The sequence below is a fragment of the Thamnophis elegans genome, chromosome Z, assembly GCF_009769535.1.
Source record: "Thamnophis elegans isolate rThaEle1 chromosome Z, rThaEle1.pri, whole genome shotgun sequence".
Classification (NCBI taxonomy): Eukaryota; Metazoa; Chordata; class Lepidosauria; order Squamata; family Colubridae; genus Thamnophis; species Thamnophis elegans.
The window spans coordinates 121,990,428-122,132,830 of NC_045558.1; the positions used below are offsets into that span (position 1 = coordinate 121,990,428).

The following is a 142,403-nucleotide window of genomic DNA, read 5'->3' on the forward strand; positions in this document are numbered from 1 at the left end:
AATGAAGCGGCAGACGTGATGAACCGAGGCCTTGAAGCCGTTATGGACTGGATGAGGGTTAACAAGCTTGTGCTCAACCCAGAAAAGACCGAGTGGCTGTTGTGTTTCCCTCCCAAAGATTCCACCAATATTCCATCTCTCAGGCTGGGGGGTCAAATTCTATACCCCTCAGAGAGGGTTCGCAACTTGGGAGTCCTCCTGGACCCACAGCTATCGTTTGACCACCACTTGACGGCTGTGACCAGGGGGGCATTCGCCCAGGTTCGCCTGGTGCGCCAGTTGCGGCCCTACCTGAATCGGGAGGCTCTCACAACAGTCACCCGGGCCCTTGTGACCTCTAGGCTGGAATACTGCAATGTGCTCTACATGGGGCTGCCCTTGAAGAGCATCCGGCGACTTCAGCTAGTACAGAACGCGGCCGCGCGAGTGATTGTGGGTGCACCTCGGTTCACCCACATAACACCTATCCTCCGCGAGCTGCGCTGGCTGCCTGTCGGTCTCCGGATGCGCTTCAAGGTGTTATTAGTCACCCATAAAGCCCTACATGGTAGTGGATCCGGATACTTGAGAGACCGCCTCCTGCCAATTACCTCCCTGCGACCAATAAGATCACATAGATTAGGCCTCCTCCGTATTCCATCGGCCAGCCAGTGCCGGCTGGCAACTACAAGGAGGAGGGCCTTCTCAGTAGTAGCCCCGACCCTTTGGAACGAGCTCCCCGTGGAGATTCGTACCCTCTCCACCGTCCAGGCCTTCCGCACAGCCCTTAAGAACTGGCTAGCCCGTCAGGCCTAGGGATAAGGATAGCCGCCCCTCCCGAATGATGAGTGTATGTTGCTTACTATTTTATTATATGTCACTATGTCAATGTCTGTATTCCCCCTCCCTGATTTTATGTGAGCCGCCCTGAGTCCCCTCAGGGAAAAGGGCGGCCTACAAATATTAATAAAATCAAAATCAAATCAAATCAATCAGGAGACGCCTAGAGCACTCGTGGAGGTCCGATAGGTCCGAGTCGAAACGGGCACTTTTGACAGCATGCACCAAGGAGTATATTCGGACCTTAAGAACAACAAAAAGAACATACATTGCCTCCTTGGTAGCGTCCGCCGAGTCCCGCCCAGCCGCCCTGTTTAGGATAACCCGCTCCCTCCTAAATAGGAGGGAGACGGGGGACTCCTTACAGGGTAAGGCTGAGGAGTATGTCCAGTTCTTGGCGGACAAAGTTGCCCGGTTTCGAGCGGACCTGGACTCCACCCCAGTAGATCCAGCCGAGACACAAGGAGAAAACTTGGCAAACCATCTCTGGGTTGAGTTTCAGGAAGTTGCCTCTGGGGATGTGGACAAGGCTATGCGAGCTGTGAGTGCCTCCACCTGCATACTGGACCCGTGTCCCTCCTGGCTGGTTGCCAACAGCAGTGAGGTGACACGAGGCTGGATCCAGGCGGTTGTTACCGCTTCTCTTCGGGAGGGGTACTTTCCCACCGCGCTTAAGACAGCGGTGGTGAGACCCCTCCTGAAGAAGCCGTCTCTGGATCCAGCTGTCCTTAATAACTATCGTCCAGTCTCCAACCTCCCCTTTGTAGGGAAGGTTGTTGAGAAGGTGGTGGCTCTCCAGCTTCAGCGTACCTTGGAGGAAGCTAACTATCTTGACCCCTTCCAGTCTGGCTTCAGACCCGGTTACAGCACAAAAACCGCTTTGGTCGCATTGACTGATGATCTCTGGAGAGCTAGGGATGGAGGCCATGCTTCCATCCTAGTTCTCCTGGACCTCTCAGCGGCTTTGGATACCATCGATCATGGTATCCTTCTGCGACGACTGCGGGAGATAGGGGTGGGCGGCACTGTCTTGCAGTGGTTCTCCTCCTATCTCTCGGACAGGTCACAGTCGGTGTTAGTGGGGGGGCAGAGATCGTCCCTGAGGCCCCTAACATATGGGGTGCCGCAGGGGTCGGTCCTATCCCCCCTACTATTTAACATTTACATGAAACCGCTGGGCGAGATCATCCGAAGGCACGGGATAAAATATCACCAATATGCGGACGATACACAGTTGTATCTGTCCGCCCTGTGCCAACTCAATGAAGCGGTGGACGTGATGAACCGGGGACTGGAAGCCGTTAAAGACTGGATGAGGGCAAACAAGCTGATACTCAACCCAGACAAGACCGAGTGGCTGTTGTGTTTCCCTCCCAAAAATTTGACCACCATACCATCACTCAGGCTGGGGGGACAAAATTTAAACCCCTCAGAAAGGGCCCGCAACTTGGGAGTCCTCCTGGATTCACAGCTAACTTTTGACCACCATCTCTCAGCTGTGACCAGGGGGGCATTTGCCCAGGTTCGCCTGGTGCGCCAGTTGCGGCCCTACCTGAATCGGGAGGCCCTCACAACAGTCACTCGAGCCCTTGTGATCTCTAGGCTGGAATACTGTAATGTGCTCTACATGGGGCTGCCCTTGAAGAGCATCCGAAGACTTCAGCTAGTCCAGAATGCGGCCGCGCGAGTGATCGTGGGCGCACCACGGTTCGCCCACATAACACCGATCCTCCGTGAGCTGCACTGGCTACCTGTTGGTCTCCGGGTGCACTTCAAGGTCCTACTCACCACCTATAAAGCGCTCCATGGTAGTGGATCTGGCTATTTGAGAGACCGCCTTCTGCCAATTACCTCCCTGCGTCCCATCAGATCGCATAGAGCTGGCCTCCTCCGTATTCCATCCGCCAGTCAGTGCCGACTGGCGACTACTCGGAGGAGAGCCTTCTCTGTTGCGGCTCCGACACTATGGAACAATCTCCCCGTGGAGATTCGTACCCTCACCACCGTCCAGGCCTTCCGCACAGCCCTCAAGAACTGGCTAACCCGTCAGGCCTGGGGATAATCTTATTTCGCCCCTCCCGAATGCTGAGTGAATGTTGAGTTTTATTGTCTAATTTACTTTGTGCACATTTCTTTTTTCGTATTGTCCTACACTCCCCTTCCTTTTTGATTGTAAGCCGCCCTGAGTCCCCTCAGGGAAAAGGGCGGCCTATAAATAAATAAAACAAATAAAACAAATAAAACAAAACAACAACATAATATAACTTGGTGCTTCGCAGGTTACGAAAATCTCGTTTGATTTGCACACTGTTTTTAAAAAGTTAGATAAAGAAATTATGCTGTGAAAGCGACTAGAAAGCCCCTCGTCCCCTTCCTGTGTGCGAGAAAGGGAAGGAGAGGAAGGAAGGAGGGAGGGGGGGAGGAAAAGAAGAAGGGAGGGGGGGAGAAGATGGAAGGAGAAAAGATGGATGGAAGGAGAAAGAATGGAAGGAGAAGGAGGAAGATGGAAGAAGAAAGGAAGAAAAAGAAGAAGGGAGGGAGAAAAGAGGGAAGGAGGTAGGAAGAAAAGGGGAAGAGAGGGAAAGAGCAGAAAGACAAAGAGGATGAAGTTGATAGGCAAGAGGAAGGGGGAAGGAAGGGAAAAAGAAAAAGAGGGAGAGAGGAAAGAAGAAAAGATGGAACTAGAAAGGAAAGAAGGGAGGGAGGGAGGAAAGGGGAAGACAGGGAAAGAGCAGAAAGACAGAGAAGGTGAAGGTAGATAGGCAGAAGGAAGGAAGAAGGAAGAAATAGGAAAGGAGGGAAGGAGGAAGGAACAGAAGCGAAGAGGAAGAGAGAAATGGAAAGAGCAGAAAGACAGAGAAGGTAGATAGGCAAAAGAAATGAAGCTGAAAGAATGGAAGGAGGGAGGAAGAGAAAAAAGGAGGAAGGGAGTGAGTGAGGAAAGAAGAGATGATGGAAGGAGAAAGGAAGGAAGAGAGGGAAAGAGCAGAAAACGGATAAGGTGAAGATAGATAAGCAAGAGGAATGAAGGAAGAAGTGAGGAGTCTCGAGGAGGGAGAAAACATTTAGTGACCAAAGTTACAATGGCATTGAAAAAGTGACTGATGACCATTTTTCACACTTAGCGACCGTTGCGACCATTTTTCACACTTAGCGACCGTTGCAGCATCCTCATAGTCATGTGATAAAAATTTTGCTTGGCAACAGATTCATATTTATGCTGGTTTCAGTGTCCTGGGGTGACCTTTTGACAAAAAATAAAATTTTTAATCAAGCCCCCCCCCCCCCCCCCCCCCCCCGGTCAATGGTGTCCCTCTTTACCAATCTGAAAATCTGGTCACCTTAATCTAAACCATTAATTTTATCCCCTTTATACAGTTCTGTAAAAAATTCCCAAAATGCCTTTTGAATTTCTTCCTGTTGAAACACCTCCTTCCCCCTGTAAATCAGTTTAGATATATTTCGAGTTTTCCTTTTTTTCCTAATCTGATAAGCTAACCATCTGCCAGGTTTGTTTGCATTACAAAAAGTATTGTGTTTTGCATATAATAAATTAGTGGCTACCTGGTCAGAGATCAACATGTCAAATTGAGATTTTAATATGTTAATAGCTTCCTTAACCTTTGTATCGTCTGGGTTCATTGTTAACTCCAACTCTTTTCTCTTAATTTCCTCTTCCAGTTCTGTTCATTTTAACCCTTGTTTATTTCTATGTGTTTTATTTATATTCATCAGCACTCCTCTCATATACGCTTTGCTTGCATCCCATACGAATTCCATAGATGTACCCTTATTCATATTCAAAACAAAATATTCAGATAGTAATTTTTTACAATCATTAATATACTTTTCATATCTAAATAAGTTTTCATTCAATCTCCAAGACCTTCTTGCCTGCACTACCCTTCCCAACTCCATCCAAACTGGGTTATGGTCCGAAAGGACCCTAGCCGCAATCTTTGTCTTCTTGACCCTAGAAAGCAAATCATTAGTGGTTAGTACAAAATCAATCCTTGAAAAGGATTGTCAGAGAAGAAAGTGAAGTCATATTCCTCTGCATTTCTTTCTCGCCAAATATCTCTCAATTCAAAGTCATCCATGATGTCAAAGAAAGGTTTGGGTAACTTTGCTCGCATCTTAGTATTTAGGCGGGAAGTCTTCTTATCTCTCTTAGTGTCTATCACTCCATTCCAATCACCCAATAGTATACAGGAACTATAGTCCCACTGTACTAATTTAGCATGAAGATTTCTATAGAATCTATCTTGCTGTTGATTGGGGGCATAAATTCCCAAAAGTAATGTCTTTTTCCCTTCTAGGATTAGGTCTAAAGCAATATATCTTCCGAAGGGATCTGCTTCTATTAATTCAGCTTTCATATCTTTTCTTAAGTATACAACTATACCATTCTTCTTTTCCATAGCGGAAGCTACAAAATGTTGACCAAGTTTTGAGTTAATCAAATATTTTTGATCAGTTGACTTGATATGAGTTTCTTGCAAACAAATTACATCATTTTTAAACTGTTTGAGATAGTGAAATATTTTCTTTCTCTTCTGTGGAGAATTCAGTCCATTGACATTCCATGTTAAAATCTTAGTTGTCATCTTTGGTTGGCTGAAGCGTTTTTAGAGCTTCCTGCATGGCCTGTTTAACCTTAGGTCTAGCTCCTCCCACTGCTTCCAGACTTGTTATTGTAATTCCTTGATCGATGGCCGGTGATTGTTGATATTGTTGCTTTTTAGCTTGTTTCTCCATTCGTCTAGTAATCATGCGGCTAGGTCTTTGTTCCATAACACCTTGCGCTTCTAGAAGAGAGAGATGCTCCATCTTATCTGGTGGTTGTGTAGTTTGCTGTCTATCCTGTCCTTCTTGTGGTCTTTCTCCAGGTCCAGATGGTGCAGGGAATCCAGCCTTCAATATATTATAATAAAAATCTTGGGCTTTCCATACAGAGTTGAGGCGATATCTTTGCCTATCAAATGTAAATATAATGCCAAATGGTGCATCCCATCTATACTGTATCTGACGATTTCTGAGTTCTTCGACCAAAAAAGCGTAGTCTCTCCTGGCTCTTAACATTTGAGGTGGTATCTCTTTCAAAACAATCAGGTCTTGACCGCCAATTTGAAGCTTAGTGTTATAAGACGCTTGTAGTACCATATTTCTAAGCTCTCTTGTAGTGAAGTATATAACGATATCTCGAGGAAGCTGCTTCTGCTTTGCCAGCCAAGAGTTAACGCGATAAGCTTTGTCGATTTGCCAGTCAAGGTTGATTCCCTGGTCTTCCCATCAGGCAGTCAAAAGCTTCTGATAGGATCTGTTTCAGGTTCTCCTGTTTCTCCTCACGCAGCCCCCTTACTCTTAATGTGAACTCCATTTGTCGATACTGTATCATAATAATTTCTTTTTCAGCATTTTCCACTTTTTGTTCCACCACCTCTGTTTTCAATGTCAAGTTGGTATTGGCGTCATTAAGATCCTCTAGACTATCTTCAATTCCAGAAACATGTTCTGTCAATACAGTTACAAGTCTCAGCATTTCATCTTTAATTTTAACAACCCTGGCATCGATTTTCTCATACAACTCCTGTTTAAGTCCTTTTATTTCACTTTTGATTTCTTCTTTCATTTCTTTTATTTCCTCTTTTCTCTCCTGCTTTATCACCTCTCTATGATCTCTAAGCTTATCTTCCATTTTAATTGTCTGTGCATTAAGAGCCACGCTTAGTTCGCTCAGGAAAAATTCTTTCGTTAACACATCCCCAGCAGGGGGTGTAGGAAGCGGAGGCTGCGGCCTTGTGCCAGGCACTGGGGATGTGCCCCTGGGAATAGAGGGTGACGACTTCAAATTAATATTTAGTTTTGAAGCTATTTCGAAATTTATCTTCCTGCAATTAATAAAACTCTGCTGCCTGACTATGCAGCTTTAAGCAGCTTTAAAGAAGCTGAATTTCTCCCTTTACTTTGAAATTTGAGGCTTGACAAAACTTTCAGTGAGTAAACATTGTAACAAGACAGTTCAGCAGATTCATCACCATTTAACTTCCAGATAAGCAAGATTAATGAGGGAGTGAAAGTCTTGTAAAAATGAAACTAATTAAAAAGCTTCTGCTGGCCGATTGTAAAACAAGTGATAAGCATGCTCCTTTGAAATTTTGAGTTCTTGTAACAATTAAAAAAAAGGATTCATTATTACCGGAGAAACCAGTTCGGTGCCATTTTAAAAGCCTCTAAGTAAATAGATTTTCAGAGGAGAAAAAGAAAAGAAGCTAAAATCTTGATAAACAATTATTGTCCACGCAAACGGATCCAGCTCGTGATAAGATTAAATCAATCAAAACTTTGAACTGAGTGGGGGAGACCTACTTTGTTCCGCACAAGGCAGTTTGAAGTTCCCAGCACGGACGCCGTTCTGCTTTGGGCTAGCCCCCCTCTCTCTGCAAGCACAAAAGCTGCATAAATCAAAGAGCATTTGCCAGCAAAACTATTTCTTCTTTCCTTCTTGCCTGAAGGGTAAGAAACCTGTTAAGACATCAGATGGAAGATCCTCTAAACAGGTATGTAGCCAGGAATTCGGAGGCAGCTGGTTTTTTGCTGCCACCAACAGCAGGCTCCACCCAGGAACTAGAGCAAATTGCTTTGAAAGGAGTGTGACTATTGGAATAATTGCCAGGCCCCATACCAAAGAAAAGGTCCAAGAAATCCCAGAGTGAAGAGAGGGTTTTTGCCGGATTCCTGATACGAGGGAGAGATTCTGATAACACCCTGTACCAAAGAAAAGGTCCGAGAAAACCCTTGGCTAGGGTGGGTCTGCTCAGGCACCTTACTGAAGAAGCCCAGTCCGAGAAATCCCTTAGGAATCATCGGCAACAAAGCTAGTAGTCTGTCTAGAACCAATGATCTAGCAAAAAGAATACGACCTTGTTCTTCACTGGGCTGCGTGCTAACCCACAAGAATACGTTAAAAGGTTGTTGCAGCAGTAGTAGTTGTCTTTACAAAGAGAAGTAGAGCTCAAGAGCCCTGCCCAGATGCAAACAATGTGTTAATAAAAGTCTCCATACATCTTGATCTTTAAAAAATATGCCAGCAATTGCTGAAAGATCTAAGATAAGAGTTTGGATCGTTAACAAATCAGCCAGCGCCTGCTGGTAGGTCCAAACTAGGAAGAAAAGATACCCCAGGGCAGAGACAAGTATTAACAATCTAGCTCTTAAGAATATAGGAAAATGGGTGCAACATTGAGCAAAAGGAAGAAAATTTAGCAGGTTTGAATGGGAAGACCTAGATAATTGGGCTTGATTAATTTGATGTGAAGAATCAGATAATTTGACCTGATTTATTTGATGTGACTTTTGTTAAAATTCTTAGGTGTGCATCTATACTAATAGCAGGTTGAATTGTGTACATCTATACTAATAGTATGTAGAATTGAATGGGATTGAATTGATTGTGATATGTTTGACCAGATGGCAAAATAAGTAAGCTTCTCAGCTTGGGCTTGAAGCTGTGGGGAACGGGAGAGTAGGGTCCACAACAGGGGTGGGTTTCAACCGGTTCGCAACGGTCCCCGCGAACCGGTTGGTCGGTGAACCCGGAAGTAAGTAACTTCCGGGAACGGCGAAGGGCCCACCCGCCCGCCCACGCTCCTTACCGGTCTTTGAAGTCTTCTGCGCTTCCACGCAGGCGCATGGCACATACAGCGCCTGTGCAATTCTCCGCAAGCAGCTGGATGGCACATACAGCGCCTGCGTGATTCTCTGCGAGCAGCTGGAGCATTGCGCAGGCGCTAAGACGCATGCATGAACTGCGCGCATGCACGTGGACGCCGCCGGCCCCATTCCAACTGAATCGGTTGGAACAGGATTAGCAACCCACCACTGGCCCACAATCACATTTATGATTTGAACTGCTCTCTGGGTTTCCCCACTGCTTCGAGAATGAGCCACAGGTTCCCCAAGGAAATAAAAAAATTGAAGATTTGAAGGGACAGAACCTCCCCCAAGTCTGAAAGTGTTGTTCTGTGGTATGTGTGCATGTGTGTGATCATTTCCAGACCTGGAGGGAGGTTGAGGTTCTTTAATAATAGAAAATGGAGCTCATTGGCTTATGAACAGCACCCTGAAATAATTGTAATGATTGCTTTGCATGCAGAAAGAATGAAATGGGATTTTTGTATGTGAAATTGGTTAACACAAGCAGTCTGATTGCAGTGCAAATGTGAGTATGTTGTGGTGAAAGTTGGTGTGAATGTACTTTGATTCCCTTTTGAATAAAGAAACAGCACGTTGCAAGGTTGTTTACTGGTATGTGTGCATGTGCATTATCATTTCCAAACCTCAAGGGTGGGTGAGATTCTCTAATACAAAATTGGCTTGTAAAAAAGCTCCCGGGAATACTTCTAATGATTGGTTGGCACAAACAAGCATGAAAGTCCGCTTGCAGTACGAATGTGAGTATATGTGTCTGATGCCTCAGGGAGTGATAAGTGGAAGGGATCTGGAGATCTGTGATTGCTTGTGTGTATTCCCCCCTTCCCCCTATCAATACAATACAATAACAGAGTTGGAAGGGACCTTGGAGGTCTTCCAGACCAACCCCCTGCCTAGGCAGAAAACCCTATACCGTTCCAGACAAATGGCTATCCAACATCTTCTTAAAGACTTCCAGTGTTGGGGCATTCACAACTTCTGGAGGCAAGTTGTTCCATGTCAGGAAATTTCTTCTTAGTGCTAAGTTGCTTTTCTCCTTGATTAGTTTCCACCCATTGCTTCTTGTTCTACCCTCAGGTGCCTTGGAGAATAGTTTGACTCCCTCTTCTTTGTGGCAACCCCTGAGATATTGGAACGCTGCTATCATGTCACCTCTAGTCCTTCTTTTAATTAAACTAGACATATACAGTTCCTGCAACCGTTCTTTATAAGTTTTAGCCTCCAGTCCCCTAATCATCTTTGTTGCTCTTCTCTGCACTCTTTCTAGTTTCCACATCTTTTTTACATCATGGCGACCAAAACTGAATGCAGTATTCCAAGTGTGGCTTTGGCAAGGCATTATAAAGTGGTGTTAACACTTCATGTGATCTTGATTCTATCCCTCTGTTTATGCAGCCTAGAACTGTGTTGGCTTTTTTGGCTCTCTTCCTTCTGGGTCATTCTTTGAAGGGAAGCAGGCAAAGGGGAGTGTGTGGGTGTCTGCTCATTTTAACCAAGTCTGTGTGCGAGATGCCCCCAGTGAGACCCGTGAATGCCTTTGTGTATTCCCCCCTTCCCCCCTCCTTCTGTGTCATTAAGGGAGCTGTGGTTTTTCTGCTCATTTTCACCATTTTCCCCCCCCTCTTCTGAAAAATTTGGGGAAAATGGGTAACATACTCATGAACCTTCACCTTTCACTGTTTTGATCTTTTTGATCTGCATATAAAAGCATGCAGTTGTATTTCCTTTTCTGCTCTGAATACAATTTTGATTTTTCTCTTGGAATTTTTTAAAGGTTTAAAATGCTTAATTGAACCTATGAAAAGAAATGATTTTGAGGTATTTTGCTTACATTTGTATATGTTTTAACATACCTCATTAAGTGTATTTTTGAAGCTGTTCTTCCTACCTCTTTGATGTTGGAGTCAAAGTGCTCCATCCTATGTCACTGTTTGTTTGTTAGTTTGTTTCTGATATCTGCCTTTGCTTCCATCGGAATAAAATCTGATATTTTGGAGTGTTGACTCAAAAGTGCCTTTTTAAAAATTGTGTTTTATTTTTTGAAGCTGTTCCTCCTTCCCTCTTTTACGCCTGAGTGCATTTTTAAAAACTTATCAGTCAAGGTGCCCCACCCTATAATTTATCTGTCTGTTTGTCTGCAACACAAGTTATTGTCCTTTTTAGAATTATCAGAAATGAGTTAGAAATTACAATATGTTCTGGGATGGCAGTCACTGCATCCTCCGTGCCTGCCACCCCTCATCATAAGCCTACAAATATCATGGTCCATCACACTATCCCTGCTAAATATGCACTCCTCATTCGTCATGATAGAAAGAATTCTATTGTTTGGAAAAAGAAAATTATGTGTTGTGCTGCTGTAAAGGTGTTTTCCTTTTCAGCATTTGGTTGTTGGGCTTTTGTGGCACATGTTCCTCTGTGAAAGCATGTGCCTGCAATCCGTTGTATCCTTCCTGCATTGGGATCTGCATGGGTCCTTTTCCTTCTTCTATAAATGCTATCCCCATTCCCTCCTGGAATTGGCATGTAACACAAACTACCAGAGCAATCTTCACACCTTTTGTGCTGTTAATAGGCCAATCAGGAATAACAAAAGATAACCACTGGCAGAAAGGAATGTCTGATGTAAATCTAAATTAGGGTATATGACTGTGTTTTACAACGTAGTTAGATTAAGGTATGATGCGATTTCTTTTTGGAAATTTCTGGATGCTGTGAATTGTAACAAATATGTGAAATTTACTCATTTTACTGCAAAAGTGCTTCAATCGATCATAGAGGCAGTGGGAAAGTTCCGTGGAATGCAACATCGTCTGCATTCTGAAATAATGTTTAAATTTCTACACTTGGACAGAATGGGGGAATTTCCGCAATATGAGACTAAAAATATTGTCTGTAAAGAACTGTATACTTGGCCTCTCCTGTTCTTTATCTTCCCTCAGAATAAGCATTTCCAAAAACTGATGTAGTCATGGTGGTATGCAGAGATTTTGTTTGTGATTTTTTTTTCTCGTTGCAGGAGTAGCAACTTTTGGTCTTTCCGGCCTGAGTGGTGGCCTCTACTGTTCCACCTGAAGATCCTAAAAGACGCTGTGCAACTTTGCATTCTACGGATTGTGTTGATTTTGTGATTTCAACTGTCTCACTGAATGTTATTATTGTTGTAAACTGATACACACCTTTGGGAAATAGTGAGAGACTGTAATGGTGATGGCTCCCATATAAACTTCATATATATTGGGACATTGAATCAGATCAACCTAGTAATAAAGAAATCAAACTAGTAGAATTGTTACACAGGAATATCAAACTGTATAGATAAAGAAACCAAACTAGGGAGTTTTCCTAGATCATAAACCCTTAAAGCATTCTGCCGGAAAAACAACTTGGCGAAGGGGGCCAGGTACCCCCTATACAAGGCTATAGGAATACTCCACAGATAAGATAGAGACAGGAGCTTGAACCAAAGAATGCTTTAAAGACCACGTTGGTAACAAATCTTTGTCTCTGATTGGATAAACTTTGTTTCTATCTGCCTAAAATGTATATAATACTCTGAGCCACTCTTCCAGGGTGTGGCTAATCCTTACAGGCTTTTGTTTGTATGTTTTGGGTATAGTTTTGTCACCCAGCTTTTGCTATGGCCATAAATAAAAGCTGATATTTTTTGCAAGCCTCGTCTCGAGTCTCACTCTCTTTGGCATCTCAGTGGCTCAGGGTAACTGCTGTAACCTTATAATGCCTTGATAGTTGTGAAGGCTGGATGGTTTAGCGAAAGGCCAAGGATGAGCAATGTAATCATTAAAAATATTGTTCTGAGATTTAAGCACCCAATATAGCTAAATACCTTTATTAGTTAAATTAAAAACAAACACATGAGTAATATTAATAATAATAAAAAGCAAGGACGGGAATACTGTTTCACAGTGCCATTCCAATTACAGGGGCTTCTGAAATTTGCAGACATTGGCCTGGAAAATTAGAAAAGAGCAATGTTAAGCCTTTATTGATCACAAAAAAGAATATACTGTATTTTTCAAAATATAAGATGCACCCTTTTCCCTCAAAAACAGGCTGAAAATCAGGGCGTGTCCTATACACAGAATACAGCATTTTTTGCCTCTTCACCAAAATGGCCGTTCATAGCCTTATGGAGGCTTCCAGTGAGCTCCTGGGGGGTGGGGAGGGCAGAAATGAGCAAAAAACGGGTAGTTTTTTGCCCCCCGAACTCCCAGAAGCACTCTATAAGCCTCCATAAGGCTATGCATGTAATTTTTTGACAAAAAAACGGGCCCGTTTTCATGAAAAATGGGCCGTTTTTTGCTCATTTTTGCCCCCCCCGGAGCACTCTGCAAGCCCCCCCCCCCGGCTATTTATGCTTTTTTAAGGAAAAAAAACAGGACCCTTTTCATGAAAACAGGCTGTTTTGGGGAGGTTTGCAGAGGGCAAAACCTTTTTTTTTCCCTTTTGGAAAGCTCTTTAACCGATTGATGAGAATTACATTGATCAAGTGCTGTGCCAGCAGAAACACTTACCTATCTACTGTATTTCTCTCTCTCTCTCTATCCTTCTACCTACCTACCTACACTCTCTCTCCCCCCCCACCTACCTACTGTATTTCTCTCTATCCTTCTACCTACCTACCCCCTCTCTCTATCCCTTTATCTACCTACCTAACTACTCTCTCTCTCCCTACCTACCTACTATATTTCTCTCTCTTTCTCTCCCTCTATCTCCCTACCTACTTTTTAAAAATTTTTGCCTCTTCAAAACCTTGGTGCGTCTTATACTCCAGTGTGTCTTATACTTTGAAAGATACAGTAACTGCTTCTGAACTTTTCCATCAGCAGGCATTGATTATCTCTATGTGAAACTTTTTTAGCAATCCAAAAGGATTTGTGCTTGAAATAAAATAAAATAAATAAATAAAACTTCGCTTTGGGTTTTGCTGATATAGAAATGGCTATTAATTATGCAAAAGTAAAAGTTGAGACTGTCATGTTATTATTCTATTGCACTAAAAAGAGTCAGAAGCTAATGCTTTTTTCTCCTTTATCCTACATCTCTCTCTCCCCCACTTCTCCATTGTTTTCATTTTCATTTGCATATTATATTTTGATGTAAGTGTGTAAAGTAAGGACAGATTTTTTAAAAACCCCATTCTCCTTTAACCTATGAGAAACAAGCTAGTTTTGTTTCCGATGGAAGCTTTCCAACTGTAATTTGGATCCAGATGCTTCCAATTTGAGAATAAATCCACCAATTATAGTGGATCAAATTAGTGACGACTAACAGATTTAATTATTTCTGTTCTAAGCATGACCAATTCTAGGTACACAACTGTCTCTCTTTTTGTGCCCTGTTCTTTTTATTTTATTTTTATACTTCATTCCATTTTTCATGCAAGTTAAATAAAGCGGCTACATGAATACAGGAAAATTCTAAATTTACAGATTTCTGGTTTGCTAATGTGAGCAACCATGGGGAATGAAATGTCTTCTGTAACTCAGCACATAATGGTTTTATAATCCATCAAATGCTAAACTGGGAATTGTGCTTTATTAGAACTTGCAAATCCAGGCATTGTATTGTCAAGCTATTAATACAGCACTCAGAAACTATGTCTTGATTAAGAATATGTTTAACTATTAAGCTAGTCAGTATATGTGGCAAATAATCTAGGAAGGTAGTATAAGAATAAATCACTTAGTCTCTTCTCTGCTGCTGGTAAGCAAGGTAAACTCTACTTTATAGTAGAAAGGAAACACAGGGCAGTCTTTTCCAGAACAATTAGCCCTCAAAGTGCTAGATCACTTCTCATTAAAAAGTAAAAATATTATATTCGTTAGCAAATTATGAAGTTAGCAATTTTTCTGGCTTTGAGTAAGAAACTATATACTTCTCTGTAGTTATTTGTTACCATTCATAACCCTTATTTGTCTTTCTGCTAAGACTTTAATGCTTAACTCATAAATGTAGACACTGGATTGGGATTCTATAATTGAACAGAATATTCATGTTATATCCTATTTTTATGGGGAGGGGCTTACACAAAGGTGAATTTCCAGATGTTGAATAACAATTTGCATCACTCCCTGCCAGTTGGAATTCTGATCCAATTACATTTCATAATTTAGATAAACTTTCTCTGTACCGAGTAGAAACTTGACTAAATACTTACCATAATAAAAGCATCTACTTGCTTAGCAGAAATACCATATATTTTTCCAAGGTCCTGGACCTATAAAAAGAAAAAAAAATGATACTGAGTGCCAAAACAGGAGCACTGGAAACTGGAAGAGGAGCTCCCAAGCGTGCATGGGTGGGAGTGCCGGAAACCGGAAGAGTAGCTCCCCAGCGTACATATGCATGCCGGAAAACTGAGCTTCTGGTTTCCTGCATGCGCCAGCCACCTGGTCTTTGTTTCTGGCGTCCATGTGCACAAGGATACCAGCTCTCTAGCGCACATGCACGCACCGGAATCCGGGAGATCAACAGGCGATGGCTGGTGTGCCCAGAGATGGCTCTGCATGCCACTTCCAGCACATGTGCCATATTTCATTTTTTTCATTTCATTTTATTGAGATTTATAGGCCGCCCTTCTCCCTGAGGGGACTCAGGGCGGCTTACAATCACAAGGGGAGGGGGTGCAGTACCATGAGACAAACAATAGTGAACAAAATAAAATGGTAAACCACAACATGCATTCAACAGTCAACACTCGGGCGGGTAAATTGGAAACCTATCCCCAGGCCTGCTGGGAGAGCCAGGTCTTGAGGGCTGTGCGGAAGGTCTGGATGGTGGTGAGGGTACGAATCTCAACGGGGAGCTCGTTCCACAGGGTCGGAGCTGCAACAGAAAAGGCTCTCCTATGTTTGCCATCACGGCAATAAGGATTAGCCCATCATTTAGAGTAGGCAAAAATATTAACTATGATCCACAGAACACTCCCTAATACAGATAGTCCGCAACTGAGCCCAAAATTTCCATCGCCAAGGCTATTGGTTAAATGAGTTTTGCCTCATTTACAACTCTTTTTGCCAGAGTGGTTAAGCAAATCACTGCAGTTGTTAAGTGAATCCAGCTTCCACCATTGACTTGGCTTGTTGGAAGCCAGCTACAAAGTTTACAAATGGTGATAACATGACCCTGCTACTATCAATATACGTCAGTTGCCAAGCACATGAATTTTGGTCACATGATCATAAGGATGCTGCAACCGCTGCAAGTGTGAAAACCTGTGATAAGTCTTTTTTTTAAAAATGCCATTACAACTTCAAGCAGTCACTAAATGAATGGTTGTAAGTTGAGGATAACCTGTATAGTGCCACCAAAATAATCAAGTTGTAGTAGAATATTGTCTTTGCTTGTTGCAGTGAAAGTTCAATAAAAGGATATAAATTACCGTATTTTTCACTCCATAAGATGCACTTTTTTTTTGTCTCCCAAAAGTGGGTGGAAATGTCTGTGTCTTATGGAGTGAATATTGCTGAAGTCCCGCCCACCTTCACCCTTCGGCTGTTTTTGGCCTCCGCACCCCCAGTTTTTGGCCTCAGAAAACGGGATGCGCAGAGGCCAAAAATGAGGCACATGGAGGCCGAAAACGGGAATGTGTCTCGTGGCCAGGTGCATCTTATAGTGCGAAAAATATGGTATACTAGAGGTTAACATATCTATCACCTATCTTCAGTGCAACACTTCCATGCCCTTCGTGGAGGGAGGAGGAATTGGGAAGGATTACAAAACACCCAGATTTGCAAAGAAAGATTGCAAGCATTTAAAATAAACCAATAGCAGTACTGTTATTATTGGAGCATAAAGTACAATACCATGAGGATTTTGAATCTGGATTATCTAAATTTTGAAGAATTTCCAGCAGCCTAACTACAAATAATAGCCCTGTTGGGCATCCCATGCTTAAGCAGATGTCACCTTTATGAGTTCTATGCCCCAAACAAAGCTGGCACACAATGGCTGCAACACACGATTAATGGAATTGGATTGTTATTATTTACAAAAAGCGTGGAGCTCAGGTGATAAAAAGTTGCTTATCTCGGGTGAGAAATTAGGGGGTCAGGAATATGTCCGAAATAAACTCTACCCTCTGAGACCACCAACCTTCTGAAAAGATCCATAATTTTCTCTCCAGTTCACAATGAGCTCTGCTTTCTTCTTGCCAATGTAGTGTAGACCCATAAGATCCTTCATGGAACCCGAGTTCAAGAGGGACAGGAGTTTAGTCTTGGCAAGATCTTGATTGATCTCCTCTTCACATTCGGAGGGAGCCTTGTTTTCAGAGTCGAGGTCTAGAATCTGAAGAACAAACACAAAAAGAAAGTGACCAACATGACTACCTTTTAAAATCAACCCCCACCTCCTATTAATATTGACAAGAATCATGGCAAAGAAATGATTGTCTAAGCTATGAGATCTGCTCAGAGCTTTCTCCCAAAGGACCGATTATCTGCTGATCCTATTCTGACCTAGGCTTCCCCAAAAAGCACGAGGCAGAGTCCTGGTCCCAACAAAACCCCTTTTATTAAACGAATGTGAATCCCTCTCATTCACATTGAGCAAGGTCTGAGAAACAGTCTTTCAAATGAATATTTATGATTACAGACCTTATCTATCTTGCTGCCATATAAATATTTTCCCAATGAGGTGCTGGGCAAGGAAAGACTGGCCACAGAGTCTCTTGAGATTTACGGACAGACCTTCACACTCCGGAAACGAATCTAACAACTGACCGAACTAATTGTTTCCTGCAAAAGCCCTCTCCCCTTTCACTCTTCTTTTATGTCCTATGGGAGGGGCCGATTACCTTCCACCTGTGATTTTACTCCCAAGTCTACCCTGATTTCTGAGTTGTTCTTTTCTTCTGGCAGCTCTGCCCATGCGCACACTGGGAACAGGCTCTAGCTGTTCCTCTGCCTCACTGCTGTCTAGCTCCGAAGGCATCTGATCACTGTCAGACGGCCCTGGCCCCATCTCTGCCTCCGACACAGAGCCCTCATCTGAGCCTTCCCAGCCTCCAGGACTGGCCCATGTTCCTCCCCAACTCCTCACTGTCCGACTCTGCCGCCAGCTCTGCTAGTCGTTGGCAGGCCACAACAGATACCATCAATTTGATTGCATCAGAGTACACTGTGAAATCAAACGCAGGATCTCAAAACCGAGAATCAAGGCTCACAAAGTAATTGTTGATTCAGTCTGCGCTGGAGTAATTCCCTCCAGAAAACAATGGGAGGGTTTGGGAAACACCTGGCAAAGGGACTCACAGACAAAAGGATGCACATTTATACATTTCAGGAAAGGAGAAAGATAGTCAAGATGCATACTGTAGGTAAATTATGTATACCTATTACCTATCAGGGGTTATATATGATCTATGCCTAAATATTCATAATTAGCAAGTCTCAATTTACCTCCCTACCCACCCACTGTTAATTATCCTCAAGAATTATTGTCTTAATAAAAAGAAACATATCAGCTACATTCATGTAGCAATTGTAATAAAGCATACCTCAAAAAAAATTTCAAGTTTGCCCCAGCTAGGACACATTCAAGTTTTTATCTTGCTAACATGCTCCCACTCCTCCCAAATTGTCCTTTCCTCATTAACTGTTAGGTATCTTCAATGGTTGCAGAATTAGTGACCAACCTCTACTTCTTCTGCCTGGTGGCTCCCTGTACATTGAAGCTATGACAAGACGCAGAAGCACTACCAGGTTTGAGAAGTCTCTGGACAAAGCTATTTCTCAGGGCTGCTTGCCCATTGACATAATCTTTGTTGCTCTTCTCTGCACTCTTTTTGAGTCTAAACCTTTTTCTTACATTGTGGCATCAAAAACTGGGTGCAGTATTCCAAGTGTGGGCTTACCAAGGCATTAAAAAGTGATATTCATGTTATCTTGATTCAATCCCTCTGTTAATGCAGTCAAGAAGTGTTTTGGGTTTTTTTGGCAGCTGCAGCACTGCCGGCTCATATTTAAGTGATTGTCCACTAGGATTCCAAGATCCCTCTCACAGTTACTACTATTGAGCCAGGTGCCAGCTATACTGTACCTGTGCATTTGGTTTTTCTTGCCTAAATGCAGAACCTTATTTTTTTCACCATTGAATTTCATTTTGTTAGATGAGGCCCATTACTGAAGTCTCTCAAGATCCTTCTGTATCTTAAGACTATCTTCTGGAGTGTTGGCTATTCCTGGCAGCTTGGTGTCATCTGCAAATTCGATGAGTTCCTCATCTATGGAGAACTTAAGTTTCTAATTGACAGGTTGAAATGGCTCCTTCCCAGGAGATACCTCTGTTCTGGTATATTTGTATGTTATCTTAAAAACTGTGATACATACAGTAAATTGGCTGGATAAAAATTCTCTACTCTTCCTGTTCTTCACCAAAATGAAGCCAAAACCAATTTACCCACCTTTTTCTTTCTGCCTTTGTTCTTCTGTTTCTTAATGACACTCTCCTCTTCTTGCTGATTATTGACAGGTATATGCACTGGAGAGGAAAATAAAGCAAATAAAGCAAACACAGGAGAAACAGGAAGGCCTGACTTCATAAACCTTCCCAACCTTCTCACCTTGTTGGAGAGGCAGTACTGTGGCCTGTTTTCGAGGTTTTGAAGCTTGGGGGAAAGGCGTACCCTTGTTCTCCAGAGTTTGGGCTTCTATTTTTAACTGTTTTTCTTGAACGCTCTGGAAGAAGCAGGGGCAAAATAAGTGCTAATTTAAGGTATAGGTGGGGAAAAGGGAAAAAATCATGATGTCTCTTTGGAAAAGAAAAGACTATTACTGGACTAATAGTTCAAACATAATCTTATGGCAGTCAATCATCACCTCTATTGTTATGCCTCAGAAGTGGCATAGAATTTATTTAACAGCGGATACCGTATCTCCTTGGGGTTACCTGCTCCATCTAAATACCTCCCTTTTTAATTTCTCTCTTTACCATTCCATTAAAATAGAACTGGGCCCATGCATCTCTGGTTCATTGGCCTCCATTTTATTTTCCTCCAAGTCTCCACTCTATTAACCTTTTGCTTCTAAGTGCTTCCCTCCTTTATTGCTTATTGTGAACATGAATAGTACTATATGGTTACTTTTTCTGAATGTGTGAACTGGACAGGATCAACACAGCAGAAATCAGATTATTCAGTGTTAATTTTTTTACCACATTGAAGTATAACATCTGCCATTCCCACAACACTGAATCATTCTGGAAGGAATTCTGGGTCTCATTAAAACAATCAGTGGAATAATTTGCTCCAGAAGTTGTGAATGCTCCAACACTGGAAGTTTTTAAGAAGAGATTGGCTAAGCAGGGGGTTGGGACTAGAAGACCTCCAAGGTCCCTTCCAACTCTCTTATTCTATTCTATTCTATTCTATTCTATTCATAAGCTTCCAAGAAAGAAGAACTTCCATCATAACGGGATAGACAGACACTGCAATAACTTGCTCAGGATCAAAGCAGAGCAAATATTTAATCTTTTAAAAAATACCGTATTTTTCGGAGTATGAGACACACTGTAGTTTTTTGGGAGGAAAATAGGAAAAAAAATATTTTGCCTACCAGGTATTCATCTGGCTAGCGTCCTTAGTTTGGTCAGCTTCAGCACATAAGTTTGCTGGTTTTGAGCGTGCACACACGTGCTTTTTATCCCCTAGTTGGGGATAAAAAGCAGCTTCTAAAGCATAGCTAATCGTAGGAGAGAAGCAATGAGAAAAGTAAGCAAAGCACAGAAGATCGCTTCACTCATTAGGGCTGAATAAAAGCTTCGAAAAAGCTACATTTGGAGTATAAAATGCACCCAAATTTTCAGCCTCTTTTTGGGAGGAAAAGACCGTTGGCTTACCTGAATGGTCGTTCTCTGGGTCCAAGCATGGGTTAACACAGTCTATCTGCCCTTGGACTGAGTAAGTTTTTTCTTTGACCATGCCTCCCTTTGCCTCCTTAATTTCAGTTTAAAAACGAAGAAGCAACCATACAGGAGTCCCACTCACAGTCAACAGCAGTCAAAGTCCTGTACCCTTGAGAAGAGCCTGGGCGGGTTTGGACTCTCCTCGCAGCGCCCAGAGCATGACCGTTCAGGTAAGCCAACAGTCTTTCTCCAGTGTGCTGCTTGGAGAGTCCAAGCATGGGACATACCCAAGCTATTGTGTCCCAGGGTGGGTAGTGACCGAAGTCTCCTGAGCCTCTGCAACCTTCTGCAGAATTCCTCTTCTGAAGGAGGCTTCGGCTGAGGCAAAGGTGTCGATTTTGTAGTTCTTGATAAATGCAGTGGGAGAGGCCCACGTGGCCGCTCTGCAAATGTCGATAATGGATGCCAGGGTCGCCCATGCTGCTGAAGTAGCTGCGCTCCTGGTTGAATGAGCGGTCACACGGCTTGGAGCGGTCTTGCCCTGATGCTTGTAAGCCAGTTTGATGCAGGCACATAACCAACGGCTGATGGTATGAGAAGATGCCCTGCGGCCCAGTGACCCAGGGTGGAATGACACAAAGAAGGATTCGGAGCGTTGGAACTCCCTAGTCCTCTTTATATAAATGCTTACAGCACGTCTCACATCCAGCTTATGCCAACTGCATTCCCTAGGGTGAGAAGGCTTAAAGTTAGGAAGAATCACTTCCTGAGCTCTATGAAATTGAGTGTTGACCTTAGGGATAAATGTGTGGTCAAGTCTCAATACGACTCTGTCAGTATGTACAAGGCACAAGTCTTCCCTGACGGAGAGAGCCGCCAGTTCAGACACCCGTCGAGCTGATGTAACGGCCACCAGGAAGGCCGTCTTAATAGTCAAATGATGGAGACTCGTTGTTCAAATGGGCTCGAATGGGGCTCCCGTTAAGGCTCGCAGAGCAAATGGTAAGTTCCAGGACGGGTAACAGTGAATCGCCAGGGGGCTGATATTCACCACGCCCTTCAGGAAGCTTTTGACCTGCAGATGCTGACTCAGCGGGCAAGAAGAGCCTCTAGTAAGAATGGTGGACAAGACCGCAACTTGAGGGAGCATGTGAGGTGCTAATCCCTTGTCCAGACCCTCCTGCAGAAAGTCCAGAAGTTGAGGGACTGTAGCAGAAATGTCTTTGATACCTTTAGTCTCACACCAGGTGGAAAATGCGACCCAGTTCGTATCGTATATCCTAGTGGTGGAAGGTCTCCTGGATGCTAGGATGGTTTGCCACGGTGGCGCAGTGGTTAAATGCAGCACTGCAGGCTACTGCTAGATCAGCAGTTCAGCGGTTCAAATCTCACCGGCTCAGGGTTGACTCAGCCTTCCATCCTTCCGAGGTGGGTAAAATGAGGACCCAGATTGTTGGGGGCAATATGCTGACTCTCTGTAAACCGCTTAGAGAGGCCTGAAAGGCCTATGAAGCGGTATATAAGTCCACTGCTATTGCTATTGCTATTGCATAACCTTGTCAGAAATGTTCTGCTTCCTCAGGAGTTCCCCCTCAAGTGCCAGACGGCTAACTGCAGCCACTGGGGGTCCGGGTGACTGACGGCCTCTTGGCTGAGGATTTGATCCTGAGGAATCCTCCATGGTTTCCTGATGGAGAGACTGACAAGGTCTGCATACCAGGACCTCCTGGGCCAGAATGGTGCCACCAGGAGGATCTCTGCTCTCTCCGCCAGTAATTTGGACATCACTTGCGGAATGAGAGGCAGAGGGGGAAATGCGTATAACAGTTCTGGGGGCCACCTGCACCTCGGTGCATTTGTCCCCTCCATCCACGGAGAATGATAACGGGAAAAGAATCGTAGCAGTTGTGTGTTGGTGTGTGTGGCAAATAGGTCTACTTGCGGTTTGCTGAATCTCCGCACGATCTGTTTGAACAGATCTGGATGTAGACGCCACTCCAAGTGGTTGATCTGCTGCCGACTCAGCCAGTCTGCTTCCTGATTGCTGGTTCCGGAAATGTGGCCCGCTCTGATAGAGGCTAGATGATGTTCTGCCCACCTGCCCAGGGACTCTGCCTCTGTCATGAGGCTCCTGGAATGGGTGCTGCCTTGCCTGTTTATGTGAGCTTTTGTTGCTACATTTTCCATCAGTAATAAAACATGTCGGCCCACAATCAGTGTCGCAAATCATCGTAGAGCGAGGCGTGCTGCCCTCAGTTCTAACCAGTTTATGCTGTGGGCGGCTTCCTTCAGAGACCATTGGCCTTGGGCGAGCTGGCCCTGACAGTATGCTCCCCATCCCTGAAGGCTGCCGTCTATAGTCACCACGACCCTTTCGGGTTCCTTGAACAGGCACCCCTTTTCGTCTGCCATCGTCCTCATCCAGACTAGAGATCAAATTACCTTCTGTGGAGGTCGCACTCGCCTGGAGGAATTGCTGGTCTTCGCTCATTACATCGGGAGGAACCACTGTAGTTCCCTGGTATGAAGACGTGCCCAGGGAACCACCTTCAGACAAGAAATCATGATGCCCAGGAATTGAGATAGTCTGATGATCAGCACCAACCTGGACTGACGGCATTGACGCACTGTTCTCCTGAGATTTGCAGTCAATCCGGAGACAGGAACACCTGGCAGGAGACCCAGTTGATGATGGTGCCCAGGTGCTGGATGCCGTGTGGTTGGCTTGAGATGGCTCTTCTCCAGGTTCACCGAGAAGCCGTGTCCTTGCAGCGTCCGAATAGTCACCTGAACGTCTTGTCGTGCCTGGCCTGGATTTGCGGAGTGGATAATGATGTCGTCTAGATAGCATTCTGGACGGATCGGATGGTTCCGGAGGTGGGCCGCCACCACTGCCAGGATCTTCGTGAAGGTACTGGGTGCAGATGAGAGGCTGAAGGGAAGAGCCCTGTATTGGTAGTGACTCCCGTCATAATAGAATCTCAGGAACCTCCTGTGGGCAGCATGGATGGGGACATGCAGGTAGGCCTCCTTTAGATCTATAGATGTCAGTAGATCTCCCTGTCTTATGCAATCCAGGATAGAGTGGAGGGATTGCATCTTGAACCTTTTGTAAGCCAGATGCTGATTCAGGCTTTTCAGGTCCAAGATGGCCCTTCACCCCCCCAAATTCTTCGGTACCAGGAACAATATGGAATAGAATCCCTACCTCTCCTGCTCTGTTGGCACGGGTTTTATGGCCTCTATCTGGAGGATCTCCTCCTGCATGAGCCCCCTCTTTACCAGATTCTTCGGGGTCGGGCAATGAATGAACTTCCTTTGGGGAAAAGACAGGAACTCTAGGACCAGGCCCTTCCTGATTGTCTTGAGGAACTCCAAGTCTGAGGTAATCACCCACTTGTCGGTGTATAATTGAAGCCGACCTCCTATGGGAGGGACCCTGTGATGGTCACTTGCCCCTATGGAATTGGTGGGAGTTGTTGTTGCCCCTGGGAAATGGCTTCCAAAAGGAATGCTGTTGCTGCCTGCTACGTGGCCCGAAGGAGTTCCTATCTTGATTCCTATCGCCCCCTTGGTTGTAGTATCTTTGGTATGAAGAGGAGGTGGATGCCTGGGCAGCATCCTGGCCTCGAAAGGACTGCTTCCGAAAAGAACCTGAGCTCTTACGCTCGTTCTTCTTCAGGGTGACCGGAAGAATCTTACATTTCTCCTTTGTTTCAATGACAAATTTGTCCAGAGCCTCCCCAAACAACTGTCCCCTTTGAAGGGAGTGGAAGCCAACTTCCACTTTGCCTTCATGTCTGCCTGCCAGTGGCGAAGCCACAGGAGGCAGCGATAAGTTATGTTGGACGCCAATGCCCTGGAGGCAAATTTTGCTGCATTCAGCGAGGCATCCACTGAGTACTCTACAGCCCTAATGATTTTGCTGAGGTCGTGTCGCCACCGGGATCCCCGGAGGGAGGCTTGGACCTAAGTTGTCTCAGCCAGAGCAGAGATGCTCTGGTGAAAAAGGACGCAGAGGTGGATGCCCGGATGGCCCAGGCGGCCGCCTGAGGTGTCTTATGACATGTCTTCTCTGACCTTTTGTCTTCGGCTTTGAGGCCTTCCAGAAGGTTAGCTGGCAGGTTTGAATTAGAGGTCAAAGAGACCACCGGGGCATCCACCTCGGGCAACTTCAATACATCTTCCATCCTGCACTTCACAGAGTAAAGGGATTTATCCCCTCTGCTAGGATTGGTTAAAGTACCGGGCTGAACCCACTGTCTTTGGACTACGTCCATAAATAGATCTGGAACAGGAATTAATTCTTGAGTGGGGGACGTCTCCTTGAATAGACCTTTTTTGGGGTCTTTGGAGGAAGAAGCCGGTACGTTAGTGTTCTTAGGAGTAGAACCTAGCTCAGTGGCCGCCTTGGCCTTGTGGAGTATGGATTTAAATAAGGAGCGCTTGAATAGACTGGTGAAAGCCGGCTTATCTGGAGGAAGATCTTCATCCTCCAATAGTTCGAATTCCTCAGGCTCCTCATCCTCCCAGGCCGAATCCACCGTGGCCACCGAGGTGCCTGGAGAGGCCGGGGCCTGGGTAGCGGTGGCTGCAGAGGATGCTTAGCCTTAGAGGACCCGGGCTTATGGGCCTTTTTCTGCCTAATGCCCTCCGCTATGCCTTGGGAGATGGCTATGGAGATCACCTCCCTCATTTCTACAGATAAGGCGGGGCCCTTATCTTCCTTTGGGCGATGCCTGCTTGAAGCCAGCCAACTCCTATGCCCGCCTGAACCGGTCCCCACTTCCACAGGAAGAATGCCTTGTAAGGATTCCAGTTCCTCCCTGAGGGTTCCCTCGAATCCTCCTCCCCTATGGATGGGAACCTACTGTCCCGAATGGAGGGGGAGCTTCTTCCCCCACCATGATCAGAGTGGGGCCCAGGTGGAAGGTCCCCTTGCTGGGGGGGGGGATCGCGGCCTATGGGCGTGCAGGGCCTTTGCCTCTGTGGGCTTGAGATGGCGGGAACTCACTCTGGCCTTGTCAATGGTCCCTGAGGGCTCCGGGGAGGACATCCTGGTGGTGCCCTTTCCCTCCTTGGGCGGTGGGTCCAGCCTACTGCGTTTGTTGGAGGGCCCTGCCTGCACCTCCTGCGTCTCCAAACTGTCACCAGCCATGCTGCCCATAGGCCCCGAATGGGTGAGAGGACTCTCGGAACTTGCAGTAAACAGGCACCAGGCGCTAGCCGGCCGGCTCAAGTGTGCCCGCAGATCTTCTGTGAAGGAGAGGGCCCCCCGAAGGACAGATCCCTTCCTCCGACCGCTCTCGGGTCCCCAAGTGTTGGAAAACGGGAAGGCAGGACTAGCCGGTGCCCCGGACTAGGCCCTGCACCTCCCGGCGGTAATCTGCGGCTGAGAGGTAAGTTTGAAATCGACTTTCTCCTTTTCTGGCCCCAGACGTGCTCCACACGGCTCCCTTGCAAGTTGGAGCGAAGAAAATGGCAGCCGCTGCGTGCGCAGCCTCTGCCCGCTAAAATGCCAGTCAAGGAAGAGAAAGCATGCGAACAACCTAAAATGGCCACCGCTGTTGCCGGGCAGGAAAGGGAGCACCGCCGATGTCGCCCTAAGCGGCAAATGCCCACGCGACCACCAAAACTCAGCGGCTGGGTGATTTTAGTGTTGGAAAGGCTCCCCCTCCCCCTGCTCGCCGGCAGCTGCCGGACAAGCAACTCACACGTTCCGACCCAGCTTATGACCAGAGGGGAAGAAAATGGCCCAGCAAACCTCTCAGCGAACAATAATATCAACTTTGTAGGTTTCTGTCCTGTTAAAATTCTATACGATGGTAAGGTAATTAATTCTTGGTGAGACCAGTCTATCTGCACTTGGACTGAAGAGCTCCCCTAATTAGTCCTAACAGGTGGACTGAGTTTTTAAACTGAAATTAAGGAGGCAAAGGGAAGCCTGGTCAAAGAAAAAACTCACTCAGTCCAGGGGCAGATAAACTGTGTTAACCCATGCTTGGACTCTCCAAGCAGCGCACTGGAGAAAAGTGTCTTATACTCTGAAAAATACGGTAGCTTATTGGTCAAGGCTAATGGGAGATTCAATCCTATCTTCAATCACTGGTTTACAGCTAACAAGATATAGATGAGAGGATGGATGAGGAAGATATCATAATATATTCCACTAGGCTGTTGGGACCAACATATTTACATTCTATCTTTCTCAGAGGAAAGTCTTTGTAGCTGGCAAAGAGGTGAAGATGACAAAAGAAAGAAAAGAGCAATTATCAGACGAAATGCTTAGGGTTTCATATATTTCCATCAAATGAATCCATTTGTGATTCGCATACAGGCTTTGAAGACAATATATATTTCTTTTAAAAAGCTTCAACTCAGCAGAAATATTCCTATGTGTATAAAACAGGAAATAAGTGCCTTAGTTATTTTGCTCAATTTTCAGCATGGGTGAATTTTATTTTTAAAAATAGATAAAAGCCTGGCGTTCTTCTAAAAATCTGAGTGGTTAATGAGGGCTAATTTTTTAATCAATTAAGCACTTTTTAACCAATTAATCCAATCATCCAACTATACATTGCATTCCTATTACAATGATGCCTTGGTACTCATCACTAATTGGTTCCAGGAAACACAATGAGTACCAAAAACGATGAGTACCAGATTTTTCCCATAAGGAATAATGTAGAGAGTCACAAGGCAACCAACACCGACAAGTTCTAGCTTGTGCATTGAATACCAAATTCAATGAGTTTCAAAGCAGTTGAGTACCAAGGTATTATTTTGCTTATTCTCACCAAATCACCAAAACAGAGCAATGGAAACACAAAAGACAGACCTTCAGTTCACAGCGTGTCTCATACAAGAGTTTGAGAATATTCAGGCGTTCCTTGCGTGGTGTGTCAAGGAGAGGTATCGTACAGCTCAAAGCCTTTTCTTTCTCTAGGGCCTCTAATCGTAGCATTCGTTCAGCCAAAATGGGATTAAGATTCTCAAGAGGCAGCAAACAACTGGTACAAAAAAAAAGATCAATTCCGTGTCAGATTCTTTCTCTCTCTTCCAACACCCCAGCCAGAGCAACAATCCCTTCTCGATTTGGCATTTGGGAAACGGCTTGGCTCTGTGGAATAAAGAACCGGACTGCACCCAAATCTACCAAATACTTGATGACTCACCTGAGCGGCTTCTCTTCGGATGGTCCTGGCTGTTCCTCTTGTAGACAAGGTCTTTTGGCCTCAGGGCTTCCATCACTGAAGTCTGGGCAAGGCCTCTTGCCATCTGTGGAAGAAGAAGATTAGCTATCTTGGTCCAACAGTCATGGTTTAATGGTAATTTTCAATTTACAACCATTCGTTTAATGGGTGTTCAAAGTTACAATGGCACCAAAAAAGTGACTCATGACTGTTTTTCACATGACTGTTGCAGCGTCTTCCCTGGTCCCATGATCAAAATGTGGATGCTCCGCAGTATGAGATCGCCTTTTGCGACCTTCTTACAAGCAAAGTCAATGGGGAAACCAGATTCATTTAACATCCCTATTACTAACTTGAGAATTGTAGTAATTCACTTCACAGCTGTGGCAGGAAAGGTGGTAAAATGGGGCAAAAACTCACGAACTCTTTTTGCTTACCAATAGAAATTTTTGGGCTCAACTGTGGTCATAAGTCAAGGTCATTAACGGTATTCAGTCAATTCAATTCCTGCCATTGCATGATAGGCGGATCCATAAAACTAATCACCAAGGCTTGCTTTGTACAATTCTGTAGGCTAAAACTGGCTGGCTCTTTTGTGACTCAGAACATTGTCAGAACATAGCCATTCATTTTATCTGATATAAAAATAAAATACTCAAAACCTGTCTCTTCTCTATTATCCAACTCCATTGTCGCTTTTAGGAAAAGGAACCTTATATCTTACATTATGATTTTGCCCTTTATGTTGTACATTATCCAAAATCATTCCCTCATGTGTCAAAATAAAAAGAGCATTAAAACAGGCCAACAAACTGAATTTGTAAAAGGCAACTTCCTTTTTAAAAAATTTGTTGTTTGGAAACTATAAGATCAGGTAAGATGGAAAAATTGCCAGGAAAGTGTTCTCAGCTGTAGTCTCCAATATAATAGTCTATTGTTCCACAAGCACCTTGGCATATAGTCATGTTGGTCACATGACCACAGAAGCATCTTTGGTAGACTCTCTTGGCTAAGAAACAGAGATGAGCACCTACCCCTTAAGAGACAAGACTGAGCTGGGGAAACCTTTACCTTTACGGTCCCACAAGCTGTAGTAGCAGAAGCAGAACCCAGCTAAGGATGTAAAGATATAACCATATAAAGTCTCATTAATCTCATGAACTAATAACATTAATTAATGTTATTGCAAAAAAGCAGTTAGATTACAGAGTCTTGGAACCTGGATAAGTACACTCTAGCTCAAAAGTGTCCAACCATGGCATCTTTAAGCCTTGTGGACATCAACTCCTATGCTGGCTGAGGAATTCTGTGAATTCAACAAGTCTTAAAGATGTCAAGGTTGGGCACCCCTGTGCCAGCGTATTTATTTGCAAATAGATGAAAGCAGTAGTAAAGGGGATTTTTTTGGAGCTTAGGGGTCCTTGGTGCTGTCTGGGCTTGCTTGTTTTCTTGCAGACATTTCATTACCCAAACTAGGTTACATCATCAGTGCAAGAAAGGAATGTAGTTTGCTGTCAGTTTATATTCTATTACCTGTCAGTGTTGGTGGGGGTGAGCTTAGAGATTCTTTGGTTGGGCTGTTGGCTCTTTGATAATTTCTTGGAGTATTGATTGGGGTACAACGAAAGAATCTCTAAGACCACCCCCACCAACACTGATTGGCAAGCATGTAGAATATAAACAGACAGCAAACAGCATTCCTTACTGGCACTGATGATGTAACCTAGTTTGGGTAATGAAATGTCTGCAAGAAAAAAAGCAACTCACAGAGCCACAAGATCCCCCTCAGGATCATCTGAGCCCCTTTTTCACAAAGTCCTTAACAAATGAACTAATAACTCTCTCGTTATCTGGAAAGAATTGTTTGACTGCAGTGGGTAACAAATAAGTGAATTTGGAATATGGGCCTTCATTTGCCATGTTTTGGAAGATCCTTTCTTTCCACGATTTAGAAAATTTCTAAGGATACTTCTCTGTCATGGAAGGAAAATAAGGCAATATTTTACTTAATGTCTGAAACCCACTATAATTTCATAGGTTGGCCCCTTAATTCCCCACCAACTCTCTATACAGAAAATCCCAGTGTTTACTCAGAAAGAAGGAAGTGGAACTCCGGTTTTCTGGCCTTTCTGCAGCCAGAAAAGTGAAATACTTGGGAGGGTGACTTCCTTGTCAGAATGTTTAGAAAAAGATCCACATTTATTATGTAGATTATGATTAAGGAGCTCCTTGAGAAATGAAGATAAAAGGGCAAAAAAATTTCATGGATCCCAGTTTTCAACACATCCCATCTATCAGATAGGAACCTACAAAATACAGATTAAGACATAAGAATAATACAGATTATTATTTCAAAGAGAAATATTTGAAATAATTTTCAGATCTCATGGAATTGTCAGATGTTTATGGTGGCATAAATATCACCAGAAAATATAAAAATTTAACAATGCAAATATGCTTCTAACCCACACGGGTCCACATTTTATAACATTTACAACAACAAATCAGCAGCCGAATGCAATGTGTAAACATTCCATCATCATGATTGCTAGCATTGTGCTGTGCACGGAAGTTGAAATATATATATATATATTCAATTACAATCTGCGGCAGAACTCCTAGTGACCTCTCAATTCTGACTGAGAAATGCTAAGGCTGAAGAAAGATCTCACCTCCACAAAATGGTGAAGGTAAAATTAAGTCAGCCCTCCTCCCTTTCCATGTACTCACCTGAGAGAGATTTCTCTGCTTCTGGATGGTTATGCGGACTTTCAGTTTCCTCAGGCTTTGCTGGTTTCCAACTACCTACATAAGGTTTAAATCTGATTAACTTTTTTTGTCCCTGAACCTTTGGAAACATCTTCTTTACTACATCCATTAAAAGCTTGTGTAAGCTGTTTCTCAGCTTGGAGATATGTAGACTTCAGCTCCCAGAATTGCCCAGCCAGCATGGCTGGTCTAGATCTTGGGGAAATGTTCTAGAATGTAGGTGCCATGATGAAGAGGTACAGGGCGGGGCATAACCTTTTCCTAGGGAGTCACAGCAAGATCGACAGCAGTTTACAACTTCCGCGACACCTCATTTTAAAGCCCATAAAAAACTGAATTGAATGAGCTATTAAATGTTAAATTTGCTTTAAGAATGGCTGGAAAATTCGATTCGGAAGAACAAAGGATCATTGACAGAATAAAATGCATTGCCTTTCGAGAGGCTCGCGATGCTGGAGCGACGTTTATCAATCGAAAATGGATTGCAAACAAATTGAAACGTCATCCGGATTGGGTTACTGATAATTGGAACAAAACAGCCCAAGAATGTTTCACAAAATTTGGAGAAGGGCGTCCTCTGCAACTGTCCCAAGAAAGCAAAGCCATCATTGCAACTGGCAGTCGCAAACAACGAAAAGGAAACCGAAAAGTGGCCCAAGAAATCCTTCAAATTCGTGGAAAACGAGTTGATCAAAGGACAATCGGCCGATATCGAGAACGAGAAGGTTTGAAGCCATTCCACGTCATTTGCAAACCATTGAAAACTCAAACACACGTTCAAGATCGGCTTTGGTTGTGCGATTGGTTGTCTGAATGGACCGAGGAAGATTTTCTTCATTTGGCGCCATCTGACGAATTCTTCGTTTATGCCATTCGAAAACTGAATTTCCAGAACGATCGAATTTGGGCTAAAGACGTCGACGACATCGCCAAACATGAACGATATCGACAAATCGTTCGCAATCAGACTTGCATCGGGATTTTCGTCATTTTCACAGCCAAGAAACTGCATTGGGTTTTGAAGGATAAAGGGGAATCCTGGGATGGCAGTTATTTCCGTGAGAAAATTTTATTGGAGAATGTCATTCCATTTCTCAGTGATCCAGACAATGTCTTGGTGGTTGGTGAGGCTGTCTTTCTTCATGACAAAGCTCCTTGCATGCGTGCAAATGCGACTCAGCAATTGTTAAAGGAAAACAATGTCGAATTTTGGGGCAATGACGTCTGGCCGGGAAATTCGCCAGATCTCAATCCGGCAGAGAACATTGGGGCCATAATTAAGGATGAAGTGGAAGCTCTGATGATTCAGGAGCAAGGTCAAAATCGATATTCGGTTGAAACTTTGAGAATGAATTTGGAAACTGTGTTGAAAAATCTGGAAAATCGAACGGAACTGTTTGAAGATTTGTTGTGTTCTTATCCACCTCGTTTGAATGCTGTTCGAAGGGCTAATGGTGGTCATACTGACTATTAAATCGTGTCAATAAACTCAGTTTTTGATGGGCTTTCGAATGGTGTATGAATTATTTGTGTTGTTATTACAAGTGTTGCTGTGACCCCCTAGGAAAAGGTTATGCCCCGCCCTGTACACTACACTCCTATCACTTGCCTAGGCTTTCTGGGAAGAGCAATTAACACCAATATTTTCTGATTTAATTTAATCATGGAAAGTTTTTGCTTGGTGCCTTCCGAACTGTCAAACTTCCAGAATTCCCAATGCTTTCCCCCAAAGCCCAGACCTCATAATTTCTTACCAGTTTGTGGTAGGACTTTCTGGGTGAAGGGTTTATTTACAATTTGTCTGGACTTTGCAGCAAAGTTGAGGCTCGTCAAGGTATCAAAGTAATACCTCATTTCTGGAGCAATATTTGCAATAATCAAGCTGTGGGCACTGCCTCCCAGAGAGTCCTAGAGGAAAGAGAGATTCCGGATGAAAGATCTTTCTCTGATGCCAACTCCTTCCGATCCCAGGGAGAGAAAAAAAGAACCCCAATTACCTGCAGCAATCGGGTCAGCTTGCTGTCTCTATAGGGAACCCGAGGCAAACCCTGATTAAGGGCATCAACCACCTTGCTGAGCACAAAGAGGGAGCTGTTGATGGCTCCACTCTCTTTCAGGCGTAGGCCTTGGTTGCCTGTTCGTCGATTGTCCTCAGAGCCTGCTAAGTCGATGAGGCACAGCTTCGCAGTCTGGTGAGAATATGTGGGCAAGTCCCGGATACGGTTCACTAGAACCAGCAATACAGAATGACTGCGGCTGGAGCGCTGATTCAACTGAGTTGATGCCACTGTTCGCTTTCTGCTCGCGGGCAGAAAATGGCTTTCAAAGTCTGCAACGCTAGTGATCTCTTTCTGGGTCAGGTCTGGCACCAGGATGTTGTGGTTACGATCCTCTCGGATAGGCAGGTCTCGGAGGGAGGGCGTAAGAAGGTCCAAAACCTGAGAAATGGAGGAAAAATGGATGGTGGATTTGGAATTTCACACACGCCCCTCAACTGCTTGTTTATTTTCCCCCCAGATAAGCTGATGCATACCAGCAAGAACATTTCCCCCAAGGTGTGTAATCTGGGCACTGATTTTTAAGTTGTTTAAAAAGAAAAAACTTTTTCAAATCTCATTCCTCAAATGCCAGTGTCCTTAATCAATTCTACATTGGTTTTTCATTTTTCTCTTAAGATACTCATTTCAGTCTTCAGTCAAATGAGCCTTTTTCCTGCCTATTATACTTCAGGTATAAGAGGCTTTTTTCTTCTTAACACTCTCTGTTAAATTTCTGTTGTTGCCATGAGAACCATCATCCTTCAGCAATAGCCATTAGAGCTGGGCTGAGGATAGCTGGAATCCAGCAAAATCTTGAGAACTACAAACTCCCACACTTTCTTCTCTCCAGTCTTTTCTTCACATGGGTCAGACATAGAAAAGTAGGAACCCAGAGAGAATTCAAAAGCATTATGAATTTATTTCCTGCTACCTCTTCACAGAATTCTGATCTAGTGATGGTCAAGGCAAATTGGCACCAGGTAAGAGTTAACAGATTTCAAGGGGGAGCTGTTCTTAGATCTCTTATGGAGCATAGTGATTCTAAACTGATGGTGCATTTGACACTGCCCTCAGGCTCAGCCAACCCCATCTAAGACAGTCCTACACGTTTTATCTCTCTTATCCTTTCATCTCTTTCACTCTCTGTAGCCATTAGCGTTCTTTTGCCTTCCTCTAGTCCAGGAGTGTCAAACTCGCGTTGGCACAGCAGGATCATGTGACATTGCAGGACTCCCCCCCCCTTTGCTAAACCAGGCGTGGCCAGCGCCTGACACATGGGCCGGGAGTTTGACAGCCGTGTGTTACTCCTTAAGCTTGTGGGTTTTTTCATTTCTCCTATGCAAGTGCTCCCTTGCCATCTGCTCTTTCCAAATAGTCATGCCTCAGTTCTTCATCAATCTTTGGAACTGAAATAATTCCAGCGAGGGATAATATAGAATATCAGGGGGCATCAAAGCATAGAGACGTCTCTGAGAGAGCCATGGAACAGCGGGAAGTGATAAGGGATAAATGCTGCACCACCAGTCAGTTAGGCCAGGGTAGGCCCTGTAGTCTTTATGGTGTACTTCAGTATTAATGGTCAACCTCAGGAACTTTAAGTTGTGTGGACTTCAACTCCCAGAATTCCTCAACCAGCCATACTGATTGGGGAATTCTGGGAATGGAAGTCCACACACAGCTTAAAGTTGCTAAGATTGAGCAATATGGTCTACTTTAATTAAGATTTTGGCTTAAATTCAAAATCTTTCTTCAAAAGGTCAAACTGAGATTTCCGATAAGAGGTATCTATTAGGTTCTTATGGTTCTCTGAGCTTGACTGTTTTCCTGCAGACATTTTTTATGAGTATAGCTAGCATCATCAATTTCTAAACGTGATAAATGTCATTCTGTTGCAGCTGATTGAGGCTTTCGCCACAAAGCTCAAGAAAAACGGGATGTGAGACCACGAAGGTGCAAGAGAGACAGGTTTATTGATGCATCGAATTCAGCGTGTTCACACACCAAAATCTGAACTCCTGGGCTCCACCCAGGACATTGGTTTTTATACCTTGATTCAAACTTGATTATTTGAAGGCGTTACTATAAGGCGTTTTCATACAAAAAGTAAAGCCCCTTATTAAAACAGAGAAGTATCTTTTGAAAAAATACAAAAGAAGTAGTTAATAGGAAAATTACAAAAAGAGAAGTTCCAATATATTTCAAGTAGTACAAACAGTTTTATGCAATTTCATCCTTGCACTATCTTACACCCACGGTTGGCTCCCTGTGCCCTTCCTTGTACAGCATCTTGCCACACTGTTCCATTAAGATTTGTAACACTTATGAGGAAGTAAGAAATCAAAGTGAATCAAAGTGCCATATTAAGCATACAACATTGATTTATGCTGTAGAAACTGAGGTCTCATAACCTTAGAAAGCATTGGGGTATTTACCTGTTCTCCCCCTCCTGCCTCAATTCAACCCCAAGGTACACATATACTCTTCCATGAGAGATATCCATCCCTAGGGGGGCAGTGGCTCAGTAGATTAAAGATGCTGGATTTGCCAATCAGAAAAGTTTAGCTCTTTGTACTTCAGCAGTTTAAGCCCTACCACCATGTGATGGAAATGAACTCCCATCACTCGCCTCAGCTTCTGCCAACCTAGCAGTTCGAAAGCATGCAAAATGCAAGTAGATATATAAGGACCAGTCTGGTGGGAAGCTAATGGCACTTTGTGTGTTAGAAATAAATCAACTGGTGTTGATCTTGCCCAAATGCAAGGCAAAAATCAGTGGAGGAAAAAGTCCTGGGTGACAGCAACATTAGCCATTGTGTGTGTTAATTAGTTTGCTCCCTGGATAGTGCGTGAGTGTGAACTAAACAATCTAGTAATCTTAGGCAGCAAACTATTCTGTAATAACATTGTAGACTCCCTGGCTCTCAATGTACAAGCACCAGATAATAAATAAATCTCTATTCCTAAATTTACTTCCTGGGGGAGGGAGAGATAGGCAAAGTTATTAGAAAAGAATAGAAATGCGAGGAATATCAGAAATTATGTCTGAATGCCTAACTCCACTTCATCTGCACTCTGACTCCCCCTGCCCCTTGCTTCAGTTCCCATCACTTGTTCAAATAACCTTGAATGAAAGTAGAAAGGATTGTCCAGCTCTTCCTATACCAATTAGTAAACAAGAGGTAGTGTGTTTATATTCAACATATTTCCATTAAAAGGAGTATAAATCCTAAGTGCAGCATGAAAAGAAATCAAAGCCCACATCGCATCCATCAATGGAATCACTTGCTCTGATCAACTGGCCATGCTATCTCCGTCAGATCTGACTTTTTATTCCCATGTTTTAAATCCCCCTCTTCCCAGAAAAATCCTGTCATTCTGCGCCATTATACTTAGCGGGCTCAATTTCCCCTTTGTACAATTGGGTAAACAATGCATTTTTACCTTTTCTTGATAGATTTCCAGGTAGGACATAGAGACAGAGTATCGGCATTTATCTTCTGAAGCTTCCCTTGTCATCTGCAAAACATCTCGAACAGCTCGAGGGATCACTCCTGGCTGATCTGGATTTCCCAACATAGTGTGTGTCTTGCCTATGATTTGGCAGGAGACAAGATGAGAACGGTATGGCATCATCATCATCTCCTTTTAGCCCAATTTCCCACCCCCCAAGATGCTATGGTTTCATTTGGTTTCTTTGTAGCACTGCCTTATATTCACCTGCTCCAGTTGGTCCATAAGCCAATATGCTAGCATTCTGCCCCTTCAGCAGATGGTGTAAAACAGGCTTAACTGACCCTGTGTAGACATCCCATTGGGTGGCTGTCTCACCATAAAACGCATCAAACCTGGTGAAGAACGGGTGAATGTGAAAGGAAGGCAGGACAGAGTCTTACTGGCTTCTCTGAATTTTTTTCTTTAGCTGTCTTGAAAAATGGAACAGCAAATCCAGATATAAAGTTTGTTTTAATACAAAAGTATATAATCTGTTTACAATTCCCATATTCCTCTGCAATTAGAAATACTTGCTGACGTTTAATGCAAGGCATAAATTACCCACCTTCATATATTAATACAATTATCTATCCCATGTGTTTATTCTTATGTGGCTCTTGGACTCCTTTCCCTTGCAGCTTTGAACCACAACAGATTACTAACATTTTATTATTTATACCCTGCCTTTATTATTATTTATTAATAATTCAAGGCAGTAAGCATACTCCTTGAGTGTGGACATCTTCTTCCTTCTATTTTCCCCACAGCAATCCTGGGAGATTGGTTGAGCTGGCCCAAAGTCACCCAATTGGATTTCATTTCTAAGGCAGAACTAGAACTTGATGTCTCCTGGTATCTTAACCACTAGATCAAACTAATTTTGTCCATACAATGTATCGGAGTAGTTATTCCCATAATATGTGCATGTAAAGAGACTAATCATAAAACGTAGCATGACCCAGAAGTAAAAGCATCTGTCATTGCTCATGCAGCAGAGTTCAACCCTGTCAAAAATTAGGCACACTAAGAGTCATTCAAATTTATTGAATCCCCTGCCCAACTTACTTGTATTTCACAGACTCCATCTCATTTTTCCAGTTGAGAATTTCCAAAGAGTGGGAGTCCACACGTCGTACACATGAAGCTTCTTGATCTTGTCCAGTCCCCACAGCTGGACGTAGCCGTACACAAACCTGTACTTGCTCTGAGACATTATCAGAGCGGTGGAAGTCAGCCCTGCTTAATTGTTGATGAGTTGCCATGAGTACCTGTGAGGGGAAAAAAATATAGGATTGAACAAATGTATTAGCCAATGTATATATTACAATAAGGGAAGTGGTGGCTCAATGGCTAATTAGCTGAGCTGGTCGATCAGAAAGGTCAGGGGTTCAGCAATTTGAATCCCTAGCACCGTGTAACAGAGTGAGCTCCCGTTACTTGTCCCAGCTTCTGCCAACCTAGCAGTTTGAAAGCAAGTAAAAATGCAAGTAGAAAAAATAGGAACCACCTTTGGTGGGAAGGTAACAGCATTCTGTGCGCCTTCGGCATTTAGTCAAGCTGCCACACTCAAATCATCTTCAACTCAACACCATGGCACAACTGGTTTTTTAGAACAGTGGCCCTCAGCCTTTTGGGCACCAAGGATCGGATTTCCATGGAGAGGTTTTTCCATGGACTAGAGGGGGGCATGGTTTTGCATGCTGGCTTGATCCCATGGATGGGGCTTCACTTGTTTGTGTGGCTTAGTTTCTGGCATGCCGCATCTCATTACCAGTTCACAGACTAGGGATTGGGCAGCCCCTGATTTTAGAATACATGAAAATTCAATAAACAGCAAATTTTACTGGTTGCAATGCATGTTTATTTGCTCTTTCATACATGGGCACACACTCACTCATCCACCCTTACCCACTCATTCACCCTTAGCAATCAAGGAAAATGGAACATGCATTTCGAAAAAAAAAATCGACAGGCGATCAATCTTGCATGAAGCTACTTAATGAAATTTAAGGAACTGACTTTATTTTGGGACGCAAAAAACCCTCTGATGTCTGATCAAAGCCCTATTTTGCAAGGAGGCTTTTGATGGGACTTGGATTTCTTTGTAAGCATCTAAAATGGGATTTACTTCCAAATGCCAATTTAAAAAAAAATTAAGTGTCCCATCCACACATTGCACTCACCCGTTACCAAGTCCAAACTCCTCCGCCCTGTGTATAAATCGAATCCCAAATCTCCGTTTTAATTTGGCGCTTAACCTGCCCCGTAACGGGAAGCTGACCAATGGGAGAAAAGAAAAGAAACGAGCGTTTGCCACCTGCGCACGCGCATCGCTCTCTCGAGTGTGACCAGCCATAGAGCCGTAGGAAGGGGGTGGGGGAGGAAACTAGAACGGAAATGTGCGCATGCGCATTGGAACAAAAAACCGTTTGGAGACGTATACGTATGCGCAGTAAAACAACGATAAATTCGGAACGGAAATACTACGTAGGGCGTGGGAGGCATGTCACGTGAACTCATTCTTAATAAACATCTATTTGACATTGAACGAATTTTCCAGATTCCCTTTTTTTGTGTATTGCGATTAGAAACCTTAAAAAAACCGATCTCTCTTCTATTGGGACATGATTTCTGCCACACCAATGTTCAATAGCTGGAGCCGCCCCTTCTCGCACTTTTCATATAAATACATTTTAAGTGGGGTTTTTTTTGGTCTCTCGTAATAGTTTTTAATCTCTAATGTTGTATGAAAACATGGGAAAATAAACAGTTGAAATTTAAAAAAAAAAGGTGGTTGTTAGAGAGACCGGACAAAATCCGATATTTTTAAAATCGGCATGCGCAATGCACCACCCAAGCCAGGCTGGAGCGTTTATTCCTTTTTTTCCCCCCTAACGCTCAGGGGGCGGGATTGGATTCACCGCCTCGAAGTTGCGATCGATTGTGCTGGGCTCGACTTTTACAGCCTCGGTAGAGGGGAAAGTGGTGGTGGGGGGATAAGAGCATTCGCGATCTCCGATGCGTCGATGGGGCGGTGGAATCGCCGACTCCGTTTGTGTGCTTGGGGGCTAGCGCCGCCCCTTGGAACTGGGGCCCTAAGTGCCTCTAAGCATACACAGAATGCCGTTTCTCAAAAAGGCAGCAGGTTCGCCGCTCTTTTATTGGCCTAAGATTTAAATCCGAGGCATCTGCCTTTTTTTTTTTGCAAAGCAGTTAAATTATTTTGGTCCCGTGAGTATCTCATGTACAACCACTCCGGACTTGAACACAGGACTGGAGCTTTTAAGGCTGCGCTTTTAACTCCTGTACCGAAATCCTTAACTTCGTTTGACACGTCCTCACGGTTAACATTTGGAGATTTTGGGGTAGGTCTTCAGAAAGAAAAAAAAACATGGCTCCAGGGGGTTTTCTTTTCTTTTCTTCAAGATATGAATGTGGTTTAGTATGATGCAGATGTAAAAAACCTGTTTAGCTTCGGTTCCTTCTGTTCACTTCCATTAAATGATAACCATGAGGAAATACAGGTAGTCCTCAACGTACGACCACAATTGAGCCCAAAATTGCTGTGGCCAAGTGAGACATTTGTTAAGTGGCTTTTGCCCCATTTTACGACCTTTCTTGCCACAGTAGTTAAGTTAGTTGTTAAGTTAGGGACATGATTGTTAAGTGAAACTGGCCTCCCCATTGACTTTTCTTGTCAGAAGGTCGCAAAAAGGGATCAGATGACCTTGGGGCACTGCAGCCTTCATAAAGAGTCAGTTGTCAAGCATCTGAATTTTGATCACTGACTAGGGGACGCGGCAATGGTAGTAAATGAAAAAAGTTATGTCACTTTTTTCAGTGCCCTTTGTAACTTTGAATGGTCACTAAATGAACTCTTGTAAGTTGAGGACTACCTGTATTTGTACAGTTTTCAAGTGGGCAACATTTTGTGTATGCATTCTAGCTATTGATAATTACATTTTTATCCTACCTTTATTTTATAAATAACTCAAGATGGGGAACATACCTAATACTACTACTATTATTTTCCCTACAACAACAAACTGTTAGATAGATTAGGCTGAGAGTGTGTTGACGGGCCCAAATTCACTCAGCCAACTTTCAGGACTAAAACAGGACTAAAACACAAGTTCTGTTTCTAGCCTAGTGCCTGAACCACTACGCCAATTTGACTGAATTGGTACAACAATTCTAGTGAGTTGTTATATTAGTATTGCCTATGATTAAAAATAAGAGGCCTGACATGAAGAGATCCTGTGATCTCATAGTTCATATATCTGCTTTATATATCTATACTGCCCTCTTCAAACCTGGAATAGGTGATTAATTTTGAATAATCGGACTACTGGTATATATACTAATTTGACAGGAATCCACCTGAACATGAAGATATTTAGACCTGTTTAGATTTCTTTAGGATTGTGATGTTTGTCTCCTGCCAATATAGCAACCCTTTAGCAACTGAATGGCGAAGATTGCAATTTCATCTGCATTTGTAATGTTTTTAAATGTTTTTTTTTGTGATAATAGTATATATATATTTCTAAATTACTATAGGCTTTCATCATGACTTCCATCTCTTGAAAAATCACTGGAATCAAAACCATCTTTATATACTGCTTTTAATTCTCCCAGTGGAAAGGTCTTTTAAAAAACCTTCTTGCTCTTTCTTGCAATATCTTGGAGGCATAATACCATAGTATTATTAAAACCTAACCAAAGTAAGTATGTTTTGCATGATAAGTTGCTTTTTTGTGTAGTTAATTCCAAAAGCTTATAGCAAAAGTCAATATTCCAAATTACCTGGGCCCTTACATCCATTTCTGACTTTTTAGATCAAAATCATATTTAGCTTTTTGCTGTTTATTTCAAAAAAGTTATGTTCTTAACCTTGTAATTAATTTGTTTGTTCAGAGTTGAAAATAAACCCACCCAATGAAGACTTTTCAACTGCTGTCATTCCAAAGGCTTCTAATATCTTCTGAAATACTTCAGAGTATTTCTGAAAGTCATTAGAAAGGGAGATTTGTAAACGTAGAGTCCTTTACAAGGTTTCGCCATGATTGTGAACAAGATGGCTAATTCCTTTGTCTCCCAGAACTCAAACACATGGGCAATGATGTCCTGCTGTCTCTTCATGAAGAGCAGTTGTCCTGAGCATAATGTGAGTGATCTCTTGTCCTTTCCTTATCCAGAGAAGTTCCAAGGAGATAGTCACAGAGCTGTCTGTGAAAGAGTTCACCATACTTCTCCTGGAAGCCATTTTCTTTCCTATTTTGATAGATTTTTCATTAGTGCATAAATCTATTTTGGATTGGTAGATGATAAAAAATTCTGCTTATTGTGAACTAGAACTTAAGATGCTTGGCTTGTTAGTTGTTCAAGACCTGAGCACAAGATAGGGCGAGTTCCCATCCTCGCCCCAGCTCCCGCCAACCTAGCAGTTTGAAACATGCAAATGTGAGTAGATAAATAGGTACCACTTTGGTGGGAAGGTAACAGTGCTCTGTGACATCATCCTGGCCACATAACCGTGGACATTTCTTTGCTTTGACAGTGCTGGCTCAATGGCTTTGAAATGGAGATGAGCACTGCTCCCTATAGTCAGCAATGACTAGTGGAATAAACTCTGCAAGGACTCCTTTACTTTACGTTTTCAATAACACAACATTATTTTGTGCTTTTCTTCATTTTGGGATACGCTACTGTAGCTGTAGAGTAGCTACAGTGTTATATCTCGTTATGTTTAGCCAGTTATCTCAGATTCTTGACACCCCATAATTCGCCATATTTGCGCTTCTCCTCTGGTCTCATCTTTTCTTTATTATAGCCATGGAAGAAGCCAGCACTGTGGAGGAAGGGGAAGTGACCTCAGGGATGCAATCCTTGGCAGTAGAAGATGGGCCTGGTCCGGATTTAGCTTCTGCCACTGAGGAACAAGATGACGCTGCCAGAGAAACTGAGGGGGAATTATCAGGCAAGGGAGAAGAATCTGCTGAAGAGGATTGGTGCATCCCCTGCAGTGATGAGGAGCTGGATTCTCCAGATAACTGGATGCCTGAACCCAAGGAGATCCGTCGTTTATATGAGCTCATTGCTGAGCATGGGACTCTGGAGATTCAGGCCGAAATCCTCCCTCGGCGCAACCCAACCCCAGAGCCTGACAGTGAAGATGAGGATAAATCTGATGGACAATCTGAACACCAAGAAGAAGAAGAGGAGGAGAAGTGAGAAATGAGTTTTTGTATTTGGCTTAAAGGAGGGAGGAATCTTAAGATTTGAAGTTATGTTAAGGGGAAGAATGATAGGCTTGAGAATATTGCTGTTGATTTTTTCCCCCTCCCTCTGTTTGTTCCAGGCCTCATGTGCCTACTGAATTCGACTTTGATGATGAGCCTGCCACTCCCAAAAGCTCCTTGATTGATCGACGGAGAACTCCTGGTACGTAAGGAAGGCAATTGAGTTTCCATAAGAAGAGCATTGCCAAGCCAATGAATTATGGAGTATATCATTCTGCCCCCCCTCCCCAACTGGCCCACCAGTTGCTTATGCCCACAAGCTGGGTATGAGTGCAATAGAACCTTCCCTCTGTGTTCCCAATTGCAAATAGGAATAGCGCTTAGACATATATATCGCATTACAATGCTTTACAGCCCCCTCTAAGTGGTTTACAGAGTCAGCATATTGCCCCCAACAATCTGGGTCCTCATTTTACTGGCCTCCAAGAGGGAAGGCTGACTCAGCCTTGAACCAGTCAAGATCGAATTGCTGACAGTCGGCAGAGTTAACCTGCATTACTGCGTTCTAATCACTGCACCGTCATATTCATATCATCATAGATCCAGATATAATCAACCGTTTGTTTAGCAAGTCTGGGGAGGAGCAATTGTTGACCAATTTCACTTGCCGTATACAGATAGTCCTCAACTTACATTCTTTTAGCAACTGTTTGAAGTTACAAAAAACGTGATTCATGACTGATCATGTTCAGCCATCATGAGTAGCAGGTATTGAACAGTGTAATCATTCTCCATGACTTGGTGTCTGATCCTTGTGTAATGCAAAGTTGGTAGTCATCCCTCCTCTGAGTTGATTGAAGAACTACTTCCTCTTGGCTGTCCTGAATCTCTCATCATTTGTTGGACTCCAACTTCTAGCTTATGTACATGAGAAAAGGAAAGAAACACTTCCTCCCTTGCATAATTTTTATACATCATACCCATTTAATCATTTTTATTGAAGTCAAAAACTCCAGAGAGGTGAGCGGTTAAGGGACCAGGTTAGAAACTGGGAGACCAGGAGCTTTAGTTCCACCCTAGGCATATAGCCAGCTGGATAACCTTGTGCCAGTCCCTCTCTCTCAACCCTAGGAAGGAAGCAGTGGTAAACCACTTCTGAAAAACCTTGCCAAGAAAACTGCAGGGACTTGCCTAGGCAATCCCCAGGGATCAATACTGACTCAGTGTGTGTGTGTGTGTGTGTGTGTGTGTGTGTGTAAATAAAATGGTTATATTTTCAGAGTCATGTCTTTCATCCACATTTCCCACTAGGGTTTATTAAAAATAGTAAATTTTTAGAAAGAGGATCCTAGATAGAAAAAAAAATTAAATCACCTCTTGTGTTGTAACATTCACTTTTTGAAGTACCCTAATTGCTGAGAAGTAGTACTGGCAGTGCTCAACTTGCTTCCACAATTGGGACGAGAATTTCCATTGCTAAGCCATTCGGTTGTTAAGTGAGTCGCACCTGATTTTATGACCTTTTTATTTATTTTTTTTGCCAAAGTTGTTAAGCAACTCACTGCAGGTGTTCAGCGAATCACATGATCATGAAGGAAATCCAGTTTCCTGCATTGACTTTGCTTGTCAGAAGCTGACTGGAAAGGTCGCAAATAGTCACGTGACCCCAGGATGCTGCACCTACTTGCCAAGCATCCAAATTTTGGTCATGTGACCCCAGGGATGTTGCAAAAGTCCTAAGTAAGAGGACTAGTCATAAGTCACTTTTCTCAGTGCCGTAACTTTTGAACAGTCTCTGAACCAATGGTTGTAAATCGAGGACTATCTGTATAAAATTGTATTATTTAGGTAGCAAAGATGTCAGTTTCTTAATCCAACAAATAAATTCTGTTGCTGGGCAGTTTTCTCCCACCTGCTTCCTCGTGGTTTTTAATTATTTTACAATTCTCTGTAAGAACAGCAAAGATTGCACTCTATTTTTACCTCGCAGGCCTATTAAGCTAGTTTGATGTATGAACTTCATCTTCCAATCCTGATTTCTGATTAATTTCCAGGCACGGTAGCTAAGAGTCAGAAAAGAGAAGCTCGCCTGGACAAGGTGCTGTCAGACATGAAGCGCCACAAAGTGCTGGAGGAGCAAATTATGAAGACCGGCTGTGACCTCTTCGACCTTGATTCAGATGATGTACCCACTCCAAAACGGCCCTCTGGTCTCTTCCTTCGTCAGCGCAAATACTAACAATAATGAAGAAGATAAGCCGAGAGAGGAGGATGGAATGGAACTATGGGTGCAGATACAAGGGGAAGGAACTCCTGCCTTACCCCATTAGTACCCTGGACTTAGACTCTGATCCCATACGGGTTGCTGGAGGTGCTTGCTTTCATGTTTCTGGGTGTAATAAAACTCTGTGAGTTTGCTTTTAATTTAATTTCTGTGAATTATTCTTATAGTAATGGAAAGAGTTGCCAATCAGGAGGAGAGGAGGGGTTGAGTACCTACAATTTCACTTGCCATGTATAGCCAGTCCTTGACTTTCAACCATTTGTTTAGCAACCATTCAAAATTACAACAGTGAAAAAAAATGACTTGTGCTTGCAGTTACAACCACATGTTCCCATGATCTGAATTCAGGTTCTTGGCAACTGGCCCGTGTTTATGATGTTTGCAGTGTCCCAGGGTCATATGATCCCCATTTGCAGCCTTCCCAGCCATCTTCCAGCAACTGAAATCAATGGGGAAAGCTGGATTCACTTAAAGACCAAATGATTCATTTAAGAATTACTGCGATTCACTTAACAACTGGCAAAAATGTCATTAAACAGGTGTGATTCATAACAACTGTCCTTAGCAACAGAAATTCTGTCCCAATTGTGGTTGTAAATTGAGGTTGTGTTTACCCCGTTTTGTCTGCTTACCCTCAATCTTTTTGTGATCTTGGAATTGATAACGCTGCGGTTCCCTGTCACAAATGTCCTTGTCAAAAAAGCCAACACAGTTCTAGGCTGCATTAACAGAGGGATAGAATCAAGATCACGTGAAGGGTTAATACCACTTCATAAGGCCTTGGTGAGGCCACACTTGAAATACTACATCCAGCTTTGGTCGCCACAATGTAGAAAAGATGTGGAGACTCAGGGCAGAGAAGAGCAACAAAGACGATTAGGGGACTGGAGGCTAAAACATGAAGAACGGTTGCAGGAACTAGGTATGTCTAGTTTAATGAAAAGAAGGACTAGGGGAGACATGATAGCAGTCTTCCAATATCTCGGACTGCCACAAAGAAAAGGGAATCAACCTATTCTCCAAAGCACCTGAAGGCAAGACAAGAAGCAATGGGTGGAAACTAATCAAGAAGAGAAGCAACCTAGAACTAGGAAGAAATTTCCTGACAGTTGGAACAATCAGTGGAACAACTTGCCTCCAGAAGTTGGGAATGCTCCAACACTGGAAGTCTTTAAGAAGAGATTGGACAACCATTTGTCTGTAATGGTATAAGTTTCCTGCTTAAGCAGGGGGTTGGACTAGAAGATCTCCAAGGTTCCTTCCAGCTTTATTCTACTCTATTTTATTATATTCTTTATTTTTACTTATTTATTTATCAACATATACAAGGTAATTGGTATTAGTATAGACATGGGCATTTTTGCACGAGATTGGTACAAATAGATGGATACAAATAAGTATAACTTAGCCATGAACACATAAAATGAGTACATATCAATGGGGACAGTAGGACAGGAACAGTAGGCACGCTAGTGCGCTTATGCATGCCCCCGTTAGAGACCTCTTAGGAAATGTGAGAGGTCCACAATGGACTGTTTAAGGTCAAATATATGGGGGTTTGAGGAACTAACAATGGAATCAGGTAGAGTGTTCCAGGCATTGGCCATTCTATTGCTGAATTCGTATTTTCTGCAATCGAGTTAGGACTTTGGAGTAGTTTACTTTGAGTTTGTATTAATTGTTTGCCCGTGTATTATTGCGGTTGAAGTTGAAGTAGTCATTTACAGGTAGGATGTTATAGCAGATAGTTTTGTGTACTATGCTCAGGTTGGAATGTAGGCGGCGTAGTTCGAGATTGTCCAGGCCTAAAATTTCAAGCCTGTTGGCATAAGGTATTTTACTGCGAGCAGATGAGTTAAGTACTCTTCTTGTGAAATATCTCTGGACCCCCTCTATTGTATTAATGTCCAATATACAGTGTGGATTCCAGGCAGGTGAGCAATATTCAAGGATTGATTTAGCAAAGGTTTTGTATTCCCTACTTAGCAGTATAGTGTTACCAGAGAAAAAACTTCGTAAAATAAGGTTGGCAACTCTTAATGCCTTTTTGGCAATGTTGTTTCAATGAGCTCTGGGGCTTAGATCTTTTGAGATGAGTACTCTTAGGTTCTTAACAGAGTGTGGTTCATCTATTAAGTCATATCCGCCCAGCTTGTAATTTGGTGTTCTGGTTTTTGTTGCCAATGTGTAGGGCAGAGCATTTGTTAGCAGAGATTTGGAGTTGCCAATTGTTTGACCATTCAGATACATAGTCAAGGCTGGTAGTATGGCCTGTGATGTTAAATAGTTTTACGTTGTTGACAAAGAGGACACAGCTGCTTATAATATGATTGCAGAGGTCGTTTATGTAAAGCAGAAAGAAGAGTGTGGGTCCTAATACGCTCCCTTGAGGAACACCACAGTTAACTGGTGCAGAGTTTGATATTACGCTTCCAATTTTGATTACTTGTTGCCTGTTTGATAGGAACACAGGAACACCATTTGTGCAAAGATCCAGAAATGCCACAGGAGCTTAGTTTTAACAGAGGTTTGTCATGTACCACTGAATCAAAGGCTTTGCAGAAGTCTATGTAGATTGCATCTATTGCTTTACCCTGGTGGAGTTGTGTGCTCCAAATGTTTTTGTTGTATAGGTGCTGCAAATTACAAGACACATTTTTTCTAAAGCCAAATTGCTTGTTAGAGAGTAGGTTATTTGTCTCTATAAGTGGAGGGTGATGGATTGGTTTATGATGGGTTCCATGACTTTATAGGAGACACAGCAAAGGGAGATTGGTCAGTAATTCTCAACTAGGCTGTGGTCTCCTTTTTTGAAGATAGGAATGAATGTTGCTACTGACCACAGGTAAGGCCAGGAGCTGGTTGTAAAAGATACTTCATAGATAGTGCTTAGAGGTTCGACTATGGCAGTGGAGAGCTTTTTCAGAAAGTAGGCACATATTCCATCAGGACCTATAGATAGAGATGGTTTTAGTTGCGTAGGGCCCTTTTGACAGAGTCTTCAGTATTCTATTCTATTCCTATTCTAATGTCTTGTGATGTAAAACGGCAATGCAGCTGCTGGGATGATCCCTTGCCAGTTCTGAACTTAAAGGAAGCAAAAAAAGCAATTCCTCACTTCGTGTGAATGAAAAGCATGTACCATACTTAGAGTTGCCAGGGAACATGGCCTGGTGGATCAGAAATCTTAAATAGTAAACAAACTTAATCAACTTTAATTTATACACAATTTGTAAACAGCATGTTTACATCAGTGGTGGGTTTCAAAAATTGTTCGATCCTACTCTGTGGGTGTGGCCTCCTTTGTGGGAGTGGCTTGCCGCCCATATGACCGGATATGAAGATGCCGACGACACTTGTCAGAACCACCTTAAATTACCTCACACACAGCACTGGCATCCATAAGAATATGAAGTAAACTTGTTTTTTAAAAGGCATCTTTGGTTTGCGTTAAAACAACTTCAACACACGCAATGTTCTGATTGCACCACAGACGCAGTAGTCATCCTTACCTTTCACAGAGGCGCTGAGTTTTATAAATATGAGCATGATAGTGTAGAATAATCATATCCAAGGACCGGTGGTGGGTTTCAAAAAAATTTGGAACCTCTTCTGTAGGTGTGCCCTGCTTTCCTGGTCCACTGGTGGAACCTCTTCTAACAAGTTCGGTAGATGTGACGAACCGGTTCTACCGAATAGGTGCGAACTGGTAGGAACTCACCTCTGGTTTACATGCATAGATAGAAATTGTGGCTGTCATCTTTACAACGCAAGGAGAGGATGGGGTGAGTCTTTTGTTCTGCTCTTGGGAATTTGATGAGTAGGGGGGGAAAAACTTATTCAGAATTCCTGCTGAGCATATTAGACTTGGACAAATAGACACAAATCTGGCAAATAAACTTAGCAGATTCCACTTCAAAAATTTGAGATGCTCTTTTGTGCGCGGGCGCCATGTGCTTCTTTTAGCAGATTATCCCTGTATGTTTTAAAATTATTCTATGAAGGATAATAAGATCCCACTGTCAAAGTTAAAATCTTAAGAACAAATATAAAAAGTGAACAACAGTGATTCATACTGTGTGGGAATTTAAAACAAAATGTGTACAGGAATTTGATGAGAGGGAAAAACAACAAAGACTTCTAAAAGATTAGAAGCCTTACATGGAGTTTTTATTGAAAGAAGGAAAGATTGAACTGATGTCTTAACAGGTTTGGGGAGCAGAAAGAGGAGAAAGAATATGATAAAAGAAGGATGGCACATTTCTATTTTTCTTTTTATTCATTTTTCTCTTTTTAAAAAACTTTTAATACTTTTATTGTACCTTGACTTACAACAGTTCATTTAGTGACCATTCAAAGTTACAACGGCACTGAAAAAAGTGAGTTGTGACCATTTTTCATACTTATAACCGTTGCAGCATCCCCACGGTCATGTGATCAAAATTTGGATGTTTGCAACTGATTCATATTCATGACAGTTGCAGTATCAAAGGGTAATGTGATCAACTATTGCGACCTCACAAGCAAAGTCAATGGGGAAGCCAGATTCACTTAACAACCATGTTACTAAATTAACAGCTGCAGTCACAACTGTGGCAAAAAAAGGTTGTAAAATGGGGCAACATTCACTTAAGAAATGTCTCGCTTAACAACATAAAATTTGGGTTCATTTGTGGTCATAAGTCAAGGACTACCTGTATATTCTAATTAAAAGTATTTTTAAAAGTATACAGGAAACGTAGATTAAAAAAAGCTTGTCTGATTTGGGATAGTGATATTCTGGACAAATAAGCATTCACTATGTTCTTCTCCTCATATACTACCATAGTACTTACCCTGTCAGTGATTTCTATAATTGCATCCAGTTTTGGTCACCAAACTACAAAAAGATGTTGAGACTTTGGAAAAAGTGCAAAGAAGCACTTAATTAAAGGCTTGGAGACTAAAACACATGAAGAACGGTCGCAGGATTTGGATTTGGCTAGTCCAAAGAAAAGAAGGCCTAGGGATGAAATGATAGCAGTATGCCAGTATATGAGAGGTTGCCACAAAGAGGTCAATTTAATTACTAAAACACTTGTAGGCAAGAGAAGAAACAACGGATGGAAACTAATCAAGGACAGAAGCAACATGGAACTAAGAAGAAACTTTCTAACAGTAAGAACAATTAACCAATGGAACAGCTTGTCGTCAGAAGTTGTAGGTGCTTCGTTATTGGAGGTTTTTAAGAAGAGACTGAACAGTCATTTGTCTGAAATGCTGTAGGGTCTTCTGCTTGAGTTGGACTAGAAAACCTACAAGGTCCCTTCCAGCTCTATGCAGATCGATTGATATTTACCTTACTCCCTGCAGCTTTTGATTTCCATCCCATGTGATTTTCCTTCTACTGTTTGGTTGCACTTCCTGACATCACAGTTTAATGCACTTTTTAAAAATAAGCCTGGCTGATGTTCAAGAATAAAATCGTGGCTAGTGCCTTTAATCTCATTACTCACATGAGTAAGTTCCTAATGGTTTCTCCTGCAAGAAAAAAAAATGTCTTGACAAAAAAAACATGAGTCTCTAAGGATTTTATTGGAATACAGCTGGCTAGAATTTTTCAAAATTAAATCCCTTGACACAAATATTGAGCTACAGATATTGTGAAAGAACAATAATTTACCATAGACAGGTGTAGAAAGAGACTATTTTACTTTGGTTAATTTCTTACCCTCCTTTTCTTCCCAAAATAACCCTGAAGAAATCTATACTATTAATACAGAATGTGGATTTCATATACTTCATTAAACTTGAGGGTAACTAGTACTACAGTGTAGTCAGCAACATTCCCACCAGCACAGGCTGAACAGAGCAGTGCTGTGAGAGGGAGCGGGGAGCCAACAAGGAACTATACAGTGCTAGAAAGAAAACCAAAATGTCCCAGATCACAAAAATCTCTAGGATGAGTTTTATGAGAGGGCACAGAATCACCTTGAAGAAAAAGATATTTTCATGGCTTTGCAAATCTCTTTGTCATTTTTGCATTACACATTGGGCCTTATTCAGCCTGCAAAACAATGACTCTAGGTCCAAGACTATTGAGTGTAGGGAGTGGTTGATTTTTGTGAGGAGCAGCAAATATTTTGAGATTGTGTCCATGCCCCCAATTCTTGTTGGGTCAAGCATCTATCGTCCAGGGGCAAAGATATAATCCAATGCCTGTCGTTCAGGCCCTGCTACGTTGGGGTGCCAGAGATCAGCAATAAAAATCACCTGAGGTCCATCGCTGGGGGAACCTGTAACAAAGGTGGTTGCAGTTATCATCTCAATTTAACTTCAAATTCTTTCAAAACAATCAGAGCAGATTAGACCAACACAAGGTGTTTCTCCCCGATTGCTTGGCAGATAAAATGAAAGAAAAAATTATATTAAAAAGTTTGAGTTTGAGTTTGAGTTTCATTTTAGGTTACATTAATTTGGTGTAGTAAACATATGAGATATAAATGGGATTGGGCTAGTTTGTGGTTTATTGTGATACTTGCCAACCATATTTTAGACCAGCATGTTGGGCAAAACTCGCACCATAGCTAATGGTTTAGAATTGTAGTTAATCTGCTTTGCATACAGCAAAACCTGGTTCAATTAGCCCTGACCCAATGTCAAAAAAAATCATCAAAATAACAGAATACCTAGAAAATGGGTAGGAGGATTTTGGTGCTACCTAGGGTATTTTATCTTTGGACTTCACCTTTTACTCGCTTCAGCTCTGCTCGTCATTGTTCCATAATGCAGCCCTGAATAGATGATTCCTCAAGGAAAAACCTTTTGCCAAAAATAAATAAAATACCCCAACTCTCTTTTAGGTGCTTAAAATTGTGCAAAATACATTCTCTTGGGGAAACTTCCCAAAATCCTACACAGAGAGAATGGTAGGAAAGAAAATTGCCTAGAGGTGGTCAGATGGTCGTGAATTTAGGATAGTATTGGACAGAGGTGGGATTCAGCTGGTTTGGACCAGTTCAGGCGAACCAATAGTTCCAATGGATCAGCTGAAGAGCGAACCGGTTTGCTCTGACAATCATATGGGCCCGCCCACCCCTGTGCTTTATTTACCTATATCCTCTTAGCTGATTCCCGGGGCAGAGTGGGTTGCCTCAGCTGTGTTACTCCCCAGAAGTAACATGGAAGGTAAGCTTTGTTAAAACTGCACACATGTAAAGCACACAATCACCGAACCGGTTGTTAAACCAGCAGGATCCCACTACTGGTATTGGATCCCTCGGTTCCACCACAAATCCGCGAAGCCCTTATCCGCGGAGACATAAGCGCGAAGACTAATTCGCGCCATTCAAAGCGCTAAGGAAAAACGTGACCCTACCGTGATGACATAATCGCGGAGGGCAAATCCGCACATTCCCAAGCACTCAGTACCCTAAACCTAACCCTAAACCTAACCCTAAACCTAACCCTAAATCTAACCCTAAACCTAACCCTAAACCTAACCCTAAACCTAACCCTAAACCTAACCCTGAAACAAACCCCTAAACCTAATCCTAACCCTTACCTTAATGGAAATCGGCTTTCTGCCGTGGCGCCGTTTTAAAGCGCCCTTCTGTTGCCGCACTGTTGTCGCGGCGGTGATGACGCGCGATGATGACGTCACGGCTTTAGCGATGCGCTTATGTCTCCACGGATAAGGGCTTTGCGGTTTTGTCGTGTCACGGGATCGCTCATACTCTGAGACTTTTTAAAGAGGCCAAAGCTCACTGGAGAAGTAGGATAAGACAGGGGTCCCCAACCTGGTATGGTCTCTAGACTTGCACCTGGCTGCGGCATACCAAAAACCAGGCCACACAAATAAGTGAAGCCCCATCTCTGGTGTGCAGGTAGCATGCGAAACCATGCCTCCTTTGGTCCATAGAAAAAAACTCTCTTTATGGAGACAGTCCCTGGTGCCCAAAAAGTTGGGGGCCACTGGATAAGAGACAACCACTCAACCTTGGTGTAACATTCCTAAAGCTGAGATGTGCTGATGAGCACTTTTATTTAGAACAAATTTATACAATGGGGAGCTTTCAAGGAAGTCCTAGCCTCCAACTGCTTTTTGGGAAGAGAGATTTTTGAGGACAACTCTCTTCAGTCCTTATGCCTGCTTTTTTTTGCACTCTTACCATTATGCGCTGTGGTGTGCAAGAAGGAATCGTCCACCAGAAGGCAGTATCCTTCAGACCAGCACTGTGGCTCACCACCCACCACCAACTCACAACCAGGTGGCACTTTTAGCCCTAGAAGAAGAATGAATAAGCTGTGAGAGGGAGGCTTACTGAAGGATGTTTCATATCCCACCCACCCCACACAAGAGAGAGAAGAGAAACATGCTGATGTAAAGCACTAATTATGGAAACAACGTCCTATGTTGGGAGTAAGAGAAACTGTCATTTGCAAAACCAAGAATGGGTACCCCATTTGCATATAGAATTTTTATCACCCCATCCAGAATTGTGGCCACGAATTGGGGATCTCCTCCTTGGTTCAGCAGAAAGTAAACTGTTTGCCTGTCTTGCGAAGAACAGTCATAGCAGGAATATAGAAATTACAGAAGATAATTGTCTTTGGAGACCCTTGATCATTCGTGTTGTCCCACAGCTGCTTTCTCCAGAAGGCAACTGGACTTACTTGATTTTTTTTCCTTCAAAAACATTTGGCTTCTCATCCATGAAACCTCTTCAGTTCTAACAGTTAGAACTGAAGAAGCTTCTTGGATGAGAAGCAAAAAGTTTTAAAAGGAAAAAAAAGCAAGAAAGTCCAGTTACCTTCTGGAAAAAACATCTTTGGGACCACAGAGACTGGGAAAAGAAGATCTTCAGAAAAAAATGTTTTCTGAAAAACCCTGTTCGAATCCTCCTGCCTTCACTTGAGGTCAAATGCCTGAGATTTTATTGTAAGCTATTGAAAAACTTTAAACTTTTCGAAAACTTGATTAGGAGCCACACAGAATTGGTTATAAGACTGGGGTGGGGGGCTATATAAATATTGTAAATAAAAAGGTAAAAAGAGTTTATTTGATTCTCCTTGTGCTACCTACCCACCTACCCATCATATTTGCACTGTAGATCAAAGTGTTGGCCGATGATGCATGTTTCTCATAGCACCTTCCCTGAAGAGGCATCCTACAAAGAATGCCTCTTCTGAAATGCCACTTGTCAGACTTTCTAAAAAATAAGATTTGTTTATAATTTGTGGAGCAAATTCATCTGAAGCAGTGCTGCAGTTCACAACAATTATTCCAATCTGCTTGTTTGGCTGCTTCTAAATATAAATAGCATAGTTAATAAAATAGAACAATCATGATAAACCAAGCTTATAAACAGCTCCTATTTAGGGAACAAAGGAGTTCAGTAACTAGACAGCATGTATTGCGCTGAAAGGAGATGCTGACAATACAGGTTTTCAGATACTGGTGCCCCTTCCCCACTAAGTAGATGCTGTGATCTGACCTATTCATTGCTCCTCTAGTGTTTGCTCACCTAGGTGGCACCGTACCCTGGTGTTCGTTGGTCCATAGGTGCCAGGTAGCACAGTTCCAGGCTGCAAGACATTAAAGCAGGCGTTCCCAAAGCAATTGGCGTTGATAAAGGTGCGTAGTGCGCTGAGTGCCCGATACGTCCATGGGCAGCTGCGACAATTCTGTGCTATGCACTCCCCCTGTCGGTAAAGGTAATAACTGTGCCAACCAGGGTTGGCGTTGACCATCCATCCCCGTGGCATTGGGGCTCCGGGTTCAAAGTCCCTTGCAATGCCCTCGAATTCCCGCAGGATGGCTGGGAAACTGAGTTCAAGAATCTCCACATCGTGACGCTGGGACTCGCGGGCAAAATAGGGGGCCGAAGGCAAGTCGGGGAGGTAGAAGGCGCTGGGCTTCTGGATCGCCATCCGTTCGCCCAGCTGATAATGGGCCTGGTCCCGGATACCTTTGTGCAGCCGGTTCATACCTGACCACGAATAGCGCTTGGCATAATCTCGTAGGCTGCGATACAGGCGCTGGTTGATAGCATCGCCCCTGAGGGTACGGCGAGGGCATCCTTCTTCGGTTGGCACACCTTGCTGATGAGACACAGGGGCTACTTGCCCTGTTCCCACACGATAGCAGTACCAGATGAACAAGAGGGCCAGAGAACCTAGCACAGCTATGGCCGGCTCTGGTCGAGAGTGCCACGTAGAGGGGTCAGGGAGGAGTGGGGACAGAAGGCCACGGAGACCCCAATCAGCCATGATGCTGGGCATCTTCGGGCAAAGTTAGAGCACCTTATGCAAATCTGCTGGCCTGCCCAGCCAGTCTGAATCGCCCAGGCCAATTCATATAGGGTGCCCTTTTCAACCCTTGTTTTCTATTTCTTCCTGCTCATTTAATACTTCGCTCTGCTGCTGCATGAATCCGTTCTTTAAATGAATGCCTAATTTCTGAGCCTTCTGCCAATCATTTTCACCACGTCTGTCCCACACTCCACCCCATTTCTCTCTCCCTCTGTCACTATGTCCTCTTCTTCTAAACTGGTCGTCATTCTGCCTTATCAATTTTGCTAATCTCCTCTCATCTCTGTAATATCCCACCCACCCATCCCCGGTCTGTTCTAACTCCGTCCTCACTAGTCACCTTCTCTGCTGGTGTCCTCCATTTATTGCAAGACAAATGATACCTTCCCCAGACAGATGTGTTTCCCCTCCCCACCCCTTTTTAAAAAAATCTCTACCTGTTCATTTGTCCATTTCCCAGTCCTTCCATCTTCTAATATTCTTGCCTTGTCTGTCTCTCCCCCAAAATGCCTTTATCACCCTGTGTGATTCTCTTTCTATCTCCTCCTGGCTGAACTCCTCCGTTGCCAATTGTCTACAGTAATTTCTGTTCATGCACATAGACTACCAGAGGCATCCGGAAAAGATTAGAGCTTCCCCCTCCACCACCACCCCATTCCCCTCCTCCTGCTGCTCTAATCCGCCATCCCTCCCTTTGACGTCTTCCTCTCCTTCCTCGTATCAGCACAAGCCGAGGTTTCGCTGCATAAACAGCCACCCCAACCACAGCTCAGAACCCCCTGTATCAACCGTCCTCAGATGGGCATATGGTCACCCCGAGTGATTGATCTCATCAGTAAGCAATCATTTCTAGGGTTCCGAGTTTGGGCGTAGGATTGAAGGATGGATTGCTGAGGGCTCCAAAAGGTAAGCTGTCAGCTAGGCCCGCTTTAGACTAGGGCCCCTCCTCCTCCTCTAACTGCAGCATAGGCTCAGCCACGTTGGAGGCAACCCCTGCCTGCAGCGCAGCCATCTTTCCACTCCCCCCCCCAACCTATGCATTTCAGGCTGCAGCTGATTGCTGCATCAGTTGCATTTCTGAAATAAAGTCTTTAAACTGCATACCAATAGTTACTACTAATCGGAATGTTCCCATCCTTAGCATCTTCCTTAGCAGCTCCTGGTACCTCTATCCTAGCAACTGCCTGGCAACCACAATGTCTCCTTAGCAACCGTCCTCCCATAGCAACTTTCATAGTAACCATTGTGAAGGGAGATTAAGTTGAAGCTGCCAAAGAGGGGAGGCTCCTTCTTTTGCCACGCCCCCTCCCCCCCAGCCGAAGAGTAATCATGTCCCCACCTCTACAATCTTTACATCTATCCCTCCCTAATTATTTAAAAAATGCATATTTTTTTTATCTTGATTGTGTGCCTGGCTTCTGTAGCCTCAGACAAAAAAGGCCCAGGATGGGAGGGGGTGACGATGGTCGTGTTGGGGGCTGTAGAGTTTTTATAGCAGAGTTATAATTGGGAGGTAAAACCTTGGAGTTGTGAGGAAGAAGGAGCTGAGATGGGAAGTGGGAAGTTGGAGGATGGAAAAAGTCACAAATAATGTTGGTGCAGAGAGGAAGAAAGAAGAGCAATTCTAAGGTGGATTTTGTGGAAGGGAAGGAAAAAAATAGAAGAATGAGGCACAATATAAGAATATTTTAATAATAAACACAACATTTCTGTGAGATGTTAAATAAATATTGCCTTAAAAATGCTGTGGCATGTGGTTTGCAAATATCTACAGTAAATGAGAACAATACACACAGACACAGACACACACAAAACCCAAACCCACATTGAGAAATGCGTAAGCTCAAATGGAGTCAGAGATTCTGCTTAGATGCCTGCCTTGAATTTTCCAAAAATGGCAACATAAATTTTTGATAGTTTCTTGCTGTACCTCTTTTGGGGGAAAAAAGGTAATCTAAGGAGCCTGTCATGTTTTACTCTCCTCATCTGCTTCTTTACAAGGAATGACCAAAATATTATTGGTGTATTTTTGTAACAAAATGCATAACTTATTTCCAGAGTTCTTGTGGGAGGTGAGGTTACAAATCATTAAATAATATTTGCAACATCACTAGTAAAGTTTGCATCTGTTTTCCTCCACAGAGGGTTTATTTTCTGTAAGAGAATAGATCTTGAACAATTTCCCTTTATTATCTAGAAAAGGACATTTATTTATTACATATTGGCTTGGCAAATCAGGAAGCAGTATATTTTTAAATAGGAATGGACTGTTACATTGTTCCTCATTTTTTAAAAAAATCAAAACAATTTATTTTCCATATTGCGCTTTCAACCTATACTTATGATCATAGGATGGCGGTGAGGATTTATATTCCCCCATCTCTATAATATTCAGAATAATGCAACTGCAAATACATATTGGGTTTCATTGTCAAGGATAAAGGTGGGAGGGGAGAGAGAGAGAGAGAGAGAGAGATTTGCTTTGCCAAAACACTGAAGGTTTTACATTTTTAAAAAAGAACCGTTCACAATACCTTTCTATTCTTATTCAAGTTTTTCCTGGTTTGGTAAGAGAATCTATTGCAAGAAAGGAATAGGGAAGAGAAACCATATGGTAATGGCCATATAGCTGTAGGTGACTTTCCAGATGGGTATGTAGGTGGCAGAGGAAGAAGAATCCATGCCTTTTCTTAAGCAAAGAAATTCATTTTGGCCTCCCTTGTTTCTCCATTCAATTGGGCGAATGTAAGACATGGGAGAAAAAGAGGGGTTCTGGGTGAAAGAGGCCTGACATCATGCCTGCTCTGAAAAATAATTTCACTGAAAGGAAGCAGTCCGCTGCATTTCTCGTTCTATAAGCGAAAAAGGGAAGAGGGGGTCCAGATAACACAGTTAATCAGTTATGCAGCAAGCAGGAGCAGACTGCAGAAAAGGCACATTTCCAAAACACAAATAGAAAAAGCCTAGGTTGCTTTGGAAAGGCAAAAGGGAAAAATCCTACAGAACTAGCCCTTGTAAAGAAGCTACTGCATTTTCATTTGCTAAGCAGACTCCTAGCTCCACGGCTCCCTTGCCTGGCAGGAGAAGGAAATAGCCAGACTAGGTATTCTGCAGGTCTGAAGAAATCCAAAATGCGCTGTTTGGAAAAAGCAGGACTCAACATGCCTCTTCTGCTGCTGCTGCTTTGCTCCCTGTCTCTTCTACAAGGTAAGCGGGAAGCTTTTTAGCACAAGGGCTGGGGAGGGGGCGGCCGATGACCCAAACGGGAAGGGGCTTATTTCAATTTAACCATCTTTTGTATTAAAGAAAAGGGGGGTTTGAAAATCCATCTTCATCACTACCAGCTCCCCCCCTGCCCTTCCCCAGAGCAAATGGCAGGTGGGCATGTTGTAAAGATGGTGTTGTAGGCAAAGGAAGCCTATTTGAAAATACATCTTGACATGGACAAAAAAAAAAGAGGGGGATTCGTTTTCGCTGCTTGGGGATGCACACATTTTTAAACAGCTATAGGGAAACGACGGTCGTCGGTCGTCACTAGAGGATAAAAGAAGGGAATTGGTATTTGATGGTCTGTGATATCTCCTAAGATGGGGAGGAGGAGAGGGGTTGTTCTCTGTGTTGTAGTAAGCAGAATGTAGAAATCTGATGAGGATCCCAGGCAATAGCAAGGAGAATGTAATTTGGGGTGCTCTTTGGAAAACGGAGAGGAATTCTATTTTAAAAATCTGTAAAATCTGCTAGATTTTACCTTTTCCTATATCTTTGATTTTAGATTTTAGATTTTACTTTTTCCTATATCTTTGAGCCATTATAAAGATTGGCAGTGATTTTAAGGGAAGTTATTATCTACAAAAGGAGGGTGGTCAGGTTGTTGCAGAAGGTTGCAAGTGAAGCAGAAATTTGAGGCTGACCCTTGACGGGAAGTTACAGAAATGACTGAAGATTTTATAGTTAGATTTGAAAGCTGACCTGAATTTTGGAACACCAGGATCCAAGAAATGGAGTGGAGTGAGATGTGCATAAATTGAACTAGGCAAAGAACAATCTTCCCCCACTGAGGGGGGGAAAAAAATCCCTGGGGTTTTGTATGTAACGCTGCCAAGAAAAACATATTCAATATTCATGCATTGCTAAACTGAAAAAGCAGAGTCCGGGTCAAAATGAGGGTGCCCCAATAAAGGTTCACTCAGAAGGATCGCAAGCATAATGGCAAAGACTTAAAGAGCTTGAGGGAAGGGGGGGGGCATTATGAAATCATGCAAAAGGGCGAGCTGTTTGGCGATGCGTTTCCTAAAAAGGAGGTTGGCATCCTGCAGCCCTGCAAATTCAGTGAAGGATAAGAAGTTCAAATTTGCTGGATAGGTTAAGATGAACCCTGATGCAACAGGGAGTCACCCTGGCAAAGGCTGGTGGTAGGGAAGAAGGTCTCAGAGTTTTGTGGGGCACAAGGATGTAAGGAGGAGGAGGAGAGGAAGAAGCAGCTAGGCCTAGGAAACCAAGAAGGAGGGTTAGGGGTGTCATTCTTGAGGCAGGAAGATACATAGATTTTGCACGTAGATGTTAAGGACGCAAGGTTTATTTCTGGGCTGCAGTTAAGAGTGTATTTTTCTCCTCCTCCAACACCATCACCATCATCCTTGTTGACTTGGGATGGGAGAGGTTGAGATTCAGCACCCAGGAGGTGCTGAACGTGGCAAATGAAAACCCACCAAGATGTCACCTCACAGAACTTCCTATTAGAAGCTTTGCCCTCTCCAGAGGCATCACCACTGGGTTTTGTTCAGTTGCACAAACAAAGGTGGGGAAACCCCCTTTACCCCAAGACCAGTAAGTCAGGCCTTTCCGCTTCTCAGAGCACCAGCCATTTGACTGAGGGAATAGCAAATGCACAGGGCACCCAAGCCTCTGAGGCAGCTGGCCTTCTTAATAGAGGGAGCTCAAAGCAATTAATGGTTTGTCAGAAGCTGCCCAGATCCCACATGCTGGCAGTTGCCTGCAGCGGCTACAGCTGTCAGCCCTGAATATGTCATATCAGGCGATCCTAGTGATGTGCGGCACTCATCATTTGAGGCCTTTTAGGTCTCTGATCGGATCTGCAGGCTTCTCTGCTCTTCCAAGCAAGAATGGCCTCTTCAAGTTGGCTATTACCCTTCCATCAGCAGGTTGCCTCCTAGCCGTAGGCTTTTGCTAACCTCCTCGTTCCCTTCTATATATTCAGCATGAAGCAAAGTTTAATATATAAATATGAAGCTAAATGACGCAGCTTTCTGCAGCAAAAGAGAAGGGAGGCAGCATTCACAAGATCACTTTTACACCCGTAGGTCTCCAGTGGGTATCTGAGCTACCTGATTTTCCCTCAAGACATCATAGCTACAAATTATTTGCCTCTTTTCACAAGGGAGCGATCCAGGTTTTCTGAAAAGACCACATCATTTAGACAAATCATTCCATCTTAATTCACTTTAATCACCAGTTCTGTTAGATTGCCTGAGTCTTAACAAACTATTTCTATTTTGTACTCTTTCACCATTTAATTGCTTATTTAGCAGGCATGGATAAAGAGGATTTTTTTCTATCTCCTTCTAAATAATAAATGTGATTAAGCTGCAATTCGAAGTACTGTAATCTGGGAAGTCGACATAAGTTTGTAAATGTTACTGTTTATTTCAATTAATTTGGGCAAAGAAATATGGAAAGTAAGTTGAGGGGATGATGCTGAAGGTATATCCCAATTTTTTTAGGGACTAGTATCCCATGTTCAGGATTTTGACAGAGAATTTAAGTTTGTAGAATCAAGTTTCTGATTCTTACTTCTATGTCAACTATTTGCCTGGGAAAAGAGATTATATCTATTTGGAAAAAGAAAAAAAATATGTGGCCCAATTCCACAGAGTGCTCTCAATGCAGTTTATAAACTCTGTCTTGAAAGAACCCTGCCCTCTAAAACCTTCCCCAATGTTAGCCATTTTAAGAAGCGTGGACTTTAATTCCCAGAATACCTCAGCCAGCATTGGAGGGAGGTTATTCTAAAATAGCAGTGAAAGTGTTCATAGTGCAAGAGAGAAGGCCTCAATGTGGTTAGAAGAACTAGCATAGTCAGCAATCAGTATACAAGTACTGCATAGTTTTCCTGTGGAATTTCATCTTAAGAAATTATACAAAATAAGCCAAGAAGATCCAGAGGACACATAGGTGCTGTTGGAAAGCCTAGCAAGATCACACATAGCATCATAAAGCGGTCCTCGACTTATGACCACAATTGGAACTTTTGTCACAAGCAATTAGGTTGTTAAGTGAGTCATGCCCAGTTTTATGACCTTTGTGGCTGTGGTTGTTAAGCAAATCACCCAATTGTTAAATGAACACATAGTCATTAAATGAACTTAGCGTCCCCTGTTTACTTTGCTCGTCAAAAGCCAGTAGGGAAGGTCACAGATGGAGATCATATGACCACAGGACGTATAACCTTTGTAAAGGCAGGTTGGTTGCCAAGTGCCCAAAATTCTGATCCTGTGACCACAAGGATGCTGTGTGAAGACCAGTCGTCACTTTTTTTCAACTCTGTCACAATTCTGAATGGTCGCTAAAGGAATGATAAGTCAAGGCTATCTATAAATAGTCTAGGCAAAGGATGGCGAAGCTTTCCGGCACTCAGTGCCAAAAAGGGAGCGCCTGCACACACACAAGGCACCAAGTGCCGAAAAGGGAGCACTTTGTGCGCACGCGCATGGTTTGCACTTCATATACGTTCATCTGGGCAGCGACTGGGAAGAGGAGCTGCCCAGAGGGATGCGGGTGCCAGGAAATGAACTTCCAGCCACATGTGCCAGGCGATATGACTTCGTGTGACACTTCGTGCCATCACGGGTCTAGGCTAAACCATAGGATGGTGGCTTTTATTGAATGCTCCTCTTTTTCTATCCATGTGCTGTTCAAAGAAAGGGGAACCAAGGGGGGCCGTGGACAGAAAAGAGCACTCGGTGTACAGGTGGTCCTTGACTTACAATCATTCACTTAATGACTGTTCAAAGTTACAACGGAACTGAAATAAGTGACATGACCGTTTTTTCACATTTACGACTGTTTTGCAGCATCCCCATGGTCACATGATCAAAATTTGGACGCTTGGCAATTGCATGTATTTATGACAATTGCAATGCCCCAGGGTCACGGGATCGCCTTCTGCAACCTTCTGACAAGCAAAGTCAATGGGGAAACTAGATTCACTTAGCAACAGTGTTCCTAAATTAACAACTGCAGCGATTCACTTAACAACTGTGTCAAGAAAAGTCATAAATGGGGCAAAATTCACTGAACAACTGTCTTGTTTAACAACGGAGGTTTTGGGCTCAGTTGTGGTTGTAAGTCAAGGACTAACTGCCGTTGCACAGGATAGGACCAATGTGTAAGGGCGGCAGGCCAAGATTGCAGGCCTGGATGGACATGGATGGCTGTAAAGCATAAGTAAACAACTAAGATGTAGGCCTGCCTGTTGCTATAGAAACCACTTATGTGATTTATGCCCCCCTCCTCTCTTGGATATGAATGTATATATATCTGTGAGTGGAACCGGCCTGACCTAGAAGGTTATACACATACTTAGATTTCTGTAGCTCTTCACTGCCATCTGTGGTGGTCTAGAATATTGCAGCCCAGAAAGACCAGTCCCAGGAAAAAACGGTGGGAACCAGTGCTATGCCTGCTGGTCCAGGAGGGAAAGTGCACCCTTGTTCAATTCAACAAATTTACAATTTGCAGTGCATCTTCTTTTCTGTCGACTTATAATGTGAAAAGAATATGGAGGACAGGCCACTGCTAACCCTTTGTCCCCTGCAGGCCTGCCTCTCTGGGAAAATGAGGAGGCTACCCCGTCCCCGCTGTTGGAGGCCCTTTCATCAGAGGCCATGGAGGAACCCAAGGAGGAGGAAATGGAGGTCTCGGCGGAGGTGCGAGGGTCCTCACCCCCCAGTCCTGAAGGCCTCTCCGAATTGCTTCAGGGGACACTGCTGAGAAAGGAGTTTCCAGGGGGTGAGGTAGTGGAAGAGCCAATTCCTGGTGAGAAAAAGCAAAGAATTTGGAGAAAGGGAAGGCCTCTGCCTGGGATGGGACTAGGTGTAGAGGAAAGGGTGGCTCGGGTTGAAGAAAAATGGAGGGGCAGGGGTGATTCCGTGGTGGCACAGTGGTTAGAGTGCAGAACTGCAGGCTGCTTCTGCTGACTGCTGGCTGCCTGCAGTTCAGCAGATAGAATCTCACCAGGCTCAATGTTGGCTCAGCCTTCCATCCTTCCGAGGTGGGTAAAATGAGAGCCCAGATTGTTGGGGGAAAGAGGCTGACTCTAAACAGCTTAGAGAGGGCTGTAAAAGCACTATGAAGCGGTATGTAAGTGCTGTAAAAGCACTATGAAGCGGTATCTAAGTGCTCTTGCTATTCTTGGAGGGGGACTGTGGGCCTATTATAAGGGCAAAATTTAACATTTGGCATTGCACTTTTAAAAATGGGTTATTGAATAGTTCCATAATAGCACATTCTTTTTTCTGCCAGGAAAAAACAACAACAGGTGGCAGAGAGGACACTTTTTGAGGGGTGGGAGGGTATGAGAAAGTTCCAGTGTTTTCCCTCCTCTGTTCTGACTTCCATGCACCCCTTCTTTTTAACTAGGAGGACAGTCTTCCACTCTGCCCCCATTCCATCCGCCCATCCAGCGTCTAGATGGTGGGACAGTCCTTGAGACCTCCGAAGCCACAGCCACTGGCCCTTCCCCATTGACCACTGCTGCCCCTCCCACTGGCTTCCTACTCACCACCCCTCCAGCTTCAACGGCGGCTGCTCCACCCCGGTTACCCCCTCCACCGGATGAGGTCGGGTCTGCCAACCACCCTATCTCAGCCACCACCACTGCCTTCATCCCCGAAGGTGATGAAGAGACGACGACTACCCTGATTACTACGACGACAATCACAACCGTTCACACACCTGGTAAGTGATATGAGTGAGATGCAAAGGTTTTGGACTTGGGTGTAAGCCTTCTCCACCCTGATGCTCCCCCGTTACTTGCCCACCTAGCAGTTTGAAAGCGTGCAAATGCGAGTAGATAAAAAGGTACCACTTCAGTGGGAAGCAGCGTTCTATGCGCCTCGGCCTATAGTCATAACGACCACATGACCACCGAAGTATCCTCTGTTGTGGTCCACCAGGGGCCTATGGAGCTAGCAACAGATTCGGACAGTGAGGAGGTTGGGGAGGATGTGGGCCAGTCTTGGAGTCTGGGGAAAGCTCTGATGAGGGCTCTGTGTCAGAGGCAGAGTGGGGGGCAGGGCTGTCCGACATTATCAGCTGCCTTCAGAGTTGGACATCAGTGAGGCAGACAAACAGCTGGAGCCTGTTCCCAGTGTGCGCATGCACAGAGTTGCCAGACGAAGGAGTCAGCTTAAGAATGAGGGTCAACTTGGGAGTAAGACCACAGGTGGACGATAAATGGCTCCTTCCAGAGGAAATAAAAGAGGAGAGAAAGGGGAGTGGAGTTTGCAGGAGACAATTAGTTCACTTAATTGGTTCGTGATTCTTCGAGGCTCCTTGCCAAGTTTTGCAGATATTGGCCTATCAGCTCTCCAAGCCAGAGAAGGTTTGTGACTGTAAATCCTCCCTTGAAAGACTTTGCTGGCGGTGAATAAGCAGAGTTCATAGTTAAATTAATAAAAGGGGTTTTTGTTGGGACAAGGCGTTTGCTTCATGCTCTTGGGAAGCCTCAGTCAGAACATCTTCACAGACAACGCTGTGTCCTTTGGCTAAGAAATAGAGATGAGCACCAATCTTTGGACTCAGGTATGGCTGGGCATCGGGAAACAGTTACCTTTACCTTTATCATTCCCCAGCCCAAAAAGTCTGGCTGGCCCATATGGAGTCACCAAATAGTGGTAAGCTGAACTTGGTTGAAAAAAATTACAGACCATCCTGGACTAAACTAAGCTTTTTTGTCTCCTGCCTCCCTTGCCAAGTGCTTTGCAATAATAACATCACCGACATAGAAGGCTACGTTGAATCTCCCGATTATGCTGGCACTACCTTTTACGGAGGCCTGGACTGTACTTACACGATTTCAGTGTATATGGGCTATGGGATAGAAGTGCAGGTAAGATGATATTAATTGGTCAGCACTGAAGTAATTAAAACTACATTGGGAAACGACATTGGGAAACTTGTGCAATGAAATATCACTTTAATGTATGCCGATTAGTGTCCATTCAAAGTGACAATAAAGTTATTCTAAGTTTAAAAGGTCATGTGGATTAATCATTTCGTGGCACGACAAAACCGCGGTCCACTAAAGCGCGCCCGATTAAAGCGCATACCTGACGTCATCAGCAGCACGACAAATACGACCACGGAGAAAAAAGGGCGCTTTAAAAAGCGCTTTTAAAGCAAGCCGATTCACGTTAAGGTAAGGGTTAGGGTTAGGGTTAGGGTTAGGTTAAGGGTTAGGGTTAGGTTTAGGGTTAGGTTAAGGGTTAGCGTTAGGTTTAGCATTAGGTTAAGGGTTAGGTTTAGGGTTAGGTTAAGGGTTAGGTTTAGGTTTAGGGTTAGGTTTCGGGGGGTTAGGTTTAGGTTTATGTGTTAATTTTAGCTTTCCCGCTCACAGCGTGCTTTTTTCATCGCGCTGTGATGACGTCAGGTACGCGGTTTCGTCGAGCGCGCTTTAGTCGACCGCGGTTTTGTGGTGGAACAAATCATTTCCCCCCCCCAAAAAAGTATTTAGAAGGTGACAAAAGCTCAGCAATAGTTTACCACATTATAGGTAGTCCTTGACTTACAACAAGAGGTGGTATTCAGCAGGTTCGGCGCTACCGATTCGATTGGCCCCTCCCACTCGCCCCTGCCCTATCCGGTCCTTTATTTCCTGCTTTCTAGCTCATCTCAATGCACAGCTGATTTCCCCCCCCCTCACTGTTCTACTTACCGTTGCTGATTTGGAAGGTAAGCAGCTGAGCTTCTAAATACTCCAGTTTCCGCACTGCACACAAGCGCTTTAGGGGCACAAAAAACATGCTCACCGAACCGGTTGTTAAACTGACAGCATCTCACCACTGTTTACAACCATTTGTTAGTGAACGTTCAAAGTTATAACGGCAGTGAAAAAAACTGACGTACAACTGGTCCTTGCACTTATGACCATTGCAGCATCCCCCATGGTCACATGACCACAATTTGGGTGCTTATCAACCGGCAAGTATTTACACCTCTTGCCGTATCCTGGGGTCATAGTGATCACCATTTGCAAGCTTCCCAGCTGACCTCTGACAAGCAGAATCAGCGGGGAAATTCAATTTGCTTAACAACCACACAATTCACTTAACACCTGCAGTGCTTCGCTTAACAAAAAAAAATGGTTAAATCATAAAATTGGATGTGGCTCACTTAACAGCCACCTTGAAATTCTGACCCTAATTGTGTTTGTAAGTCGAGGACTACCTGTATACTTGAGTGGGAAAGCAGAGGCATAGCACTTCCCTGCTGTTTGGAAAAGCTTTCTGTTTCAAGCTTAAAGCGGCTTTAAGAAACACCAAAGTGATGTTGTAATTGTTCAAGAATCAAAGGACTTTGGAAACATTTCTAAAGCATGTCCAGCCCTGTCCATTAGATGAATATTTGGTTCAAGTCCTGTTTTCCAGAAGTGCTTCCCTTTGTACCCTGCCTTCCCCAATAATTTTCCTGATAATATTTGCTCTTAACTTTAGATTCTTGAACAATATTAAAAAATATGTGAAGCTTTAAAAGGTGTGGTCATCTTCTTAACCTTCTCCCTCCCTTTGTCAACTCCCATAACTTCCAGGTGCAGACTCTGAATTTATCCAAGGAGGATTCACTGACAGTGGAAGGTCTGGGAGGGGAGAAGCCTGTTGTTTTGGCCAATGAGTCATTGATGGTTGAGGGGCAAGTGATCCGTAGCCCAACCAATCAGGTCCTGATTCATTTCCAGAGCTACCACACTACCACCCCTGGGGTCTTCAGATTCCACTACCAGGGTAAGGCATGAATACCTCCTCATCCCACCTTCTTTTAAAGGACCTTTCCCTGCTCAATCCTCCTCAATTGGTTGAGATTCCTACTCAAAACCTTCCAGGCTGATAATAGATGCCTAGCAGGGGTGGGATTAAGCAGATTTGGACCAGTTTGGGAAAGCTGGTAGCTCCGACGATCAGCTGGGGAGCGAACCAGTTCGCTACGGCGATCAGGTGGGCCCGCCTGCCCACCTCTGCACTTTACTTACCTATAACCTCTAAGCTGAGTCGCGCGGCAGAGTGGATTCCTGTGCTTCAGCTGTGTTACTTCCCAGAAGTAGCATGGAAGGTAAGTTTTGTTAAAACTGTGCATACATGCCTAGTCAGGTGTGCACGCACGCAAAGCACCCAACCACCGAAACAGTTGTTAAACCATCAGGATCCTAACACTGGTGCCTAGACTGCATATTATGAGAAGCATATCCCAAAGGTGCTTTCTTTCAAGAGGCAACTGGACTTTTTTTGTTTTTCCTTGAAGATGTTTCCCTTCTGTCCAAGGAGCTTCTTCAGTTCTGTCCTCAGGCGTCAGAACTGAAGAAGCTTCTTGGATGAGAAGCGAAACATCATCAAAGAAAAGCAAGGAAGCCCAGTTGCCTCTTGAAAGAAAGAACCTTTGGGGCAACCATGACCTGGATGACTGAGAATCTCCATAGACATACAGGAAGCATAGTTCCATACCTAGATAAGGTAAGGAGCAATTTCTCACCCTTTTGAGCAGCGGGAGATTTTCCCAATAATACCTGAGGATGAAAGAAAGCAACGAGACAGAGGATTATAATAATTTTTTTCTGGGTTGTGCTTGAAGTTTTGGGCCATTCTAGCACTTGTGTCACAAAGCCAGACCTGACAAAAGCTGATTACCACTGGGCTTATTCAGAACAAAAGTGGGCATTCATTTATTTATTGGATTTATATTGCCACCTATTCGCCTATGGCGACTCAAGGCGGCTTGCAGAATATAAAACCACATTGAAAACAACAAAAACTAACAAAAAGAATCAAATAAATTAATATAGTGCAATTTAACAAAATCACCCTACCTCCAGAGGTGGTATTCAGCGAGTTCTGGCCAGTTCTGGAGAACCGGTTGCGGAAATTTTGAATAGTCCGGAGAACCGGTAAATACCACCTCTGACTGGCCCTACCCCCATCTATTCTCTGCCTCCCGAGTCCCAGCTGATTGGGAGGAAATGGGGATGTTGCAGTATCCTTCCCCAGTCATGTCCACCAAGCCATGCCCAGAGAACCGGTAGTAAAAAATTTTTTGAATCCTACCACTGCTCACCTCCCACCCATCCCTACTCTGGCAACAGCAGATCACACACACCATTTAATGGGCTCCATCCCACTCCGGGTTTCCCAGACCCACTGGCAGAACCAGGTCTTTAGCACTTTCCGGAAGAGTATTAGAGAGGGGGCCATTCTAATCTCTGGGGGAATGATGTTCCGGAGAGAGGGAGCCACCACGGAGAAGGCACTTCTTCTGGGTCCCACTAGGTGTATCTCTCTTTGGGATGGGATTCGCAACTTTCCCTGCCTCCCCGCTCTGATGGGTCAGGTAGATGTGATCGGCAAGAGACGGTCCCTCACATAATCTGGTCCCACTGCACATATTTCATGTATTATTCAGATAGATTGGTTTGTCTCAGTGTGGCTCTATCCAACTGCATGCACATTTCTCTCAATTCAAGCTGCTGTATATATGCATGGCATAGGGTGGGAGAAACCCCCCCCCCAAAAGCAAATGAGACACATAATATGATTTACCAGAAGCTCTTTTCCTTAGATGTGATCTAATCCCAGAAGCACTGGAAAGAAATCTCTTGAGGATGATGGCAGTGGGTTTAACAAGAGTTTATCTGCCTTACAGCTTGACTAATTTACATAAGAGTGAAAGAAAACCTCTCCTGTAAATCCAAATCAGAAGGAACCATATGCCTCACAAAAAAAAGGTGGGGGGAGCCAATAAACTTGTTTACAAATTAAGACTATACACACCCAATGATATGCAGAGTAGATGAGAATTTATTTGGGTCCATCATATCTTATGGCCAAATTCAGTGCATATTTTGTGTGTTAAAAAGACTATCTGAGTCAGTGATCATACCAAAAATGAACAGAAGCCTATTAACTGTTGTCTAGGCATACAAATATTTATCAAATACTGGCAGAATTGAGCGTGTTCCTTTATGAATGCATATCAGTTGTTAGAGGCAGTTTGTGAGCCTAATTACGTTGTGTTTCCCTGTCTATAACCTTCCTATCTCCCAACTCCAGCTTTCCTGCTCAGCTGTGGCTTCCCGAGTAGGCCAGAAAATGGGGATGTCATGGTAACTGATCTCCATCCCGGAGGCTCTGCCACTTTCAAATGTGAGTCAGGCTTCCAGTTGAGGGGTGAAGAGATACTCATTTGCCTCAACGTCAGCCGCCCTCGATGGAGTGGCACCAGCCCTGCGTGTGTGGGTGAGTGAAGGAATAAAATGAACCTGAAAATGCAGCCTTGTCAAAAGATTGGAGTGGTAATGGACAAAAGAGAGAGCATTTTAAAGCTTTTTAAGTCCCAGGGGCAAAACATTTTTTTTGAGAACACTTTCTTCCTTCATTGTATGACAATGTATTTTTTTTTGGGGGGGGGGGGCATTTTTTTTATCCACTGATACCAATGGCCCAGTTAATGGGGCTATGAGTGGAACTTCAAAATTCCATAATAATTGTCTGTGTTTGTTTATATAATATATATGTATGTATGTGTGTATGTGTGTATGTGTGTGTGTGTGTGTGTGTGTATATATATATATATACATATATATATATATATATACACATATACATATACATATACATCATATACATATACATATACATCATATACATATACTTATACATATACATATACATATACATATTTATTTATTTATTTATCAGCACAAATAAAAACACACACACACACACACATATATATATATATATATATTATATTTATATTTATATTTATATTTATATTTATATTTATATTTATATTTATATTTATATTTATATTTATATTTATATTTATATTTATATTTATATTTATATTTATATTTATATTTATATTTATATTTATTATATTTATATTTATATTTATATTTATATTTATATTTATATTTATATTTATATTTATATTTATATTTATATTTATATTTATATTTATATTTATATTTATATTTATATTTATATTTATAATATTTATATTTATATTATTTATATTTATATTTATATTTATATTTATATTTATATTTATTTATATTTATATTTATATTATATTTATATTTATATATTATTTATATTTATATTATTATTTATATTATATTTATATTTATATTATTATTTATATTTATATTTATATTATTATTTATATTTATATTTATATTATTATTTATATTTATATTTATATTATTATTTATATTTATATTTATATTATTATTTATATTTATATTTATATTATTATTTATATTTATATTTATATTTATATTATTTATATTTATATTATTTATATTTATATTTATATTATTTATATTTATATTTATATATATTAGAGTTACAACCCCCGGTATGCCCAAATATGAGAGGAAGATCACTACTTCCATTCTCTGTCCTTCGGCTCGTCACAAGAGACCATCCAGGCAGAAACCCAATATTTTTACTGTTGCCTTTTGTTACATTTTTATCAGCACAAATACAACATATATACATATACATACATACATACATACATACATACATACATACATACATACATACATATATATATTCCTCTTGGCTTCTAGGTGCGCGCTAAGAAAGGATTTTTCGAAATGACCATCAGATCATGAGTATTTGTTATATAGTATTGTTTTCACATGTGTCAATGCTAAGGAGTTAGATGTTCTACTCACCTTCCCCACCTGAAAAGAAGTCTGTTCCAACTGCCAGTTGCCTTATATGGGCGTGGCCAGTGCGTGACTCATCTGGCCTGTGGGCTGGCCTGATCACATGGTTTTGTAGCGAAGCATTGGTATCCAGCTATATATATCAAAAATATCCAATTGGTTGTCCCAAAGATGCTTTTTCAAGAGGCAACTGGACATTTTTCTTTGATGATGTTTCATTCTTCTTGGATGAGAAGCAAAACATCTTCAAAGAAAAACCAGAAAGTCCAGTTGCCTCTTGAAAAAGCACCTTTGGGACAACCATGACTTGGATGACTGAGAATCTCCATAGGCATTTATCCATCAGGCTGTTTGTCTCAAATACTGAATGATCATTTGGAGGCTAAGAATTTCTTGGCCCACCAGGGGACTGATTTAAGAGTTTGCTATTGAGAAAAAGAGAATCATTTTTTTTCTTTTTCCATTTATAATACCAAGAGATGAATTTTGTTTCCTCCATTCCTCCATCAAGTTCCGTGGACTTAAAGTGTAAAGATTTATATGGTTATGAATGATGCAAGAACAAGGCAAATAACACTTTTTCCTCTAAATGTTAAAACCAGGCAGTTACACAATGAACAGATTACCAATATGTTCAGAATTAAAATGCTTCTTTGCAGAATGCATAATTTATTGTCACAAGGTGCAGGGATGATAGTAACTCAATAGCTTTAGAAAGACATAAAATTAGACAAATTAGCACTGGAGAAAGCCTCAATAGCTATTTTGTCATTAGAATGGAAGCTTTATATTTAGAGGTATTATTCCTCTGATTGCCAGACATTCTGGGCAAACACCCAAGGCTTTTACACAGTAATATCCTTCGAGTGATTTTCTAAGAGTATCTAACTAGCCTCAGTTTGAAGAATAATGTTGGCCAAAATAAGTCTTTCAATAATACTCAATTTTTCCTGTAAATTTGGACTCCTTCAACAATTGCAAATGCTCCAAAAAAAGTCCAGGATCCTATAGATCCAGGATCTTTGGGTTTAAACTTAAATTTTCCAGAAATCCTAATCAATTCAAGACATCCATGATAAGGGAAAAATATGACTTTTATATTCTTTGCCAATCACATGAAATTGTATCTTGGCTAGGGATGAGAAACGTAATAGCCCAAAATGTATTTGCAGAGAATGAGAACCTTAATGATATTTGGTCAATTTTTTTGTAAAGTGGCTTTGAACTCCAAAAGGCAATGTTGAACTAAGGAAATGTCAGGGGTTGGATTAGCCAAAGATTCAGGACATTACCTTGAGAAAAAGTTTCTCCTGCCAAAATGAGATCTGAAGGACCTTTCTAAGGAGGCATGAAATGTTAAGCAGGATTCTGGATCCGAAGAATTCCAGGGGAAAACGGGACTTGTAAAGAACCTCTGGCCTTCCTCCCCTTAGCTTCTTGTGGAGGAACTGTTCACAACGCCACTCGTGGACGCATTGTGGCTCCGGAGGCCCCAGGAGGACCACGTGGTCGGAACCTGACCTGCCGTTGGTTGGTGGAAGCACCTGAAGGCCAGAGACTCCATCTACACTTTGAAAGAGTGGCACTGGATGAGGATAATGACAAGTGAGAAAATGGGGGTGAGGGGGTGAGAATTGACAGGCAATCAAGCATTGCCATGGAGGTGGGAGTAGAGAAGGGAGAACATGGGCCAGTCCTGGAGTCTGGGAAAGGCTCTGATGAGGGCTCTGTGTCGGAGACAAAGAGGGGGCCAGGGCCATCTGACAGTTATCAGCTGTCTTCAGAATCAGACATCAGTGTGGCAGTCCAACAACTGGAGTCTATTCCCAGTATGCACATGCACAGAGACTGGGGGAACAGCTAAAGAACTTGGGTTGACTTGGGAGGCCACAAGTGGATAATGAATGGCCCCTCCCAGAGAAAATAAAAGAGGAGCAAAAGGGGAATGGAGTTTGCAGGAGACAATTAGTTTGCTTAATTGGTTCATGACTCTTCAAGACTCCTTGCCAAGTTTTGCAGATATTGGCCCATCAGCTCTCCAAGCCAGAGAAGGTCTGTGACCATAAATCCTCCCTTAAAAGACTTTACTGGATGCGAATGAGAGGAATTCACAGCAAATTAATAAAAGGGTTTTTTGCCAGGACAAGGAGTTTGCTTGGGAAGCCTAAGTCAGAACACAATCAGTCTGTAGGACATAGAAGCAGCAGGAGGAAGAAACAGAAGGGGAAATATATTTTTTTACTGCCCACAACAGGAGGGAAATATATTTTGTACTGGACTCTCATGAAACACTTAAAGTAGAGAAGTCCAAAGGAATTTAGAACTGTCCCTGGAAAAGGGATGAGTGAACTGTTGTGGAAAAACTTGAACAAGAGATTACAACAGCTTTGCCTTCATTTAGCTGAAGTGAGAAATTTGGACAAGTTTGGAAAAGCCAGCTTTTCACAATTATGACACCACTGGGTTTCCAGGAATGCCATTTTATTGTTAGAAGGTATAGTAACAGAATCTTGCATTATGTAATCTCTTATCTGAATCTGTGACCGTCCACTCATTCCCTTCTTAAGGTTTACTCAAAATTAGTTTACACAGAGTCGAAAAAAATCTGCTTACCCGAATCCTTTCACTTTTCCAGGCTGATGATCCGCAGTGGGAGTAGTACTTTCTCCCCTATAATTTATGATTCTGACATGGATGATGTCCCAGAACGGGGATTGCTAAGTGATGCTCAGTCTCTCATTGTTGAATTGATCAGTGAGGGACCTGCTACGCCCCTCATCCTTAGCCTGCGCTATGAAGGTGAGAACGTAATCTTTCCCCCCCCCCTTCCCAACATTTTACCTGCTCAAAAATAGTAAAGGCAAGAAAACATGATGTTATCTTCTCTCTTGGCAGTAGATTCTGACAATTGCCTATTGGTAACTTTGGGAAGTCATCAAATCAAACGAGCATAATGATATGCAATACTGTTTGTGAAGCTTATTTTAGTAAAACAAATTTCTGCTTTGCATTTAAGGTTGGATAAATTACTAGTGTGCAGCAATGAGGCCTCATGACACTGATAAACTGTTGTGGGGCTACAGAATGCATAACGGATCTGGGAACTCATTGGTTTCATTCCAGATTCGTTCAAGAAAAGAAAAGTTTTCAGTGTGGTTAGGACAAAAAAAAAATGGGACTGAGGCATAAAGAAAGCAAAGAAGTGAAGAGTCCACAAGGAAGGATACAAGAGGAAGAGTGGAGAATGGGAAAGACAGGAACTTCAGCAGAAGTTCGGAGGCAGGGAACTGAGACAAGAAAAAGCTCATCATAGAGAAAGGCTGGTGCTAGCTGGAGGGAGAAATGAGTTTAAGTAACATTGATTCAGCACTTGAACACATGTCCCAGAAGGGTAGGCTGAAAGAACAAGGAAGGTAAGTGGGCAGAAAAGAAGACTGGGGAAGATTAGAAAACCAGGGCTGGGATTCAGCCGGTTTGCACAGGTTCAGGTGAACCAGATAATTAATTTTGCATCTGGTTTGCCGAACTGGTAGTTGCAAGGACAGGCTGGCCCTGCCCACTCTGCCCCTCCCTTCTCAGGAGTTTCCTCGCGGCCTGTTCATCATACCAGGTAAGTGCAGGGCCTGCATAGAAGTTCTGAGAGGGCAAAAAATGGGCCACCCGGAAGTCTGGAAACGGGCCTGTTTCCGGCCCCTGGAGGGCCTCTGGAGCTTTGGGAGGCTATTTTTGACCTCCTAGAGGCTCAAGGAAAGCCTCTGGAGCCTGGGCAGGGCAACAACCGCCCCCCCTGAGGTGCAGGAGGCTGAGTAGGCCACGCCCACCATGCCCATGCACACCAAGCAATTGGACATACAACTGTTTGCTAACATTTTTCAATCCCACCCCTGCCCAAAACTATTTTTCATGGCCAAAGAAACTAGAAAGAACTTACAGTTCCTAATAGCTAATCAGGCTGGGAAATTCTGGAAGTTGAAGTCCACACATTATTCAAGTTGCTTAGATTGAGAAACAGAAGAAACAGATTGTTATCAGAAGAAGAAGCAGGTCAATACCCAGAGCTGGTTTCTCTGCAGATCACCTAAATATTGAAGGAAGGAAGATGATAAAGTTTGAGAAAGCAACGTTAGCAGGAAAGAAGTGATCAGACATAGAAGGTTGCTGAATGGATACAAAACTTTAGACAAGGAAATAGGCGCAATTTGATTGGACTTGGCCTTCTTCTTGTAATTTGGCCGAGATGTGGTAATGTGGTAGTTGAATCTAAGGTATATACCAGGTCAATGAAAGAGGTAGGGTTGATCCCATCTTCAAGGAGATATTACTATAATACTTCACTGCAATGGGAGAGATCAGAAGCTATAATCTTGATAGGGGCAGTTTTCTGACTTTTTTGCTCCCCCTGGTGGCAGCTTTTGATGAAGATCGATGTTATGAACCCTTCCTGGCCCATGGAAATTTCAGCACATCAGACCCTCTGTATCGTACAGGGACCATTGTAGAGTTTGCTTGCAGTGCAGGATACATGCTTGAGCAGGGTCCTTCGGCCATTGAATGCATAGATTCAAGAGACCCCCGCTGGAACGAAAGCGAGCCCACCTGCAAAGGTAATCATTCTTCACCTCAAACTCTCCGCGCAATTTTCCTCTGGAGCCTGATGCGTAATGTCTTTTCTCCTTGATTGCTCTTTTGTGTTCCTGCCCTGCTGCCTGAAAGAGTAATGATGCATGCTGATGGGGCACAACAGGCCTTAGCAAATGACTGTTATGCACTGGGTTTTACGAACTCAGGCACATGTTTGAACAGCTGAGGAAATGGGGGCAGAGAGAGAAGCCAACGTGATTGGAAGGAGAAGGGAGTTGTGGCAGAGTATGGATCTGCCATGGTCTGCACAAAGTCTGGGAATTAAAACGGGACAGGTGCAGTTCTAAAAAAGCCATTTTAGAAGCAAGAACGGTGCATGATCTAGAAAGCTTATTTGCATAGGGCTGAACGGTTCTGGAAGCAGACAGTCACATTAACTGGGTTATAGAGTTACCGGAGCCTCACTTACCTCCTTCAAAAAGGGACTGATATATGCTGTGTCAGGAAACTACTGAGAAGGCTAAATGATCTCACCATGACTATCCCTTCATCATGGATCAGAAGTACTGGCTTAATTACAATAGTGGTTGGAAAGCCTATTCTGAAATCTTCGCTAAGTATGGGAAGATGGTTACTCTCTCTCTCCCTCCCCCCTTCCTCCCCCCTCTCTTTTTGGAGGACTAGAGATGCAAACCAGACTAGATGATTGGATTTAAATGTTCTCACAACACAACTGGCTGAATTGAGTTAGTTTAACTCTGAGTGCCCGGCTTTGCTTATGCCTAAATTTTAACCTCTAGGGCATGGCTCTCTGAGGAACTCTGGGAGTGGAAATCCACAAGTTAGATTTGGAGACCCCTACTCTAGGGGAGAGGTCAGATGACTCTTTTTTTTCCCGTGGTTCTCCCAACATAGTACTGAAACATCTTTCGCCCACACTTTGTGGTACCACTGTTATTTTAATCCAGAAATATAAAATACTTTAACTAAGGTAATATGGCCAGAGCCTTCACTTTCCATCTTATGGACTCAACAATAACCTTTTGAAAATAATTAGAATGACTCACAAACATACAACTAGAAATGGAATGGAATGCCCCTTCGCCCCCCACTCTCAATGCAGTAGAAGTGGGACATTTGTGATGTTTCAGATATCGCTGAACCCCAGCAGTGTCAGCAGAGGTGGTATTCTACTGGTTCGGACTAGTTCGGCTGAACCAGTAGTGGAGATCGCGGTTGGCCCCACCCACCCACCCCAGCTGTATGGCATTCCATTTGGGCCCTTTTTTCACCAAAAGCACATACGCGGAAGGCTGTGTGCATGCAAGGAGGTGGTATGTGCAAGAAAAGCTACCCCCTGCGCGTGCACTCTCACATTTGCGAATCAGTAGGGAAGGTAAGTGAATGCCATCTCTGAATGTCAGCAAGAATGGCTAAATGTGCTGTGGAGACTTTCAGCATCTACACATTTTGAAAACTGAGTTCCATCTTCTACTTGCTCCAGTAGGCAGGACTAAAATATTTCTAAAAATTTCTAAAAACAAGGAAGACCACCACTTGTCTTTCCGAGGTATCTTCCTGCTAATTCCAGTTCAGGTCTTTTCTTTAATGGCTGGGGAGCACATGGACACTGCGAGGAGGTGGGATTCTCCAGGTAGGGAAATCTTCTTCCCTCTATTACAAAACTATCAGTTCCAGCTATAAACCACATGCCTCTGGAAAGTTCACATTCTCTCCTTCAGGAAGCTGAGGAGCTAGACAATTGGACTAGTAGAATCTGGCACATGTAGGCAACTGGTTCCCCCCATCACCCATCAAAAGGGTACCAGTCTAGGAATTTTGGATTTGGACACAGCAGGCAACCATTGCTGGGTTTTGATGTCGATCCTTGAAGGCCTTCCCATGTGATGCTTGTTCGATAGGGTGCCCTTATGCTTCAGCTCAGCATCTCAAATGAGGGTGAGAAAAAGGAGCATCCACTTCCAGTTGCAAGGGTGGACATGGGCCTTCCTCAATCTAGTGAAAAGAAAATGGGATCTTCCCAATCTTCTGGTCACTACTAGTGATCTTCTAGTCACTACATCAGATTTGAGAGGGGTGAGAGAATGATACAACCTTCCGAATCTCATGTTCAGAAAACATCAACTCCCCTCTGCGGTCTTCATTCTCAAGACATTTAAATACTGTTTTCCTTATGGGAAGCTCACAAGAGTTACCCTGAGTTGCCAGGGAAATGCACTATAAATTTGCCATTTCTTTCCTTCATGAGCATATTTGACATTCATCCCAGTCTTAACTGAATTAGAAGTACAAACTTGGAAGAATCCCAGTGATTTATATGGGATTTGGCAGCAAATACAAATAAATGTTGTAGTGCTTTATCTCTTAAATTGGTTTAGTTGACTTTCATTTGACTTTCACCCTGGGGTATATATGGGTTATTTTGTCCAGATGATATTTCTCAGTGGTGAAATGCAATTTTTTTTTGCCACCGGTTCTCTGGGCATGCCTTACGGGCATAGCTTGGGTGTGTCTGTGTGTGTGTGTCATGTGGCTGGGTGGGCGTGGGTAACATTTTTAAATTTTTAAAGCATTTTTTACTACCAATTCGTCCAAACCAGTGTGAAAAATCCTTTAAAAAATGAAAAAAAAAAAAAGTTCAACTGTGCCATGCGATTGTGGGAACCTTCCCCCCCCTTTAAAAGCATTTTTGTACTACTGGTTCAAGCGAATAGGCAAAAAAAAAAGCTTTTAAAAGGGGGGGGGGAGCTTCCGATGATCACACAGCTCACAGCTGAGCAGTGCAATCCTCTGAAGCTTTTCTTTACTACTAGTTTACAGAACCAATGACAATTGTCTCTTCCAGTTCCCGCAAATTGGTAGCATTTCACCCCTGATATTTCTGTTCTGTGGGCCAAGTGACTGGATTTCGTTTTCAGACCTTTGGATTGTGATCTCTTTTGAGTTATCCCTGCAGACCTGCTACATGGATTTTGTCTTCCTATGTTGTCAAAATAATGTTGCAAGTCCTTGCAGAATTTTATCCCCAACCCTCCCAGGGACTTCTTTTTACGCATGTCCCAGTTTTCAGGCTATTCTCTTCCAGTGGCAGAAAAGGAAATACTGAGAGTCCTCTTTACTGTAGAAGATATCCTTTACTCCCTGGTCTTTCTTACTCTATCCATTTTGTCTTTTGCATTTTCTCTGGAGATCCTATTCACTGTCTTAAGTGGAAAGGCCAGGTAGCTTTATTGCTATAACCTTTTAGTCCTGCTTTTTGGAACAAGTCGAAGGAACTATCCAGTTTTCGATATCCTCCGTCTCTGCAAAAAAGGAATGCCATGGCAACTCCAGTATCCTCTTTCTTACTCCTGCAGTGACATTTTTTCACAGCTAGTCAGTGTCATGACCTAGAATCCAATTTCTCATATTTGATTATTGGGTCATTTTGACAGAGTCACAGAAAGAGGAGAATCAGAAACATTGCAGTGCAGAGATGAGGAAAGATGGCTGTCATTGCCTTTGTTGGGAGGCAATGACAGCCATCATTGCCTCCCAGCAAAGGCATCATTTTACCTCTCTTGAATTCTAGGGCAGGGCATGGTGTGTTTCTGGGGGAGGGTCAGGAGGTAAAGGGGCAGTTCAATTTGTCTTTCCCTATTGCATTTTTCATAATCCAAAAGAAATGAGGGATCCTTGGTGCTGGCTGAGCTTAGTTGTTTTCTTGCAGACATTTCATTACCCAAACTAGATCATCAGAGCTTGGATGATGTTAGAGTAGTAAGATAAAGGTAAAAGTTCTCTCACATATATGTGCTAGTCGTTCCCGACTCTAGGGGACAGTGCTCATCTCCCTTTCAAAGCCGAAGAGCCAGCACTGTCCGAAGACGTCTCCATGGTTATGTGGGGGGCATGACTAAATACCAAAGGCCCATGGAACACTATTACCTTCCTACCAAAGGTGGTTCCTATTTTTCTACTTGCATTTTTATGTGCTTTCTGACTACTATGTTAGAAAGCTGGGACAAGTAACGAGAGCTCACTCCATTACGCGGCACTAGGGATTCGAGCTGCCGAACTGCCGGCCTTTCTGATCGGCAAGCTCAGCATCTTAGCCACTGAGCCACTGCGTACCTTGGTACTTATCATTAATTGGTTCCAGGAGGCACAATGAGTACCAAAAATGACGAATACCAAACAATTTTTTCTGTAATGTAATCAGTCATAAGGCAACCAACACTGACAAGTTCTAGCTTGTATATTGTACCAAACAAACGATGAGTACCAGGACAAAGGTTTCACACCATAATGCATTTAAGTACCAAAGTTGGGTGAGTTTCAAAGCAGTTGAGTATCAAGATACCACTGTACCTAGTTTGGGTAATGAAAGTGTTCTTACAAGTTGCATTAAACCTTAATAAAGACTATGCCTGAAAACAACCAAGCCTGAGAGAGCATCAAGGATCCCTCATGTCAACCCCGAACTATTCTCCTTTATTGGTACCAAAATAAATTGGCTTAAACTGGTTGAGTAGCTGCACTGCTTCATTCAAGCTATAGTCTTCTCCTGATTATGCATCTTTTCTCTCCAGCATTGTGTGGTGGGGAGCTCTCTGAGCCAACAGGTGTTGTACTTTCTCCTGACTGGCCCCAGTCTTATGGAAAAGGTCAAGACTGCGTATGGGGCATCCGGGTGCAGGAGGAGAAGAGGGTGCTACTAGACATTGAGATGTAGGTACTTCTGCTACTGCCACCATCAATACCATCACATTTTTCTTGAGGGAGGCCTCCCAACTCAACCAAAGCAGTGTTGACCTTATGGTCCCTGAAACCATCATCCATCATTAACTTAATTGTTTAAATCATTCATGCCATCGATTCATGGAAAGATGTCTATGTACTTTGAAGATAATCTGCTGTGACAAATAGGATTCCTACTTAGAGGTCATCAACCAGAATGATACAGCAAATTCCTTATACAGTATTTATGGAAGGAAGAAGCGTCTGGATGGTGAAACATTTTAAATCTTCAAGTGCAAGGAAGAGAGGGCTATGTTTAATCTAGTATTTATGCTGTTAGATCTAATTATTTTCTGTTCCATGGGGGTTTCAAAGTTAGGCTAAAATGACAATAGAACAGATGGAGGGGATTATTTAAGTCTTCTCTTAGAATCATTTCCCTCTCAACAGTTCTAAAAATTTAGAGGCACAAGAAAGCTTGTCCAAAGCAGCAGACTGAATTCATTTGTGTGTCTACAGTTACATAATAACAGAATCATTCTGGAGAGCCAATAAGTCAAAACAGGTACACTCAAGAGTTAGAAAGTTCTCCACAAATCAAAGTAACATCAGTACAGTGATATTTCTTTTTAAAAAATCCTGAAGTATTTTATGCATTTACATGTGGCTAGGCCAGGGATGGCGAACATTTTTTTGCTCGGGTGCCAAAAGGGCATGTGTGTGTGTGTGTGATAGTGCATGCATGAGTGCCCACACACATAATTCAATGCCCTCCCTCCTTGCATGTGCGCACAACTCTCCCACGCATGCGCACAGGCCTCACTGAAGCCTCCGGACTTCCAGTAGTCCTGTTGGGCCATTCTTTGCCATCCCCAGGCTTCAAGAAAGCCTCCTGAAGCCTGAGGAGGGCAAAAAACGGCCTAAAGGGCCTACCGGAAGGCTTTCCTGAAGTCTGTAGAGGGCGGAAAATGGCTTCCCCCTGCCCTCCGGAAGGCCGAAAATCAGCTGGCCAGCGTGCGCATGCATCTTGGAGCAAGTGGTGGGTTTCAAAATTTTTTAGAACCTCTTCTGTAGGTGTGGCCTGCTTTGTGGGAGTGACTTGCCGGCCATGTGACTGGGTGAGAGTGGCTTGCTGGCCATGTGACTGAGTGGGAGTGGCTTGGCAGCCATGTGACTGGGTGGGCGTGGCCAACTTGTAAAATGTGGTGAAACTCATTTAACAATGTTCTTGCTTAGCAACCAAAATGTTGGCTCAGGAACTCTGGCATTTGAAGCACGCAAGTCTTAAAGCTGTCAAGTTACAAGAGCCTTGCACCCCTAACCCTTTAGGAAAAAAAAAACACCAGGGGTGTTCAAACTTGACAGCTTTAAGACTTTAAGGTTTGGATAGGACTCTTAGAGGAGGCGGGGCGATTGGTGAGCCAGCCAACCAGTGAGTGGTGGGCGGAGCAAGCGTGGTGCGGATGGGTGAGGGGAGGGAGCTGGAACCAGTTCTAAACGGCACGGTAGATTTGTGGAACCTATTCTATAGAAGAGGTTAGAACTGGCAGGAACCCACCCCTGCTTGGAGCTGACATAGGCAATGCCTCGCGTGCCCTCAGATATGGCTCCGTGTGCCCCCTGTGGCATGAGTGCCATAGGTTTGCCATTACGGCACTAGATATAATGTGTTTGTTATCCTTCAACAGTCTTCTGAATCTAGATAGTATGTCAGGCAACTGAGGTAAATTAGTACAAGAAGAAAAGAATAGAAAAAGAACTAGGCAGCCATTTATAATCTTTGTTTCAGGCCAAAGTTCCTCATGTGTGTGGGTGGAAGATTTCCACCATGCAGGGGGAGCTACAGAAAACTCCTAACTTTTGATTCATACCCTTTGTATTAACATACAAACTGGCTCTTGACAGGTAGGCATGTTTTAGCGAGGAGTCTAATGTAATCAGCGCCATGTCATATGGAGCTTTACAGGTGTGGGTAGTCCTTGATTTATGACCATAATTGGGCCCAGAATTTCCATTGTTCAGCAAAGCAGTTAAGTGAGTTGCACCCAATTTTACAACCTTTTTGTCGTGGTTGTTAAATAAATCACTCTGTTAAATGAATCACATGATCGTTAAGCAAGTCTGGCTCCCTCCATTGACTTTGGTTGCCAGAAGCTGGCAGGGAAGGTCATGAATGGCGACCATGTGACCTAGGATGCTGCATCCACCGAAAACACATGCTGGTTGTGAAGCACCTGAATTTTTATCGTGTGACTGTAGGAATCCTGCAGTGGTTCTGAGTATGCTGGCTATAAGTCATTTACAGTCAAGGACTGCCTGTAATTACACACATATTCAGTAACCGTAGCAATGGTGTGATTGTGTTTGGTCTGCTGTATGTTTTTCCCATATCAGAAGTCTGGTTGCGGTCTTCTGTACCATTTGCAGCTTCTGAGTTGTCTTCAAAAGCAGTTCTCTATTATAGGAATCTGGTCTGGTGACAGGACCAGATTCCTGTGGCTAAAGATTCCTTGTCCAAGTAGGAGCATATCTGGTACATCAGCTGAAGATGTTTAAACAGAGCTTTGAATCCAAGAGGATCCCCAAGGATCTCTTCTATCGGAGGGAGAGAAGGAGCACAGTCCTATCTAGAACAACCAGCAGAATTGATGTTTCCAAGAAACCAAGAAGTTTACACACGAAGAGCATGTTTTAGTAGGGTTTTGTCCGAGCTTGTGTCTCTCATGCAGTACAGTATGGCTGCTTACATGGATTCAGATTTCTCCAATATCACTGGTGACTACAGGCCTAATGATGCTTTCCACATAACTGTTGAGTAAAACTCTCTATTCAAGCTGGAGAAGAACCATAGCAAAGCAGCCTTCTAACCCTCAACCCTTCTAGATGGTTGAGAAGAAACCATGGCTGATGGCACTTAAATGTCAATGAAAAAAATGTAATATGATTAGGAGGAGCACGCCATCATGTAGATCAGAGATGTCAAACTCACGGCCTGCAGGCCAGATGCGTCGCATGTTGGCTACTGCCATCCCCCATTTTAGCGAAGAGAAAAAAAAGTTGCGACATGTCACGTGTCGACAACGTGATGCTGTGAGTTTGACACTCTTAATCCAGATTAATATTGCCTACTAGTGTGACTAGTGCTGTTTCTGTCCAATGATTGGACAGAAAGGATCCAATCCATCCATTTCCTCTTAGACACTATGATTCCCCACCGTGGCACGACAAAACCGCGCTCGACTAAAGCACGCCCGATTAAACCGCGTCGCTGACGTCATCAACAGGGTGACAACAGCAAGCGCGGAGAAAGAAGGGCGCTTTAAATAGCGCTTTGAAATCAAGCCGATTCAAGTTAAGGTAAGGGTTAGGTTTAGGGTTAGGTTTAGGGTTAGCTTTAGGGTTAGGTTAAGGGTTAGGGTTAGGTTTAGGGTTAGGTTAAGCATTAGGGTTAGGTTTAGGGTTAGGTTTAGGGTTAGGTTAAGGGTTAGGATTAGGGTTAGGGTTAGGTTTAGGGTTAGGTTAAGGGTTAGGTTTAGGATTAGATTTAGGGGGGTTAGGTTTAGGTTTAGGAGTTAATTTTAGGTTTAGCGTTTACAGCGTGCTTCTGTCTCCGCGTTGTTGTCGCCCTGTGATGACGTCAGCTACGCGGTTTCGTCGAGCGCGCTTTAGTCGTACGCGGTTTTGTGGTGGAACCATTCCCCACCATGTTATCAATAAAGTGAGATTATAAAAATACTCTTCTGTTTTCCAAAACATATGGTTCGTGAAAGTGATCTTACAAGTTGCATTAAACCTTAATAAAGACTATGCCCCCCCCCAAAAGATGCTGCTGCTTTAAAGAATCCGCTCATTAAAGTTAATACAGCAATTGAGGTGGGGAATCTTGAAGCCTGAAAAGAAAGCTGCATACTGTATGTGAGGTCAAAATAGCAGGCGTCCATGATGGTGAATGTGTGTGCTTATGTGTGAAAAACAACACACGGGATTACTTCCAAGTAATTCATTCACTGTTGTTCACCTACAGACAGAATCTTCCAGACTAAAGCAATTATCTGTATACCATATTTATCAGAGTATAAGATGTACCTTCCCCCCCCCCCAAAAAAAAGAATGTGAAAATCTGGGTGCGTCTCATACACTGAATACAGCATTTTTGGCCTCTCAAAACCCAGCCCCCCCTTTTTAAAAAATTTCCCTCTTCGAAATCTTGGTGCGTCTTAAATTCTGGTGTGTCATACTCAGAAAAATATAGTAAATGCAGATATACTCTGCAAACTGCTAGGGGGGGGGTCCGTCCTTGCCCTCTTCCTGCCTATCAGACATTTTAAACTGCTCTGCCTTTTTTATCTTGGGGAGGCAGCCCCTTCCCTTCTGTGCCAGCCCTGACATTCCACTACAGTGTCAGAATGGAGGGTGTGACAGGCAATTGAAATCACTCCTTTTTAAAATATGTCACATGCATGTAAGAAAAGTTAAGAAGGGCTTCGACAAGCCAATTGCACTTACCCTTTTAACATTATTGACATCTGTCTCCCATCTGGCGATCCCTCTAGATCCAAAGCACTAATTCAGAATCATTTTGGAGTGGACTCGGCTCGAACCCTATATTAATACTTTCTTTCATTTAGAAGTTCCAATTTTACTTACTGTTTGAAGAAAAATCCATGTCTTCCCGTGTGTGTGTGTGTGTGTGTGTGTGTGTATGTGTGTGTGTATCTGCACTCACTTGCCCTTCAGTTTAGAGCCATAAAATAACAGAAATAGGCTGTGGACTCCTTCACTTTCCTTTTCCCCTTTCCACATTCCTTTCTCTTTGTTTTCTCCTTCTCCCCAATTCCCATGTTAGCCTCAACATCCGCAAATCTGATGTGTTGACTGTTTTCGATGGAGGAGACTTAACCGCCCGGATCCTCGGCCAGTACCTGGGCCCACATCCTCGGTTCAGCATTTACTCTTCAGGCCCAGCAGTCACCCTGCAATTCCAGTCAGACCCTGGTGACCCCCTTTTCGGTCTCAGCCAGGGGTTCCTGGTGCACTATAAGGGTATGAGAAAAGGCTATGATATGCTTTGGGTACACTGGGGGGGAGTGAGATAGAGAGAGGGAGGGAGAGGGTGGGGGACTGAGTGAGTGGTGAGGGGGGAGAGAGATGGAGTAAAAGAGGGAATGAGAGAAAGGGAGAAGAGAGAGGGAGGGAGACTGAGTGAGTGGATTAGAGGAGGGTGAGGGTGGAGAGAGATGGGGTAAGAGAGAGGGAATGAGAGAAAGGGAGGGAGAGGGAGAGAGTGGGGAGGTAGGGAGGGTGAGAGGGGAGAGAGAGGGAAGGGGAGAGAGCGAGAGGTTGGGAGAGAGAGGGAGGGCAAGAGGGGGGGGGGAAGGAGAGAGCTGGGGGAGAGAGGGAGGGAGAGAGAGAGAGAGAGAAAAGTTGGTGTAAATTGATGCCTGCTGACTCATCCTGTGAAGGTGGTTTAAAAAGTTAAGCCGTCTTCAAAAAGGTTTCCAGAAGCTGCTAAGGCTGACAATGGACAGGAATGTTGAACAATGCATTTATTTGTGATCAGAAGCAGGAGAAGGAAAAGGAAAGAGCTCAAATGAAATTGAATAAAACCAAGGTGATATTTCTGCCCAATTGTAATTTTAGCAGCAATAGATTGAAGAAGAAAAAAGACAGAAGTTTTGCTTAAATGCCAGGCTGGGGGACAGTCTAAAGTTTAAACACATATACGTCACAGCAGTATTCTTGTAATCGTGCAACTGCGTGTTGGTTTGGGATCCTTTAATTTGGATTTCTGAGCAGGGCTTTTGGTCCTTTCTAACAATATGATTGCATGAGTTGCTTGTAGAGATGAACTCCTGACGTGAAGTAGAAAAGTGGGAAAACAGAAGTGAAATTTGGTGAGGAGGAGAGGTAGGATAGTACATTGATGATGTTACTTAGTTTAGTAATGAAATGAAATGCCTACAAGAAAACAACCAAATTCAGAGAGTAACAAAAGTTCAACCCCGAACTATAAATATTCTCTTCTATCAGACAGGACAATGCCTGGCAGAAGATAGTTGTTACATCCTCTTCTCTCCTCTCCTTCCTCCCCTCCCCTCTCCTCCTCTCCTCAATTCTCATCCTCTCTCCTCTCTTCCTCCTACTTCCCCCCTCTCCTTCCCTCTCCTCTCTTCACAGAAGTTCCACAAAATGACACTTGTCCCGAGCTGCCAGAGGTGGAATTTGGTTGGCGCACAGCTTCTCATACTGCTGTTATCCGCGGCACAGTCGTAACCTACCAATGTGAGCCAGGCTACGACATTGTGGGCTCCGACATTCTTACCTGCCAGTGGGATCTATCATGGAGCAACAGCCCACCTACTTGTCAGAAGAGTAAGTCTTTCTGATGCTAAAATAGGTGGTAAGAATATGCCACATTAGGACTTATCTAAGCATGAAGAAGGAGGTGTGAAAGACAATGGGAGGCGGGTGCAAAAAAAGGGGGAGGAGTTTAGTGGGCATGAGAAGAGAAACACAACCCAGACGTGGGAGCAGTGGGAAGAGAACATTAGAGTGACTATACCTTGCTGTCACTTTGACTGGAATCTTACTTTTACATTTTTCAAGATTATGTTGTTATCTTAATTAGCATTACACCAACTAGCATTAGAAATGCCTTTTTTGAATCTGCTTGGTTTTCACTTTTTGTGTTGGCCAGCTACATCGAGCCTGGTGTGTGTGAACTTTGATGCACTATTTTAGACTTTCTAATAGGAGAGATTTTGGTTCATTGTTTGCAGTTCTAGAGCAGTGATGGTTAATCTTTTTGTTGTCACATGACATAAGTGCGCGCTTGCACCCACACCCATAATGCAATGCCTGTGTGATATCCCCCCATGTGCCTCATCCCCCTGTGCATGCATGCGCTCATCCCCCTGTGCATGCGTGCGCTCCTCCCTGCTCCCCATTTTGGACCTAGCAGGCCTCCCTGCAGCCTCCTGGGGCCACAACTCCCTGCACTCCCCCACCCTCCGTGCATGCATGCACGCACACACCACCCCCATGCACGCACGCATGTCTCCCACATGTGCCCCTCCCACCCATGTGTGGAAGAGACATGAAAATCAGCTGGCCGGCAGGAGGCACGCGCAATATGTGGTGGAGCTGAGCTGGGGCAACAGCTCACGTGCCCGCAGAGAGAGCTGTGCGTGCCACCTGTGGCATGCATGCATAAGTTTGCCATCACGTTTCTAGAATCTTTGTGTCACTTTAGAAGGAAAGTTGAAACATTCCCGGAGTAGAATTACCCTCTAAAATATCCACATAGTCAGATATGATTCCTGAATTGGGAATCAGAGGGAAATACAGAGGCCTCTTTTCATACTTTACTGCACCTTCTCTTTCCCCAAGTTATAAATTGTGCTGATCCTGGAGAGATTAGCAATGGCAAGAGGAGCATCACAGACCGACATTTCTCCATTGGCTCTCACGTCCAGTACTTCTGTCATGAAGGCTACGTAGTGGAAGGGAGCACCACACTCACCTGCTACAACCGGGATACGGGCACCCCTAAATGGAGCGACCGAGTGCCCAAGTGTGTCTGTAAGTAAAAGCGGGGGAAGGAAAAAGCAAATGGAAGGGAGGAAGCTAGAACTGGGAAGTTATTTAAAGCAGCAAAGTACAGGACTGTACATTTTGACAAGAGCTTAGCTGGTCTGACTGGTTATAGGGAGTCCTCAACTTCTGACTGGTCAATTAACAACTGTTCAAAGTTGTGGTGAAGCTAACTTGGGGCTACTTACAACCTGGATTTCAAGTTCTGATAGTCCCCTCCCCCACAGTCACATAATGAAACTTTGGGGGGGTCAGAAACATGGTCAGCCATTTGCAGCATCCTGCAGTCACCTCATTGCATTTTAAGATGGTTTTCTCAAACATCAACACAGACTTCTAGTTTCCGGCAAAACTGCGCCCATTATAAACTCTTTATTGCCCCATTTTCCTTTTCCAGTGAAATATGAGCCTTGCCTGAACCCTGGGGTTCCAGAGAATGGGTACCAAACTCTTTACAAGCATCACTACCAAGCAGGAGAGTCCCTGCGCTTCTTCTGCTATGAGGGTTTTGAGCTTATAGGGGAAGTGACGATCACCTGCATACCAGGACATCCATCCCAATGGACCAGCCAGCCACCCCTCTGCAAAGGTATGGGGAGAACTTTCCCATCGTATGTGGCTTTCACTCACTGTTTTGTGACCCTCTGCTTTGTTTGCCTGGCATTTTTTAAAATAGTCCCTTGGTCTCTTTCCCCCCACCAGTGGCCTATGAGGAGTTATTGGATGACCGGAAACTGGAAGGTGAGTGGAAGTTTGGGAAGGGATTTTTGGAGGGTGACAAACATTATTTTCCTTCCTTCCTTCCTTCCTTCCTTCCTTCCTTCCTCCCTCCCTCCCTCCCTCCCTTCTTCCCTCCTAATTCTCCTTTCTTCCTTCCTTCCCTCCCCCTCCCTCTCTCCTAATTCTCCTTCTTTCCTCTCTTTCTCCAGCCCTCCTAATTCTCCTTCCCTCCCTCCCTCCTAATTCTCCTTCCCTCCCTCCCTCCTAATTCTCCTTCCTTCCTTCTTTCCTTCTTTCTTTCCCCCCTCCCACCCATCCTCCCTCCCACCTAATTCTCCTTCCTTCCTCTCTTCCTCCAGCCTTCCTAATTCTCCTTCCTCCCTCCCTCTTAATTCTCCTTCCTTCCTCCCTCCCTCCCTCCAAGTTCTCCTTCCTCCCTCCGTCCCTAATTCTCCTTTCCTTCCTTCCCTCCTCCTTCCCATACTCCCTCCCTCCCTCTCTTATAATTCTCCTCCCTCTTAATTCTCCTTCCTTCCTTTCTTTCTCCCTCCCTCCTTCCCTCCTTCCCTCCCTCCCCCCTCCTTCCCCCTTTCTTCCTTCCTCTCTCCCTCTCTTCTGCTCAAATAGCTGATGCCAGATCCTATCCCAGACCTCAATAACTCATGCCTTATGCCCATTTGATAGGACTACCGCAGTGTGCTCTAAATGGGGCTGTCTTTGGAGACAATCCATAATCTGCAACTGGTACAAAATACAGCAGCAAGATTTTTGCCAACACAACCCCACCAACATAAAATTACACTGACAGTACAGTGGCTGCATTGGTTGCCAATAGGCTTCCAGGCCCAATTCAAATTTATTACCTTTGAAGCTCTATGGTACAGGATACGTCAAGGAATAATTTGTCAGAACGTAATCTGCCCATCTCGTCCCTTCATTCAGAGAAGGCCTGTAGACCTTCCCGGGGACCATGGGTGACACATCTGGTTCTCTATGTCAAAGCTGGCTGAGGAATTCTGGGAGTTGCAGTCCACAAGTCTTAAAGTTACCAAGGTTGGAGACCCTTGCTCTATGTAATAGCTCCCATCCTATGGAATATTCTTTCCCAAGAAATACATCCAGCTTCCACTTTGCTGCAATTATAGAAACAGGTTAAGACTGTTTTATTTTAATGATCTTTCAATCCCAACTGACTGACTGTGGGCAACTATCATGGATTTTATTTCATAGTTACCTTTGCTTTTTGTGGCTGTTTCTAGTCTTTCACCACGTTTTAATTTACTTATTATTATACTTTTGGGTTTTTACAGTTCATTTGTGATTGGGATGGAGTATAAATTCTGAAAAATAAAATAAAAAGTTCAGGGTAGAGTGTTTGATACATACATCTCACATATACCACTTTTTTCTTGTAGTCACCCAGACCACAGATCCTTCCCACCAGATGGAAGGTGGCAACATTGCCCTGGCAATCTTCCTCCCCATCATTCTTGTCATCCTGTTGATTGGAGGCATCTACATCTACTACACTAAGTGAGTGATATCAAACTAATTTATATTTGCTTTGCTCAGTGGGCAGTGCAATTAGTCTCTGTGGTTTGATTCCAGTTAAGTTGCATTTTATTTATTTTATTTTATTTTATTGTACTGTATTGTATTGTATTTTTTTATATTTTCTTTATTTTATTTTTCTTTATTTTATTTTTCTTTATTTTATTTTTCTTTATTTTCTTTATTATTTTTTTTATTTTATGTTGTTTATTTTGTTTATTTTGTTTATTTATTTATTTTTATTTTATTTCATTTATCTGTTATTTAGCCCATCTCCCTTGCAATGTGACTCTGGAAGACAGATATGTTGTTTAATTGCAAATAGAGACGAATTGGAATTTAATTCTATTTCGAAGATTTTAACCTGAAACCCTACACAGTTTAAATTTCCAGGTGCAAGGAGACAATTATAATAATTTGTTTACTTAATGATGTTGAAAATGCCTTAATACTGCATTAGTATAACCAGTTCAAAACCAAGATCATAGATATGTCAAGTGACAATAAAAAAACTCTCCATATATGGCTTGAAAGAGCTTTGATTCCTGTCAAATCAGCAACTTTTATGTTTTACACCTTCAAGAACAGGGTCCACAATCCCGGGCCACAAGCTGTTTGGAACTAGGCTATGGAAATTCCCCCGCATACACAGGCTGGCCCACAAAGCCAAAATGAGTGGGGAACTCTGTTCTAGAAAGTATTAACCACTGTCCATACCTGCCACTAAAGATAGTTAGAGTAGCCCATTGATTGTTTATCGATTCTGTTTCTTTGAATGGCCTTGGCCTCAGGTATAAAATGAAGTCAATATATGGACAAAAATGTGATTGATGATCAGATTAATTTTGTTGAGATAAATATGGCTGTGATGACATCTGGGGGAGTGGGAGGGGAGAGAGCCTCCCGTCACCGCTGCTACTGGTTCGCCCGAACTGGGGCGAACCGACATAATGCTATCTCTGTACTGCACTCTGTACTGCACTCTCCCTCTTTTATCTTGCACTCCCTTCTTTTCTTTACCTTGCTCCCTTCCTTCATTAACTTTGCTTCTCCTTGTATTTTATAGTATAATAAAGTTGAAGAAAACTTTTAAAAAAATGAATACATGATTGAAATTTTGGATGTTTGCAGAACATAGGAAGCTGCCTGATAGCCAATTAGACAATTGGTTGATCTAATTCCTTCAGAGATGGTCTTTGAAGATGCTGGTGACCAATTCTGAACCATCCATATGCAAAATATATAATCTCCTCCACTGGGTTATTTCTGTAACTTGCGGTCCATGGAGTTATGCCAGTGAAATGAATCTGATTTTCCAAACTGGTAGAGGCTGATTGTTTCAATCCATTCTCTTCTTCTTCTTTTGCTTTCCTGCAGATTCCAAGGAAAAACTCTCTTTGGCTTCTCCTTTTCCAGCTCTCACAGCTACAGCCCCATCACTGTAGAATCTGATTTCAACAACCCTCTCTACGAGGCTGGGGTGAGCTTCGGACGCTCAGCCAAGCCGTTGTTCTGTAGTACCTATTTTTTAAAAGCTCTGATTAAAGAGGGTTTAGTTATTCCGGTTCTGCATTTCCCCCCTCTCTTCGCTGCTGCTTTCTACCTCTTGCAATCCTGCTGCAGTTCTGTACAGATTTATCCCAGATTTGGGCTGTAAAAATTAGGGTCAGCCATTAGGTCTTTTGGAAGAGATATAACCGTTCCCAAGTGAGTCATCTGGCATTTTGCAACCTGAATGAGTTCATTACAGATTTTCTGCCGTTTCTCCCAACAAGGGTATCCCTTGGCCACATTTCTACTGGTTTGGGGGAATTCTGCTCATTTCAACACCATTCCGAGTACAGCAGAGGTGGGTTGCTACCAGTTTGAACCTGCTGGGGAAAACTGGTAGTGGAAATTGTGATTGGGTCATTGAACTGGTAGGGATGGCAGGCTGGCCACGCCCAAAACCGGTTGCCCAGTTGCTGCAGCATATTTGTTTCGGCATTTTTAGGCATGCCCAGACCTATTTATAGGCAACTGTGCACACGGAGCAACCCACCCCTGGAGTACAGGTAGACCTTGACTTATAACAGTTCATTTAGTGACCGTTCAATGTTACCATGGCACTGAAAAATGTGACTTACAACCATTTCTCATAGTTACGACCTTGCAACATTTCCATGATCATGTGATCAAAATTCAGCCGCTTGGCAACTGACTGATATTTATGACCATTGCTATATCCCAAGGTCATGGAATCCCCTTTTGTGACCATCTGACAAGCAAAGTCAATGGTGGAGCCAAATTCACTTAACTTCTGTGTTACTAATTTATCAACCACATTGATTCACTTAATGACTGTGACAGTGGTGGGTTCCTGGTTGAACCAGTAGTAGTTTGGTGGCCTGGGTGTCTGGAACTGGCAGCGATCCAGGCCTGCCACACTCCTGAACTGGTTCTCCGTAGGTGCCGCCATTTTGTTTTCCCTTCTGTGTATGCACAGAACAATTTTTGTTGTGCTGTGCCTGCATGCGCAGCGCACCCACAAGCGAACTGGCAGTAGTGCCTGCTGGAACCCATCCCTGGACTGTGGCAAGAAAAGTCATAAAATGGGACAAAACTCATTTAACCAATTTCTCACTTAACAACAGAAAATTTGGGCTTAATTATGGTCATACGTCAAGGACTAACTGTACTCTCTTCAGTACTTCCACATGCTGCCAGTAGTGGTCTCCAAAGGCCTCCTTTAGAGGTGAGAGAAAAGGAAACAAGACTTCTGGTTTTATTTACTTAACCATGATTTACTGAATTTATCCTCTCTGGTGGGTTGGCAGATGGGCCCAACGAACCCTGCCACAGTGCATGAAGACGATCTTCTGATCTTTGGGTAGTTTAAAATCAACTACGTAAAGGAAAAGAGTTGGAGAGATTCTGTCCCTAAAATAAGTTGTTTCCCCTCCTTTTTTTTTCTGCTTAACAGGACACCAGAGAATATGAAGTTTCCATTTAGAAGACGTCAAAAGGACCTGCCATTCTTCTCCCAAATCCAACTAGATCTGAGGATCAGCGAAGGAGAATGATTCCTGATTTGGAGGGAATAGCGGAAGGTGGTTTTTGGGAGGGGGCTAAGGGAAAATGGAGGGGAGAGAAGGAGTTTATCCTTTCTACCCCACAAATTCAGCTTTATCTCTTCTTCTCCATGTTGCTGCCTGACTGTCCACTCTCAGCTTTGGACCACTCCCTTCTCCCGTGTAAATACCCTCTTCAATGTGCCAAATGTGTTTCTCACACACACACTCACAGAGTTATTATTATTATTATTATTATTATTATTATTATTATTATTATTATTCTGCTTTATCTGTTCGTTTTATTTCTCTATTTATTTATTATGTTACCCTTTTCCTTTTTTCTTCATTTTAAACGATCATTCCCTTAGTGGTTGAAAAAAAGGAGGAGGGGGTTGACCTCATCCCTTCTTCCATACTTTACCCACCACTCCGTTTTTAAGGAAGTGGGCCTGAGTTCTAAATGGTGCTGCCATTGAACATAAAATAAAATAAAAAGTATTTCTGTAAACGCGGCTGTACAGTAAGATCAGTAACACCCAATATATGTGGCTTTCCACTAGGAGATCTATTTATTCCTAAAACCAGTGGCTAACAGACATGGGCAATCCAAATTGCTAAATGCTGAGAGGCATTAGAAAAGATATTGATCCCTAATTTTTTAACATGGAAGCAAGTCTCCCTCATGTTGTTCAGAGAATTTACCTTCATAAAATTGAGAGTACATTAGATAATCATGGAAATATAAGCAGTGTCATAAACCATTAGCTGTTTAGATTATAAACTATTGGAGTTTTTCAAGGTTTGTGTGCTGCAACATGCCCAATCAGAAAGTAAATCAGGCTTCAATTTTAATGGATTTGTGGAGACCTAATAGACACACTCTATATTACAGAACACCAGGAATAGATTGTCAGGTGTTATAGCCTCGGGCTGTGGAAATAACCTACAATGACAAAACAATATAATCGTTTTACAAGATTTAGCTGTATTTTCTTTCTTGTACCATTAATTTCTTTGGCTTATAGCTTTTTACTCCTATTCTATGCTTTGCCTAATATTACTTCGTGTATAAGGGAACAGTGTGATGGGCATGTATGTATCTACAAATACAACCCAGGACTAGGGTTGACACCGAGATAAGCACACACAGGAGTGCTGCCTATAAAAGACTTTCTACTTATATTTTAGTTCTTTTTCTTCTAATCTAACGGAGATGAGGACTGCCCCCTAGAGTCGGGAACGACTAGCACATATGTGAGAGGGGAATCTTTATCTTTAATCTTCTAATATTTCTCCCATCTCTCTGAAAGCAACAAGAATAAGAAAATAAAATAAAATAAAACCAACATAATGCAGATCCTGAAAAGAGAGGGCTTGGTAGAACTTCAGTAAGCAAACTTGGTCTTTTTGTTACATTGGAAGACATAAACCACCCCAGAGTCAATAAATTCATTACTTATTTGTTTGTTAGGCAGTTTATCTTTTCCTTCCCTCTAGGGAGCAGCTTCCATAGCACTTCCTCCTCCGATTTTTCCCTAGAAAAATGCTGTGGTTGGATTAGGATAAAAATGAGGGAAGGGGACTGGCCCAAAGTCATCCAGTCAACTTCCGTGGCTGAAGGTGGACTTGGATCTGATCTCTGTGATCCTTGTCAAATCCTTTTAGCATTAGATCACATTGACCTTTTGTTTACCATATCTTTAGCAGTACAGAATGGCTGTGGGGAATCAGTTTAGTTTTACATTTGAGATACAAATGTAAAGGCAGGGGTAGGATCCCTACTGGTTTAACAACCAGTTCACTGCACTTGCATGCACAGTTGAGAAGGCTTACCTTCCAAATTACTGCTTGGGAAGGAAAACAGCTGTGGCATGGCAATCCATTCTGCCACACAACTCAGCTGAGAAGATAAAGGTAGGCAAAGCGCATGGATGGGTGAGCGGGCCCACTTGCTCGTGGGAGTGAACCGGTTCGCTCCCAGCTTGTCTTCGGAGCTACTGATTCGCCCAAAGTGGTCCAACAGGTAGAATCCTACCCCAATCCCACATCTCTCGTTCTACACCAAGCTAGAAGACATCCCAGAATAGGTAATACTTCTGTTCAACCATTGTGATTGCTGAAAAAAATTAATTTTAAAGTCCCCAAATCTTTGGAGGAATAATTGATAAACCTTTTGATCAGAGTTCCTCTGGAGCTATTTCCCATGAAATTCATATGGCTGTTTAGATATGGAGTAAAACCTTTTAATAATAAAACTTCTCCATGATTAGGAGGATCCTTATAACTTTTAAAAGATAAAAGTGCATCTGATAATTTTATGTTGCTTTCAAAGTTAACAAATCACTGAACATTACTAATTATGCTTATGAGGACAATATTATTTTTTAATGGTACTTTACAGCCCTTTCAAAAAAAGTGTACATTTTCCCTGTTTTTCTAATGTACTGGCCCAAATAATGAAATAGCTGCAGGTTTTGCAACCTCTGATTCATTAAGGTATTCTCTAAATGATTAAAAAAAAGAGAGCAATGTAATTTTGTCTGGAAAAGATCAATTTTCCTCCTTCACAGTATCTTAACAAGAAAAGAACATGCCCTCCTGGTATTAGTCAATTGCTTTAAGGATTAAATATTATTTCAGAATATAAATGGTTTATTGACTGTCTCCCTTGATTAACACTATAGAAAGCCACTGGCTGCCTTGTATCGTCTTCAGGATGTTGTCATTTTGTGTGGCTCTTATATTCTTAAGCAGGAGTCCCCAAACCTGGCAACTTTAAGACTTGTGAATTTCAACTTCCAGAATTCTCTCTGGGAGAATTCAACTCTGGAGAATTTTGGGAGTTGAAGTCCACAAATCTTAAAGTTGCCAAGTTTGAAGAACTCTGCTCTTAATTATGACAACAGGAAAGATCCTTAGTGCCAAAATGTATGAAAGTACACTTTTACAGCTGTTCAATCAAGCGACCCTCTTTTAGGGCATGAGAGCTTCTGAATGGAATTGCAGTACTCTTCTCCCACAGCATAAAGTCTGTAGTAGGTGAGAATATTGTACCTAAAGCCCCTTCACTTACTGCCAGTATGGAGCAGGACATAAAAGTAGTACTTACCAGCCCATCTCCTGTCCTAAATAGTGAAACTGACTTATATCAACCCTTCCCTGGTGGCCAGTCTTGTATTTTGGAAGAAGGTGAAAAGTATTATTTACTCCAATTTTTGTAGATAACTTATCTTTCCTCTTTGTAGGTATTTTATCATGCTAGGAGGACAGTCCTGACACATCCCCACAAATGACAGTGCCATTTCTGGGGAATGCTCTCCTTTGCATCGTTACCATTTACAATTCTATTTAATTTTTAATTTGGCCTTTGGTTACCCCCCTCCCACCGCTCCTTCTCATTTGCTTTTATTTTGGAGCAATAAATAAAGTGCACCATTTGTAAAAGCTGTGGCGTCTGTACTTCTGTTACAGTCCAACAGGAAATGAGCGTACTCTTTGCGTGGCAATGGGCAAGTTTGGTCAGCCAACTTAGCAAAAAAGTGTTTAATGGTAACACACATGAAATGGTACTTTCACACCTGTTTGAGGGGAGAGCGCTTTGTGTTTTGAAAGGGGAGAAGCTGGTGGCAAATTGGGTGTTGAAAAAGGAGTTTGCAAATGAAGTGCAAACCTAATGGCTTCTCAGTACTTTTTTAAAATAAACTTAAAGTTCTGTGGTGGTTCTTTCATTGTCCGAAAGGTGCTTTTTTTCAAGAGGCAACTGGACTTTCTGGTTTTTCTTTGAAGATGTTTCACTTCTCATCCAAGAAGCTTCAAAAAAACCAACAAACAGAAAGTCCAGTTGCCTCTTGAAAGAAAGCACCCTTGGGACAACCATGATCTGGATGACCGAGAATCTCCACAGACATTCTTCTTTCAATCAGCTAGAAATTGCATCAAGCACCCATAGGCAAAAATAAATACATGTAAAAAGCAACCCGTCCCTTTAACAGAATTTAAGGTACAGTTGAGCCATTTATGGAAAGGAACCTAATCAGCTACTAATGGTTGTGAATAAAAAATGTGAACAGGTTGCATGTTTGAAGTATTAGCATCACATACCCACATAGGTGGGAGGTTCTATAACCACTATGTGACTTATCTATTTCTGGATCCTACACCTATCTTGTGGGCCTTCGTTTCATTTTATTTGTGCACTAGTTGATAACCCAGCATTGCCTGGGTATTTATAGATGTCAAAGCGTTTGTCTGACAGGAAGCCTTTCTTCCCCCTATTCCCATGCCCATCATCCCTACCCTCTCCCTCCCCCCTCCCATGCAATCCTTCCTGCCCTGTCTAGATCCTGGAACTTTGCTCCGAAGGATTTATCTGACAGGGAGCCATTGAGAGGAGCCTTTCATCCCACAACTCCCATGCCCGTCATCCCTGCTTTCTCCCTTCCCCCTCCCATGCGCTCCTCTTTCCCGCCCTGTCTATCGATCCTGGCACTTTGCCCCAAATCCATCAGGCGCTTCCCCATTGGTCCACTAGAGGGCAAATGTCACAGCTGGCTTTCCGGACATCACAAACAATTGCTGCTCTAGGGCGCCGTACCTGCTCTCCGGACATCACAAACAATTGCTGCTCTAGGGCGCCGTACCTGCTCTCAACGGGCCAGGCATTCCAGAATTATGTGGAACACACACACACACACACACACACACACACACACACACACACACCAGGGGTGTCTCTCCCCCCACCAAAATTTGTTTCGGGATTGTGTACCAATTTTGTATACCAATTTTGGTTGAAATTACTTGAGGGGCTCCAGAGTTCGAAGATGATTTGTGGAGTGCTAGGTACTCTCTGAGCTAGATTGTTGGCTTGCAGATGTTTAATTACCCAACTAGGAAACATCAGTGATAATGATTGTGGGGTTTGCTCCCTGTTTATGCCCTTACACTGATGGTGCTATCTAGCAGGGTAAAGAAATGCCTGCAAGAAAAACAACGAAACTAAGCACCAAGGACTTCACAGTTCAGCCCATAGAATATCCTCTGCTATGTGCCTGATCTGTTAGCCTAACCATCATAGCCCATGTTCTAGAAAATCATTGGTAAGCTTACTGATACACTATCGCAGCATCATTAGCTGACAATGTATTTTTTTTTTAACTCACTTCACCACAAGCACTTTAATTCAGATTTAAAAAGCAAATGCTTTTGTAGGGAAGTTGTCATCTATTAAGGTAAAATAAAACCGCCTTTGCTGAGATCAAATCCTGGTGATGACATAGAAATGTCTATATATGGGTAGTTCCTTTCACAATTCAGAAGTGATTGCTGCTGCCTTTTTGAGGAATAGTTCTGGTTTGGTAGTTTCCCACTGTAAAAATCTCCATTTCTACCCCACTTCTGGGAGAAGGATATTGTAAAATCCCCATTCCCTCCCCACCCTACCCCACTAACTTGCTTTCCAGCTCTCTCCTCCTGTGCAGGGCAACAGAAGAAAACCCAGCCAATCAGCTGGGACTCCGATCAACTGGGACTCAGAAGGCAGAGAATAGATGGGGGCGGGATGAGTCAGAAGAGGTGTTTACTGGTTCTCCGAACTACTCAAAATTTCTGCTACCGGCTCACGAGAACCGTCTGAATACCACTTCTGGTCCCAACCAAACTTGAGGGTTGGTAATGGGTGGTGGTTCTATAACATGACTGGCTCAAGGAATTCTGGGAGTTGAAGTCTACAAGTCATAAGAAGACCATGGTTCTCCACCCGTGTTTCAGAAGATCTCTCTCTATTGAAATAAAACTTTGTTCTGTTAAACATCTGCTTGTACAATAAGAATACAGGTAGTCCTCGACATACACCCATTCATTTAGTGACCATTCAAAGTTACAACGGCAGTGACTTACAACCGATACTTACAACCATTGTAACATCCCCACCAATGGTGGGTTCCTACTAGTTCACATCAGTTTAAAGTGCATGTTTCTTCTACTTCGATGGCAATTTGAAGATGAGTGGACTTCAATGCCCAGAATTCCCCAGCTAGCTCATAAGAAAAATCTCCAAAACCATTGTAGAGAGTCAACATTCACCTATCCTCCTAGAGCAGTGGTGGGTTGCAGGAGGTATGCCCCGGTATGGGCGTACCGGAGTCTGCCCGGAGCATCGGATACCATTCCAGTACGGTGCTCCGGAGGGCCCACCCACCTGCCCAGGCTCCTTACCAGTCTTTTAAGTCTTCGGCGCTTCCGTGCACCTGCACGGCAAGTACAACACCTGTGTGACGCTCCACTGAGCACCTGGAATATCGCAGAGGCTCATGGAGGGGCTAAGACGCACACACATGCTGCACACGTCCATGTGGATGTCGTTGGGCCCGTTCCAAACGTACCAGTTGGAACGGGATCCGGAACCCACCACTGTGCTAGAGACTGAAATATTTGGAAGGATATTAAAAGAGGCAAGATAGAATATTCCCTCTAAAGGATAAATGGGGGGTGGATCTTAAGGGAGGCAGGAACCAGCCCCAGTCTCCTGCCCCAAGCAGAGAGGTAGCATTTAACCAGTTCAGGCAAGTTTGCCTGAACCAGTATAGGACCTGCCCACCTATCCTGGCTTTATGCCATCCTATTTAGCACATGTTTGAGGTCAGACACATGCACAGAAGATGCATGTGTGAGTAAAGTGCTTGCATATAAGGCCGGGTGTGTGGGTGGCAAACTGGTAATAACAAAATATGAAAATATGAAACTGAGAAGGCCAGCTTTTAGAAATGCAGATTTGGTCATCTATTCAGAAAGATTGGGTCAGAGAAAAACTTCAGGTAAGCAACAAGCCAAAGGTTGATAAGATTAGCTCAGACAAACACCTAGGATTTACATTTCCCCTTTTGCCTACAGAGCCAGCCATGACCCATAGAAATAAAAAAAGGTATAAGACCCCACCCTACTGTCCACTCCATTTTGTCAGCTGTCCCAGAATTGCACGCTCTGTGTGTGTTGGTTCTGTTCACTAAACAGAATCTTTCTTTCCAATCAGCCTCCATTTTATTCCTGGCTTGGAACTGGACTTGGGTATTTTTTCCAACACCCTATTAAGGGAAGACCTCAATGGCACACATTTTGAACCCTCTAAATCTTTTCATCGGACAAGATGTTGTTAAAAATAAGTTTCCAACAGCTAATTTCATGCTACTTTTTAAAGGGAGATTCCCCACTGTTCTTCATCCCTGAGGATGCAGCCCTGAAACATCACACTACAAAACAAGGTTATCTGGCTGTATTTACACATGGCAGTAAATCATCATATGGTTTGTCTGGATGCAATTGTGTATATCTATGCATTATTAGTTTATTGACTAAACCAAGGGTGTCAAACTCGCTCATCACGGCAGCATCACATGATGTATCGTGAATTCCCCCCCCCCCTTCGCTAAACTGGGCATGGGTGTGGCCAGAACATGATTTATCCGGTCCACGGCCCGTGAGTTTGACACTCCTGGACTAAACCAAAATTCACACTGTCCAAATATATTCTATTCCATCATCAACTTAGCAATTTTCCTTCTTTATGATTATCCCAGGGGTGAAATCAACTTATCTTCACTACTGGTTCACAAATGGGAACATATGCACCACCTCCGCGCATGTGAAGGACCTTATGCACAAGCGCAGTATGTCAAACATGGGACATAATGACATCTGGGTGGGTGGGCCGGGGCCTTCCGCCACCACAGTTACCCGTTTGCCTGAACCGGATAGAACCGGCTGAATTGTACCACTGATTATCCTCTCCTTGTGAGTCCTCATGTTAATACTTTTCATTTTATTCTCTAATATTGATACTCTAGATCAGGGGTCTCCAACCTTGGCAACTTTAAGACTTGTGGACTTCAACTCCCAGAATGCCTCAGCCAGCAAAGCTTGACAAAGCTGGCTGAGGAATTCTGGGAGTTGAAGTTCAAAAGTCTTAAAGTTGTCAAGATTGGAGACCCCTACTCTAGATCACTTATTGCATTAAATAATTATGATAATTCTTTGTCCCTACAGGGAATCGATTTACTCAATTTTACTCCAGCAACATTTTGAAGCTTTCTCACGGCAGTGTTTTACATATTATTTGCAAGGAGGCAGTTTATTCAAATAAATACAGTAGAACTCTCTAATATTTTTAGGGGTGGGGGGGCATATGATCTGTAAAAAAAAGTAAATGTTTCTCCATGTAAGAAAGTGGGAGGAAAGAGGTGCTGTGCTGAGTCATGCTTACCGTAATAAGCGAAAGAAAAACCCATCTTAATTACTAACATGATATATGACTTTGTACTCATGAAAACTCACCAGGCAAATTTTAAGATTTTTGAAAGGAAAACAAAAAATGCAGGCAAGCTATTCTGACTGCAATTTTACCATACAATATTTCTATTTATTGATAGAATTGCAATTGGAATAACTCAATTGCAGCTGCTTTTGGAGTTTAAGGGTATTTACACAGTAATCACAAAGTTTGCTCAGAGAAGGTGGAGCTTAGAGACGGAAACCTAGTAAACAAGAAATCTACACAAGAACTAGTTGACAAACTATCTGAGATCTAGCTTCCTGTTTCCTGTAAAGACAGCACAATATTTGGCTCCTCCAAGCCCACCGGAAAGGTACAAACGGAACAGTAAGCTATCTGGTAAATTGCCTCTAATCATAGAGGTTCTATTATTGTCATCTTTTTCTTGCAAAAAAAAAGAAGAATTATTTATGGTTTGGGGTAAGATAAACTTTAGGGCTTAGAACTACTGAATTCCCCTCCTCAGTCTTTGTTGCTTTAAACTCTGTATATTCAGTATCTTTTTAAAAATGGGTAGTTCTTACAATTCCTGTAGATAAGTTTCTCAGATGTGGCAATTTAAGGTGGGTGAACTTCAACTCCCAGAATTCCGAAGCCTGCTCTAGATCATATTTTATTTATAGTATAGTACATAAGGCAGTGTTTTTCAATCTTGGCAGCTTGAGGATATGTGGACTTCAACTCCCAGAATTCCCTAGCAAGCTTACTTCTCACTGTAGCTTAGATCCCCGTGATTTCCCTTCCAACATTTAGTTATTATTTAGAAATAATATCCACATTTTTCCAGAACCAGCTTCCATTTTGAGTCCTACATTCTAGACCTGCTAGCTTTTCACTCCCATTGCATAGCAGCTGGGAATTATGGGAGCTGAAATCCAACTCAGCTGGAAAGCACTGAGTTGGGAAGGGCCTGGTCTGTTGGATAGTGTTGGGTGTTAAGACTGATTCACCATCCCTCAAGGCAGCGTTTTTCAATTTAGCAACTTGCAGAGATTTGTAGATTTTAACTCCCAGAATTCCCGTCAAGGATTCTGGGAGTTGAAGTCCATACGTCTTCAAGTTGCCAAGGCTGAAAAACACTGCTCCAAAGGCTGCAATCTGGTGCCTTTATTTAGGATGACTCATAAGCGTTAACACTTTTGTGAGCTATTAAAACCCAATTTTTATGCTCACAATTCAAGACAAGTCTGGTTCACAATTGAAAAATTTTTATTGCAAAGAAATTGAAGAAGCGGTTGCAAGCACGCCCTCCCAGATTCTTCCCAATGGCTTGAATACTAGGAGCGCAAAGACAGATTTCAAGTAATACAATTTATACGTTTCTACTCATCATACATGACGCTTCAGCCTTCCCCATTTTCTTTGAAGTTATTTCAGCATGACTTTTCCTGCAGACCCCTTTTTTCTTATCTGTGCTTTTTTGTTGTTTAGGTGGCAGATGTTTACCATCTCGCCATTTGGTGTCCTTGTCTGTATTTCAAAGTCAAAAGAATTTTACAATGAAGAAAAACAGTGCCAAGAGTCTCACACCTTTGTGTTACATTTTACACTTTATATGAAAGAGTAACTTGTTATTTATTTCCTTCACTTTTCTGGTGTGAAATATGTGGGATCAAGAAGGGAGAGAAGGGCAGTGGAACAAAAGAGAAGCTCTCTATGTTTGTGTGTGTGTGTGAGAAAGAGAGATGCCCCCAAAGGAGATCACACAGAAACTTCATTCATACCACAACCAGCTTCCGTGGGCGAGGGGTGGTGGTGGTGGTTCCCTTACTTTGGGTTATTCGCACAACGTGCTGGCCTAAAACGTGGTTGGCGCTGCAAAGCTAAGGATCAATTCACTGTTGTCCATCCTGCCAGCTGATGCTTGCGCAGGAGAGCTGCAAGAGGACTGCGGTCTGGGGAAAGTTCCCCCCATGCAGGCTAGACTACCCTATGTCGTACAAAATAGAAAATCAATTGCAGATGGGAGGTTCTCTCCCCCCCCCGCGCGCCCTTTCCTTTAATCTTTCGGATATTTCCTGATGCTACAGATTAAAACCCAGGGTTTTTTTTTCTCCTAGATTTGGGCTATTTTCTTTCTTTCTTTCGGGAGGTTTTTTTTTTTTTTTTTTTTTTTGCAGTAATCATGCCTGCAGCTCACGTTCCCCTTTTTGCTGCCAGGGAAGGCGGGGAATCTGGACCGGAAGCCGAGGAGGGAGGAGGAAATCCGTGGGCTTTTTTCAGTCCCGCCTGCGCGGTCACCTCCGCCGCCGCCTCCTCCTCGAGCTCTGGCTTGTGTCACGGGCGCTGACGACAGCAGCCACCTCCGCATCCCGTCGCCATGGCAACCTTTTGTTGCCTCCAACGCTCGAGTGGTCCAGCCGAGGAGGGGGGCAGCAGGGGCGGTATATAGGCAAGGCTTTGGGTGGGTGGGGGGAACCAGGGAAGGAGAGTCCAGTTCCCCACCCAGAAAAGAGGAAGGCTGGATAAATCCTGCGGGAAGGAGAGGAGCTGGACCGCCAGGACAGAAGAGATTTATTATATTGATTAATATCAATTGTACAGACGCTGCTTATACAGAGTTCGGCTATTTGGAAGCAGGAGAGGAGGAAGAAAAGGCAAACCCATCTGGAAAGGGAGGAAATCTTCAGCCTTCTTCCCCAAGGAAGAGAGCAGATTTCTTGGCCCAGAAGAGTTGGGGGAACTGCCCTGAAAGTCTCCGTTGAAGAACAGCACTGACTGGTAAGGTTTTTCATCTTTTTCCTGCAAAACTGGGCATTGAGGATGAACTGGAGTTGCTGTTTTTGTAAATTCGGAAATAATTATTTCTAAGGTGGAGCCTTGGGGAGGAGAAGGGGATACGAGGAGGGATGAGGAATTGAATATTTGGGAGTGGGATGGCCTTTGAGACAGAAGAACATCCAATGAAGGAATTGGGGTGTGTGGGTGAGAGTGAGCTTCCCTCAAATGCTGAGAGAGGCTAAGAAGAAGGGTCCATGTATCATATTTATATATTATATAAATGGATACACCATATAAATTTAAAAAACATGTTGTGCTTAGCTGAGGTGGGGAGCAGATTGTTTTGAAATTGTGACCCAACTATAGTAGCTACCATGCCTTTACAAGACTTGTAGCCACCTACTGTACAAAATATGAGCAGAGAATTGCTCAGTTGCTGTTAGAGACTATGACAGCAGCACAACTCAGCTAAATCTTGACTAGATGAGTCCTGAAGGAAGGAGAATTGGAGATGAAGCATTTTTTAAGGGCTAAAAAATGAAGGAGACTTGTAACTGGGCAAAAGTCAAAATGGAGTTGGAATGACTGCTCAAAAAGTTGTGGTAAACAAGGGAGGTGGGTTTTGGCAAACCTCTGCTGAGGTGAGGTTGTATTCTCAAACTGGCATCTAGAGCACAAAGCTGAAAGAGATGGGCAGCTGACATTGGGCAAACTTACATATATTTTGTTTTATTTCTTATAATGTTTATCGTTCGCCCAACATTGCAGAGATAGCTATATCTCGGGGAAATTGTATATTAATTCAGGGGTTGAAATAAAGTACATATATACATAAGTGAGTATGGTCTGCATTGTTTAAAGTTTGAAAATTAGATAATGCAGCATCATAGATATATCTGTGGGGAAGAAAGTTTGAAACCAGGAGGTTTTGAGGGAGATGGAAAATGAAGGAATAAGGTAACTGTCAGCTGAAATCAGAAGTCTCTCTGTAGATGAAACTAGGAGGGAAAACTTGGCAGGGAAAACAGCGTAAGTAAAATTGGACATTTTAAAAGCAGCATATTTATTAGATATGCAAGCATACCTGAATTTAAAAGGGGAGACTATTTTTTTCAGAATTTGGGCTGTGGGATTATGGTACAAGATACAAGTTTCAAGGTAAATGGGAACACAAATTGGCTTGCTGCACTATATCCTATTCTTATATAAAGAACTATAAATAGGATCATATTCTTAAACCTGCTATCCTAAAAGACCTTGGGGACATTCAGAGACATAATCTAAATCTCACCAGACCCCGACCTTCCTTTTAGGGTTAACAACTGGGGCAGGGAAGCAAAACCTATGGGGAATAGTGAATGCAAAGTTGACTTTTCTTCTCCTGATAAAAGGTAAGGAGAGCCTCTGGTGCAAAAACTGCCTCTCTCCCTTTGCACCAATCTTGAGGGAATATGAGTCACAATTTAGCATCAGAACTTTCCCCACCCTGATGTTTGAGCCCATGGCTGTGGTGGTGAGAGAAGGAGGGGTGAGAGAGGTGGCTGAGAAATGCGCATTAACAATCCAGGCTGGGGTGAATCCTAGGGATAGTAGAGAGTCCACTGCCCCTTTAAGAGGCTGTCTGCTCCCTCCCCCATTCCTCCATTTTCCCATCATCTCCATCATCTTCCCCCCCTCCTGCGCATTATTCCTGCAGCATCATAGTTTCTAGTTCCTTCCTCGCCCTCCCCTCCCTGTCTAGCCTAAGAAGCAGGGGTCCCCTCTGGACGTCAGCAGCTTCTGGAGAGCTCCAGAGGAATGACTGAGGTAGGATATGGGGAACTATTTAGCTTTGCAGAGAAGTAGAACTTGCTGGTGTTTGGATTGACCACCCTTATTTCAGGCCTTCATGTACTTATTCCTGCCTGTTCCTTCTCACTTCATTCTTTCTGTTCCACCACCAATTTTGTTCTGCTTCATCATATTGTTTGCTGACTGCAGCTGATTCATCCATTGGTTTTGTTGGCTCCAAAATCTGTTTCTAACTCTCCCTCCTACCTCATCCCATATCTCTGCAGGTTACATGCTCCTCTCTTATGAAAAACAACAGCAAAACAATTTGTTAGAATAAAAAAGAGTTATAGCTCTGCATTTGTGGGGCAGGTCAGGTTTAAGACATGAGAAATCAGAATATTAACATTTGATTGTTAAAAGTGTACCAATTCTTAAGACTTTGCTTCTTTTCTTTTACTCTCGCTCACCCCCTACCCCATCCCTTAGCTGTTATGTATGCTGAACCATCCACCATGAATTTCCGGAACCATGGGTTCTTTCGCCGTTCTCCACCCACTTCGGTGGCGAAGACATCTCCTGCTGCCGGGAACACATTGTCGGTCTTAGGAGGCATTGCTCAAATCTCTCCTTGTCTCTATCTCTGCTCTGGCAATGCTGCGTCGAATAGACACATGGTGTACTCCCGGGCTGTGACCTGTATAGTAAACGCTACCATGGAAATCCCCAATGCCAACTGGCCAGATATTGACTATGTGAAGGTGCCTGTTCCAGATCTCCCCCATGCTCCACTGTCTTTGTACTTTGACTCCGTGGCTGATAGGATACACCAGATAGGGAAGAAGAACGGAAGAACTCTAGTCCACTGCGTGGCAGGTGTCAGTCGGTCTGCTTCCCTCTGTATTGCTTACCTAATGAAATATCATCGGTTGAGCCTCTTGGATGCTCACGAGTGGGTGAAGAGCCGGCGACCGGTTGTAAGGCCCAACGTAGGTTTCTGGAGACAGCTCATTGAATATGAACGCAAGCTGTTTGGAAAGAACACCGTCAAGATGGTGCCTTCACCCATTGGGTTGGTCCCAGATGTCTATGAAAAGGAGACCCGTGGGCTGGTCCCCTTGTGGAATTTGCGATAAAGACTATCATTGATGTGGGCTGGGGGCCACCTTGACTTAGAATGAAAAAGTTCCACCATGTTAGGATGTTTAACAGAATTGCTCAGTGTGGTGGATCTTAATAAGAAATTCTGTTAGTGGTAGTCTTTTTCTAAGACCTTGCAATATGAGTACAGTAGATCATGGAAAAGACATGAATTGCTTGAACTTTTCAGTGTGATAGACAATGATGTTTGTTATCATCCTGTCAAACATTGCTAAGAATCTGTATCTTGCTTACAGTCTGAGATGAGAAATGGTTAAACACACAGGCAGTAAAGATTACTATCTAACGCAGAGACTCCAAGGTCTTTATAAATTAATATTTGCATAGTAAGGAGAAATGTCTTTCCCCCCTTTTCCCCCCTTCTGCTTCCAGAGTTTCAGAAATCCTTCCTTAGGTTTGTTTTAATTTGAATAAGCACAGTATACTTTCATTTCTGAAGAGTTAAGCCCTAAGGTGATGTGAATTAAAATAATGATAGACTCATAGACTCTAATCACCAATAGCCAAGAAGCTGCGGATGGCACAACTATCAACAATAGGTATAAGATGCCAACTCTACAAGGGAATGTTATTTCATACATACATTCACTAAGCAAGTTGCAACTTGGCCATGGTATGCCACTCTTGTGGGGAAGATAGAAATTTTTGAATATTGGCTCAGGTTACACTCAAACAGGGTAGAGATGTAATTGGAAAGGGATTGAAGAACAAATACGCCAATCAAGCCTTCTTCATACCCCTTGTTAAGATTCAACTGTATGTACCAGCGAAGCTTTCTCAACACACTGCACCTTAAAAAAGAGAAAAAGAAAACACCTTGAAAGTTAACACTTTCACAGTGAGGTGACAAGTGCGACTTCAAAAATGTTTAAGGCTGCACAGTGAACAAGTAGTAGTGTTACAATTTGGTGAGAGCAAGCAGTCCTGTAGTTTTGATTATGTGATTTATAGTATTTTATAACAAAGAGTGAAGCCTTTATAATAATACAAAGGTATAAAATTGGAAGATATATCTAGACTTGAGCGAATATCAATTGAGGTCTAAGTGTATCATGGTGTTTCTCAAACTTGGCAGGTTTAAGATAAGTTGACTTCAATTCCCAGAATTCCCCATCCAGAATGGCCATCTGGGGAATTCTGGGAGTTGAAGTCCACATATCTTAAGTGTGCTGCCAAGGTTAAGAAACTCTAGTGTAGTAGAGGATATCAAATAGGAGGTGGGGTGTCCAAACCGGACAGCATATCAAAATGGTTTAAATTAATTATTAAAGCATGTGGACAATATATCCATAATAATTATGGGAAGATGTAATAAAAATGGAGAAAAAAATGAATTAGATTCCCTTTAGATATGTTGAAATGGTAACTCCCAACTTTTATAGTCAGTATGACCGTGATCAGTTGTCATTCCAGCATACTGAGAGGCAGTACCATGTTTAAAGAAAGATGTCTTAAAAGAACTCTATTAGGGACAAATTCTGGAGTAAAATGTCAGCTTGAATGGAAGAAGCCCAGATGTGTTTTTGCATAAACATCACATAAACATAGTCAAATCTATAACCAATGTGGGTCTATGCTTATGAAAGAAGTGGCTTAGCAACATTTCATAACTGTATTTCTCTGTCCAAAACAAAGAATATAGTTCATTCCCATCTTGATTGTATTAACTTTTCAATACAATTGCTAACTGGCCTTTTCACAAAACAGTATCTTAAGCTTTATATGGGAGTTGAAGTCCACATTTTCACTGAGATTGAGAAATATTGGGATAGGGCCGTGATGGTGAACCTATATCACACGTGCCAGAGGTGGTCCGCAGAGCCCTCTATGTGGGCACGCGTGCCATCGCCAGCTGCTCTTCCGTGTTCCATCACACGCATGCGCACTGACCCGCTGATCTGACATGCATGCGCACCAGCCAGCTGCACTCTTCTGGGTTCCATCGTGTGCATGCTTGAAGACCAGCTGGCTGTCGTGCATGCACGTGCTGGAACCCAGAATCGAGCAGCTGGCCACTGTGCATACGCACGATGGAACCAGGAAGAGTAGCTGGCTGGTGCCAGCTGTTCTTTTCTGGGTTCTGGTGCTCCAGTGTGCACGAGCATGCCTGCATGCATGCACACATGCGCACTCCAGTTTAGGCGGTGCTGAAAAGGTTAACCATCACTGGTATAGGCCATCTAAGCATGGAATTCAGAAATTATTTCATTTATATAAATAGAAAATAGTCTCTTCCCACATTTACAATAAAGAAACTGAGAGGATAGAACGTTTTTTGGAAGCAAAGTTGTTATTGTAGATTTTGCTTTTTAATGGATATGTAACAGCTTGGATATCTGCCATGAAAAATGTCTCATGTTGGCATTTTACATGTGGATGGGGATATAATATTGGGGTGACTTTTTTGTGAGGAAGAAAACTCAGACGGATTATTTTAAGTTTTAGTTTGTACAATGTTCTAGCACTTCCTGCACCATAATTATTAGTGCCTGCAAATTTGTCTAGTGAAGGACAATGGCATATAAATGCAAACAGTATTTGCATAAAGCTACCATTACCATCCCCCCCCCCCCCCCCCCCCCCCCGATATATATTTTTAGTTGTTCAGGCAGTGGCAATAACAGAAGGGTTTGGGACTGAAAGCCATGACTAGAAAAGATCCATCTATCAGAAGGAAACACAAATCTCCCCAAATATCAGTCTATCTTCCTCTCTCTCTTAGTATTTACTTCATTTTATCAGAGTTCAGAGACTAAATAGGGGCACATCTTTGTAATATTTGGATAGTGGTCTTAGACATATCCAGGAAGTCACCAGAAGACAAGCTCAATTAGAAGGAGAGGTTATCTTTTTACCTTCCCAAAATGAATGGGTGATTAATTATAAAACCCTTTTTAAGACTGAATGTGGCATTAGCAAATCTAGGAATTGTGCAGGCATTCAGAGCATACTTTCCTTCCAAAGTAACTTTTGGGTTGGATCCACAAGTAGAAAGAACTTCAAGAGACTCCTAGGAAGTATTTGCTCCAGAGTTTTCCACACAAGCTGGTCTTCCTTTAAAATGGTAAATGTGTGTATATAATATCTAAGGCTCTGCTTCTTAGCCTTGGTCCCTGAAGATGTGTGGACTTTAATTCCCAGAATTTTGGAATTTGAAGTCCACATATCCTCAAGTCTCAAAGGGTTGGGAAACGTTGATCTAAGGTCTCTGTATACATTGTACATAGAAAAGAGCTGTCAATATAAAGGTTCTGATGTCTTTTGACTTCAGTGACAAAAAGGTCTATATACAAATAAAAAAAAGTGAACCAGTAGCTTCTTGCAGCATTATTGCCAGTTTTATGGTGGGTGTATATATTTTTTTATTTACAATTTTTATATATAGGATATATATATATTGAGCATTACTCAGGGCAGATAAGTTGTTTGTGCAGAAAGTTCCATATTTAATCCTTGATAACTTCAGTTATCTCTTCCTGTGACTGTGGGTAGTCAAAACATATTCCCCATATTGGATCACCAGTACTCTTTGAATGAGGTATAGAAAGTGATTTTAAGGAAAGTGATGTTAGAATCATCAGGATTAAATAGACAAGGCCTGGCATACTGTACCAGGTAATTTTTGTCTTAAGAAACTCCAATTTCTCACCCCACCTGAACTCTTGATGGATACAGGGAGCCCTTAACTTAAAATCATTTTTTTAGTGACCGAGGTTACAACAGCACTGAAAAAAGTGACTTTCGACCCCGTCCTCGCATGTATCATTTGCAGCATCCCTATAGTCAGGAGATCAAAATTTGGCTGGTTAGCAAATGGCGTGAATTTACAATGATTGGAGTGTCCCAGGGTTATTTGATTGCGATAGATAGATAGATAGATAGATAGATAGATAGATAGATAGATAGATAGATAGATAGATAGATAGATAGATAATCAAGACAAATTCTTAATGTGGGGAAGCCAGATTTTCTTAACAGTTGCTGTGATTTTCTTAACAACTATGGCAAAAATGATTGTAAAATTAGATGCAACTCACTTAGTAGCCACCTTGCCTAGCAATGGGAATTTTGATTCCAATTGTGGGCATAAGTTGAGGACTACCTGTGCACATTATCTTTCACACCTAATTGAAACTGGTTAAGAATTGCCAAACTCTTCTTCCTCTCTAAATATTGAGAGATTTAACAATATTTAAATATTGTTAAATAGAATCTGAATTAGCAAGGTCTAAATAGTTCCAGCCAGACCCCTGTAGATATATAACATGCACGGAAACACCTAACAAAGTAGAAGTCGTTTTCCTGTAGGCCAATTTTTTTAAAGTTGGAACCATTAAGATGTGTGGACTTCAGTTCCCAGCATTCCCCAGCCAGTATGCTAATCCCATACTATCCGATAGATAGAAAATTCCCCACCCAGTTCCTTCTGGTCACGTTTATTGATGTTATGTTGCAACTACATAATAGAGAAATGGACTACTGTGGAATTGTGCACTAAGAAAATGGCTGCTACTAAGAAGACCATGAAAGTTACATTTCCCAGATTAGGTAGCCTGTTGCATTAAATTTAGCAAATGAGTCTATTTAAAATAAACTATAGCAAGGCAGCCATTTGAGAGATAATTTGTTCATTATACAGGAAATGATGCTGAATTTATCAGCAAACAAAGTAAGAGTTGGAAGGGATTGTAAAGGTCTTCTAGTCCTGCTCAAGCAGATCCTATACCATTCCAGGCAAATGGATATCCAATTTTGTATTGAAAACCTCCAGTGATGGAGTACCCACAACTTCTGTAGGTAAGCTAAGTTCTCCTTAGTTCCAGATTGGATCATCTTTGATAAGTTTCCACCTGTTACTTTTTGTCCTGCCCTACTTTCTTTTCTGTGACAGCCCCCCAAGAACTGAAAGAAAGCCGCCATGTCACCCCTAATCCTTCTCTTCATTAGACTAGAAATATCTATTTCCCTTAACCGTTCATTGCATGTTTTAGTCTCCAATTGCCTAATCACTTTTGTTGTTTTTGTAAAAAACTTGAAGCTAGTACATGCAAAAGGTGAAAATGCCTACTCTTGAGTTTAAAGTCTAAAATGTATTTTATTTAACAAATATAAACCTTCATTTTCATGAAATCTTTAAAAAATGTCACATGTAAAGAGATAGTGACTCAGATCACATAGCAATAGGGACATGAAATCTAGCCAAGAAAAAGATTTAATCTTCAGAAAACGGAAGGAATGCCTCATAAATGTATTAAGGAAGTAATACTCTACATTTTTACAAGGATAGTTCAAAATGATGTAATGGCAAAATTGACAAAACTTGTTAAAAGGGAAAAATGGATTTCCTTCTGTGTCCATCTTCAGTAAATGTACTTTCAACTCAGGCACTTCTGTTCTTGACCTTTGGCCAGGGAAAATGCAACAAAAACAATAATAATTAAAAAAATAAGGATAACGTACCAGGAATTAATTTTCTTTGCATTCTGACCAGAAGGGGAAAAAAAAATAAAAGAGGGTCCTTTGTTTGATTAATTAAACCACTTTTTCCTCTCCAAAGATCATCAATGAAATCAATGAATCCTGGCCTCTTCCACCTCAGAGTCAACCGCTTTCCCCATCTGAACTGATCACTCCTCGAAGATGGGACCAGTCTGTGGCGCGACGGCGAATGGCCGGCTCCTCTGGCGAACTGGGCAACTCCTGGGGCTCATTGTAAAGGCTCCAGACGTTGCGACGCTTTGGGCGGCCTGTGTGGAGAGAAGGGGGGAAAGTTTTCTAGATGCGCTAAAACGGTGCCTCTATTGCATAGAAACTGGTGGGCGCCTCTGGATTAGACTCACTTACTCTCCATCGGCCTCCGAAGGCCATGAAAGAGAGATTCTAAGCAGTTTTCTTTATTGTTCCTCACCCCTAAAGAGGAATATTGCCAAACTAAAGCAGGCTACTTGCACCACGAAGCACATGTAAGCACACAAGCGCAGGTAAGTCATCAATTTACATCAATTTATTTAATGACCGTTCGAAATTACAACAGCACAGAAAAAAGTGACCAATCTTCACGCTTACAACTGCTGCAGCACGCCCATGGGTCACATGATCAAAATTTGGGCCTTTGGCAACTGGCATGTATTAATGACAGTTGCCCTGTTCCACGCCCATGGGATCACCCTTGATCACCTTCAGCTGGCTTCTGACAGACAAAGTCAATGGCAGAAGCCAGATTCACTTTATGACTCCATGATTCACATAACTACAATTGGTCGTAAAATGAGGCCCAATTCAATAACGCCTTGCTTAATAACGGAACTTTTGAGCTCTATTGTGGTTGTAAGTCAAGGACTGTCTGTACTCTGGGAATTATTAGGGAGCAGTTGTCTCCACCCTCTTTCTCCCACACACAGAGTATATAAACTCCTCTGTCTTTTGTTCATCTTTTGCACTCCCTCCCTCCTGGGCATCTGGACTACATTCTCTCACCCTCTTCCAATGTGAAAGGCCTCAACTCAAAAGTTCGCTCTGCACCCAGGCAGAATCAGCCCTCCTCTCAAGGAGCCGAAAGGCTGTTTGCCTGGAATCTGAGGGATGGTAAGAAGGCCCCAGAATCACTGCAATTGCTAAGTTGGTACCATGGCTGTTAAGTGAATCTGGCTTCTTTGTTGATTTTCTTTGTCAAAAGGTTGCAAACAGTGATGACATGGCTTTGGGAAACAGCAACGGTCATAAGTATGAAACAGTTGCCAAGCATCTGAATTTTGATCCCATGATCATGGGGATGCTGCAAAGATTGTAATTGTGAAAAACGATCAGAAGTCACATTTTTCAGTGCTACTGTAACTTTGAAGTCACTAAATGAACTGTTGTAAGTCGAGGGCTACCTGTAGACCCTACTTAACTTCTCATGCTCTTTTGATCTCCTCTCCAATTTCCTCTGAGAGGTAAATAAAAGAGATTTTTTTATTAAACAAAGCACAGTCTCAATAACATTAGCATAATTATGCAAATGGATAAGACGCAGAGCTTGTGAGATCAGAAAGGTTGGCAGTTCGGCGGTTTGAATTCCTAGCGCTGCATAACGGAGTGAACTCCTGTTACTTGTCCCATCTTCTGCCAATCTAGCAGTTCGAAAGCACGTAAAAAATGCAAGAAGAAAAATAGGGACAACCTTTGCTGGGAAAGTAATAGCATTCTGTGTGCCTTCGGTGTTTAGTCATGCCAGCCACATGACCACGGAGATATCTTCGGACAGTGCTGACTCTTCAGCTTTGAAATGGAGATGAGCACCGCTCCCTAGAGTCAGGAACGACTAGCATATGAGGGGAACTTTTACCTTTAATTATGCAAAAATGGGATGATTTGCACCTTTACAGGAAATTTGGGGGGGGGGGGAGAGAACAAAAGACACACCCTGATCTCTGTATAAAACCAGAACCCAATCAATATATTTGCATGGTGAGTGGAATTGTATTATTTGCCATTTTTCCAGGCTGCCATCTTATGGTATTCCCAATATTCCCAAAGTGCTGGAGAAAGACTCCGGCATCCTAATGAAGCACCTGGACTTTTATATAAGCCAGTTCCTCCCCTCCACAGCCACTTTACCTTCCGTAGCAATAATATTGTTGATATCAAGAGAAGCCACTTCGGCTGCTTCTTCCCGCTTCTGCTTTAGTGCTTTGCACCTGGCCAGAGATGGAGTTCCTGAGGAAAGATTGGTTGGGGCGCTTTCACATGCCATTTGAAAAGTTCACATTTCAATTCAAACCCAGATTGCCTTAGCACAAATATAATTTCTTTGACAACAGCTCAGTTTATTTTATTAGCCACCCAGTAAGGTTTTCATTACTGCATTTATCACTTGGTGTGCCATAGCAACTCGGTGAACTGTAGCCTATTCCAGAAGCCAGGGTTAAAAGAAACAATGGCTTAGCTATCTGCGATTCTAGTACCTTTTCTGACGCAGCTCCCTACAGAGGTTCACATACTGTAGCTCAGCCTAATAGTAATGGTTGAATCATGTTATTTATTTTATCCCACCTTTACTATTTTTATAAATAATTCAAGGCAGCAAACATACTTCATACTCCTTTATCCTCCTACTGTATTTCCCCTCCACAACAAACCTGTGAGGTGAGTTGGCTGAGAGTCAGTGACTGGCTCAGTCACCCAGCTGGCTTTCATGCCTAAGGTGGGAGTAGAACCCATTGCCTCCTGATGATTGACCCAAAGTCACCTGGCTGGCTTTCATGCCTAAGGTGGGAGTAGAACCCAGTCTCCTGGTGATTGGTCCAGTCACCTGGCTGGCTTTCATGTCTAAGGTGGGACTAGAACTTGTCTCCCACTTTCTAACCTGGTACCTGGCTACGCCTTACATCAACTACCATTAACTAACCTTTTATGCCAAGACTTCCCAGCTCTGCTTTGAGAACCTCTATCTGAGCTTTGCGGGAGTGGCAACCTGCCAGGAGCTTTTTGTAATTCCGATGCACACCACATTCCCGGATATAGCGTTTCAGACGTTGGATGGAGGGATGCTCCTCTTTCTTTCCAGAACGATGCTTCTTATCCTACAGTTGAGATGGGTTAACAACCGAGCTCACAATACTTTCCATGAACAATCCCGAACTATCAGAGAAAGGCAATATTTATTTTTTAAAGCAATTCTGCAATATTTCACAACCTTGGCAGCTTTAAGATGGATGGACTTCAACTCCCAGAAGTCCCCAGCCAGCCCTGCTAGCTGGGGAATTCTAGGTTCACCCATCTTAAAATTGCCAAGGTTGTAAAACATTGCTGCATAGGTAGTCCTTGACTAACAATAATTTGTATTGTGGCTTAAGTTACAAAGGTCCTGAAAAAAGTGACATAACCATTTTTCACACTTACGACCATTGCACATCCCCATGGTCATGTGATCAAAATTCATGTGCTTTTGGCAACTGGCATCTATTATTTGACAGTTGCAGTGTCCTTGGGGATCATGAGATCAGCTTTTGCAATCTCCTGACAAGCAAAGTCATTGGGGAAGCCTGTAGATGTGCTGTGACTGCAATTTCCAGAATTCCCTACCAGAAAGGAGGCATTCAACAAACTTCCTTAGAATTCTGGAACTGGACATTTGATAGGTTTGAGGGGTGTGTGTGCCAAGTTTGGTATGGGAATTCTTTTTTTTCCTCCCAGACTATGGACCAGTTTGCATAACTTGTTTAAGGGGATATCAGAACGAGTGTGGATGGCTTGGAGAGAAATGGCCTGGCTAACATGGCCTTTAGTGCAAACAGATTGCCCTGTTTACTTGTACCCTGAGTTGTGTTGCAGAGGAACAGAAAATGGGGATACTGGTGAGAAACCTCATCAATACTTGAAGGCCTCAACAACAGGCCTTCAAGTATTCAGCAGCCAGGCCAATTTGACTCAGTGCTGTGTGGACTGTGTTCTCTCAAATGCGTAGAATTGCTACACAACACAAACCTTGCGGTAAAGGTAGCTCTTCACTTATGAACACAACTGAGCTGAAAACTTCCATTGCTAAGTGAGACATTTGTTAAGTGAGTTTTGTCCCATTTTATGATATTTCTTGCCACAGTTGTTAAGTGAATCACTGCAGTTGTTAACTTAGTAACACGTTAAGTGAGTTTGTCTTCCACACTGACTTTGTCAGGAGATTACAAAGGGTGATCAAATGACCCTGGGACACTGCAACTGAGAGTTGCCAAACCTCTGAACTTTTATCATATGATTACGGGGTTGCTTCAACGGTCATACGTGTGAAAAATGGTAATGGATAAGTCATTAACATCGAAAGGTCATTAAATGAACTGCTGTGAGCCTTGCTTGTCGAAAATCCCCTCGGAACATTGCAAACGGCAATCAGTTGGATCCCGGAACACTGCAACCATTGTAAACACATGCCGGTTGCCAAGTGCCCCAATTTTGTTCACACCACTGTGGGGATGCAGCAACGGTTGTAACTGCAAGGACCTGCTATGTCACTTTTTTTTCAGTGCCTCTGTAATTTCAAATGATCACTAAATGAATGGCTGTAAAGTAAAGAAAACACATGTTTGTTTTTGAAGTCCCCCATGCGGATGTCCCTTACCTTTCCAAGATGTTGCTGCCGAGAAGTAGTGGGCTCGTCCTCTTCTGAGCTGGAGTCCTTTTCCTGGCTGGACTCCTCCCCTTGTTTCTCCTTGGTAACACTCCTCCTCTGGAGCTTTTTCGTCGTTCTCTGCTGCTGGCTTTGGATTTTTTTCTTTCCCTTAAGCTCACTTCCTGAATCTTCAGAGCCAAGAACGGAGATTTCTTTACTGATGCTCTTTCTCTGTGTCTTCTGAGCTCCTCTCTTCTTCAACGTCTCCTCCCCTTGACTTGAGTCAGACTCAGAGTCATGCTTGCTCTCCTCTTCCAGGGTCCTCCTCAGATCTCCATCCTCGCTCTTCTCTGACTCGCTTTCTGACGGGGAACTTAGAGCCGCCTTCTTCGGCTGGCCTCGATTCCTCTCGCCTTGAGGTCCTCTCTTCCTCAACGTCTCCTCCCCTTGACTTGAGTCAGACTCAGAGTCATGCTTGCTCTCCTTTTCCAGGGTCCTCCTCGGATCTCCATCAGATTCGCTCTCTGACGGGGAACTTATTAGAGCCTCCCCCCTAGGCTGGCCTTGATTTGTCTTGTCTTCACTGCTAGTGGGAATCTGAAGCAAATTCTTCTCTGCTTCCATGCTCTTACACTCCCCTGACTCACTTTCAGATTCTTCACTGGTGGACTCCTGAACCTTTTGCGTCATTTTCTTCACTTCCTCTGGTTTCTTCATGTGCAGATCTTCTCTTGGCAACTTCTTCTGCACCCCTCTTTCTTTAGGCTGTCTTTTGGGTTTGGAGTGATTTCCAGTCTGCTGGCTCCCTCTTTCTCCCCTGGCCCTCTTTGCTCCCTCTTTCTTCATTGGACTTTGACTTGCAGAATTCTCAGAACTGCTCCCTGAATCCTCTGTAATTCTACTCTTCCTCTTGCCTTGGCTGTCTGCCATCTTCTTCTGCAAATTACATTTTTTATCAGAATCACTTCCTGAGTCATCCTCACTCTTGTTTCCCTTCGAACCCTTCTGGGTTCCCGGACCCATCCTCTGCTGTGCTTTATTAGTACTGAATGGCTTCTTCTCTTCACTCTCGCTCCATTCTCTTTTCTTTTCAGAAATTTCTTCTACCTCTGACAGATCAGTTTCTCCCTCTGATAGGCTCCTTTCCTCTCTTTGCTTACTCATTGTCCTGATTTTTGCTTTGCCTTTGGGATCAGTAGCTTTAGACCCTTTGTCCACCTTTTTCTTGAAGTCTCTTTGCTTCAAGCTGTTCCTTTTTATGGCCTTCCTCTGTCCTTTGACCTCATCTTCAAGGTCACTCTGTCCTGTGTCGGTGGTGGTCTCCTCAGATTCACTCACCCCCCTTTTCTGGGAGCCCCTGATCCCATGGCCCTTAGATGATTTCCTGCCTGGCCCTCTCTCCCGTCTTGCCTCCTGAAGGGATGGTTTTTGCTTGCTCTTGGTAGTTTCCTCATCGCTTTCAGACTCATCACAGTTATTTCCAGCTCCGGAGTTTTCTTGATCAGAAGAATCTGAGATCATACTGCGACGTTTTTGACTCTTGTAGCATGGCCTCTTCTTAGAATCAATCCCAGAATCCTTTTCATCAGAACTGACTTCTGAAAGACAAAAGAAAAAATTGACAAATAGAATCATGTTAGGGAAGGACAACTGTTATTCTAAAGTTGGAGAGGCCAAGTCCTGAATTTCAAAGCTTTGGATGCAGCACCTGGCAAGCCCCCAAAGCTGCCATTTTAATTTGACAGAAAGGGATATTGAGAACATGAGAATGAATTCTTTTCTTTCTCAATTGTTTTAATTTTGAGTGCTAGTTTTACCTAGTGCAAGCAACTAAGGTCCCTTTATGACTTGTGGACTTCAAGAATTTAGGAATCCACAAGTCATAAAAGAGCCATAGATCGCTACCCCTGGCCTAGTGGTTAAGGCACTAGGCTAGAAAGTGGAGACCATGGTTCAAGTCCTGCCTTAGCCTTGAAAGCCGGTTGGGTGACTTTGGGCCAATCACAAGATGATCTCAGAGTTCTAGTCCTGCCTTAACCATGAAAGCCAGCTGAATGACTCTGAGCTAGCTACTTTCTCTCAGCCCAACTCTCAGCCCAAGGTTGTTATTGTGGGGAATATAAGAGGAGAAAGGGGTTATCTATGTTTACTGTCCTGAGTTATTTGTAAAAATAATAACGACAGGATACCAATAAATAATATAACAAAAATAAATCCCCTCCCCACTTTTTATCCTACATTTGCCCACTTCTGATATTCAATCCTTAGAATTCCAGCTAAGGCTGAAGAATCCTTATGAATCTGTCGGGTTACTTGTGGCAAATAAGTTGTTTGTTGATGGGAATATATCTTCAATTTTGGAAGTTCAACTCCAAGTTAAATATATGGCCTGGACAACACTCTTTCTTATCATTATGATTGGTCACTTATTTACCTACCTATAACCACTGGTTATCTAGTTTTCATTAGGCTCCCTATTTTTCTTTTTGGTTCCCCCCCCAATCATTTCTGTTTCACTCTTAAAATTGAAAAGCACATACAAAAAACTTTTAAGAACACAGAGGGAATGGAAAAGCTGGACGTTAAAGGTAAAGAGTTCAATGGAATCAATACAAGAATAACAACATCTATAACAGAAAAGCAGAGGCAATAATTTATGAGAAAATTGGAAGAAAGCAACGGCTCTGATCTGGCTCTAGCAACCACTTCATCATCCAATCACCAACCCTTTCCAATCAAGTGCTTTGGGATATATTGAAGTGAACTCCCTGAATGCAATGCTCAGCCAGCAAAGGGTAGAATATCTATCCCTTCCAGATTTGCTTTAAATTCCATAAAGCATAATCAGTTCAAGGCTTATAGGATTGTTGGTCCAAGATATTTGGAGGACAACAGGTGGCCCATCTCTGGGTTCAATGCAGCCTGACATTTGCTGAATTGGAGCCCGGCTAGAGGCTCACTTGGAGCAGATGGAGAAGGATGATAAAACAGCAAGTGGATGGTACTATATTGATTCCAAATGCAAATGAAGACGGTTTTGTATCACAGTCTCACAGCATTGATTTAGAAGATCACCATTGAAGGATGAACTTTAGTTCACTTACATCTCTCTGGATTAAGGCACATCTCTCTGGATTAAGGCAGAAATACTCTGCACAAATAAAGAACAAAAAACACCCCAAACAAAAAACAGACCTCTTTGCCCTCACATCCTAGCTTCCCATGGGCAGATGTGAAGGGTTTGGCACATATATACTTAACACACTCAATGATTCACCTCGCTATCTGTTGCAAACTGTCATCAAGGTACTATCACAGAGATATACTCAAAGGACATTAACTCTCATAGAGGGTGGGCAATTTTCAGGGAAATTATGAAAAACCAGTCTAATAAAAAAATCCTCTCTCAGTCGAACACATCTTACAGGAGTTTTATTGCGGGGATAAAATTAGCTATCAATTTATGGCACCTGGGCTGTTAGAGCTCAAACAGGCTGAACATGCAATGAATAAATGATAATAATCCAATCTAGGGCTACACACCAGCCAATGAGTCTTTAGAAAAGCATGTAAGGCTGAAATGGGATGGCTTGGTTTATTGCTACTTACCAGCAGTCAGACATTTGCATGCTGGTGGTAATGAAGGAAGTATCAGAGTCCCCAAAGCTTACCGTCTGGTTCTCTATGAATCTAATTCTCCATTAAAATCATCTGAATTGGGGGTCATCACCATCTCTGATAGTAGAAAATTAATTATTCAATACAGTTTTTATCGGACATAGATTCCCCTTGATTGAATTTTAGTGGATAACCTGAGCTCTAGGTAAAGGAGGAATAAAAAATAACTACATATCCCACACCATGCACCCCAGAGATAGCACATATCTCTGGTGTTTCTATCCATTTGACTTCAGCATAAGAAGTCAAAACCTCAACTGCTGTGGTCCTTACTCATGGGGAAGTCCCTGCTGCCTATTATCTTTTCTGTATCTTTTCTTTACACCATATATAATAAATTTCTTTACAGCTGCAGAAAAAGATAGGAAAGCCATTTTTAATGAACATTTACCAAAATTTGAAAATAACTGAAAGGCCCAGTTTATCTTTAGCTTCTATCAGTTCAAAAAACAGTGTTATATTAGATAGTACGTGCTAAGCACCATCACATAAAAATACAATTACCTAACTTCTTTTCAATCTTTTGCCTTTTCTGCTTCTGTTCACTTTTAATCTCACCCTCCAAAGTATGGGAGATACAAAGGGATCTTTTGCGGTCTCCAGATTTGAAGGAATCTTGGATTTCAGTCCTTAATTCTACATTGCTTGGGAGTGGATCAACCTGTGATGCATAACATTAAAAAAAGTTATAAACACATGGATCGATTTCATTCTTTACCAAGACATAGCACGTATGTTTTCTCCCCTCCTGAAACCAGCACCTTTATCTGGACCAGTTCTTCCTCTACCAGTTGTTTGAGTTGCTCCTTCTCCTGTTTGGATAGATTCTTCAGCCCGACATCGTCAAGATACTTCTTCCGAATGATAGCATGAGTGAGGATACTGCAACAGACCATGAGTTATAACGTCAAACAGCATCTGCTAAGCAACCACAAAATATGCCTTTATATGGTATGTATGAAGAAGAGCAAGGATGGGGAATCTGTGATACTCCAGAAATTCCTTTTTCAAGCTGCCTTATAATATTGGATGGGGGAGAAGAGTTCAGAATATCCATAGGCCACAGGCTGGGGCTCACCCATATTTCTATCTATACCATATCCACCCAAATACATATCTACAGGCCACAATATGGGCCCCAACTGAATTTGTCATCTAAGTCCAGGATTTTTTTAAACCATAATCTCCTACATCTGCTCTCCTATTTAAGCTTCTCTTTCAGAGATGTAATTTTTCAATTCTACCTTTGTAAATTATTTAGGAAATACATGGTGATGTACGATTCTGGAAACAATGTTGACATCCAGGGATCACAATTTCCACCCAGAAGGCTATGCTCAGTCAACATCTTCCAATATAAGCCCCTTTTCTACCAGCATGCTGGTTTTTAATTGTTATGCCAAGGTGATACTCATCTTCATCACTAGTTGCTAAAAGATTATTATTTTTATTTATTTAGTAACTTAGAACTGCAAAAAAAAAAAAAATACTACCAACCTGCCTTCCATTGAGGACCTGTACACTGCACGAGTCAAAAAGAGGGCTTTGAAAATATCTACAGATCCTGGACATAAATTGTTTCAACTCCTACTCTCAAAACAACACTATGGAGCACTGCACACCAAGACAACTAGACACAAAAACAGTTTTCCCCCCAACGCCTTCACTCTGCTAAACAAATAATTCCCTCACCACTGTCAAACCATTCACTAAGCCAGCATTACTATTACTATTAGTCTCCTCATCGTTCCTATCACCCATCCCCTCCCACTTATGACTGCAGGACTGTAACTTTGTTGCTTGTATCCTTACTATTTATATTGATATTGTTTCCTGATTGCTTATTTGTACCCTATGACTATCATTAAGTGTTGTACCTTAGGATTCTTGATAAATGTATCTTGCCTTTTTATGTACAGGGAGAGCATATGGAACAAAGGTGGCTGGCCTACAAAAAAAAAAGGCACCCAGTCGGCTTTCATGCCTAAGGCAGGATTTGAACTCGGTGTCTCCTGCTTTCAAGCCTGGTCCCTTCATTACTAGACACACACACACAAACACACATTGGCTTTAGGGTGATAGGGTCGAGAGCTGAAATATCGCCCCCGAGCTCCAAACACTACCGTATTTCTGCTTCTCCTAGTCGGCATCCTCCAGCCATACGGGACGCTACATCACCCATAGTTCACAGCCGGTCAGGGGATGATGGGATTGCGGGCAAGTCTGCAGGTGCAAACGGTTCTGGAGGTTTTCTGTACTGCACAGTAATCATCGCTCTCGGCTAAGGAGGCTTCAGTTCCTTCCCTCCCTCCCTCCCTAAGGAGAACCCGGAGCCTGAGCCGCACCTGAGATCGGGGCTTCCCTGGAAAAGCCTGGAGACAAAATCCCGCATCTTTTGCTGCTGCAGCTGCCCATCAGCGCCTGCCATCCTTTCCCGCCAAATGGTACCTCCCCGCCAACGTAGCCCCTCCCTCCGCAACGTCTCATAGTAATGGTAAGCCCAACGGTGTTTATAAAGGCAAACGGAACGCGCATGTGCGATCTCTTTACCGCACGGCCTCATGGGAGATCATCTGCGAGCCAATGTGGGCGGAGGGCCTGCCCTGCAGGTTTCTTGGGAAATGTAGTTTTTTCCCCGCTCTAGAGCAAGGCTGCAGCGGTCTCCTTCCCGCCTTAAAATAATCTGGGTCCCTGCTGAGTTTTTCTGAGACTCGGCCCCTTGATACAAATAAAAATTGAAGAGGTTATTGGCTTAACTTTTATTTATTTGTGTGGCTTTGAAAGGACCCTTGAAGGATTAGAGCATACACAGAATGTAACCTAATTCAGATTTTGTTAAACTGCTAGATAAAAACTTCTAGGCAAATTGCCAAGTTTAGCCTAAAGTAACAAGTGGGTTTTGTAAAATAACGGCTTGCAACTTGAAATGTGTATTCAGCACTTCCTAACAAATCTCTGTTTTATATGCCAGAAAATGTTATTTCTTTCCTCTTCTAAACTCTTATTGTTTTCAGTGTGCTGAGAACAATCATGAGGTTTGTGTAACATAAAATAATGTTTCTAACACTATGACGATCTGTACAAGCTGTGCAAAGACTATAAGAAGTTTGACAAAAAGATTTTTTTCATGACTGGACGGTGAGCTTGCACCACTTTTTTCTCTCTCTATGCCTGCTCTGTTAATGTGGGAGACAAAAACGCCCTCAAGTCTTTTTGCTTTCTGCAGAAAATAAAAAGTGATTATCAATAGCTTCGTGTTCAGAGTTTCAGATTTTGGAATTATCAGATTCTGAGCTGAATCAAAAAACCTTACATATTGATAAACCTCAGTAGACGTTTATGCACATTGATGCATAAATGCACCAACATGCCTACCATTCCTGTCCTACTATCCCCACTTATTCATATCCATTTCCTGTGTTTATACTGTAAGATTCAAGAATACGTTTAAGAACCATAGAAATTTGAGAATACAACCAAGTCACAATGAGCCAAACATGAGACTTAAATGAAGGCTTGAATAACAATCGGCGTTTAATCTTTGATCAAAGTTTAAAGACATGTTGGTCAGTTGTTCCCAATATACCCCAAGTACATGCAGGGGAGAACTGCACTTCAGAGAATGTGTAGCTCCTTTTTATACTGTTATAAATGTTATAAACTGGCCTCTTTGATTTGTTTATCCTCTATCCTCTGCACAGTATCTTAATTATCCCTTTCAGCTATCTCCTTATCTCTCTCAATTGATCACTTAGATTCTCAGGGAGATCAAAAGGTGTCATCTTTACAGCTCCTTTCCGGGATAGTTCTATGCCCATAGATTGCAGGAGATTGACAAGAGTTCAAATGGCACGGATCACACATTTTGACATTTGCCAAATATTTTACAGACCCTAATGCCACAGGAAGTCAGTTGCAGGAAACAAAAGGCACTTACAACATACAAGCATATACGTTACAAATACAAAGCATAATATATGTGTGTTACAGAAAACAAATGTTTCTACTAAAAGCAACAAGTTTGCATTCTTTTTACTATTTCTCTTCAATACTTATATATTATTTTATACATGCTTGGCAAAATAAAATAAATAAATCTGTAATCCAAGTAGAACAAGTTGAATCCCCCCCTCCCAATGTGATTGTGAGGATCAAATTCTTGCATTAACCTTACCTGGAGAATAGATTCCAACGGAAAATGAAGAATGCCTGTTTTTCTTGACCTCTCAGCAACCTATGATATTGTCTGGAGAGAAGGACTACCTCACTTTGGTCGAAATTGAACAGAATTAGGTGTGACATTGTCTTGGAAGACATGTCTATCTGGATTCAGTTCCAAGTGGGGAGAAAGACACTGGAAAGATGGTTTAATGGTGGACAGGGCCCGTGGTTTGAGGTCCTGAGCAATAGAGTACATGGGAGAATGTATGTATGTATGTATGTATGTATGTATGTATGTATGTGTGTGTGTGTGTATGTATATGTATACACGTACACACACACACTCTCTCTCTCTCTCTTGGGCTTTGAACTTGCTTCCTGTTCATGAATAAGAAATATATTCTGACTGATTGTCAGACTCCTTTGTCTGTTGTCTTGAGTCCCAGACTTGGTTGAATCTTGCTGGGTGATGTAATGAAGGGGATTTTGGCAATTCCTATTATGGCTTAATGGCTTTGTTCTGGTTTGGATCTTGAGTGAAGGTTAATCCTATCACCCTGGAGCTGAAGGTCTTTTTTCTTCTAAATAAGTTGGCACCAAAATGTCTGCTGGGGCTGAGCTTCTGTATCCCTTAAGATTTCTATTTCTCTTTTAATGGGAAATATTATACCTTTTAATATTTCCTAGAATATTTCATTTTTCTAGGAGAAGGGTGGGTGCTAACTTTCTACAGCTGGAAGAAATGCCTGTGCCCTATATCAGTGGGGAATGGAAAGATTCCTCTTGTTGTGATTGTGTTGCTGCTATGCAAACTATTAAATATATCATGCATATATGTCCATGACATGCATTCTAGTCTAGAAGATCTACATAAAGCAATGTCAGAAGTGATCGCCTGGATAGCTGAGTTGGATATCCAATTATGAGGCCACTGCCAAACCCCTGTAGAAGTTTTACTTATCCGAACTGTGTATATATGTTTACTTCCTTTTTATCATGTTCTCATCTTCATCATCTCATCTCATTAAATGTATCATCATCATTTCATTGAATGTATCTTGCCTTTTTATGTACACTGAGAGCATATGCAGCAAAGACAAATTCCTTGTGTGTTCCATCACACTTGGCCAATAAAGAATTCTATTCTATTCTATTCTATTCTATTCTATTCTATTCTATTCTATTCTATTCTATTCTATTCTATTCTATACTAAATATTAATTACTTGATAGTTGCTACCTGATTTAAAATAAGGTGATTTATTACTGAATTATCATTGTGTTCGTATTTTACTGTGCCTGCTCGGTTTGATTTGGCTAAGCTGCAAAAATGTAAAACAAATATATGGTCATATAGCAAATAAGGTGGATGTAAATTCCTTTGAGTTGGGACCAATAGCACAACTGTTGTGGTTAATCTTCCCGGCCTGGGGGCAAAAGTGAACTTGATGAGAGAAATGTTCTGTAGCTTTCTTCTAGGCTGACTTTGTGTTACATTGATTATATCTCCAAATTTCCATTATATGAATGCATGATTGGTAAATAACATTCCTCAAGGTGCCCAAAGATTACAATAAATTTACTGAAACCAACAAGTGAAGGAAAAAGATGGGGCAAAAGAGTGCAGTCAGTGCAATTATACATAACCAAAGCAAGGTAGGAAACAGATTTTAGCAGATTTAACTCGGTTCTGCTACTATTTCTTAGCAAACGGGGGTAGGATAGAAAATAAAGCAGGAACGCTGGACATTAAGAAAAATTCCACCACGACTCCTTAATTCTTTTTCCTCCATCACAATGCATGCTGGGAGATGTAGTTCTGAGCTCTCCACGTGCCCGCTTTCCAAAGCATGCCGGGAAATGTAGTTCTTCCACTCCTGCTTTGAATCGTGGTTCCTGTTCCACGTTACTTCCCCAGCTGGGCATGAACGGAGCAGGAGAGCCGGATCCGGGCGGTGGGGGCTACAAAAGGCGTTATAGAGCCTTAAAAAGGAGGCTCAAATTCCTAATTTATGTAAGCGGCCGGGAATTTCGGGGGTGGGGAGGAAGGGAATTGGTGCTGGCAGAACGAAAGGGAGTGGGTTGGAGGAGCAAATGTTTTAGGAAAACCTAGGCATGGGGATGGGGGGGGGGGTGTGAGAATAATAAGGGGAATTTTACCAGAAAGAATAAATGGTGAAAATCATATTGACCGCATGCTTCCCAGACATTTAAAGAGATTCTGGCATTTGGGGAGGAAAGGCAACACTTGTGGATATTGAGTAAATTTAGGGGCCATGACAGGTGAGACGAGGATCAGAGACAAAAGACCTTCCACGTGAATGTTGTAAAAGGATTATTACAGAGAGGGTTATAAAGCGGTATATAAGTCTAAGCACTATTGCTATTATTTTGCCCATGGGTCCATAAAAAGGCATATACATGTTTAACTATGAATATATATAATTTGGTGTTCCCAACCTTGAAAACTGAATGGATTTCAATTCCCAGAAGTCCCCAGACTTGCTAAGGTTAAAAAACCCTGCTCCAGAAGCTCTGGTTCGAACTGACCTAGGTTGTTTTGTTGGGAGCAGCTGAGAAATAATTTGTCCTTGCTTTATTCCGGGATGTGTTTTGGAACTGTCTGTCTCCAGACAGCCTTAGTGGTCATCCACTCAGCAATTAGTCAGATCCAACTAACTTTAGTTTTTACAGGTCAGCGTGTAACATAGACATCTACAATTTGTGACTGACTACTTTGCTGACCAGCTTGGTAAACTATTACTGTTTGCTGAAGCGTCACATGTTAGATGAACCCAGCAATTGTATTTGATTCACATCTTAAAAGTTCCTAAAGTTGAGAAACGCTGAGCTAACAGGCTACAGAATTTGAGGAGACTGCAAGAAAGGGGGTTAGTCCCACAGGGTGCCTATTTGGGCCCTAGACCCTGCTTTCCAAACTACAATGACTGGATTCACATAATATGATAAGACAACCCTAAGCAAACAATTTAGTGCCAGAAGAGCCCTGTCAGTCAAATTCACAGTATAAAAGGGATAATACTAATCTGTCTTGGTGGTTGCTGGGATTACCTGCCCCCCCCCCACAAGACTCCAAAGATTCGGGGAGAATTTAATATATCTCCATTTAATACATACAGTAGTACCACACTAAACAACTATTTTCTTAAAGCAGCAATTCTGCTTATAGGGGAATAATTCACAAAACAATACAGTACTGTGAAAAGGTAACACGAATAATCATATTACATTGATGATGCAGATAGTCCTCAATTTATGAGTGGTTGCTTAGTGATAGTTTGAAGTTATGACAGGCTCTTTCAGACACTTTCCAAAGCTAACTAGAAAGTGATTCAGGTTTGTTTGGAGTTGTCACACGAGAGCATATTGGGCGGTCGGCAGTTGGCCCACATTTATGGCCATATGCATAAAACCTATGGTTTTATGACCCTATTTTATTATAGTTTTGTCTGAATCGACATTTACTTCCAGTTTTTGGCAAAAAGTGGTCCATAACAAACAATGGATTCGCTTAACGACTGCTGCAAAAAAAGTTACAAAAACAGGCTGGTCACGTGGGTGAACTGCACTATGACTCACAATCATAATGGGCAGGCTCCATTATGGTCATAAGTGGAGGACTGCCAGTAATGAACTAGGGAGCCAGCTCAAGCAGGAATACAAAATCTGACCAAATACTGAAATGTAAACAATTAGCAATTGGCTGCTACTTGATGGCTCCGAAAAGCTGCAAAATTTTTGCTGTGTCTATTTGCATTATTTTTATGGAGGGGAAGGATCAACCCCCCCAAAGAGGAAGAATGAACCACGGGTGGCAACTGGAATGTTGCCTAGCATTAACTTAATCTTTCCAGATCCTAGAGACTCGGTGTATGTGGACAAGTGAAATAGAACATATATTGGAATGCTGATTGTATAGGTAGTCCTCAATTTATTACAGTTCATTTAGTGACTGTTTAAAGTTACAATAGCACAGGAAAAAAGGGACGTATGACTGCTGTTCACACTTACAACCTTTGTACTATCCCTGTGATCATGTAATAAAAATTCAGATGCTTGGCAACTGGTTCGGACTTGTGACTGTTCCTGTGTCCAAAGAGATCATGGAATCCCCGTATGTGACCTTCTAATAAGCAAAGTCAACGGGGAAGCCAGTTTCACTAATAACCATGTTACTAACTGATCAACTGCAGTGATTTACTTAACTATGGTGGCAAGAAAGGCCGTAAAATGGGGTGAAAGTCAGTTAACAACAGAAATTTTGGGCTCAGTTGTGGTTGTAAGTCAAGGACTACCTGTATGCTAATCATATATTGATCCCCATTACTTGATGTAAGGGTATGTTGGAAGTAAATTGAATTTTCTCCTACAAGCTACTATCCATTTTATGACCCAGTGAATTGCTACTTTTACAGTTAAGGCAGCAAGTTTGAAAAGATTACAGATAGCCCTTGACTGACAACCACAACTGAGTCCAAAATTTCTGTTCCTAACACAGTTATTAAATGTGTTTTTTCGTCCTTCCTTGGTGTAGTTGTTAAGTGAATCTACGCAGTTACATTAGTAACAAGACTGCTAAGTGAACCTGGCTTCCCCATTGACTATGCTTGTCAGAAAGTCACAAAAGATGATCACATAACCCCAGTGCGCTGCAACCGTCATAAATGTGAGCCGGTTGCCAAGTGTTTGAATTTTGATCACATGATCATGGGGAGGCTGCAACAGTTGTCAATGTGAAACACAGTCATTGGTCACTTTTTTCAGTGCCATTTTAACTTTGAATAGTCACCAAACAAATAATTGAAAGTTGAGGACTACCAGTAGTAGATTCTGCCTGACATGAATAATTATGTTATGCTTCTATTTCCTAGGCGTCTAATGTGTTAAAAGTCCCTACTCTGTCTTCTTAACCATTTTAAAGTGTTCTGTTACAAAGATTCAGAGATTTTAATGGTATTGTTTATATTTTAGATTTAAAATTTAATGCATGCATCGTGTTCAGATTTTAATAATTCGAGTTTCGAGTTTATTGACATTTGTATGCCACCCACTCCCTTGGGACTCTGGGCGGCTCACAACAAGACAAAAAACATATAAAAATTAAAATAAGAATACAATTATTAAAATTTCACACCATGCATACTGTTAGTGTGGGGCTGGATACTAATCAACAGCCCCAGGCCTGCCGGAACAGCCAGGTCTTGGTAGCTTTACGGAAGGCCGGAAGAGTAGTAAGGGTCCGGATCTCTACAGGAAGATCGTTCCATAGGGCCGCCGCAGCCACAGAGAAGGCCCTCCCCCGGGGAGCCGCCAACCGACATTGACCGGCGGATGGCACCTGGAGGAGGCCCAATCTGTGTGATCTTATTGGTCTTTGGGAGGTAAATGGCAGGAGGCGGTCTCTCAGGTAATGTCTCATTTTGAAATACCTACATGTTGTTATTACTCTCAGAGTACTTAAAATGGTCTGGAGAGTTATTTAATAAACTATTCCCTTACTTACACGTAGCCTTTTAAAATAAATTCTCAGGAGCAAGAATGTTTCCAAGAAGAACTGAGAAAAGCACAAAGAAAACTCCTGAAAGTTTCACGGGATAAAAGGTAAGCTGATCCGATGAAGGAGGATAGGGGGTTTGTGAAATGAGGCAAACCAAATTGCCAAGAGTTCCCTCTGAATCAGAATACGAAGGCAGAAAGACAGAATCACCGTAGTACCGTTTCCCACTTGAGACTGGAATCCTCAATGGCTGGGTGGCAGGCAGAAGTCTAACTGGTCATTTTATTTATTTATTTTGAATGTTTGCCTTTGAAAATGGCAGTTTAATCATTTGAGTTAGAGGTATAAATAGCTGGGGCAGTACAGGTTGTCCTTGGCAACTTCAAGACCTGTGGACTTCTGCTGCCAGCAACAAGTCTTAAAGTTGCCAAGATTAGACACCCCTGGCGTAGTAGTTAAAACCCCCAGACTAGAAACGGGGGGCTGGGAGTAATAGTCCAGCTTTAGGGCGCAAAGTTAGCTGGGTGGCCTTGGGCCAGTCACTCAGATGGCAGTGGCAAACCACTTCTGAAAGAGGCTGCCATGAAGTGGTCCAGGTAGCCACCAGGAGTCAAAACAGGCTTAAAGACACTAAAAACGAAGCAACAACATCTCAGTTGAAGGGACAACATCTCTTTGAGATAGATGCAGCCACCCAGCCTGGGATTGGAAACAAAGTAAGATCAAACCTTATTAATATTTGCAATGGAGACTGTAAGATCTTAGTAGCAAGCAATGGGCCAGATTGGTCCATTACACTATTACTGGACAGAGGTCAACAGCTTCCTCTGTTGAGAAGTCAGTGGCTCTCAGCCTGTTGCAATGCCTGGATGGGGGTAAAAGTGGATTTGAATCTTGGATCTGCCATATACAGCAAGGATCCCCAATCCCCGAGCTGCTGATCAGCACTGGGATACCAGAAACTGGGCCATGCAAACAAGTTAAGCCCTATTTATGTGCAGGCAGCATGTGAAAATACTTCCTTGCCAGTCCTCGGAAAACCTCTCGGAACCGGTCCCTGGTGCCCCAAAGGTTAGGGGGCGCTGATGTAGACAGTATAACTTGAAACTTACAGATTGCAGTTGCTGGTTTTCTTCACATTTTTTTTGGTCAATTTTATTTTATTTTATATTGTTATACGTATCAATGTATGGATGGTGTGATACCTGAGTATCATACATTTCAATAAAAATAGACATAGTATTATTACTCATATTTATAATATTTCATTTTCATTATTTCATATTATTTACCCATATATTTTACTACTGCCCTTCAGTTCTAAACCTTCTTCTTACTCTTTCAGATATCTTAATAAATTGGTATATGCTATATTTCCCTTCTTATTTCTATCTCTATTTAAATTCCTCCCCCTCCTATCACTATTATATTCAAAGACGTGATAATAACATTTATTTTCTGTTTCCCATCTCCCATCTGTTTTGTTATTTATGTTTCCATTATTTAGTTCTTCACATCTGTTTTTATTGAAGTTCCATCCTTTCTTTCATTCACTATATTTCCTCACATTAATGACTTTGTTATTGCAGGTACCGTATTTTTCTGAGTAGAAGACGCACATTTTTCCCCTCAAAAAAGAGAAAATCTGGGTGCGTCTTACACACTCAATACAGCATTTTTTTGCCTCTCGAAACCCACCCCCTTTGCAAAAATGGCCGTGTATAGCCTTTAGGAGGCTTTCAGAGCGCTCCTGGAGGCTGGGGAGGGCCAAAACGACAGAAAAATGGGCTGGTTTTTTGCTTGTTTCCCCCCTCCAGCCCCCAGGAACACTCTATAAGCCTCCTAAAGGCTATGCATGCCCTTTTTTAAAAAAAATAAAAAACAGGCCCATTTTCGCAAAAAATGGCCCGTTTTTGGGAGGTCTGCAGGGTGCAAATTTTTACAAAAATTTGCCTCTTCAAAATCTTGGTCTTATGTTCTGAAAAATATGGTAATCCTCGACATAAACATTTGTTTAACCACCGTCAAAGTTATAATAGCCCTGAAAAGGTGATTGACAGCTGGCCTTGGCACTTAAGAGTAATATAGCATCCCTACGGTTGCATTATCAAAATGAAGTTGTTTGGCAACTGGCAGGTATTTATGATGGTTGGAGCATCCCTGGGTCACGTGACCATCATTTGTGACTTTCCCCAGTCTGCTTCTGACCAGCCAAGTCAGCGGAAGAAGTGGTGGTTTCATTTAAACCCCATTCATTTCACAGATGCCATGATTTGCTTAACAACTGTGGTAAAAGCATCGTAAAACCAGGCATGAATCATTTAACAGCTGCCTTGTTTGCAATGGAAGTTCTGGCCCCAGTTTTGGTTGTAAGTTGAGGACTACCTGCACCTGTCAACAACCTCTCTTTATCAAGAGCTACGAATCTCAGCCTATGAGCCATTAGAGGTACTGTATTTTTCAGAGTATAAGACGCACCCTTTCCCTCAAAAAAGAGGCTGAAAATCTGGGTGTGTCTTAAACACTGAATATAGCATTTTTTGCCTCCCAAAACTCCGCCCTCTTCATCAAAATGGCCATGCAAAGGCTTTAAGAGGCTTCCAGAGTGCTCCTGGAGGTTGGGGAGGGCAGAAATGAATGGATAATGGGCCATTTTTTGCTCATTTTTGCCCCCCCCCCCAGCTCCCAGGAGCACTCTACAAGCCCCCTAAAGGCTATGCATGCCTTTTTTTAAAAAAAGGCTTTTTTCATGAAAAATGGGCCGTTTTTGGGAGATCTGCAGAGTGCAAAAATGTTTTTTTAATTTGCGTTTTCAAAATCTTTGTGCGTCTTATATTCCCAAAAATATGGTAGTCCTCGATTTACCACTACAACTGAGCCCAACATTTCTGTTGTTAAGCGAGATACTTGTTTAGTGAGTTTTACTCTATTTTACGACCTTTCTTGCCTCAGTTGTTAAGTGAATCGGCGCAGTTAATAAGTAGTCACCTGGATGTTAAGTGGATCTGGCTTCCCCATTGGCTTTGCTTGTCAGAAGGTTGCAAAAGGTGTCATGTGACCCCGGGATGCTGCCATGGTCATAGATATAAAGCCGTTGCCAAGCATCTGAATTTTGATCATGTGACCATGGGGATGCTGCAATGGTCATAAGTACGAAAAATGGTCCTAAGTCTCATTTTTCAGTGCCATTGCAACTTTGAATGGTCACTAAACAAATTGTTGTAAGTTGAGGACTATATGTGCAAAAATCATTCTCTTGCCAAGAAATAATTGTAGATCAATTCTGGATACCTGCCTTGGAATAGAGGACGGCCCAGGAAAACGGCAAATCTTTGGACCCAGCTTAAGGCCTCGGCCTCTTCCTAACAATTAGGTTCCATCACAAAACCGCTGTAGACAAAAGCGCACTTGACGAAAGCGCGTACGTGACGTCATCACAGCGCGACGAAAACATCGCGCTGTGAGCGGTAAATTTAAAATTAAAGCGAAAACCTTACCCTAACCCCCCCCAAACCTAACCCTAAACCTAACCCTAAACCTAACCCTTAACCTAACCCTAAACCTAACCCTTAACCTAACGCTAAACCTAACGCTAACCCTTAACGCTAAACCTAACCCTACCCCTTAACCTAACCCTAACCCTAAACCTAACCCTTACCTTTATGTGAATCGGCTTGCTTTAATTTTATTTTAATTTCAATTTAATTTATTTTTAATTTTTTTCATTGCGCTGCTGATGACGTCAGGTACGCATTTTCGTCGAGCACGGTTTTGTCTACCGCGGTTTTGACGGGTCACGAACAATTAAGCATCAGGCCTGAGTCACTGCTTTTTCTTACCTGTTTCCTCTTTCTAGTTTCCTTCTTGATCGCCTGCTCCAGTATGAGAATGTGGATGAAGACTCCTCAGGTAAAGTGAGGCTCACAACCTCCATTTGATGGTGCTGAAAGAAAGAGGAGGATTTTCCCCTCTTTTTTTTTTAATAAAGGGACTTAATAATATTAATTTGGCTGCTGTGAATATAACATCAACTATTCAGGCTGGAAGAAAATGAAACAATGACATGGCAAGTTAAAGGATTTCACATCAAATTTATAAATCTTAACCGAATCTGACATCCTTATAATCATTCGTAGTTTATCTTTTAAAGATAATAGTGACCCATATTCCAGAAAAGGTACAGAAGTACCTTTTATTGGCTGTTAAATATTATGGAATTAGACCAGAGCAAATCCACGGTGGTAGATTTTCTGATTCTGACTGCCGATGGCATTGGTTAATTGTTAGATATTGCAGAAAACACCCTTGAATATAGATAGACTTCTGCTTACAACAACAATTAAGCCCAAAATTTTTTTTGCTAAGCGAGACGATTGTTAAGTGAGCTTTGGCCTATTTTATGACTTCCTTGATGCAGTTATTAAGTGAATCATTGCAGTGTTTGAGTTAGTAACAAGATTGTTAAGTGAATCTGGCTTCCACACTGACTCTGCTTGTCAAAAGGTCCCAAAAAGGTGATCATGTGATTCCAGGACACTGCAACCGTCATAAATTTGAATCGGTTGCCAAGCATCCAAATTTCAATTCAATGGTCATAAGTGCGAAAAGCGGCCATGTCTCTTTTTCCAGTGTCGTCCTAACTTTGAGCAGTCACTAAATGAACTGTTGTAAGTTGAGGATTACCTGTGTAGCTATGATGCCTGCTTGGCATTTAAAAATTGTCTCAAGGTGGGCTAGAATCATTGGTCCAACAAGCATCGTGTTTCTAAAAATTGTGTACAGACAGTCCTCACTTAACACCAATTGTGATAAAAAAACCCTGGTCATTAAGTGACATAGCTGTAACTAAAAGACCCCACATGACTGTGCTGCTTAGTGATGGCAGTTTTAACAGTCCTGATTGCTGTCATTAAGTGAGGACCGTAGAGGTCAGTGATGGCGAACCTTTTTTGGCTCACATGCCAAAAGTGGGGGGAGTGTAGGGGGGGTCGTGGGCAGGCATGCCACACCCATCATGCTATGCACATGACCCCAGCACACATGCGCGCACAACCAGCGCTACCCAACGTTTTTGGCATGCTTTTTTCGCCTTCCCCAGGTAAGGGCGAAAACAGCTTCTTCCCTTGGAGGCCTCCCGGAGGCTTCAAGAGCTTCCCTGAAGCCTCCGGAGCGTGAAAAACCGGAACTTCAGGAACAAACTTCCATTTTTCTCATAGCTTCAGTTTTAGTCCTCCGAAGCCTTCAGCGGCCTTCAGGAGACTTCCCTGAATGCTCCAGAGGGCTAAAACTGGCCCTACGAGCAAAGCAGAAGTGACTTCCGGTTTGCTCGTAGGGTCGTTTTTTGCCCTCTGGAAGCTTCAGGGAAGCCTCCTGAAGCCTCCTGAACGCTCCAGGGAGTTAAAACTAGCCCTATGAGCAAACTGGAAGTATGTTCCTGAATTTCCGATTCCCCGTAGGGCCGTTTTTTTTTGTGAAAAATGGCCTCAAAAGAAGGCCTAAGGCTGAAGTCAGCTGGCCAGCGCGTGCATGCGCACTGGCCAACTGACAGGGCAATGCCCTGCATACCCTGACAAATGGCTCCGCGTGCCATAGGTTCACCATCACACGCCTAGAAGAACCTTTCTTCTAGGGATTTCTTATCTCCTGCTGGCTCCCCCTTCGACTTTGATTGTGAGAAGTTGGCAGGGGAGGTTGCAAATTATGTGATTGTGGATGCCGCAACATTGTAATTGTGAATTGGCTGCCAAATGTCTGGATATAAATATAAATATAAATGCGGACATGCAATGGTTGTAAATATGAGGACCAGTCATAACTACTTCTTGTTGTGCTGTTAGATATTTCAAATTGTTGTTGAACAAGTCATCATTAAATGGGGACCACCTGCATAAGCAAGCATAGAAGTCGGTATCCATGGTTGAGGTTTAATCCTGTTCCCTTTCCTAAAGTATGGACTACAACACCCCTAGCAACTTTAAGAGGAGTGGACTTCAGTTCTGGGAGTTGAAGTTCACTCCTCTTAAAGTTGCTAAGATTGAGAAACCCTGGATCACGACTTCCAAAATTACTAGCCCTATTAATTAGGGAAAACTAAATTCTAGCCTAGGAGAGTAGGTTGAAGCTGCTATCATTCCTGCTTCATGCAGAAGGAAATTTATTTACCGTATGTACAGATACACGAACCATTATGTGCTACGGTGGCACAATGGTTGGAGTGCAGTACTGCAGGCTACTTCTGCTGACTGCCAACTGCCTGCAATTTGGCAGTTCAAATCTCACCAAGCTCAAGGTTGACTCAGCCTTCCATCCTTCCAAAGTCAGTAAAATGAGGACGCAAATTGTTGGGGTCAAAATGCTGACTCTGTAAACCGCTTAGTGAGGGCTATAAAGCACTATAAAGCGGTATATAAGTCTAAGTGCTATTGCTATTTTTTTTTTCATTTTTCTGGCTTGTTTTCCCCTCCTTTGAGTTGGTGTGAATGATTCCCCCTTTTCCACTTCTTCTGCACATAGCATCTTTTTATATTGGTGCTTGTAAAAATTAAAATTTAATTGCTATATTCCTTGAGGATCCGGCTGCTGATTACTTGTTAATATTTGATTCCTCTAGGACATGTTATTCTTAAGCACTTTTATTTCTGTATTATATTTTATATTTGGCTGACATTGGCTTTTTATTTTAATATCCAATTGCCGGGGGAGTTTTTAGCTGCCCCGTGAAGCCTCCCTATTATACTAATTTTTCTACATTTTTCTTCCTGCTCAGTCCCATTGGTGATTTTGACTAGATTGGATAAATGACCCATGACATTCTTTATTTGAAAGCTGTCTCTGTAAAGATGAATGGCTAGAAATTGAATGTTGACGTTGTTTTGGAGACGTCTTCATTTTGTTGCAAATGGGTCTGTTGCCTAACTGATCATCTCAGTTAGGAGAGCAAGCTTGCTGGCAAAAAGTGAGATGTAAATAAATTGGATGAGTGACTTGTTCCAAAACATACTCTGACTGTTCAGAATTATGCAAATTAGAAGTGTAGCTAAATGCAGATTTTGGTATCCGAGAATTTAGGCAGTGTCACGGTTTACTTAGGATGGTGTATAACATAGTTTATAGAAGTGTTTGCTTCTCAGGATGTTTTGCAGAGCCAGCTGAGAAAAAGTGGATTTTTATGCAAAGGGACTATATTTAGTGTCTGAAAAGGGAATCAATACAGTGTAGTTGGTCCTCGACTTACAACCATTCATTTAGTAAACATTCAAAGTTACAACGGCACTGAAAAATGAGACTTACAACTAGTCCTCGCTCTTAAAACTGGCACAGCATTCCCTGTGGTCACCTGATCAAAATTTGGTTGTTGGCATCTTACATGTGTGCACCAATAGTTGCAGTGCCCTGGGGTCGTAGGATCACCATTTACAAGCTTCCCAGCCGGAGCAAGCAAAGTCAATAGCAAAAACTGGATTTGTTTAAAGACCACACAATTCATTTAATAATAGCAGTGATTCTCTTAATAACTGTGACAAAAGTCAAAGATAATATTGGGTGCAACTCATTTGCTTCACAATAGAGATTCTGGCGTCAGCTGTGGTCGTAAATCAAGGATTACCCATATTTTGATCTTGAATCCAGAAAACTGGAGAGCTTCTCTCTCAGTCATTGGATGAGATCACCTAACCAACATCATCAGGAAATGACGCAAATGCACAGGGTAGCATATAACTCTCTGGCAGAAGGAGGTGGAGGTGGAATGACTTTGTCTAATTTTATTTCTCTGGAATCAGATTCGGAAGCAACAGCCTCCTCAGACAACAGTGATGGAGAGATGCCGAAAGGGACGGAGCCTCAGTCCCTCAAGAGGTGAGTATGTGGTGGGCTTCAGGATAGAGAGAATACGCAAAAATACAAACCAATAGATGACTACAGGCTAACGGGGCTGTTCTCTATAGCAGAGAAAAGAGGTAGAATTCTTGGACATTTTCAGCGCACATCCACAATTATTCTAGTGGTGGGTGAAGGAGATGGTCTTGTGAGACCAGGCTAGGCTTACAGGCTAATTTCTAATGTTGGATTTTCCCCCTTACCAGAGGGAGCCCTCTTGTGGAGTACTGTGAAGCTGTTACCATGGCAACTCCATTGTGCTGTACAGTAGAAGCCATTTTATGGCAGTACAATAGAAGCCATTTTAAGGCACAATAGCTGTATCTTAACAGAACATATACCCCGAGGTGTGTTAGGGGTATTTTACCCCCACAGTATTTTTTTCAAGAGAGTAGGTCATCTGTGTACCAAGTTTGGTTGAAATTGCTTGAGGAGTTCCAGAGTTATGCTGGAACATACACATGCACCCACCCATACCCATATATTATATTATAGTATAGTATAGCATAGCATAGCATAGCATAGCATAGCATACATATGTGCGTGTGTGCGTGCGCACACAAGCATACGTATATAAAAATAAATATTGCAGTCCATTTTCAATACATTAGCGGAAAAAAGAGTCTTGAGAGTTCACAAGGTTAAAACCAAATGGAGCAAAGCTGTGACTGAATCTAGATGTCTGTTCTGCTTCATGGGTCGTTCCATCTGTTTCTATGGAGCACATTTTTGACAGCTGTTCATCCATGACATCTCTTTCTGCTCACAGAAAACACAGCCCCCAGCTTGGCAGTGCCTCATCACCATCCTCCTCAGGTCTTTCTCTGCAGCCAACATCTGGTTTTGGGCTTCCAGCTTCAGGGACATCATCGCCCTACTTAGCCTCAGTGAGTAATCCTGCCCCCATCTAGGTAATAAAGTTGAGTAAATAGTTGTCCAACATGAACCCTGAAGCTGGGAAAAGACTTAACAGAGATTGATGGTTCCCCAGCCTTCAGGTGTGTTGAGAGCAAATCTCTTCTTGCTTTGAACTCTGCTGGTTTGAAAGCTGTAATCTATTGCAGGTAATCCTCAACTTACAACCAAAATTGAGCCCCAAATTTCCATTGCTAAGCGACACCAAATTTCTGTTGCTAAGCGAGATGGTTGTTAAATGAGTTTTGCCCCCTTTTACGACCTTCCTAGCCACAGCTGTTAAATGAATCATTGCAGTTGTTAAGGTAGTAACAGTTGTTAAGTGAATCCTGCTTCCCCCATTGACTTTGCTTGTCAGAAGGTTGCAAAATGTGATCACATGACCCCCGGGACACCACAACCATTATAAATACATGCCAGTTTCCAAGCTTCTAAATTTTGATCCCGTGACCATGGGGAAGCTGCAATGTCATAAGTGTGAAAACAGTAATCGGTCACTTTCTTCAGTGCTGTTGTAACTTTGAATGGTAAGTCGAGGACTACCTGTCCAAGAAAATAAGTCAGAAAACCTTGGTTTTAAATGAGTTTAGACAAACTTTCAACCAAATTACCTCAGGAATAAGAGAGTGTAGCCTGGAATCAGATAGCAAGGATAATTCTAAGCCAGTATTTACCTCAGTTTTCCTAAACTAAGATAACAAATCTGAAATAAAGGGTTTGTGTGTGTGTGTGTGTGTGTGTACACGTACGCGCGCAATGGTCTCAGCGGTTCCACCACAAAACCGCAGTAGACAAAAGCGCGGTCGACGAAAGCGCGTATGTGACGTCATCACAGCGCGACGAAAAAGATCAAAAAATGTAAAAATAAAGCAAAAACCTTACCCTAACCCCCCCAAACCTAACCATAAACCTAACCCTTAACCTAACCCTAAATCTAACCCTAAACCTAACCCTTAACCTAACGAAAAACCTAACGCTAACCCTTAACCTAACGCTAAACGTAACGCTAACGCTCTAAACCTAACCCTAATCCTTAACCTAACCCTAACCCTAACCCTAAACCTAACCCTTACCTTTATGTGAATCGGCTTGCTGTAATTTAATTTTTATTTCAATTTTTCGATCTTTTTCGTCGCGCTGTGATGACGTCACATACACGCTTTCGTCGACCGCGCTTTTGTGGAACGCTGTTTTGACGGGTCACGGGTCTCAGCATGGTTATGTTAGAGTGGAACCACTGACTGCTGCTAAAAAAAGCCAAACCCCAACACTATACATCTAATACTCCTGTTCCATAATATATGCCCCAAAGGGGCACCTTAATATCAAAATTGTCTGAATGCTTTGAGTTTGCCCAGTGTGCTTCTTTCCCTTAGTTGTTTCATTAATTCATGTTTTGATTTGCACAAATCATTGAAATGGAAAAACTCCAAAGCGGGTTGAATTCACAAATAGCACTCTAAAGCCAGAAAGCCCACTTCCCACAACTAAGATTAGCGTGTTTTACAACTGTGGGTGCTAGGACTCTTATTAGTTCTACTTGTCCTGCTAACCCAACTAATATTTATATCACAAGCCTTTGGCTTCATCTCATTTTTTTCCTCTGTAGCTTGGTTTTCATGTCAGTTCCATTTCACCTTATTATTTCCAAGCACTTAGCGCTGAGCGTAGGCATAAAAATTAGGCCTCCGTTTATCTTAGTCAATGGTAATTGGATGCCTGGAAGAACACAGCACATGATTCTAATACGTTTGGATATAAACTGGTTTTTTTTTTTGTTTTTTTTAAAAAAAGCCTAAATGAAGAGCTGTAAGTTTTTTCTGCATCCCTGGTTCCCTTCCCGAGCATTGGAAAAATTTAAATGTTTTTTCGACTGAGGGCATTTCATGTTTCTGCTGGGAGACATGTAAGCTTAAATGGGGAGAATGACACAATGATGATTTTTCTGGTTCCACCACAAAACCGCGGAGGACAAAATCGCGCTCGATGAAAGCGCACATTTGACGTTATCACAGCGCGACGAAAACATCGCGCTGTGATCGAAAAATGTAAAAATAAAGCGAAAACCTTACCCTAACCCCCCCAAACCTAACCCTAAACCTAACCCTAAACCTAACCCTTAACCTAACCCTAAATCTAACCCTAAACCTAACCGTTAACGTAATGCTAAACCTAACGCTAACCCTTAACCTAACGCTAAATTTAACCCTAACGCTCTAAACCTAACCCTAACCCTTAACCTAACCCTAACCCTAAACCTAAACCTAACCCTTACCTTTATGTGAATCGGCTTGCTTTAATTTTAATTTTATTTCAATTTTTAATTTTTTTCGTCGCGCTGTGATGACGTCACATGCGCGCTTTCGGCGAGCGCGATTTTGTCCTCCGCGGTTTTGACGGGTCACGGATTTTTCTCACATAAAAGACCCTGAGATGCGTTACGGTGTTTGCAATACTACTTTTACCTGGTTTTTCAAATTTGGCAAGTTTGTCCTCCTGGCTGGGGAATTTTGGGAGTTGAAGTCCACACAATTTTTGCCACCTCAGGAATTCTGGGAATTGAAGTCCATACAACTTAAGTTGAAAAACACTGTTTTGCACTAAAGGGATGTCATTTAGCTCTGCTATAGCCTAGTATACTTAGAGCATAGTTGTCATATGATGTCCAGTTAGGGCCCATGTGGTTCCTTTACTTTTTTAGAAAGAGTCTGTACTACTTTTCTCAGAAACATTTTCCAAACTCCTTACTGTGTCTCAAATGCAGTTCTTCCACTGTAGGCGAGCCTGAGTTAGATCAAGACCAATATTTGGTTGTATTTCTACGCACTGGGCCAAAATATGATTTGCCCATATATAGAGGTTAGTAATAATTTTGTTTCATCCTGGCCCAAAGGAGTAGATTAAAAAAAATGGAGCTCCTTGGAGTTTCTTTAACTCTCTGCACTTGGATCAAAATGTGGGCAACAAAGGCTTTCATGGATTTATGATGTTACTATTCGGTTAGGCCTGGATCTATTCAAAGGATCTATTTTGGATTAGCTCCTTCACCTTCCTTAACCAAATTAGAATCCTTAATTGTAGAAGGGCATTTAATTTCCCTGGTACAATTGAAAGTCCATCCTAAGTGTTTTTAGGTGAATAGAAGGGCATCTCTTTTTAAAGTTTACCCACGCACAAAAGGAGTCTTTGAAGCCATGAAATATGTCCTCTTATATTCCCTATTTTATGCTGGTACACCTTCAGGTTGATAACCCCACATCTCAGTAATTTTCCCG

At 42.6% G+C, this 142,403-nt stretch overlaps 7 protein-coding genes across 17 annotated transcripts in view; 4 read left to right on the plus strand and 3 right to left on the minus strand.

Moving 5' to 3' along the window:
• Positions 1–12,366: 12,366 nt before the first annotated feature.
• KIF22 (kinesin family member 22) lies at positions 12,367–38,163 on the minus strand. 2 transcript variants are annotated; one of them, XM_032234695.1, is made up of 14 exons: positions 38,077–38,163; positions 36,959–37,161; positions 36,119–36,246; positions 35,843–35,991; positions 32,360–32,800; positions 32,117–32,270; positions 30,324–30,398; positions 27,576–27,678; positions 27,239–27,410; positions 19,121–19,235; positions 18,962–19,038; positions 16,651–16,845; positions 14,714–14,773; positions 12,367–12,503 (listed from the first exon to the last, which is right to left on the minus strand). In XM_032234695.1, the coding sequence occupies exons 2-14, from the start codon at positions 37,153–37,155 to the stop codon at positions 12,471–12,473; spliced, it is 1,899 nt and encodes a 632-aa protein (XP_032090586.1). In that variant the 5' UTR covers positions 37,156–37,161; positions 38,077–38,163; the 3' UTR covers positions 12,367–12,470. The 2 variants fall into 2 exon arrangements, with proteins under 2 accessions (XP_032090586.1, XP_032090587.1); XM_032234696.1 differs by lacking the exon at positions 30,324–30,398.
• Positions 38,164–38,857: 694 nt separating this feature from the next.
• On the plus strand, positions 38,858–44,564 carry PAGR1 (PAXIP1 associated glutamate rich protein 1). Of its 4 annotated transcripts, XM_032237663.1 has the most exons (5): positions 38,859–39,258; positions 40,454–40,617; positions 41,727–42,123; positions 42,255–42,337; positions 44,190–44,564. In XM_032237663.1, the coding sequence occupies exons 3-5, from the start codon at positions 41,729–41,731 to the stop codon at positions 44,372–44,374; spliced, it is 663 nt and encodes a 220-aa protein (XP_032093554.1). In that variant the 5' UTR covers positions 38,859–39,258; positions 40,454–40,617; positions 41,727–41,728; the 3' UTR covers positions 44,375–44,564. The 4 variants fall into 4 exon arrangements, with proteins under 4 accessions (XP_032093553.1, XP_032093556.1, XP_032093554.1 ...); XM_032237662.1 differs by having other exon boundaries at positions 38,858–39,258; positions 40,454–42,123; XM_032237665.1 differs by lacking the exon at positions 40,454–40,617 and having other exon boundaries at positions 38,858–39,258.
• Positions 44,565–50,038: 5,474 nt separating this feature from the next.
• Positions 50,039–54,973, minus strand: ASPHD1 (aspartate beta-hydroxylase domain containing 1). Its single transcript, XM_032237641.1, has 3 exons — positions 53,926–54,973; positions 52,570–52,683; positions 50,039–50,694 (listed from the first exon to the last, which is right to left on the minus strand). The coding sequence occupies exons 1-3, from the start codon at positions 54,680–54,682 to the stop codon at positions 50,585–50,587; spliced, it is 981 nt and encodes a 326-aa protein (XP_032093532.1). The 5' UTR covers positions 54,683–54,973; the 3' UTR covers positions 50,039–50,584.
• Positions 54,974–57,645: 2,672 nt separating this feature from the next.
• On the plus strand, positions 57,646–93,165 carry SEZ6L2 (seizure related 6 homolog like 2). The gene is made up of 17 exons (XM_032237117.1): positions 57,646–57,919; positions 62,549–62,767; positions 63,371–63,688; positions 64,708–64,841; positions 66,540–66,732; positions 69,046–69,231; positions 72,110–72,281; positions 73,312–73,475; positions 75,086–75,280; positions 79,850–79,988; positions 84,844–85,040; positions 86,175–86,369; positions 87,387–87,578; positions 87,988–88,179; positions 88,293–88,331; positions 89,726–89,843; positions 92,824–93,165. The coding sequence occupies exons 1-17, from the start codon at positions 57,844–57,846 to the stop codon at positions 92,921–92,923; spliced, it is 2,829 nt and encodes a 942-aa protein (XP_032093008.1). The 5' UTR covers positions 57,646–57,843; the 3' UTR covers positions 92,924–93,165.
• An 8,294-nt stretch (positions 93,166–101,459) lies between these two features.
• Positions 101,460–109,748, plus strand: LOC116522569 (dual specificity protein phosphatase 14-like). 3 transcript variants are annotated; one of them, XM_032237539.1, is made up of 3 exons: positions 101,460–101,579; positions 103,785–103,961; positions 106,221–109,748. In XM_032237539.1, exon 3 carries the CDS (start codon positions 106,226–106,228, stop codon positions 106,865–106,867), a length of 642 nt encoding a protein of 213 aa, XP_032093430.1. In that variant the 5' UTR covers positions 101,460–101,579; positions 103,785–103,961; positions 106,221–106,225; the 3' UTR covers positions 106,868–109,748. The 3 variants fall into 3 exon arrangements, with proteins under 3 accessions (XP_032093430.1, XP_032093431.1, XP_032093432.1); XM_032237540.1 differs by having other exon boundaries at positions 101,460–101,553; XM_032237541.1 differs by lacking the exon at positions 101,460–101,579 and adding an exon at positions 101,590–101,660.
• Positions 109,749–111,763: 2,015 nt separating this feature from the next.
• HIRIP3 (HIRA interacting protein 3) lies at positions 111,764–123,138 on the minus strand. 4 transcript variants are annotated; one of them, XM_032238094.1, is made up of 7 exons: positions 123,003–123,137; positions 121,419–121,539; positions 121,162–121,318; positions 116,989–118,574; positions 115,282–115,456; positions 114,492–114,590; positions 111,764–112,639 (listed from the first exon to the last, which is right to left on the minus strand). In XM_032238094.1, exons 1-7 carry the CDS (start codon positions 123,083–123,085, stop codon positions 112,494–112,496), a joined length of 2,367 nt encoding a protein of 788 aa, XP_032093985.1. In that variant the 5' UTR covers positions 123,086–123,137; the 3' UTR covers positions 111,764–112,493. The 4 variants fall into 4 exon arrangements, 3 of the variants coding, with proteins under 3 accessions (XP_032093985.1, XP_032093986.1, XP_032093984.1); XM_032238095.1 differs by having other exon boundaries at positions 111,765–112,639; positions 116,989–118,577; positions 121,419–121,575; positions 123,003–123,093; XM_032238093.1 differs by having other exon boundaries at positions 111,766–112,639; positions 116,989–118,577.
• A 3,550-nt stretch (positions 123,139–126,688) lies between these two features.
• INO80E (INO80 complex subunit E) overlaps positions 126,689–142,403 on the plus strand; it is an 18,796-nt gene continuing 3,081 nt past the window's right edge. For both annotated transcript variants that reach the window (XM_032237765.1, XM_032237766.1), the window contains exons 1-5: positions 126,689–126,831; positions 130,369–130,439; positions 134,192–134,244; positions 138,117–138,192; positions 138,983–139,100. In XM_032237765.1, the coding sequence (XP_032093656.1) occupies positions 126,742–126,831; positions 130,369–130,439; positions 134,192–134,244; positions 138,117–138,192; positions 138,983–139,100 (408 nt within the window). In that variant the 5' untranslated portion in view covers positions 126,689–126,741. The remainder of the gene's footprint in view (positions 126,832–130,368; positions 130,440–134,191; positions 134,245–138,116; positions 138,193–138,982; positions 139,101–142,403) is intronic.

Coding starts and splice junctions, on each gene's coding strand:
- KIF22 (XM_032234695.1), bottom strand. CDS start 37,155: ATGGCAACTCATCAACAATTAAGCAGGGCTGACTTCCACCGCTCTGAT. Junction 30,399..32,116: donor GAAAGTCCTACCACAAACTG/GTAAGAAATTAT, acceptor AACCTTATGTAG/GTAGTTGGAAACCAGCAAAG. Junction 27,679..30,323: donor AGCAGAGAAATCTCTCTCAG/GTGAGTACATGG, acceptor CTTCTTCCACAG/ATGGCAAGAGGCCTTGCCCA.
- SEZ6L2 (XM_032237117.1), top strand. CDS start 57,844: ATGCGCTGTTTGGAAAAAGCAGGACTCAACATGCCTCTTCTGCTGCTG. Junction 62,768..63,370: donor AGTGGAAGAGCCAATTCCTG/GTGAGAAAAAGC, acceptor CTTTTTAACTAG/GAGGACAGTCTTCCACTCTG. Junction 63,689..64,707: donor CACAACCGTTCACACACCTG/GTAAGTGATATG, acceptor TCCCTTGCCAAG/TGCTTTGCAATAATAACATC.
- LOC116522569 (XM_032237539.1), top strand. CDS start 106,226: ATGTATGCTGAACCATCCACCATGAATTTCCGGAACCATGGGTTCTTT.
- HIRIP3 (XM_032238093.1), bottom strand. CDS start 123,085: ATGGCAGGCGCTGATGGGCAGCTGCAGCAGCAAAAGATGCGGGATTTT. Junction 121,319..121,418: donor AAGAACTGGTCCAGATAAAG/GTGCTGGTTTCA, acceptor TATGCATCACAG/GTTGATCCACTCCCAAGCAA. Junction 118,578..121,161: donor AAAGATTGAAAAGAAGTTAG/GTAATTGTATTT, acceptor TTTGTCTTTCAG/AAGTCAGTTCTGATGAAAAG.
- PAGR1 (XM_032237662.1), top strand. CDS start 41,729: ATGGAAGAAGCCAGCACTGTGGAGGAAGGGGAAGTGACCTCAGGGATG. Junction 42,124..42,254: donor GAAGAAGAAGAGGAGGAGAA/GTGAGAAATGAG, acceptor TGTTTGTTCCAG/GCCTCATGTGCCTACTGAAT. Junction 42,338..44,189: donor TGATCGACGGAGAACTCCTG/GTACGTAAGGAA, acceptor ATTAATTTCCAG/GCACGGTAGCTAAGAGTCAG.
- ASPHD1 (XM_032237641.1), bottom strand. CDS start 54,682: ATGCCCAGCATCATGGCTGATTGGGGTCTCCGTGGCCTTCTGTCCCCA. Junction 52,684..53,925: donor CAGGGTACGGTGCCACCTAG/GTGAGCAAACAC, acceptor TTCTTCTTCTAG/GGCTAAAAGTGCCACCTGGT. Junction 50,695..52,569: donor GCACACCACAGCGCATAATG/GTAAGAGTGCAA, acceptor CCTTTGTTACAG/GTTCCCCCAGCGATGGACCT.